Source organism: Diabrotica undecimpunctata, chromosome 7 (assembly GCF_040954645.1).
Source record: "Diabrotica undecimpunctata isolate CICGRU chromosome 7, icDiaUnde3, whole genome shotgun sequence".
Lineage (NCBI taxonomy): Eukaryota > Metazoa > Arthropoda > Insecta > Coleoptera > Chrysomelidae > Diabrotica > Diabrotica undecimpunctata.
The window spans coordinates 45,536,072-45,678,672 of NC_092809.1; the positions used below are offsets into that span (position 1 = coordinate 45,536,072).

General features: G+C 33.2%; 2 protein-coding genes across 2 annotated transcripts; both read left to right on the forward strand.

Moving 5' to 3' along the window:
• The first annotated feature begins 15,925 nt into the window (after window positions 1–15,925).
• LOC140446358 (uncharacterized) lies at window positions 15,926–104,660 on the forward strand. The gene is made up of 16 exons (XM_072538901.1): window positions 15,926–16,063; window positions 26,507–26,759; window positions 35,302–35,474; window positions 40,880–41,042; window positions 49,161–49,480; window positions 54,405–54,597; window positions 56,610–56,852; window positions 60,561–60,732; window positions 81,789–81,825; window positions 84,235–84,487; window positions 84,927–85,099; window positions 90,333–90,495; window positions 95,400–95,719; window positions 97,015–97,207; window positions 99,823–100,065; window positions 103,310–104,660. The coding sequence occupies exons 2-16, from the start codon at window positions 26,519–26,521 to the stop codon at window positions 103,480–103,482; spliced, it is 3,060 nt and encodes a 1,019-aa protein (XP_072395002.1). The 5' UTR covers window positions 15,926–16,063; window positions 26,507–26,518; the 3' UTR covers window positions 103,483–104,660.
• A 5,214-nt stretch (window positions 104,661–109,874) lies between these two features.
• LOC140446359 (zinc finger BED domain-containing protein 5-like) lies at window positions 109,875–110,468 on the forward strand. The gene has a single exon (XM_072538902.1). The coding sequence runs from the start codon at window positions 109,875–109,877 to the stop codon at window positions 110,466–110,468; it is 594 nt and encodes a 197-aa protein (XP_072395003.1).
• The last annotated feature ends 32,133 nt before the right edge of the window (window positions 110,469–142,601 follow it).

A 142,601-nucleotide genomic window follows, 5' to 3' on the forward strand; every position in this document is an offset into this window, starting at 1 on the left:
ACTCTGTTTAATCCATGCGCTACACAAGTAACATGTATTAAATGTGGGAAAAATATTTTTTAATTTTGTCCTGCTTTCACCATATAAGGAGCAGCATCCGATAAAATAAGCAGTAATTTATTAGAAGGAATAGTTGTCGGAAGAAAAAAAGTTGCTAATGTTTCTTGTATAAAACGCGAAATTGTTAAAGCATTTGTTTTCTCAAGTTGCTGGCATGAAATAAGATGAGATTTTGGTAAGGTATCTTCTTTAAGAACACCAATCAATTAATGAGCAATATACTTTCCTGAGGAATCAGTGGTTTCGTCTACAGATATGTAAAAATAATTATCTGCAATTTCTTCCTTAATATTAATTAACACCGACGAGTATAGCCCGTTCACATTATTTCTTCTTAGAGACCGATCACTTGGAACATTAAGTTTGCAATATTTTTTTAGAAACGAACTAAAATTTACATTTGCTAATTTTGAAAGCGGTATGTTTGCAGACACTAATGCGCGACACAAGTCTTCTTGCTCATCTAATTTTTTTGAAGTAGATTGGAAACATTTAGCCATTGAAGTTTGATGTTTTCCTCCTATTTTTCCTTTTTTTGCAATGTGTCAAGCAGTTCTCACATGTTGGTCTATCTGAAATTTCTTCTCACATGCTATCTGTAAATAAAAATAAAAACCTTTATTTTAACCCAACCTTTAAAATATAAAAATATACAAGGTGTTTTTGGTTAATCAAATAACTGGTTAGGAAAAAAAACACTCGCTAAGTGTTTTAAATGCAGTATTAATCCACAAATTAGTTTTTGTTACTAACCATTAGTACATCATATAACTTATTTTAAAATTCAACAAAAGTTTTTTTTTGTTAATTCAATTACAATAAAAATAATTGTGTTTTAGAATAGCTGACTTCATAAAAAAAAGTAAAGGTGAAAAATTTTTCTAAATACACACCATTGTATTGTACCATGGACAATTTTTTCTCACTAAAGGAAGCTATTTTTCATTTAAAAACAACCTAGTACTAAATTTCAAGTAAATACGTTTATTGGTTTTAAAGTTATTGTTGTTATTAACTAAAAGAATTTAATTTTTTTTAATTTTAACACCCTGTATCTCGAAAAGTAAATAAGTTTGACCCCTCATTAACTATATCGTTTTGTTCAATTTTTCGAGAAGTATCTACAGTCAAACGTTGTAAGTGTCATTTGGAAACACCCTGTATGTATGAAAAATTAGATATTTAATAGAAAATATTAGATACTTACAATTTTGCCACAGACTGAACAGTAGATTTTTCCCATATCCATAGACAGCTCTTTATAAGGTTTAATCCAAGTTGAAGCACTGGTTGTTTTAGGCATTATAAAATCACAATCTTTCTTTTTGTTAAGCACAACGAGTGTTTACGCTTTGAATATCAAAACAAAAATGATTTACAAATCTGAGCATCAAATTAGAAATGTTTAGGTACCTAATTCAATAAACTGGGAGATTTTGGAAAATCCCTAAATTAGGAACAAAACTATTAACCGTTTACCTGCTGTTAAGATACAATAAATTGTAGATAGATTTGGTGATTAGATCATAAAATGCAAATGAGCGAACCCTTAGCGATTATCCAATAACTGAATGCCTCAGTGACCGAGACTTTCTAAGAATGTTGAGGGCTACTTAAATTGATCTTCTTTGAAATTGTAAATGTTTTGTACCTGTAAAGATTACGTACTTAGATCATTTCTTGATTAAAATGACTACAAAATTTTATACAAGAATTGAAATAAATTGGTATGTTTAAAAATTTTTAAATACAGTATAAAAATCTGAACTTTTATGCACTTTATGCAAACTTTTATACAAATATGCCAAAATATGAAATATTTGCATAAAATATGCACAATATGCAAAATATGCAATATGCATATTTGCCGAAGTCTACTTATTGCAACTCCCTATTAAAGTTTTATTTAACATTAGAACTACATTACGTATTTCGACGTTAGTTAAATTTTCGATCCAAGACCTCTCCAATTTATTTTCAGTATCATTTGATTTTAAAAGTAATTTATTAATCTTCGTGGTGTTCGTATTTGTAGTTTTATTAAAAATATATTCACTTTGTTTTATACACACATGTTCTTAAATGTATTACAAATATCCGGTGGTAGTATATTAATTAAATTTGTATTGTTCTGAAGCTATTTTCTTGTGGCATTTTAAATTAATTATTATTTAACTGGGAATAAGCCACAATTAAAGGTTAAAATACGTTTATTGACGTTTCAATTTCCACTTCGGAAATCGTTCTCAAAATACAAACATTAGTAAATTAAACAAATTTTGTTTTTGTTACTTAGTGAAAAATTCTTCTATTTATTTAATTTTATCTGACTCATCTATATTGACAATTCAGACATACATTATACATTTTAAAGTAGACGACTTTAAAATGATATTGCCAATATTGTTGAGTTGCGTTCCTGGGACGACTTTACTTATAAGATAGTTCATTCGATTACATGAAATCAACTTTAACTTGAGAATATCCGTCAGAAAAGATCATAACATGTAATTCGTCTTTAAAAAGACAAATACATGCCATGATGACAGTAAAATTCTCCTGTTAGTGATTCCATAGTAAATTATGAGGGAAAAACCAGGAAAAAAACCTCATAATACTATCCCGACATGGTAAGTATTTGATCTTGCATTTATTTTACCTTCAATAAATACCAAATTCCGATTTTATATGTTTGTTATTTAAAAAATATAAATGATGTATTCTCTATATGTTACTGACTTACCAATACTGGTATTTTCTTTTTAATAACTTCCTCTTTCAATATGGGTAACCAGATCCTACTACATTCTGCCGAGGAATTCGCGACACAATTGGTCTCATTTAGCATAATTAGAGCCGCTTCTTTGATAAAACGGATGGTAAAAAGAGAAAAATCAAAGAAGCGGCTCTAATTATGCTAAATGAGACCAATTGTGTCGCGAATTCCTCGGCAGAATGTAGTAGGATCTGGTTACCCATATTGAAAGAGGAAGTTATTAAAAAGAAAATACCAGTATTGGTAAGTCAGTAACATATAGAGAATACATCATTTATATTTTTTAAATAACAAACATATAAAATCGGAATTTGGTATTTATTGAAGGTAAAATAAATGCAAGATCAAATACTTACCATGTCGGGATAGTATTATGAGGTTTTTTTCCTGGTTTTTCCCTCATAATTTACTATGGAATCACTAACAGGAGAATTTTACTGTCATCATGGCATGTATTTGTCTTTTTAAAGACGAATTACATGTTATGATCTTTTCTGACGGATATTCTCAAGTTAAAGTTGATTTCATGTAATCGAATGAACTATCTTATAAGTAAAGTCGTCAGAGGAACGCAACTCAACAATATTGGCAATATCATTTTAAAGTCGTCTACTTTAAAATGTATAATGTATGTCTGAATTGTCAATATAGATGAGTCAGATAAAATTAAATAAATAGAAGAATTTTTCACTAAGTAACAAAAACAAAATTTGTTTAATTTACTAATGTTTGTATTTTGAGAACGATTTCCGAAGTGGAAATTGAAACGTCAATAAACGTATTTTAACCTTTAATTGTGGCTTATTCCCAGTTAAATAATAATTAATTAAATTTGATTCATTTTTATTGAGTTGACAGTTTAGCTTTTTTCATGAGATAATTGTGTCAGTGATAAGCAAATTTAAAACTTGTTTCACAAACAAATTAAAAACAGAAATAAAATTTATATAACCTGTATTTATATTTAAAAATTTGATACTAAATTACAGGTTTTACAGCATAAAAGAAAAATTCTCCGGTTTTTTTGGTTGGCTTGTTTTGCTAGTAATTTCTGGTATAATTTCATTTGTAGAACGGTTGATCGTCCGTAGTTAAATTCAATACTATGCTAGTAAGGCATATTTTCACCCAGGCCAATATATTATAGTTTTGAGTTTCTTGAACCTTTCTTAATCTACAATTAGTATTTCTTGGGTTTAGATACAATAAATTATATTACATGTGGAACTAGATTTTATTTTCCATAGAAATCAACGTTTCGGCAGGAAACCCTTGTCTTTGTCAAGATTCTTAAATGTAAAAGATTAAAAACAAACAGTTTAACAGACGTGTGTTATGAATGCTTCGGTTACGGTAGTCGCTTCTTGATTAGAAAAGGGTATAATTTTAGGCCATTTTAAAAAATAATCCATCGCGACCATTAACTTGTTCCCTCTTTCTGTAATCGCAAGTGGACCAAAAGTATCTACTGCAAGTCATTCAAATGACTTTCCAGAAAAATATTGTGCCATTTTTTCAACGACCTGTTGCTCTAGTGCCTTTTCTACTATAACATAAATCGCATCTCTTACATCAATCTTCTACTACATATATATATATATATATATATATATATATATATATATATATATATATATATATATATAGAGAGAGAGAGAGAGAGAGAGAGAGAGAGAAAGAGAGAGAGAGGGAGAGAAGACCTACTTTGCTGATCTCGAGAAAAGTATTTCTAAGACTGGTTAGGTTAGGTTAGTTAAAGGAGTTAAAGTTTTTTCACTTTAAAATTAAAGCACTTTTCCAAAATTTTCGTTTTTTTTATAGGATTAGTACTTATTGCATCGCCCTATATACAATGACCACATGTATATTAATTTTCATTAATATTTATTCAACACCATCCCAACATTTGTAACAAATTTTATTGTAGGTATTCTAAATTATAATTTCATATATAATTGCAAACTTTGTACTTTTCTGATAAGAATAAAATACAAGTACAATGCCTTGATAAGAATGACTTTTTAACTCCCATAATTAATCAAACATATTTTGTTTATTAAATCTGATTATCTTAAATGATATTAATCAAATTAATACTCCAGGTGTCAAAGAAAATCGTGAATTTTGCTGAAAATGTCCTGTCTATCCAAAGAGAAACCATGTCTTATTCTCATGGACAATCATAAAACACATATGACTTTGGAGACAGTAATGTTAGCACGAAAAATAGCATCAATATTCTGACATTTCCACCATATTGAAGCCACCGTCTACAACCAGCAGACGTTTCCATCTTTGGGCCTTTTAAAACGAGATTTAGTATTTCTATGAACGCATGAATATTGTCTAATTCTGGCAAGACAGTCGCAATATATGAAGTAGCGTCATTTGCTAGTAAGGCCTTTATTCATGCTCTTTCTATGGAAAATACAATAAAAGGATTTGCTAAGACAGATATTCACCCATTTAATAGATGTATTTTCAAATAATGATTTTTTACCATGTTTTGTTACGGATAGACCTAATCCATGCTCAACAACCGTTGAATTTGCTGAAGCACAATCTTTATTGACACTAAATCTAATATGATAATGATCTTGACTTACCTTAAACGTCAACAGATATTTCATCTACTTCAAGCAATGTTCCATCTACTTCAAAATATGTTCCATATGTATCTCCACAACAAATAAGACCGTATCCCAAGGCTGATCTCCAAAAATCAAAGCCAGGAGCTCCCAGAAAAGGTAAAACTACAATTATCACAGACACCTCCGAGTAGGATAGACTTATGGGGGAAAAGAAGTAGCTGCTCGTAAAACACGGAAAATATCAAAAGTCACAAGAAAACGTGTTCAAAAGTATATATCAAGAATTAAGTCCTGATGACTTAAGGTCAAATATATCGTTACTCGACTCAAACTATGACGACCTTCCTCTTAATACTGTAATGGAAATATAGCAAGGGTATAAAGAAGGAAAAATTAAGAGACAATTAGCCTAGTAAAGAGAAATAATTATTTAAGAAATTATTACATATTCCAAATTGATTAAAGAACAAATAAATTCATAGCTAGTAGGTAACATATTTGCGTAAACATTTTACATTAAACAAAGATTGAAAACTCGACCCAGTTTAAATGTATTACACGAGTCTCAAATATCAGGCCACCAAGGTTGTTTAAATCACGTTTCAAAACATAGACCTCCGTGAAATACAATACGGGGATCAGTCAGCAAAAAAAACAATAACGCGACCTTGGTACTACGACTGAAAATTGAGAACACGGACTGATAAAAAAGGCGAACAAGGGGGCCAGCGGCGTTAGTGGGAAGTGGTCACGCCAGACGCTCCACGCCATAGTGTGGAGATCGGACGATACGCAGACAGTGGACGCGTTATTTAACTGGACGGGATAGTGTGACGTATAAGTGTCGGCAACTGGAGATTCGAAGGTTCGCAATGTCAAATCCCTGTAGACTGGAGGCGTATTCCCTAGCTAGAGCCTAGATACGCGAAGGGAACTAAGATCTATATACTAAACCAAGGTATATCTAATAATACAGAATTGTCCGACCTTTAATTCCTTGCTTGTCTCTTCTCGTCTCCCTTCGCGCCTGATCGAACATTTTTGGTCCTAACTGATATTTTGTAGTGTACAGTATAGTAAATACATCGTAAACTCGAAATTTGTTTTTGTTAATCCTAGCCGTTACAGGTCGAGACTAGAAGAGATACACATTTCGCTTATGCAGTGCTCCAGCTTCTAACGTAAGCCCATAGCCTCTCACTCTTTGCAGGACCTGAGACCAAGAAGTCCTTAATTCCCTTCCTTTCCAGAAAGATTTCCCTACCCTCCTGTAAATCCGCGAGGGCGGAACCAGTCAGTCCAGACTAGTGGAACCAGTAAGCCTTGCCCCGCTCGCAGGGATAAGTATCTCCTAAAAATTGTAGAGGCATTGATAAGGACATTGAGACAGACGTCTTCTACAATGGTGACAGCCTTTATCAGAGTGGAGACAATTCATTAGAGGGGTTTAGTCGATTTTTCTACAGCTTCAATCCTAAATTATAACGCTTAACCCCCCAATGTATTAGAATACATTTAATGAAACCAAAGATAAAAATAAAATACCAGAAACAAAATTAGAAATACTTCTTGAAAAAAACGTAGAACAAACGACAAGCGTTAAAGAAGACTTGCATCTTGATGAATTTTATAAGGCAAAAAATAAAAATAAGGAAACAAATAAAAATCAAATTCATAAAAATAAGGAAACAGACAAAATTCGCTAATATAAAAAATGAAGAAGATAATACTTGTAGAGTGTATAATGAAGACTACACTCAAAGTAAGATAGACTGGCTGTAATGTTATATGTGCAAGAGGTGAAGTCACGAATCTTGTGGCCTACAAGGAGATTCCCATTTCTTTTGTAACGATTGTAATTCATGTTTTATATTTTATTTAATGCTTTTAAGTTGTTAATATTGTTTTTTTCATATTTGTTGATAAGCTACATAAATATTACCTTAGTATTTGGGTTAAATAAACTGCTGTCCTTTTCAAAACACTATCTGTCCATTTCAATACACCGAAGTAGTGAAACGGACGAATTGACTAAATAATTTTATGTTCTGTAATTTCAAGATTTTTTAGTTTTAGAAAGTCAATTTTAATTATTAATGATAGGTTAAGAATGTACCTTTTTACTGCCAATTTATGTTTGTATCGACAAAAATCAAAATGAGTTTTAAAGGTAAAGAGTGCAGCTTTTATATGCAATTTTTCCATTTTGGCGAAAATTAAGTAAGATTTTATAAAGCTGTTAAATATATAATACATGAATAATAATAATAGTCTCCCGTTTTATACCGCTGTCGCGGCTTTGGGAGTATAGCAGGGTAGTCTGCTATATCTAGGGCCTACGGTATACAAGGAAGGTAACATGGCCAGTGCTACGCTTCAACCGTCTATTATTACCCCTGGTTTTACCCAAGGTACTCATTTTTATTCAGGCTGAGTCGACCTGGGGCCTATAGACATTTTAAAATGTCTAGATGTTCTTGCCGGCGGTAGGATTCGAACTCCGGATCACCGGCTTGCGAGGCAAGCATCCTACCGCTTGCGCTACGCAGGCCCTAATAAATGAATATAATGAATAAATAAATTCATTATTTCAGAAACAGACTTTTTAACAAATCTTAAAATACGCCAACTTTTTGTTTTGAATGGCCATCAACTGCTATATATGTGTTGGAAATTACGTCATCAGTGTTGGCGTAACAACGAAGATCATGCACCGACGGTATTTTTATAATGAGAAAAGTGCAAGAGAAATCGTTAGAATACAACAAACTGGCATATTTATGTAACGCAGATCTTAAGAAAGCACTTTACCGGGTCAAATTAAAGGACGTTATCTACTTTGTACGCAAGAAAGATACCTCTAGGAATAATCAAAACGATCTAAAATATCTACTAAAACAACACAATAAAAGTAAAAATAGGGGAAGAACTAACCGACCCTATTGAAGCTGGCAATGGGATAAAACAGGGAGATTCCCTGAGTCCTTTATAGTTAAAACATAAAGCGGATAAACATGAGAAGGTCCTGAGAAGAATGAATAAGAATCGAGAAGTACTGACCACCATCAAATCTTGAAAGTTACAGTTATTCGGACATATTATGCGAAATAAATCCAGATATACTTTCCTTCAAGCCATCCTGCAAGGAAAAATATTTGGAAAACGAGGTCCAGGAAGAAGAAGAACATCTTGGTTAAGGAACCTCAGAATCTGGTTTAATACAACATCTGTGCAGCTTTTCCGCGCTGCTGCAGATAAGATAAAGATTGCCATGATGATCGCAAGCATTCGTAACGGATAGGCACATCAAAAAGAAGAAGAATACAATAAGTATACATAATTAAAAATCAAAATAAAACGATATATGAGGCATTTCGTGACATTCTTCAACAATCTGACGGACTATCTGTCGTTGCGCAACACAGTCGCACTCAGGAGTAAGGGCTTTTCCCAATCTATATAAGCTGTCAGTACATCTACTGCTGCTTGTTCTTATTCTGTTTAGCGTTTTCCATGCATTACGGGTCAGTTCAAAGCCTAGCGGTTTATGATCGATACAGGCCATTTGGTGTGCTTCCTGTGGTGAGTCGCTATCCCATTGCCTTCTCCAAGCATTAGTGAAATTGAAATGTTCCTGATGTAAGCAGTTGACTCTTAGCAATGAAGGATATCTGGAGTGCAGTTTGTTTATTTCGATATCAAGCTTATCATGGGTGATTAGAAGTTAATGATTAGCCTCGATTTTTCGGTATTTTCTGAGAAGAGAACGACTTCTTCGCAGTTTCGGGGGTGAAATGTGAATTGGAACCCAATAGTTCGGTGTGGTTCTAATTGTACCTGAGATCATTCGCATTCTTCTTCTCATGGCACCCTCTCCTTTAGAAGGTTGGCGATCCAAATGGCAATTGTAGTTTTGGAAACTGCTGCCGAAAGATCTCTGCGGCTGAGCGGTGAAACCATATCCTCAGGACTTTCAGCCACGAGTTCTGGCGTCTTCCTACTGATCTTTTGCCCTGTACTTTTCCTCCCAGTATAACTTGAAGTAATTCATATCTTTCGCCTCTCAACACATGACCCAAGTATTGCATTTTCCTCTCTTTGATTATTCTTAGTAATTCTTTTTGTTTACACATGCGACGAAGTACCTCAACATTAGTAACTCTTTGTACCCATGGAATTCTTAACATTCGTCTGTATATATACATATCAAAATCATCTATTCTTTTTTCTATTTCAGAGTACATTGTCCAACTTTCACAGCCATACAGTAAGAGAGAAAAAACGTAACATCTGATTATTCGGATTCTAAGCTGTAGACTAAGGTCTGATCTTGTAAAAAATGTTTTCATGCTCATGAATGTTTTCCTTGCTTGTTCGATTCTTGATGGGATTGCTTTTTTTGGATTACACTGACTATTGATAATTGCTCCCAAATATTTTATGGAATCATTCGCATTGTCTGGTTTAATTGGGTGTCAATCTTCGTGTGTTTGCTATTGAGCCATACCGGAGAAGCATATTCAGCCGCCGAGTATACGTCCAAGAGCGAATGATCTGATTACGGAGGTTGAAGATCCCCATGTGGTGCCACACAGCTTTTGGACTATATTATTTCGCGTTTTTAGTTTTGCTGCCGTTCTTTGTAGGTGTTCTTTAAAACCTAATGTTCTGTCCAGAGTCACTTCAAGATATTTTGGTGTTGAGTTATGAGTGAGCAGTATATTTTTTGGGGAGTTTTGGAGAGTTTTTTGTTGTCTTGGGCATTATTTAGATAAAAAAAGTACACTTCGGTTTTCGTTGCATTGGGCCGTAGCCTCCATTTGCGAAAGTATTTTCCCATAACGGCAAGGTCATTCGTTAGTATTGTTTCTGTAATATCCATGTTATTATGTCTTGCTGCAATGGCCCAGTCGTCAGCGTAGCCAAATTTCTGCGAAGTTGTCCCAGGTATGTCTGCGATGTATAAATTTAACTGTAAGGGTGCCAAAACAGATCCTTGTGGTAGTCGATTGCTGAGCTTGATTTGGACACTTTTAAAGTTGTCCATTGTGACTTTAAAAGGTCTGTCGGTGAGCATGCTATCAATGAGTTTAGTTACCTTTTGACACGGGATGGCACGGTGTGCAGATTAGGCCTTATATCCAGACATTATTGTATTCAGCTGATAGATCAATGAGAGGAACAGATGTTTTTTGCTTTCTTTGGAAACCTGCTTGAATATGTGTTGTTAGGGGTAGGATCTGATCTGTACAGCTGCGGTTAGGTCTGAATCCTGCTTGCTTAATAGGTATGAATTTAAATATGTTTTTACAGTTTATAGAGGTGACGTACTCAGCGGTGCAATCGGTCGGTAGTTTTGGGGCTGATCATTTGCCTTTTCTGGTTTTAATATGGCTATAATAGAGGCCTTTATTTAGTAAATGGAAAATTTCTCCTGATTTTGACATATGTGTACAGAAATCAGCCAGCTATTTCCTAGCATATTTGCCACAGTGGAGTAAAAATTCTGGATGAATTTTATCGGTGCCGAGTGCCTTTAAAGGCTTAATTTCTGATATTGTTGAAATAATTTCTTCTGGAATAAAATTGTCAGTATTCAGATGTAGGCGGGCATGCAGACTTTAGTATTTTTAGTTCTTGTTTTACTTTGGTGGTGTGGTCACAATCTGTAGGTGTCTTGAAGTTGCTATAATGTGGGAGGCTACTCTGTTGGGAGCTATTGGGACTTTGTATATACTTTGTCTCTAGTTAGGAGTCTGCTACTACCAAGCTTTCTGAGCAAAGACCATGCTTTTCTGTTTGATGGACCCAAGTCTAATTTTTCCATAGTTTTTATCAATTTTTGTCGTCTGGCTGCATCCAAACTGTGCAGCAGTTCGTTCACAATTTCTTTGTTTTGGCTTTCGTTGTATTCTTGATACAATTTTTTACATTTTTCATCCTATTCTGGGATGATCTCTTTAAGATATCCTCTGGGTATAGTTTTCTTCGCTGTAGAGATAACCGCGCCAACAAATATTATGAAGTTTGCACGTACTGGGGATATCCATCACAGACATTTGTCAAATCTTTCAGTAAAAGTCGCCAAGTCTGCTTTTTGAAAGTTTACCTAGGTCGTGGAAAAGATAATATTATTGGTATTTTGATTCCAACTTCTATAACAACTGGTCTATGTTGTCTATGTGGAAAATCTAGGAGTACTGTACGTGAAGCTGCCAGTGGTTGATTTTTTTCATTTGTGGAAACAAATATGGGTCTGGGTTGTATTCTCGCCTCCAGGCTGCAGATAGAAAAGTTCCACGACCTATAGCGTCAAATACTAAATAAGTTTAGCAGAGCCTCGCAGTTTTGATCACTGTGCCTATACTTTAAGAGTTCATAATGACTATTGAAGTCTACAACATAAACAGAGGGGTGTGGGTGGGCGTGCCACTCCATAAGCTGGATGGTATTCTCTCTTTACCAGGAAAAGAAAAATCACGGGCTTAATACCCCCAAGGATTCTAAACTACAGTCTAAATTTTTCTGACGAGGTGAAGTACCTTGGTATTACCCTTGACAGGAAGTAAACATGGAAGTCACACTTAGATGGTAGAGCTAAAAGAGCATATATTGCCTATGAGCAATGTCGATGAATGGTTGGACGCACATGGGGCCTTACGCCCAGGGTGATCGCCTGGGTCTACACTGCTGTCATTAGGCCAATGCTAACTTACGTAGCTATTTCTTGGGTACCAAAAGTGCTACAGGCAACAGCGGTTAACAAACTAAACCATATTCAGCGGATGGCTTGCATAAATATACCAGGTGCCATGAAAACAACAACAACTGCTGCAATGGAGTTTATCATTGGCATCGCGCCTCTAGATATATATGTCAAAGAGATGGCGCTAGTGACAATGATGCGACTGCGCTTGGCTGGTGCAAACCTTGATGTAGGAATGGGACAATTGAGAACTAGTTTCTGGCGGGAAGAGCTGGATACGCTACCACTGCTACAGGCTGCGACTCAATTGAATCAAAGTTTGTCTTTAACAAACCCTACAAAATCGAAACAAGACAGTATAGGGAGACAAACTGGGCAAATGCTTATTGCATATACACCGATGGCTCCAAAATGAAAGAAGGCTCAGGATGCGAGATATACTCCAGATCATTGAACCTAAGAATAAAGTGAGGTATGGGCAAAAATGCCAGCGTAGTTCAGACAGAACTGACTGGTATCTCCATAGCCGCAAAAGAGATAACCCAAAAAGATATAGCAGGGAAAACTATAATGATCTGCACAGATAGCAGACAAGCGCCACTAACCTTGAATAGACCACGTGTCACATCAGGGTTAGTAATGGAGTGTCACGAGTCACTAACTCAAGCTTCGGATGGTAATACTATCATCCTGAGGTGGGTTAAAGGACACAGTAGGAATAAAGGCAACCGCATTGCTGACCAATTATCTAGGAAGGCGGCAGGACTAAGACTCTTAGGGAATGGAGATCTCTTTGGTTGGCCAACTACAACAATCGTGAAAATTGTCAAATGTCACTCCTATATGCAAACCGTAAAAAGATGGGAAGAACGGCAAGGATGTAAACTTGCCAGGGTAACAGGGTAACACTAAGTAACCTTGAAGAGTCAACATCAAAAAAGTACTTGGGAATGACCAGGAAAAACCTACGTTTGATAGTTAGTTTTTTAACTGGTCATTGTTAACTAAGCAAACACCTCCACATACTGGGGCTAGCAGACACACCTCTATGTAGGAAATGTGAACGAGAATATGAAACTGTAGAGCATGTCCTATGTGAATGCCCGGAGTTATCGTTAATACGAGAGTACGCGTTCGGCGAATCCTGGCCCACACCTACCCATATAAGAGAGATGTCTCCTGGTGACTTGTCCACCTTCCTAGAAATGGCAGGTTGGACAATGAGCTAAGGGTGACAGCTCCTTGGGAGGATACATAATGGGTCAATTGTGGCCAAAGTGCTGTAAAACTTAACTCGCCCTCCCTACTCTACAGATACAGATAAGCTGGATGGTAAGTTGCACCTAATAAATCATAGCCATGAATTATTCCTCTAGCGAGAATTTGTTCTTCGTTTGCGACGACGTCGATATTATTTTCAATGAGTACCTTTTGTACTCATATTTACTTCTACTAATACCTTCTATATTTAAATGGCAGATTTAGATACTTGGTCCGAGTCCTTTTGTGGCTTGGTCCTAAGAAGACCCATTTAAATTGTTGGTTGGAGGCATATCTTATATTCGTGATGTGTTCTTGCAGGAGATCTAGAGATTCTAGAGTGTCTGACTGCCTATTGCGTTAGTTCATTTAGCGTTACCCAGGGTGCACTTGTAGTATTCTACTACGGACGCGAACTAGCTTTACACCACTCTACATAAAAATAGAGAAGAAGCTTAAAACAATTTTGAAAAAAGTAAATTCAGATAATGCAAAGCAAATTGACTTATTTGACAGCAAGGGCAGGTTATTTTGAATGTTAAGTGTTTTAAGGGGAAAAATGACACATTTTTACTTGTTTGACCTTAAAGTTTGTTAGCAGTAAAAGCATGGCTTTAATAATCGTGACACTTTTTATTTAGAAATATAAAACAATATAAACAATAGTGTGATATTTGTTTATTGCACCACCTTGATCCAAATACTTTACTATTTGAAGCAATTTCCAATACTATGCAAAACTTGAAATACTACGCCCTATCACATAACAATAAGAATAAGCTATATTGTTTACTAGAACCAAACTGAACAACATTAAAGTACGTGACAAGTTGACAAAGGCAATGTCGATAGATATGGGTGTGACACAAGGATGCATGCTGTCTCCTTTGTTATATGAGAAGAAGAAAAATAGTTTTTAAGGTTATATTGATTAGGTATATCATTTTATGCAGAGATTTCTTACGTTTCTTATTGGGAATAAACAACAATAATTATTCGTATTTATTTTCAATATTTTTTGTTCAAAATATTAATACAACTATATTGACAAAATATTCAACAGTATATCCAAATTTCTTGCACCTACTCATATACAGTGATGAGTGTCTTACCACCCGGCTTTTTAACGTAAGAGATAGAAAACACAGTTACCTTGTGAAATAAAAAGAGATAAAACTCGTAGAGGTGGGAAATAATCGGTAGAAACCTATAATTTACATTACATTACATTACCACCATCGATAGTCTCAAACCTTTAGACGTTAGTTTCGAGCTAAATCACCTCGGTCATAATTATTATGTGTAACGTCGTTTGTGTGACGTATTTCCATTTTTAATTTGGTATAAAGTAAAAACTGATTGACCACAATAAAGCAAAAATGTGAATAAAATAATTTAATTAATAGTGATTATTTAATCTAAAGTTTTAAATTATTAACCAAGAATAATTTCTACTGTGATTTGAGGAGTTTTATACACTCTTGTCACAGAATAATTGTGAATCCTTCGTCGCTTAGTGGTAAAAATTCGGCACTGCGACACAGACGTCGCAGACAATTAGAGTTCAAAACCCACATTGTGGTTTTCTTTTTTTTTATAATTTGAAATTATGCAGAGATCGTTTTGCTTTGAATTACTAAACATTTATGTCACTCATTACTAGTAATAGAAGTGTTTAAGGTTAAACATAAATATCTTATTGAAAAAACAGTATCATTGTACTTCGAAAATAAAGTAAAAATTCTTCAAAATTAAAAGAACGTTTAAATAATGTTTAAATAAGTAAAAATTCTACAAAAATAAACTGTACAGAGGACAGAGAACTGTAAATCTACCTGTACAGAGGAATTGATATTAACACTGAGATTCACCGGATTATTTTGCATTTACAACTGAAGACTGTAAAACTGGAATTGAATTTGAATTATTTTGTATTTCTATTGTATAACATTGGAATAAGAATAAATTGTAAATAATGAGTTTTTCGAAAACTTGTTACCTAATATGTATCATATTTTCTATTATTTTTTGATTGAGTAAAACAAAAATTTTATCCTTGATGTGAATTGAACCCCAATCTTCTTGTCAATAGACCACGTCTCTTACTATTACACCAATTCTACATACAATAATTGTTTTCTGACAGAATACACTTAGGTACCTTTAGTTTAGTCAAATATTTCAGTTGTGTTATTTTTATTATTAAATAAACTTAAAGATTTTTAATTTAAAATCGCTACGAATTAATGTTTTCTTAATTTATATCTTAATTTAATCAATCATATATTCTAACATCAAAAATTATTAAAATAAAATATTTTCGAGGTCATCCGTATAATTATGACTGAAGTAAAATAGCTTCGTCTAAAAATTAGCTTTATCTCCTACTATCTCACAACTTAATCTGTCTTCTATCCTTTCCGCTATTTTGCCAGGTGGTAAGACACTCATCACTGTATTTTATTAATCAGTACACAAAACACATTCAAATTTTCATTCGTAAGGTTGTTCGTGTACTCACTCAAGGTAATCATCTGTGAATATAATCTAAGGAATATAATCTAACTTTAATTGAGTGATTTTGCAATTTTTTAACTCACTAGATTTGACTGATTTATTATATAATATATATAAAGGATAAAGTGTTGAATTGGTGTTAGATGAAAACAGGTAAGCAGAAGTTTATTTGATTCTCGTTTTAGCAATACGATAAAAACGTATTTAATATATTTAAAATTCACAAGGAAACTAAGTTCCTGTATTTGGCTGTATACCATATATTAAAAAAATTTTTGAATAAAATCATTTATAAAAGGTATATAAAAAAAAAAAAATTTATATACCTTTTACAAAGAATTTTATTAAAAAAATTTTTTTTTTTATATTTAAAATTGTTTGTATTTTTTACTGCTTAGTCTCTTTATAATGTAATTTAATTAAATTAAATTTTTTTTTTAATTTTTAAAGAAGCTGTCGGACATTAAAAAATGCCTTGTTTTTTATCACTGTAATTTTTTAAACCTTGTTTTTTAAAACGGCTTCCAATCTTAAAAATTTCTTTGTATTTTGACCATTATGGTAAGTTCACTTTATTAAAGACAAATTGCAGAAGTGAATCGTGAAATTGTTAAGTCCATTTCAGTGTCTGATAGTTCTAGTGTTAAAACTTTATCGCTTGAATAATTGAAATAATTAATTTATTCACCCCATTTTTCGTCTACAGGCGTCTCTTATGTAATGATACATTTTGTTCCACAATGTAGAACGATTTGACTGTGAGGTTAACCCATTATTACCGGAATGTGTTTTTTGTAGAATTTTGTAGTACTTTTAAATTTTTTGGACTAATTATAGGTAGAAACATGTGAAAAAATAGAACTTTTAAAAAAGCTCTTTTACTGCAAAAAAAAACAGTGTTACATATATATATATATATATATATATATATATATCGCTAGGATCTTATGTAGACCTTAACGAGAGGTTATATGAACTATTAGGTTACACACCAAACAAATACCAATATCATATTTGTTGCACATAGTTCTCCTACTAAAAGAACAACCTTTTCCAGCACAACGTCTCTGCTTCTTGTCGGGAGTGAGAGTTAGGAGAGATGGTTCATATCATCATAGCTAAGTTCATCTGAAGTTATATTCAAAGAAATACTAAACCTCGAAATAAACGGCCTTCCGCCTCCTTTAGGACGATTTTTATACATTTTTAGGTAAACCTGAGCAATAGTTCTGCGAAACTCTAACTCTAACTAACAGATATATTGTGGTGTTTTCTGGACAAAGTCCAGTATGTTATTTACAGTTGCATCTAAGAGCCATGTATATATCCTCCACCAGAAATTCTTAGACCTCGTCTGTTTTTCAATGTGCCTCCAGTAAGTTGTCGTTCCATCGTTTTCGTAGTCTTCCTACTAATCGTTTTTCTATTGGGGAACCGTCTCTTTCTTGCTGTCTTGACCACTCTATTTGTTGTCATTCGGCTTATATGATCGTTCCATTCTACTCTACTATTTCTTACCCAATTCTGGATGTTCTTCACCTTGGATCTACGTCGTATATCTGTACTTCTAGCTCTGTCTCATATTGCCTTACAATCCATTTTTCTAAGTGTTTTTGTCTCTGCTGTTTTTAACATCCTTTTTGTCCTCTCTGTTTCAGGTCTTGTTTCTGCCACGTATGTCATTATTGGTCTGACGAATGTTTTGTGAATTCTGCCTTTCGTTTCTTTTCGATATTTTATTTCTCTATATTGTTTCATTTAGGCAGCCTGCGGCTGTGTTTGCTCTATTCACTTGATCTTCCACTTCAGTTTCGAGCTTTCCGTAGCTAGATAGTGTGGTGTATAGATATTTAAACTCCATCACTTGTTCTGTACTAGCGATCATAAAATCCGGGTCACCTTGAAAATTTCAAGTTTATTGAATATTTTTGCATCTGGTGCAGTAATAACCTTTTTTTAGGCTAATGTATTTTTTATTTGTCATCAATGTTTGTTTTGAAAGAAAAAAAACGGTTTTTTTATTGTTTTTATTGAAAAAGCAGAAAACACACCAAATTGTTGATAAAACAAACATACGAAAAAAAAAATGAAAAATACAGAACGTGGTAAAACAGTGGAATTTCAATGACTAATATCGTGTACTGCCTCCCCTTGCCCTAATAACCTCTTGCAGACGACGTGGCATACTCTCAATTTTTCTCCGGATTACATGTTGTGGTATGTTATTCCACTCTCTCACTAACAGATCCTTAAGCTCCTGTGCGTTGTTAATAGGTGGTGTATGGGTTTGAATACGTTTTTTCAAATCGCCCCAGAGATGTTCGATGGGATTCAAATCCGGAGACCTAGCTGGCCAGGGTAACCTCGTAATTCCAACCTCCTCTAAGTATTGCATACCGATCCTGGCAACGTGCGGTCGCGCGTTATCCTGCATAAAAACAGCGTCTTCTCCAAGCCCTGCGATGGTGGACATAACATGCTCTTCCAGAATCTCCGTAATGTACCTTCGTGCAGTTAAGGACGCATTTTTGATGAAGGGTAATTCTGTGCGGAAGTCGGAAGATACAACTCCCCAAGCCATGACCGAGCCTCCACCAAATGGCATTCTTGGAGCAATGCAAGCTTGTGAAAATCGTTCACCGGTTCTCCTCCAAACTCTTACACGTCCATCGGATCCAGTTAGGCAGAAACGGGATTCATCTGAGAATAACACTTTGCTCCAATCATTAATTCCCCAATGCGCGTATTGTAGAGCAAAAGCTAGTCGTGCAATTCGATGCGCCCGGCGAAGTGGCGGTCCTGTAACCATTTCCCGAGAAGATAGTCCAGAAGAACGAAGTCGTCTCCTGACTGTTGCAACGTTAACATTGCAATTTCGTACTTCCTGTAGACGATTTCGATGCATAACGGCAGTTGAGGTCCGGTTTCGTAAAGCCTGAAACATAAGGAAACGGTCATCTCGTGCCGTGGTCGTTCTTCTTCGTCCAGATCCAGGTCGTCTGGTTAGCAAACCCGTCTTCTGAAAGCGTTGAAGCACTCGTTGAACGGTAGAAAGGCTTACGCCAACAGTTCTTGCGACTTGCCGTTGAGTATGACCATCTTCCATAAGCGCAACAATGCGTGCCGTTTCAACAACAGTCAAAGGCATTTTTGGCAAAAAATAAACAATAATAAACACTGATAATGGCACTAATACACACTAATGGTGGCAATAATAAACGTTTGTTTGTTGCGTTTGAACAGAAAGTCGAAGCACAAATGAGACATTTAAAACAAGCGGCAGTTACAGGTACCGTTCATTTTGGGAAGTGTATAGCTTTCCGCGAAATCGGCATTATTGGAATTCTTTGTTACAAAGGAAACCACTAAGGCGACAACAATGCTCAAAAACATGCATTAGTTTGTATTTGTGTTATTATTATTTACGATAAAGCTCGTCAAAAATGAAATAACGGTGATTTTCAAGGTGGCCCGAATTTTATGATCGCGAGTGTATTATCTGACCTTCCAGGTCCAGTTTACATCTTAGTAAATTTGCTGTTGTAACCATTAATTTTGTCTTTTTTGGGGAAATTAACATGTTGAATTCTTTTCTAAATTGGCGCAGCATACGCTGTAAATCAACTTCACTTTAAGAGAGTAGTATTGCGTCGTGTGCATTAATCTAGGACGAGTAATTTGGATGAATCTTTTTTGTATATATATACTGTATATGATATGATATATTGTAGATATATCTTCAACATTCAAAGTAGGCTAAACACCATGGCTAGTGGATCCAACTATAATCACATTATTGTCTATCCACTTTACAAAATTGATTTCATGTGTTCTATCAAAAGCTAATATGTTTGAGTCCCAATAATATTTTTTTTAAATTCTTTCTTGATTTTAATGGATAGTTGTGTGGTAGTCAGTCTTCCCTAAATGTACCAGTAGCCCCGTAATGATTTAGTCGCAAAACTTAAACAATGTGATACTAGTAAATAAATTATATAAATAGAATTTTTAAGGCAGACCAGGATTTGGTATTTTTTCGAGCATTATAATACTTTTTTTTCACCAAACAACCCTTTGTATTCAGAAACAGTATATCAAGTCTTTCCCTGGTAAATTTTGACATTATCCTCTGCACGTATTTATCCACCAGGTATTAAAGCCAAATCTAATCGGTCTTTCTATCGCACATTACATAGCTAACAAGAATATTTTTCATATCTCCACGTGAATCTTAATAGTGTCTTTTTAAAAAAGTTTAACACCGTAACCGCTGACAAGCAAAATCAATATGAAATATTTAATTTCACAGTACCTCCAGTATCCTCGTCTGCATAATCTTCGTCTGTCAAAACATGACTTGGTTGTGACTTGGAACTGGTGGTTCTATAAATATTTCCTCTGCGTAATCAATGCATGCCATTTTTAAATCTTCGTAAAGGGTCCAATTTCTCCTAAAATTTAAACAAAAACTCGTTAATAAAAAACTATAACTTTCTTTTACATATCTGTTTTAACCATACACTGGTATGAAAAAAATTATCTCTGACTATAATCTATTTAATGAATAAGTTATTAAAAGACAAAGTACCTAACTCAGATAAAAGTAATGTTGTATACAAACTTAGTTGTTTAGGCTGTGAAGATTCTGATATAGATCACACCAAAAAAGTTAAGTTTCCTTAAAAAAGGTGTAGGTTCCACCTACCAAAAAGTTTCCAGCCGTTTGACTCTTCACAAGACTGACATTAGGTTACACCCTGAAAGATGTTCCTTAGCCACACATGCTAAAGGCGCGTTTTCACGGGTCGATTCAGGTTGAACGATTTGGACCGTTCGAGCATAATTCGATCTGTGTGGAAAGCAAAAAGGTTTACACGACAGGCGATGAATGTTAAATTAATTGTGGTACAAAATGGTGTTACGTGAAATGATTAATGAAGGTGTGCAATTAATTTGTTGTGCAATTTGGGAAGAAATCGCTAAATCAAACAAAAAGAAAAAAAACGAACGTGGTGGACCCGACCGTGGATTGTGAGACGAAATACACATGGTGCATCACAAATCCTGCTCCAAGAAATGGTTGTGGAAGATCCAGAGGCTTATAGAAATCATTTAAGAATGGATAATGCTTATTTTAGAGAACTTTTAGAAAAAACTGCTGAGACAAGTCAAAAAACTATACAAATATGCGTGAAGCATTACCAGCAGGGCTGAAATTGCAAATAGTTCTTCGATTTCTAGCCACTGGAGACAGCTGTATATAAATGATTTATTAAAGACTAGTACAACAAAATGAATCTTTTTAAAAATAAAAAGCCAAATTAGAACCGGTACATATAAGTCATCAGGTCCAGAGCCACTCTTTAGTGATTTCAATACTTTGCTCAATTCACGATTGTATGTTGTTCTAATATAATTTATTTTATTTTTCAAGTCATTTCCAGACATATTGAGTTTATTTATATGTTGTAGAATTGCTTGCAATGCCTCTCGCCTCGCTTGTTGATTGCGATAAAACTCGTTTTGTGAATTCCATAATACATTATAGTTTAGATAAGCATCCAAAAATCTTGCCATGTCTGCATCTGATCATTTTTCAGTCATTTTTTCCGAAAATTACAGCTTTTCGTACTAAAAACAACAACTTTATACACGCTAGAAGTACTCTACTCGGCTTTCAGTACGTTGTGTTTTCTACTACGTAGACAGTCTTTCTACTTCAGTCGAATCGACTCACTCCGCCGAACGGCCAAGTCGATTTAAGGTTTACATATTTTCAAGAAAAAGAAACCATTAATAAAAAGACAGATACCAACAATTTAAGCACCTTATACTCATTATTGTTAACTTTAGATAACCACAAACCTACCAATAAAGGCCATTCATCGTCAACAATATAAGTTTTATTATACATATATGAGATATATAATATCTCTTCTACTTCAAAATAAGTCTTGTTGCCTCTTATTTTTTAGAAAATTTAGCCTCTATTAGGTATACTATTACCTTTACATTGTTATAGTTTAAGATCTAACGTTCTGTCGTTTTAAGTAGGTAGTAATTAATTCACAACCAATTCTTTTGTTTCTGATAAGAATATTTATAACCTAAATTTTGTATTATGACTACATTATGTTCTGTAATTGTTTTGTAACATAATTTTTTTTAAATGTTTTTGTATATGTGTTTCTAAGTATTTTTAAATATGTGTTTTATAAAAGAACGTTTTAAAACAAAATTTTTTGGATAGTTTTTGCCATCATTTGTAGGAACTTCTTCTTCTTTCAGTGCCTATTCGTTCCGAATATTGGCAATCATTCTGGCTATAATTATTTTATTGACTGATGCTTTAAATAGATTCGTTGTTGTTGTGGAGAACCATTTCCTCAGGTTCTTCAACCATGATATTCTCCTTCTCCCAATTCCTCGCTTTCCGAATACTTTACCCTGTAGGATTACCTTCAGTAATCTGTATTTAGTGCTGTTTCTCATTATATGTCCGAGATATTTCAACTTTCTCCTTTTAATGGTATACATCACCTCTCTTTCTTTGCCCACTCTTCGTAATACGGTCTCGTTGGTTATCTTGTCTGTCCATGATATCCTTAGAATTCGCCTGTATAGCCACATCTCGAAGGCTTCAAGTTTTTTCTCCATTGCTTCAGTTAGTGTCCAGGATTCAACTCCGTAATACAATATTAAGAAGATATAACATCGTAGGAGCCTTACTTTTATCTCCAGATTAAGATTGTGGCTTTTAAAGAGTTTGGCCATGTTATTGAATGCACTCCTAGCCTTCTCTATTCTACATTTTATTTCCTGTGAGTGATCCCATTGTTCATTTACTGTTGTTCCAAGATAGTTATACTGTTTTAGTCGGTCCACTGGTGTATTATTGATAAGTAGTTGAGCGTCTCTAACTTTATTTTTACTGATGATCATAAATTTAGTTTTTGTTATATTTACTTGAAGTCCAAATCTTTCACTTACTTCATTTACTTTGTTTATCTGTTGCTGTAAACTGTTCAAACTGTCAAAGCAAACTGGCAAAAATAACGGTGTCGTCTGCATAACGGATGTTGTTTAGGCGTTCTCCATTTAGAAGTATTCCATGTTCGCATTTTTCCAAGGCTTCACTAAATATTTCCTCTGAATATAGATTAAATAATATAGGTGAAAGTATACAACCTTGTCTAACGCCTCGTAGAATCTGGATCATTTCCGTTGGTTCACCTCCAAAATTCGTTCTTATTGTGGCTGATTGGTTCCAGTATAAATTTTGTATTATACGCCGATCTTTATCATCCATTTGGGCTTTTGTTAGAATATCCATCATTTTTTGGTGTTGAACTGTATCAAATGCTTTTTGGTAGTCCACAAAGCAGGTGTAAATATCGCAAGTCATATCTCTGCATCTTTGAAATAATACTTGTAGACTAAACAGTGCATCTCTTGTACCTACGCCCTTCATGAATCCAAACTGTGTGTCTTGTATTCTCTCTTCGCATAGCTTGTATATTCTACGATGTATAATTTTAAGAAAAAGTTTAAATGTATGGCTCATTAGACTTATTAGCCTATATTCTCCGCACTTTTTTGCTCCCTGTTTCTTTGGTAAGGTAATAAATTCTGAAAGTAGCCAATCTTTTGGGATATTGCCTGTGTCATAGATATTATTGAAGATTTTACATAGTACTCTTAAAGATTCATCATCAAGAAGTTTAAGAAATTCAGATTGTACTCCGTCTGGTCCTGGAGCTCTACCTTCTTTTAGTGATATTATGGCTGCTCTTATTTCTGCCACTAGTATAGGTGGTCCTGTTCCGTAGGTTATGGGCTATATTGGGGGCTGGTTCTCTCTCTCATCAAAAAATAAATTTCTTATGTAATTTTTCCAGGTATCATTGATTCTCTCTTTGTCCACGATTATCTCTCCATTGTCATTAACAAGTTTACTTATTCTTCTGTTTTTTACATTTACCTGTAATTTCTCTTACCTTCTTATGCACGTTGAAGTCGTCGTATTTACTTTGGAGAATTTCGATTTCTTGGCATTTTTTCTCCAGTTCTTTCTGTTTGGCTTCTCTGATCTTTCTCTGTATCTCTCGCTGTAATGTTTTATACATGGAGTTATCGTTCTTGTTTTTCCTTCTTTCTTCCATTAATTGCAGAATCTCTGTCGTCATCCATGTCTTATTCTTACCTTCTTTGTTTTTCATAAAATTGTCTTTAATGTCGTCTATTGTTTTCTTAAGGGATTCTATCTTATCTTCTGTGCTTTCCGTTGTATTATCGATTTCTTTAAATTTTCTATTTAATGTTTTGCTGACTATTTCTTTTACTTTGCTACATTTCAGTTTTCTCATGTCATGTTTTTTTACAGTTTTTCCGCGTATTTTCTTTAACTTAGTTCTATACACGCCCACTAAAGGATTGTGGTCAGATTGAATATCAGCGCCTGGGTAGGTTTTAATACTGTTGAAACTATTTCGATATCTTTTGTTAACAAGCATATAGTCTATTTGATTTCTAATAATAACGTCTTCTCCGTTGTCTCTAGGTGATTTTCACGTATACAGGCGTCTAGGCGGTAGTTTGTAAAATGTGTTTAGCACGATTAAGTCATGCTCAGCTGCAAAGATACTCATTGTTTCTCCGCGTCGATTTCTCTCTCCTAATCCATGTGGACCAATATGTTGCCCTTCTTTTCCGTTACCTATTTTTGCATTGAAATCTCCCATGATTATAAGGAGTTCGTGTCTCGGTATATCTCTTATAAGGTTGCTTATTTGTTTGTAGAATTCTGATATTTCTTCATCACTATGATCTGCTGTGGGTGCATAGACTTGTATGATGTTTGTGTTCACCGGTGACGTATTTATTTGTAACAGGAGGATTCTATCGTTCACTGGTACGAAGTTGTTGACTTGTTTGGCTATACTTTTATGCGTGATAATTCCAACCCCATTCTCATATTTACCATTTTCTGATCCTGAATAGTATACTCTGTAGTCTTCTATATCACAATAACTAGAGTCAGGCCACCTCATTTCACTTATGCCCATTATTTCTATTTTCATGCGTTCCATTTATTTAATTGCGCATTGGATTTTTCCTGATTGAGCCATCGTCCTAACGTTCCAAGTGGATATCCTCTTCAGACAATTCGTGTGGACTTTTCTTAAAGGTGTTTTATTGGGTATTTCACAGGGATTTTGCATATTAACGACCTGAGAGGCCCTGTGGTCATGGGAATGACCTCTCTTGCCGGATCTTGGTCTCCGATGTCCATGATCAGTATGCGACTTTTTATTGAGTTGTACAGCCATTATAATTGTACTAGAGATATCCATAGGGATCTTTAATATAGTGGTTTCTCGTTGCCTTCTATATTCTTATGCCGTTGACCAAACCATTGATTCTTCCGCCTTTGGGGCCGGTTTCTCAGCCCCAGGACAAAAGAGTGCCCTACCACCTACCAACTCGTCCGCCCGGAGCCGTTGGTCGGTAAGTGGGGGACTGCTTATACCGGCAATCACTCGGTCCCTATCTGCGTTAGCCATCAAAATTGATGTTGCCCGTCCTCTACCGCGTGGAGGTGCAGATTCGGATTTTTCCTTCATCGAGATTAAGACCTTTCGGCATTTCCTAATCTCTCCAGAGCTTTAGAGGGCTTGTAGGAACTAATTAATGAAAAAATCAAAAAATTTAGTATAAAAATAATTTACTCACAAATTATAGTGGCATCACACAAAACACGTTGACTTCCGTCAAATAACTAAACATGATTATGGACGGTGCGCTTGTTGGTTGGTTCTCTCAGTAGTATCGTGAAGTCACTTAAACATTGTCAAAGTTTTTATTTCTCTAAGTTTAGCATATTTCATAAAGTGGGAGGCATAGGTGAAGTGCAGTAACACCCGCCCTTCACCTATGCCTTCAGGTAGTTTATTGGATCTTATCGAATGTTTTATTTTGCTATCAACAGTAGTTTCTTGACCCAGCTATTTTAATGCTTTTGTAGAAGCCTTTTTGAATTTTACGCACATCACCATTGTAGCGAATCTGAACCACAATATGGATTTAAATAATCAGTGTCTTACGAACTTCAAATACATTCTTTTTGTTCACTTTATTATTATTTTTGTTGACCTCACCACAATGTACTCTAGGTCGTTGTACTTGTACCTTCTTTATGTCTCCATGAGTTACCCGCCAGATAATTACGCATCCTATGGGTATTTTGATTACATAAAATTGGTTGAGATGACCCAGCTGAAAGTCCAGGTGCAGATTTCTTTGTCAAATACGTTTAAAATGAGTAGAAAAAACGTAAAATGTTATAAGATAAAATACCTGCTGCGTCAATAATAATGGAAATTAATTGGAAATAAAAAACAGGCCCAATCAGGCCAAACAGGCAAAATCAGCCCTTTAAATACCTATTGCGCCTCCTTGTGGAGGTGCAATAGATCTTTATGGAGGCTAGAAACATCATCAGCACAGCCAACCTAAATTTAAAAGTTGTACATTGTGATAATCGAAATAGCCAGACAATCTTTCATGTACTTAATTGCTCATTATCAAAATTTTTAGGTCACAGTCAACATGTCAATCATTACAACCAGCTCCTTAATCAATTTTCTTGTAATAATAGCATCGATAATATTTACTGCTATTATATACATAAAATATAAATATACATATTGGAAAAGAAAAGGTGTAGTACAACTAAAACCCACATTTCCTTATGGAAACCATGGAAGTACTCTTCCACAAGGAATTGCATTAGGTAGGATAGTACAGAAGTTCTACGATGAGTTTAACAGACAAGGACTGAAGTTGGGAGGTATGTAGATATAAACTAAACGAAATAAATTACTGAATTATTTTTAAAATGTTTTTATTTAATATAAAACTATAATAGAACACATTGATTTGTATTAATCAGTAAGGGTATGTTCTTGCGTTTAATTTGTTATTCTTAATATTGTAATAATCTAAAAGGGATAGAGTTTCACCTTGTCGAAAACTTTTTTGATATCGATATACATTCTACTCTACTGATTTCTTAGTAATTTGCTTTATGACGAATGTTGCATATCTAGGTGCACGATATTACAGTATGAAAACGGTATTGTCCATATGATACGCTTATCTTCTGATTAATTATCTGGTCCGCTGGTAATAAAGTTACCAGTATTTAATGTCAAAGCAGTCTTCTTAGATGAAAAATCCTTTAACACAAAATTCAGTATATTCTTGATATGTAATAAAGATTGTAAAATTCAGTTGAAGCAGTTGTTTATGGACGGATATTTACACTTTCAAAGCAATAAAGAACCTTAAGCTTTATTCATATTATTTTTTGTGTATATTATTTAAATTGGATATTGGAGTAGCACACTTCAATATAAAAATACTGTCTGATTTGTGAATATTTTAAGGTGACAATCTAAGAGCACTTACATACATTTTATTAGGTATCAAGTATTCATCTTGAGATTTAGCAACATCTTAAAAATTTTAAAAATCGTAAGATATAAGACAATCGTGAGATCGTCAGATTTGTCTTTAATTCGTGAGATTTTACGATAAATCGTGAAAAGTGACATTGGCATCACTCAAAAGTCAGTTGGAAGTATTAGTGACAGCTACTAAGCGGGGTGAGGGCGTATGTGCAGTTTTCTGCAATTGGCGACCACTTATAAGAGAGTGATCTACGATCGTAAACCGCGTAACTAACAAAAGGTTAAAACAACAATCTATCATCATAAAAATACAAGGATAATACGATGAATGTGGTAATGTTGGAAACCTTTCTACAACAGAACATCCTAACGTCAGCTTACCATTTTCTTCTAGTACAAGAAAAATTCAAATTGAAAATTAAAATTGAGCTGTCCGAGAAATTTGTTTTTACAATTAATAATCAAAATAATATTTTAGTATTCTTTATTTTTAACAGTATCACTTCAGATATATTGTATATATATATATATATATATATATATATATATATATATATATATATATATATATATATGTTGGTATATTTTTCAAACTTCTTCCTATGCCCTGCTCGATTATCGTGCGATAGCTGTTAAATGGGCTATACTAATTTTGTTGACGGCAGCTCAAAAAAATGATGCAGAGGATCTGCTAAATCATTCTCTTAGGTTTTTAAGCTATGACGTTCGTCTTCGACCTAGTCCCATTCTTCCTTCTCCATCTCAATTCTTCTTCTTCCTCTTCTTCTACTTCTGGGAGATCTTTCGCTCTGTTTAATTCTGAATTAACCTAAATTAACCTGGTTAATTTCCTGCTAGTTAGATTGCCAACTATCCCTCCATCTTTAAGGTAGTCTTCCGGGAGGTCTTGAACCGGCGGGTTGTTTTCTAAGGCAATTTTTGAGAGTCTATTCTCATCCTTGTATTAATTAATTAAGTATATTATATCTCTCTGGGTGATACATAACATGGCCAAGATATTGCATTTTACGATTTTTATATATTCTGACCACTTCCGTAACTTTTTCTAGTCAACTGCAAAACAGCCTCGTTACGAACTCTATCTACTTAACTTACTCACAGAATTCTCCTATATACCCAGATTTCAAAGGCTTTAACTTTTCTTAGAAGTGTATCCGATAAAGTCCAACCTTTTATACCATATAAAAGAAAAGTGAACACATAACATCGTACCATTCCAATTTTTAGTCTTAAAGTAATATTGTTTCCACATACGATTTTCTTTATCTTAAAAAATTTAACTCTGACTTTTTCTATACGTATTTTAATTCTTTTGCTCATGTACCAGTTTTCAATTAGATTACAACCAAGATCTCTTTCTTGTCGTTTCCCCAGTACTGAGGATCGTAATTTCTTCCAATATTCCTAACAATTTTTCTCCATTGGTCTCTATCTTCAGCTGCTCTGAGAGGTAGGGATGGGAAAGACCTACCGGTTTTAACCGAAATACGGTTTTTTACATCGCAATAACCGGTTTTATCGGTTGTTTTTTTTTTGTCCCGGTTATAGCAGGTTTTTTATTTTTAAAGTAAAAACCGGTTATTAGGTTTTTACCGTGATTAGGATTAGGTTAGGTATTATTTTGGATACCAATCATAATTATTATTCACAAGTAATTATTCCATAAAAACCATAATTCAAATTTTATTTTATTTTATAAATACAGAAACAAACTGAAAGTGCAAACTCACATCAGCCAGAAACAATTAAGTTTTGTTATAATATTTCGTTGAAAGGGTATTTGTAGTCGTCATATTTACATAAGAAGCGATCTGGTACATCATCATGAATTGCATTATTCAATTTATTTTTAAGTAAAATATTTATGTTGATATTATTTTTTTTAAATCCCATTTGAAAGAGTCTGAGAAATTTTTTATAAGTTGAAATGGTTGGGGTGGGGAATTTTTTGGGTTTGGGAGGAGAGAAAAATTGGTGGGTATTTTAGAAGATATTTTTAAATGGTAAATTAAATTTGCATCATTAATTAAATACAATAATTGCATATTATATTCTACTCTCATAATATATTCAATGGCAATAGAACCTGAATTATTTTAGCGCTCTCTGTTGAGCAGTAGTATAATAATTTTGGTTTACTGTTCTCTACATCCGACTACTGAAATTTTATCGCCTTTCGATGAGGCCAGAAAGGGAATCTCGGGTTCCCAGTACATTACTGCTAGCCATGTTATCCCCCTTGTGTCTATTATCGAAAGATCTTTAAAAAACCTCAAGCCAAACCTTAGTACAGCTCAAAAGTTATACCAAAAGCTTATAACTAGCCTTTAAGAGAGGGACACTAAGCTTTTACGAAACCCCCTGCTTTGCCATGCTACAATCACGGACCCGAGGTTCAAAAAACTATATCTGAATCTGTCTATGGCGGAGACAGTCACATCCAATTTAGGCTCGTAAGTTAGGAGGTATCTTACCGAAATAGAAAAACTTTCTCCTTCCTACCCCTTCCAGAATGAAGAAGCTAAAGTGAGTTTAAAATCAAACCTTCTTTGGTCTTCACACGATCTGGAGTTGGTGAACAGTGGTTCCAGTTCTGATTGACTCTATAGCTGCAGCAGCCTTTGCTGCCGAGATTAAGTGATCCGTTTTCATTTTAGGAGTAGAACAGAACCTGTATGCCAGGCTTGGCTTTTATAGCTAAAAAATACATGTCGTTGGTTGGAAGTTCGGTGGCATCAGAGAGACTGGTGCTATCATTGAATGATATTGTGTCAGACCACCGCTTAACCGACCAACATATATATGAACAAGTTTTTCTTAATAGGCTTCATGAAAAATACTGGCCAACATAATGCTAAATCCATTTCATATAATATAACCTATTTGTAACCTTCTAACCTATACTTTTTTACTTCATATATTACGTCATTCTACTTATATTATACTTTTATTGTATATTATTGTAATATGTATATATTAATCTTACGCCATATTATATTTAATAATAATCAATAAATATATAATAATAATAAAATAATAAATAAATATAATAATTAATAGAATAAAATGGTTTTATTAAAAATTGTGTTTTATGTATATTTATATTGATGTTCTTTCGATAGTACTAATTTTGATTATATTGATATCGAGTCCAATGTAGTATCGCAAACTAAACTGCATTGTAAGTGTAACTTTGTAACCTATTTTATTAAAAAAAACCGAAAACCGGTTTTTGGAAAAACCGGTTTTTTTGGCCGGTTATAACCGCCAGGTTAAATTGTAAGCAAAAAAAACCGGTATAACCGAAACCGGTGTTTTGTCAAAATCCGCCATCCCTACTGAGAGGTTCGCAGAATGAGTTCAGTTGAATTCCTAATTTGTTCAGACCATCTAGTTGGTGATCCCCCTCTTGATCTTCTCCCCGGAACGTTTCCAGAAATAATTAATGTCTCCAAACTATCGTCACCTGTGTGAACCACGTGACAGAAAAATTGCAGAATACGTTGCAGACATATTGTGGACAGCCTTTTTCTAGTCTCGAATTAATTTAGAGTTAAAACGTCTGCCCTATGAGCTGTCCAAGGTATGAGCAGCATTCTTCTCTAGCACCACATCTCAAAAGCTTTAATTTTTTGGCGCTCGCGTCTGCGAAGAGTCCAAGTCTCTGCCCCGTATAGAAATATTGAGAATACAAGGACATTCACCAGTCTCATCTAGATATTTTAAGAGATAGATCTGTCTTTCCAAACTTTAGTTAAGCGACTCATCACATTTTTGCCATACCAATACGTCTCCGAACTTCTGCTTCACAGCTACCATCGTTATTAATACTAGACCTAAGATGGACAAAACTGTCCATTATCTGGTATTCCTGTAATATGCTTTATTAGATAAAAATGGAGTTGGGTTAGTCTGGCTCTCAGGTACAGATATGTTAGTCAGTTTAATAGTATGGAATCAGTCGATCACTATTATTTTTGTCTTAGCTTTATTGATTTTCAGACCAACTTTATTGCTTTCATACTCGCTCAGTTGCTGCTATAAGTGTAGTGTCATCAGCAAATCTTAAATTGGAGATTTTCCTATCAGCCATTGTTACTCCACCTTCCCATACATCTAAAGCCATCCTCATGACATGTTCACCATAAATGTTAAATAAGTCAGGTGACAACACGCATCCTTGTATAACACTTCTCGCGGTCTTGAATTGGTTTGGGAACTTCAGATCTAGTCGTAATGTTGCTATATTGGACTGGTACAGATTTTTAATAAGTGTCATCAGGTGCATTATTGTGCCTTTTTCTATTAAAATAGACTACAGATTTATCCAGCTTACACAATCAAATGCCTTTTGGTAGTCAACGAAGCATATAATCATAGTTACTTCTACATACATAGGAAATTCTCTAGACTGTTTAATTAGTTGTGTTAGGTTCAGGATTTGTTTCCGTGTACCTTTACCCTTTACAAATTTTGTTTCTTCCTGAGGTATTTGGTAATTTAGATAGATTTTTTAATCTGTTTTTGATGACATGAAACAAGTTTTACTAGCATGTGTTATTAGTGACATGCGGTAGTTTTCACATCTGGTAGTAATTCCTTTTTTGTGTAGAGGAATATAAATTGAGGTACACCAATCAGATCTCCACTTTCCTGATTCCAAACAGCGAAACAAATAGAATGGATGATATGTAATCCTTTGTTACCTAGTAATTGTACTATTTCACTTGGTATTGAATTAGGGATGGCGGTTTTTGACAAAACACCGGTTTTCGGTTATACCGGTTTTTTTTGCTTACGGTTTAACCTGGCGGTTATAACCGGCCAAAAAAACCGGTTTTTCCAAAAACCGGTTTTCGGTTTTTTTAATCCAATAGTTACAAAGTTACATTTACAATGCACTTTAGTTTGCGATACTTCATTCGACTCGATATCAATATGATCAAAATTAGAACTATCGAAAGAACATCAATATTAATATAAATAAAACACAATTTTTAATAAAACCATTTTATTCTATTAATTATTATATTTATTTATTATTTTATTATTAATTATGATTATGATTATTATGATTATTATTAAATATAATATAGCGTAAGATTAATATATACAATAAAAGAATATGAAGTAATATTTTAAGTAAAAAAGTATAGGTTAGAAGATTACAAATAGGTTATATTATATGAAATGGATTTAGCATTATGTTGGCCAGTATTTTTTATGAAGCCTGTTAAGAAAAACTCGTTCATACAATATGTTGGTCGGTTAAGCGGCTTCTCTCATCTGACACAATATCATTCAATGATGAGACAAGTCTCTCTGATGCCACCGAACTTCCGACCAACGACATGTATTTTTTTAGCTATAAAAGCCAAGCCTGGCATACAGGTTCTGTTCTGATCCTAGAATGAAAACGGATCACTTGGCAGCAAAGGTCGCTGCAGATATAGAGTCAGTTCATTTGAAAAAGAACTTTGAATCTGTGTGTCCTGAGAACTTGAACTGAAACCACTGTTCACCAAACTCCAGATCGTGTGAAGACCAAAGAGGGTTTGATTTTAAACTCACTTTGGCTTCTTCATTCTGGAAGGAGCAGGAAGGAGAAAGTTTTCCGATTTCGGTAAGTTACGTCCTAACTTCCGAGCCTAAATTGGATCTGACTGTCTCCGCTATATATGGATTCAGATATAGTTTTTTGAACCTCGGGTCCGTGATTGTAGCATTGCAAAGCAGGGGATTTCGTAAAAGCCTATTGCCCCTCTCTTGAAGGCTAGTTATAAGCTTTTGGCATAACTTTTGAGCTGTACCAAGGTTTGGCTTGAGATTTCTTAAAAATCTTTCGATAATAGACACAAGGGGGATAACAAGGCAAGCAGTAATGTACTGGGAACCCGAGATCTCCTTTGTGGCCTCATCGAAAGGCGATAAAATGCTTACAATTTCAGTGATTAGTTTTATATCTGAATCAGAAATCATCCTTGGTGCTTTTTTAATTGAGGGATCTGCCAATATTGCAGCTATATATGGGGACATTAGTGTAAATCTTTTAAGCATATGGTAGACAGAATTCCATCTGGTTGTACTCAGATGCAGAGAGCAGTAAACCAAAATTATTATACTACTGCTCAACAGAGAGCGCTAAAATAATTCAGGTTCTATTGTCAATGAATATAATGAGAGTAGAATATAATATGCAATTATTGTATTCAATTAATGATGCAAATTTAATTTACCATTTAAAAATATAATCCTCTAAAATACCCACCAATTTTCCTCTCCTCCCAAACCCAAAAAATTCCCCACCCCAACCATTTCAACTTATAAAAAATTTCTCAGACTCTTTCAAATGGGATTCAAAAAAAATAATATCAACATAAATATTTTACTTAAAAATAAATTGAATAATGCAATTTATCTTTTATTTTTACTACCATCAAAAAAAATTATCATGTATTACTTTTAACATGTTTGTATATTTGTATAATAGGTACATTGTAACTCATTTAATACTTCCTGTATGGGTGTATCGTTTTGAAAATGTAGGGAAATCCTTGGAGATTCGTATTCGTAATCGGTAATTCGATATTTATAGTCAGAACATTATTTTTGGTAATCAGAAACAACCATTCACCCACTTTCAATGTCAAGAGTCAAGTGTGAAAAATAGATGATGTAAAAGATCACTTCTTATGTAAATATTATGATTACAAATACCTTTTCAACGAAATATTATAATAAAACTTAATTGTTTCTGGCTGATGAGAGTTTGCACTTTCAGTTTGCTTCTGTATTTATAAAATAAAATAAAATTTGAATTATGGTTTTGTTTGGAATAATTACTTGAAAATAATAATTATGATTGGGATCCAAAAAAATACCTAACCTAATCATAATCACCGTAAAAACCTAATAACCGGTTTTTACTTTAAAAATAAAAAACCGGTTATAACCGGGACACAAAAACAACCGATAAAACCGGTTATTGCGAAGTAAAAAAACCGGTTTTCGGTTAAAACCGGTAGGTTTTTCCCATCCCTATATTGAATCAATGCCTGAAGATTTGTTTCTCTTTAGCGATTTAGTTGCATCTTTTCTGCTGGTACCTCGTTATTTTTAAATATCTCGCCACAGTAGTTTCGCCATGTTTCCAATATTTCGTCAGTATCAGTCGTTAGATTACCTTCCTTATTTATTACAGACCTCGTTTGAAATTTAAATGCTCTGGTAAGGATTTTGATCTTCAGAAATAAATCCCTTGGTTCATTTCGACAGCCATATTCCTCTATCTCTCTGCATATTTAAGAGATATAATCAGCTTTCTCTTTGTAGCACTGTTTTCTGATTTCTTTCGACAACGCTTTGTATTCATCGTTTGTTCCGTATCTAGTTTAATGTTCTTTTCTGCGTTGAATAACAGTACACGTATTATTGGATATCCACGGCTTACGACTCATGGAAACCGCTGCCTCACAGTCTTTTGCAGCCTTGATTACCTTATCTTTGAGATAGATCCTAGTCCTCTCATAGTCACTATCTACTTGGTCTAGAGAAAGAGCTTCTTCTAGGTTTTGTTGGAAGTCATTGATTTTTGATGAATTTAGAGACATGACTTTTCTTAGGGGTCTTCTTTTGGGGACTTCAAAACGGAGTCGAACGTTCAATACCAGAAGTTGATGATCGCTTCCACAGTCTGTGCCAGGATATGTTTTACAGTTAGTGCAAGTTTCAGAAGGTCAACTTTACTGACAATTATGACCTTTGTCTTTGTAGGGTTTATCCGACACCCTGTTAGGGTAAAAGGAAGGGGAGAAAGAAGTCTTTGTAGGGTTGTTATTTTTTAATTTGCATTAGATTCAACACTTTTCAAACCATTAAATAAAATATTGATTTTTTTAGGTATATATATGGGTTTAAGTCCTCAGTTGGTAGTGGTAGATCCAGAATATGCTAAGGATATTTTGACAACAGATTTTCAATACTTTACAGACAGAGAAATATATATTAATAAAAATAATCCTATAACGGTTAACATACTTTCACAAGAAGGTACAGAATGGAAAGAAACAAGGGTAAGCAAAATATTTGTACTTGTACTTTATTTAAGTGAATATTTTTTTAAATTTTTAAAATTTTTTTTAATATATTATAATAATTTTTTAATATTTTTTTTATTTAAAATAGTAATTTATAAAGTACTAAAGAAGGACAAAATAATAAGTTAATCTTTTTAAGTGACTTTATTTCAAGTAAACTACAATTTCGATTCTAGTAGATCATTTGACCAGTGTCTTTTTAATAAAAGAATTTAATTCCGACGTTAATTTTAAGTAGTTATATTACATGCAGGTATGAAAAAAAAAACAAAGGTGATAACATTTATAAATTACTGCAAAATTAAGGTATTTTTGTTTTTTATCTAAACTGCATAAAAAACCTGTAACTGAAAACGGACAGCTAATATAGCTATAGAAGCAGAAAAATGGAAGAAGTATTTTGAAGAAATATATTAAGTAACGTCTTCTTCTTCTTCTTCGCGCTACTAGGATTACTCCTGTTTGTCTGCCTCTTATTCTGTTTCAGTCGTTGTTGACTGTACATTATCTTTCCACCTTTTTGGCGGCCTTCCAACGGGTCTTCTGCTATACGGCTTGTTGTTTTTATAGATGTTCGCTAATCTATCTGGTCTCATTTGGTTTACATGTTCGTTGCAGTTTTTTTTCTTGTTTTTATCCACCTGTTAATATGTTGAATTTTGCATTGTTCGCGTATACTTCTGTTTGTCTGTCTCTTAATGATATGCCCGCTATTGATCTTAATACTTTTATTTCGATATTGTTGATTTGTTGTTTCGTCTTTCTTGTATCGGTCCTTCTCTCCTCTGCATATGTTAGGATTGGTCTTACTGTTGTCATGTACACTTTCATTTTGCTTTCCGTGGTCAGATGTTTATTTCTCCATATGGTTTCTTGGAGGCAACCACTTACTCTTGTCGCTTTTGATGCTTGCCTTGTGGTCTCTGTTCTTATATCCCTGTCACTAGTGATCTCTACTCCTAGGTAATTGAATTTCATTATTTGTTCTACAATTTTGCCGTCTATTTCTAGTTTGCATCTACGCGGCTCTTTACTGATCACTATACATTTAGTTTTTTCTACTAATATTCTCATATTAAGTTTGCTTGCTGTGATATTGAAGGTGTGAAGCTGCCTTTGTAGGTTATCTTCGTTATCAGCAATTAGTACGGCATCATCGGCATAGCATAATATCGGGATTTTATGCGCTCCCATGTGGTATCCGTGTCGTTTTCTTACTTCGTGAATTATTTGATTCATCACCATATTAAATAACAATGGGCTGAGCGAGTCTCCTTGGCCGATTCCTTCTCCGAATTAAGTAACTTATAGAGATGAAAAAAGAGAAACAATATCGAACGCAAAACAAGATGAAGAAGAATTGACCTATACAATAGTGAAAGAGAAAATATGTAAACTTAACAACGAGAAAACAGTGGAAGAAGACAGAATATGTACAGAACTTATAAAATACGGTGAAGAGCCACTATATAAAAAGATTTCTAAACTAATACAAAATATATGGAGTAAAGAAATAATGCGCGAAGAATGAAATAAGGAAATTATAGTGACAATCCCAAAACAAGGAGACCATAGAATATGTAAAAACTACCGAGCAAGTAATTTACTGAATGTAACCTATATAAAGTAATGATTACTAGTATAATTAGAGATAGACTAACAATATATACAGACAAACCATAGGAGATTACCAGTACGGTTTTAAAAAATGAAGATCCGCAATAGACGCTATACATACGGTAAAACAAGTGATATACACATGACTAAACAGAAGAAACATGATACAAGACTTACAAGAGAGTAATAATATACCAAATAAAATTATAATTATCATAAAAATGACAATTTGAGATTCCCAAATAACAATAGACCCAATTGAGGAGAAAGAATAGAAATAATAAAAATAAAAAAAATGGAGTAAGACAAGGAAATGCCCTCTCAACGGTACTATTTATTCCATCACGAGACAAGATAAAAAAAACTGTCAAGCGCAGAAACTATAAACAAGAATGCAGTACAAATAATAGGATATGCGGACGATATAACCATAGTAGCAACATATAAAAAGGTATTAAAGAAAACCTTCCAAAAAATAGAAAACGAAGTCAAACTAAGAGGACTGAAAATAAATGAAAATAAAAAAATACATGAACGTAAGTAAGAAAAAGAAGACACAAATGACAGTACTTACAATAGATGCACACAACAGAAGATTTAAAAGTGTAGATATAAAAAGACGAATTCAAGATGAAAATATAGCGTTCTGTAGAAATAAAAAAATGTTTAGAGATAAGAAGATAACACGAAACACAAAAATGAAAATCTATAAAACTACCATAAGACCAATAGTATAATAATATGCTAAAGACACATCTTCATTAACAGCACGAGAAGAAAAACAATTAAAAGTTTTTGAGAGAAAGAATATGAAAAAAATACTGGGGCCAAAGAGGGAAAACGAAGAAAGTGCCAGACAATGATGCAAGATTGGATGGGTCAAGAAAACATAGTTAAAGTAATAAAAGCACAAAAATTAGATGGTATGGACAAAAAGGAGAAATAAAAAGAGCAATCCTTTGAGTTATAACGAGGTGGATACCACCAGGTAAAAGAACCAGAGGCAGAACTAAACTGAGATAGAGACAACAAGTGGAAGAACACTTAAATAGGATGGAAATTAGAAATATAGAAAAGACAATTAAAGAGAGGGAAAATGGAGAAAAGTAGTGGAAACAGACAACAAGAACAGTGTTGAGAATTTGAAACTCGACATTTCGGCACTCATTTTGGAGCCATTATCAAGAGAGACATGGTTCCGTTCGAGTTCGGGGTCTCAATCTACCTACTCCTCAGTGTCGAGGGACGACAGGTCTTCAGGTTTCGTAGTACTTTCTCTAGAGAGAGTCCCCGCTTTAGGCTCCTGCCTCTTCGGGGAAGGGGTTTTTGTTTGTTTTTTGGGGTTTAACCTGTGTAGCTGATTTTATACTTTTAGTATGCGCGGGAACGGTATGCGCGAAAACGGTCTGAGTGGGATGGGTTGGGAGGGGGGTCGCTGAAGCAGCGGTCGCCATGTTGCCGGCAGTCGTTTAGCGTTCCCGTGCGTGATTAAGCTATTATCGAGGACCATCTTCTAATCTCAGTACTCTTCCAACTTTAGGCTACTGATTTTTTAACCCGTCCAAACGACCGAACTTCTTATAAAATACGGATGAGATTCCTTTAGTCGTCTCAAGATCTTGGGCAACACAGTGGGCTAGAGAGACGTTATGCGGAACACTAAAAAGATCCTGCTGAACTTCTGTGGTTACGCTGAATCTAGCACTCTTTTTCTCTGCATAATTTGACATAAATTCATTAAAACTTGGTCGCCGATCATCATTGATCTTATGTTGAAGGGTTCGGGCTTCTTTTGTTTTATTTGAGCCAGCATAAAGTGCAAGACGGTTTATGTAAACTACTTTTGGTTTACCTTTCGGCAACTTCTTAATTTGGTATATTACGTCATTTATTTTATTTTTAATTTCATACGGACCCTCCCATTGTATTTGAAGTTTGAGAGACAAGGCAAGACGACGTTGTGGATTATAACGCCAAACAAGATCACCTACTTTATAGCTTTCATTCTAGCATCGAAAATCATATTGATCGTTCATTCTGTCACTGGCTAACTGGATGTGTTGTCGGGCAAGTTCATGAATGTTGTTCATTCTTAACTTCAGGCGGTCGACATAATCTTCGCTAGCGACATGTTCTTCGGAGGGTCTGTAGCCAAACTGTAGGTCGCAGGGCAATCGAACTTCACGACCTCTGTAGTTTCATTCACGGCCGAGCGGTAGGCCATTGGGAATAAATGAATGTGCTGGTGCGTATGTGCTTAAAAAAGAGAACCAAAACAATAGTAATCAGCAATCAATCAGTCAGATGTAAAATAGAAATCGACATTATTATTGAAAGAGTAATAAAAACAAAATACTTTTAAACTAAACTGTCCAGCTTTGGAGACCTGGAGAGAGAATTGAGAGATCAAGTTGCAAAAACAAATAGACTGGCAGTATGCCTTAATAACACGACATGGCGAAACAGACCCATTAACACTGAGATAAAGTCAAGAATTTATAAATGTAAGATCAAAAAGGACGTATACATCAGCAAAAAATCCTATACGGCCACAATACAAAGACTGGAAAAGGAGGATATAAGAGTACTAAGTAGAATTACAGAAAATACACCGAGAGATCAAGAAAGAGATCGAAAGTCATTAAAACAAAATATAGCGTACAGTGTATAAACGATTGGACGCTAAACAGAAAATAGAATGGAATGACCACATAAACGAAATGGGGGGAAGACCGTCTAGTCAAAATAGCCAAAGATACATTACCAATCGGTAGAACAAGTATCGGACGACCATTTGAAAGATGGAGTGATAAAATTGTTTACGAAGAAGAAAAATTAGAAGCCAAATTAAGTGCACTGTGTCTACAGATAAGTATTTTCTTGAATTACTCTATAAAAAAAGATCAAGTGCTAGGCCATAGTTTAATTAAAAAGATCCGTTACTAACATTTACCAATATCTTTATTTTAGTTTGACTATCCATTCTTCAGAAAAGAAAGGATAGAAACGCAATTACAGCTGACTCAAACCATGCTAATAAAAATTATTACAATAGTGATAAATTATTTAAAAGATACAAAATTGTACTATTCTATTTCATGTAATAAATTTTAAATTATTCTACTTGTAATTTCACCCATAACCTGCGTGGTTATTGTGGTATAAATAAAACAAAACTTTTAAATAAAATAAAGTATGAAATAAGTATAAAATTTATAAGTCGGTCAGATAGCCAAGCGGGCTGGGCGGCCGGTTCTCATTCTCTTCACTACGAGTGGTTCAGTGGTTCGATCCCCAGCTCGGTGTACAGAAAATAAAAAGGCTAACGCAGTAGTTTAAAATTCTAAATGAATCTGCGGCTTAGACTAGAATATGCTGGTGTCTGATCGGCCTATGGTGGAGCAGTACGGCAAGAGATAAGGGCTTGCGGCTCAGAGATACTCCTCCATAGATCCCTACCGGAAGGGCGAGGCGCCTAAATACCGGTGTGTATATATATATATATATATATATATATATATATATATATATATATGTATATATATATATATATATATGTATATATATATATATATATATATATATATATATAATTTATAAGCTTATTCCTACTAATTATGCAACACCAGTATCTTATATTCGGTTAATAGTTATCTGCTTAACCTACTAACTAGAAAAACCAGGTTTTTCTGTACGGGCGATAAATTATTACAGTTCTAAAACTCTAAAAGCTGGCCTTGACTCATAAAATGTATTATTTTTAGGCCAAATTTTCGAACATCTTTACATCAGCAAAAATGAAATATTTCTTTGAAACTCTTAAAAAATCCAGTGAAGAACTACGGAAAAACATAAAGCCATTTGTTGATAATGGTAAAGATATGGATATATTTGAAATGCTAGCATGTTACGCCACGGATATTATAGGTAAATAGTAATAATTTTTTAACATTATTATTGATTTTATTACAATTAACGCTCTTGCTCTCTTTAAATCAATGAGAGATATCACCACTTAAACTTTTCAAATATTTGATAATCCGCGCAAGCAAAAGGAAAGTGTAAAAGTGTAAAAAAAAGTTTGTTAATTGCAATCAATGTGCATGAGGAGTGCTTGTTGACTTGACGATGTCAAGCTTTTTGTAGATATATTTATTTATATATTTATAAATATAAAGAAAAAAAAAGAAAAGAAATTTAATCTTTGCAGATAAGTTAAATAGTAAACTCTTAAATATTGGGGAAATCTGCAAGAAAGACTCTAATGAGTATCAATTGTTTCGCCGAACGTTTTCGCCAAAGAGAAGTAATTTGGCTTCTTCAGGGCTGAAAGAGAATAAATTATAATTAGCTACCATATATTATCTATTAAAACATTATTGATGTTACGGGAATTGTAGAGTTAGAATATTAAAAAACTTTGCTAGTAACATAGTGGTGTTTTTTGTTACTATGTGTTTTTTTTAAGGTTTGAAATGTATGGTAGCTTTGAACTTAACACGCAAAAGTATACCCAAGGTTAATCGAAAAACCCAATGTAACTACATTTAAAAGGAGATAATTCTTTGAATTGTCGGCAATAACTAAATTTTTGATTTTTAGAAAGTTTAAAAGTGAGGTTCTGCTTTAGCCTGAACGCAAGCGTTGACAAATTCAGTAGTTCTTATGAATCTTTATGTCGTTAAGGTTCATTGGTAAAAAACGAATGAAATTAAATCCCAGTATAGGGAAATATTATTTTGATTTTCTTTATTTAATTATATTCTATTGTTCATGCATTATTATATCTTATTGAGATGTATCTAAGAAAAGCAAGGGAAAGTTATCTTTTTTAGTTAATGAAAATTAATTATAAAGGTAGGTTAGTTGTTAATGGATATATCAGTCAAGTTAGTTATCTGTGATGTTGTATTGTTCTTGGTATCTGATTTAAGTAAGAAGTGGTATATATCGCTTAGATTCTTAATGTCACTTTTAACATTAATAGAGAAATCGTTAAGGAAAATATAAGACATTTCGATGAACTCTCTTTTAGATTTATTGTTCTCACGGTGGAGAATTGTAGTGTTCGTATATTCCATGAGATGACCAGTGGAATGGACATGTTTGGCTAATGCACAACGGTCAGGGTGAAGTCGAGAATCACTTTTGTGTAGTGTAATACGTGATTTCAATAATTGAGATGTTTGACCGATGTAGGAATTGTTGCAAGAGAGACATGGAATGTTGTAGACAATGTTACTAAGCCTATCTATGGGAGTCTTATCTTTTATCTTAGACTAAAGATTATTAATTGTTAGGGCTGATCTACAAGCCACATTAAGTTTAATGTTGTTATTATTATTACCAAAGCCATTTTCAACACTTTTCAGAATCCTTGTTAACCCCGGAGTGATATCTCTGAAATATGGTAATGAAAATATATGGTATATATATGGTATATATATATATATATATATATATATATATATATATATATATATATATATATATATATATATATATTTTAGTAGATTTTCTTATGGTAGGTTAATAAAAAAGATTGTCGTGATATTAAGACATTGTTATTTACTTTTTTCTACGTTTCGGCAGAAAATCCATGCCTTTTTCAAAAAATAATATTAACTAAATAACATTTTATCAAAGACATTATAAGGTTTAAAGGACAAACTTTTGACTTACGAAGCATATAAAAGTTCATTGCTAACAAGTATACATTAAACGTCACAATTAAAATAATAATAGAAGCATAGGACAGACTCACTAAGTCACTAAATGTAAAAGGCATTTTAAATTTTAATATGTTGTTTATTGATGTTGGTTTATTATTTAAACAATCAGTTATATATTAACATCATAGGCTTTCTGAGATTATCTTTTTGTGTGTTTTTAAATTGAATTAAAATATATCTTGTTTAAATTTTTGACATATTTTTTATCATTTATTGCATTATTATTCTTTTTGATTTGTATAGACTCTAGGAGCTCCATCTTTTTTCTACTATGTTCACTTTTATTATCTTGTTTTTGTCTTTTCATTTTATTTTTTTTTTGAAATTTATGTTTCTTTTCGTTTTCATGTTTTGTGAGGGCGGTTGAGTTTTTTTGTCATTTTTGTGAAAAGGTATTCTTGAGTTAAGTAGCTGACTGGTTTGTCCAATATATACTCCATCATAATTCGAGCAGGGAATTTCATACACAACATGCAATATTTTTAATAAAGGGTTTTTTTTAGTCTTATAAAATTATTTTTCAAAAAATTTTGCCCTTTATGAGCAACGGTAATTTTATGTTTAGACAGAAGATTTGCAAGTTGTTCTGATAAACCTTTTATATATGGGAGACACATATATTTTTCTTTACCGTGTTGGTTTTGTTGCTATTATGGTTATTGTAAAGGTGGTGTGGGTATGAATTAAGTATTATTGTTATTTTTGCTTTTTTAATGGCCTGAGATCTATTGATGGGATCGGATTATCTGATAGCTCTATCGGCGAGTCTGATAACTACAGATTTCTTTTGAGACAAGGAATGATGAGAGTTGAAATTTAGATATTTCGACGATCAGGATTTTTAGTGTACCATGAAGTAGTTATAGTACTGTTTTCTATATGTAAAGTCGGGTAGTAGTCAGGCATTTGAGTGCAGCACCAGAGGATAAAATGGATATTTTACTAAATAAGTTTAATAGCCTTCACCAAAAACTAAATTTCACATTAGAAGTTGAAAAAAATTGTCAAATTAATTTTCTGGACCTTGTCATACAATCCGCTATTAAAGGAACACGGTAATGGATAGCCCAAAACATATTTATTCTTGGATACTTTAATGTACTCATAATTAAAGTAATTCCTACAAAATTTAAAATCTCAGAAGCAGTTGTGTTTAGTACTTTTCCACGAACTTGGTGAAAATTAATATTAGTTTGTGTAGTAACTCAAAAAAATCATTGTTATAATAATGGTCAAAGTATTTTAATGGTAATCGCTCAAACTCACTGCTTAAATCTGATAAGTTAGTTTCAAATTCTGGAACTTTAGTTTTCAGTTTAAATTTTTTGTCCCATTTAAAATTAATTTTTTTTAAATTGTGTTTTTTAGGAGCTTTTGCGCTATTATTTTTTTGGACAGCATTAACAGTTCCATTATCTGCTGGTTTTTCACCCTCCGTATCCACTTCATCTGTGCGTGTGCACTTTGAATTACATCTCGAGGTTAATGTTTGTCATAAATACTTTCTGTCGGGCCGATCTCCTTTTCATCCACATTTGATTTGGATTTTCTTAAATTTTCACTCATTCTCCTGTTGAAAATTTTAAGTTGTCTTTTCATTGTCTCTAGCATCACTGTCTGATTCAAGATCACTTAAATCAAACAAATCAGATGTGTAATTTTCGTCTGCTATAGAGTCATAAAATTCATCTATGTCACTTTCATCAAGCAGAGCTAAAAGTTCTTCTTGGGTTAAAGGTTTTTTTCAGTCTGTAAAAAAAATAACGCGTTTTTAGATGCTGATTAATATTTACTACTAACTACGAACTAGTGTACACATAAAATGTAATTGTTTGAGTTGGAACCTTAAAATATCTCCATTGAGTAAGAACCATTTAAGCAAAAATCAAATGAATAACGTCATCACAGTTGCAGTTATCCAAAATAAAAATAGATCTGTCTCGACGTTTTTTGCTAAAATGGTACTTAATTGAGATATTTTAAGGTTTCGAACCCAAATAATCACCCTGTATGTAGCCATAATAATCAATAGTACAACTAGGGCTGAGAGCTAGTGTACACACATGTAGCCATAATAATTAATAGTAGAATGAGTGTTGGGTACTCGATTACACAAATGTGTACAAATTTCTTTATGTCTCCAAATTTCTGATACTGCAAATTTTGTAGACATTTGGGAACTTCGACAATACGGAGTTATACTAATAGAAGACCAAATACTATTTACAGCTTAAAATGATTTTATGATAATAGTACTTACCACGGTTATTTAAGTCACGGTATGGAACCATTTTTTTATGATTCTCTATGATGTTACTACTGCTGCAATCTATGAGTGATTTACCGAACTTCACTATAAAACGGTCCAGGGGAGTGTCCTGTAGATACATTACCAAATACAGGTTTTTTTTTATTATTCCCACGATATAAATCTAACTGAATTAGTACACGCATGTATACGAAAGGATTCAAAAGGATATATATATATATATATATATATATATATATATATATATATATATATATATATATATACATATACATTTACATATATTAGGTATGGGTGGAGGTTGGCGTGGAGGTTGGCGTGGAGGTTAGCATGAGGATTAGCGTAAGGATTGGTGTGGGCGTTGGCACAAAAATTTCTGACAGTAGGATTTTGATTGTCGGGTGTAGCGGACGATATTTCCTTTACGAGAGGTCTCCAGGTCGAGGGTAACGGTATGCCGCCATCTCCTTTAAAAGACAATTTGACCTTTTTTCAATTTCTATGGCTTCTCGGATATTTCTGGGTAATAGAAGCGGGTAGGGGCCATAGTTCTGGAGTTTTCAAAATTAATTTTGTGACCTATATGAAGATGGTGTTGACCTAGAGCTGAAATTAAATCGAAATTGCAAAAAGAAATAAAATCTTCATAAATCCTATTTTGGATTCTACGATTTGTTTGCCCTATATAAGATCGAAGGCAATCTGCGCAAGTAATTTCATAAAGTCCATGCACAAGTCTGCACAAGTAATTTCATAAAGTCCGTGTTTTCTATTTGGAATGTTGTCTTTGATTGATCGGACAAGGGATGCAAGTTTTTGTTAGGGGGTAAATATTATCTGTCTTTCCCTTGATTTAAGAATTTTGTCGATTTTTTCAGTGACACCTTTGATGTAAGGAAAAAAGCTTTCGTATGATAAGGCTCTGAGTTTTGGGGTTGAGATTAAGTTGTAGATTGATGTCTGTGGATTCTCCTATTGATGTGATTTACGCGGTAACCGTTTTGGATGAGGACTTGTTTTAAACTAGAGAGCTCAGCAGGTCTACTTGCATCATTGTAAAGGCGTATTGATCTGGAGACAAGGGTATTAATGACTGAATTAATTTGTATGAAAAATTAATGTGTGATGAAATAATTAGTGATGAAAACCTTGGGATTGGTTTTCTTTAGGATAACGTCGAGAAACGGTAGGGATAAATCAGTTTTCACCTCCATCGTGAACTGGATGCTAGGATGTATACCATTCAGATGAGTTTGAAAAGACACCAAAGAATTCCTGCTACTAGGCCAAATGACGAATGTATCGGCAACATATCGTAGCCAACATGTGGGTTTAAACATTATTGTGGATAGTGCTCGGATCTCGAAGTATTCCATAAAGATATTGGCAATTACTGTTGATAGTAAGGAGCCAATTGAGGCTCCATTTATTTGTCTGTAGAATTGATTTTGAAAGATGAAATAAGTGTTGGACGTACAATATTTAATGAGAGATAATTGGTCTTGCTATATACTGTATTTCTTTTTCAGACTGGTTAGAGTTTCGTCTATAGGAATGTTTGGAAAAAGTGAAACGGTATCGAAACTCATTAGACTGAGATAAGGTATTCAACATAGATTCAACATAGAGCGCTCGGAAAAAATTACATATCTCTGGTTTTACTGCACTAAATTTGCAATTTCTTTTTTGAAACTGGGGTATAAGGTTAAAATAATAACATTGAACGTATTTTAATTGAAGAATTAGATCGTATTTTCATTGTCATTAGGTTTTCTGATGAAGTCAAATCTCTAGTAATGAGTTTGACGTTTTAATTATTTATTTAAAAATATTCCCATTAAAAAATTGATGAATCCCTAGATGACAGTCTTTGTAATACCTCATACTACACATTTCAACTGTTAAACTTGTCTATATATTGGTGTCGAAAAAAGGTTTATTACCGTTATTTATACGATTATAAGATTTTCTCTACCTTTAACCGTTGCCTATATTGTTTGTGTAAAAGAAAAGTCGCTATGAAGGGCACCTTAGCGTGAAGTATGTGCTCCTGTTCAATCGTTTTTGTATAGTTACCCAATAGTGTTTTTAATGGGAAGGTTAGGAAATTGAGTGAATGAACGAACGGTTAGAAAATTGTCATGAATTTAAACAAAGTGTGGGAGTTAAACCTTCATAAAAAAATAGGGAAATAATAGGCACTAATATTAAGAAAAAATCAAACATACTGCTGGATAAAAACGACAAAATAATTATAGACGTCAGCGAAAGGCTTAAAGATGGCAGAAATATATTCAAGAGCTATTTAAAGACGAACAGACTGAGATAGTACTAGAGCTGGAAAAGTTCGACAACGGCCCAGACATAAGAGAAGATGAGGTATTAGAGGCGATAAAGCGAACAAAGAACAACAAGGCAACAGGTCCTGACGAAATACCTGTAGACATAATACGGTTAATAGAAGAACAGCAAATTGGAATATTTGTCGATTTATTCAATACAATATACAGTACAGGAATCATTCCCAGAGATTGGTTGGTCTCAACATTCATAACACTACCTAAAAAACCAAATGCAAACCAATGCCAAGACCACCGGATAATAAGCTTAATGAGTCATACGCTCAAAATATTTTTAAAAATTATACACCGGAGAATACACAACAAACTTGAGCAGGACATAAGTGACACACAATATGGATTTAGAAATGCACTGGGAACGAGGGAAGCATTGTTCGCTGTGAATGTACTTGTGCAAAGGTGCATGGATGTTAATCAGTCAGTATATATGTCTTTCTTGGATTACAACAAAGCCTTCGATAAGGTCAGACATAACCGTCTTATCGAATTACTTGAAAAGAAAAACTTAGATATGAGAGACATCAGGATCATTAGCGCTATCTATTATAATCAGATCGCTATGGTAAAAGAGAACGACGTCTTTTCAAATGAAATGCAGATTGAGAGGGGCGTCAGTCAGGGCTGTGTCCTGTCTCCTACTTTAATTTGTATTCAGAGGAAATAATCCAGGAAGCACTAGAAGAACTAACTATGAGAGTAAAAGTAAATGGTCGACCAATCAATAATATACGGTTTGCCGACGACACTATTTTATTAGCGAAATGTCCTGAGGATTTACAACAAATGGTTGACAGAATGGTAGAAGTCAGTGAAGAAAACGGACTCTCCCTAAACACAAAAAAAGACACAATTTATGGTAATTAAAAAAACCGAACAGCGCCAAGAAAACATAACAATACATGGAGAAAAAATTAAAAAAGTTGAAAAATATAAATATCTGGGTACAATATTTAACGAAAATAATGAGTGCACAGAAGAGATTAAGGCAAGAATAGGACAGGTAAGAAATTCTTTCAACAAACTGAAAAAGGTACGCTGCAGCAGGGACATTTCAATTTCTTTAAAGATAAGACTTCTGAGATGCTACGTGTTCACTGTATTATTTTATGGGTTAAAGGCTTGGACTTTAAAGAAAGATGTTTCGACAGATTGGAAGCCTTCGAGTTATGGGCCTACAGAAGGATATTAAAAATAAGTTGGGTGGATAGAGTCACGAATGTCGAGGTGTTGAGAAGAATGGAAAAAGATAACTTATTCTGGGCGTTATAACTTATTGCAATTAATAATGCAAGGAAGAATACAGTGTAGAAAGAGTCGCGGAAGAAGACGCATCTTCTGGTTAAATAATTTGAGAGCTTGGTTTAACTGCACTTCTGCTGACATCTTTAGAGCAGCGGCGTCAAAAGTGCGAATTGCCATAATGGTTACCAACCTTCTTAGAGGAAATGGCACGTGAAGAAGAAGGAGTTAATTGTTTTTCCGTATTCAACCAATTGTCTAACTAAATAGGTCTTGAACCTAAGGCCACAAAAAAAAGATTTTTCCTTAGGGGCTACTTTCTTATACCCTCTTATACAGTATTCTGTGATAGTTTATTTTAACAAGTCCTCATTGCTTTAATTTCTTAACAAACAGTATGCACTGTATAAAATTTAACCGTTATTGACACATTCTAACTTTTTAGGAGACGTTATCTACGGTATTGAAGCTGGTAGTTTTAAGCCAGAAGGTGCAATTTTCCGAAAAATGGGCACTGAGTTATTTGAAAAATTTACGTTTTGGGATGAAGTTAAATCGTTTCTTACAATCTGCTATCCAAACATAGCAAAAATATTAAATATAAGTGCATTTCAAAAACACATTGGAGATTTCTTCATTAAATTTTTTAAGGATGTCATCGAGTACAGAGAAGCAAACAATATCAAGAGGGCTGATTTTTTGGACCTGTTAATAGAAATGAAAAAAAAAGGAGTAAAGCTGACCGACGAAGAGATGGGTGCTCAGGTAGGTTAGGTTCTTTTTAGTATAGAACAGAAAATAATAGTTTGTATATTAATTCTAACTATAGAATTATGCTGAGATCTTTTGTGTCTAGCTTTATTTTCTGTAGTTCATATAACAAATTTTCATGCTGGACTCTATCAAAAGCCTTGTGGTAGTCGATGAAAGAAAGATATACTTTTTTCTAGAGATCTAGGCATTTTTGAATGAGTTTTTGAATGTGACTCATTAAACGAATGACACTAAATTCGTCGGATTTGCATAAACTGGATTTCTTTGGTATAACTGTGAATTTTAAGTTAAGCCATTTCCTTGGTATTACGCCACTTTTACATATGTGTTAGTAGTTTTATGTTGTTATCATCTATTAGTTTTGCTACATCTCTTTCTTTTTCATGTGGTCTACAAGCTTTCTATTTATTTGAACATTATATCGCATATGTGACCCCTACGTCTAGGATTGGAAGTCTTCCCATTTCCCATGTCGACGTCTGTTGCAATTCTGGTCTGTCCTCTGCAGAGGATTTTTTGATAAATTCTTCTTATACTTGAATTTGTTTGTTTCTTTTTATAATTATTCTGCCTCTATTGTTAGCTAGAGTGGGTATATTATGTTCCTTGTTATTATTGGAGGTTTCTTTTATTTTTTTTTGTTGACTTTGAATGTATTTTGTTTGTTGTGTAGGTTACCTAGGTAGGTTTTTGCACTATGGATACTTGATGTAAATATATAATTAATCTAGGTAAAATAAATTTAATTCCTTAAAATCTTTTGATTACTGCCTTAAGGTGATTTCCCTGTATGGACTTGCCTGGGAGGTAGTTTAAACTAGATATTCTAGGTGTTTAAACTACATATTCTTCTTTTTGGCAAAATTTTACCACACAATAACCTCTGTCATTACGTGTGCCTAATCCGTATCCTCCATTAAAGTCGCCTAGTAAAATATTCATTTGGTATTTCTTGAGGCTTTTTGTGGTGTCCTCCTCGTTATTCATCCATAAAATTCTTCAATCTTATTATCTTCTTTGTTTACTGTGGTTGCATGTACTATTAGATTGAGTACAGTGTTTTTACATTTAAGTTGTAGTAGCGCTATCCTTTCGGAGTAAGAGGTAAAGTTTTCTAGAGATTTATTGTTTTTTTATGATAAATGCGACGCCTATATTGTTGAGGACAGTTGTTGTTGTCTCCTCCAGAGAAGTAGATAACATGGTCATCAATTTCTAGTTTACCTGTACCATAATATTGCAATATTTTAATAGTATTCCCACTTATTTCTTGAATTACATTATGGACCTCTCTGCTCTCAGTTGGCTTCGAATATTCCATTTTCCAATTGAAGGACCACGGGAAAGAACGATCAGACTCACATTTTGTTTATTTTGTACAAATCGAATTTTAAAGTTTCAAGTCGTTTATTTTGGTTCAGAAAAATTAAATACAAAATGTTTAGTTATCAGTTTATTACTATATGACTTTTTAATACAAAAAAAAATAAAAAATAGTTTGCTAACTATATATGTACTTGAAATCTTCAAATTTTTAATTAAGGAACTGGACTCTGATCTATTTTGCGCGTTAAATGTCGATTGGTGGATCGTCGGCAAATTCCACATCACTACCTTCATTCGTACCGGCATCGGAAACTACTCCTTGGTAAAATGAATGCGCTTCCGAGTTTGTCAGGAATTGGGTTAAGTGCAATAAATCGTGCAATTTAGCAGTCTTAATAGGCAGAGGTTCATTATATAGCTTCTTTAGTGGAACAGGTTTCAATTTCTCTTACGTGCCTGATGTTTTGAGGGAACTAACACGGCTGTAAGATATAGGCCAAAATAGTGGTCTTTGTGTAACACAAACCGTGGGTGGTTTTTTTCTATTTTTAAAATCCTGATAGGCCTAGTCACCGTAGGACATTTTGGCACATAAAGATGGGTCAAATACTCTGCCCATGTCTAAAAGTTAACTTCATCTGCACAGTTTATTACCTTGAATGGTGATGGTTTAATGCGACTATTCTTTAATACATCTCTCCAGTCGTCCGGTATTTCCGTATACGATTTGGAATTCACCAAACTTTGTTTGGTGAATTCCAATTTGAGATTTGTCCGCCGCACGAATCACAAAAAATTATCAGATGGCGTATGTTTGAGTTCAAAATATGCAAAATAAAATGTTCCAACATCGAACAAACATCATCGGCACCCTTTCGGGCAACACTTTCGTCGTACGTATAAAACACTGAAGTTGCATCTGACAGTACATGAATAATAAATGATATGAAGTTGAGTTGTCGGCGATAGTAAACATCAGATGTTGATATGTTGGGAGGGGGGAGGTTTTTTTGGTAATCCATCGTTATGGCTTCCATTGTTTCGTATTTTTGTGATTTTTTTTTATATATTTTTTTCATGGTGTAAAACTTTTCTCTTGTTAGCTTTGAAAGTGTCACAAGAGCTACATGTATCTTTACGTGGGTAGCCGAATGATATGTTGAAATCACCCACAAATATCTCACGAAATGTGTTGTAGCCTATTTTATTATTATTGTGTGATTCATTAAACATTCGATGAAGTTTGGCTGTATTAAGTTCTGCAGGTAAATATATTTTACTAGTATCATGCAAAGAATAATAAGATTTCCTACCTTTCAGGGACTGTATAAAGCTCATTACCATTGTTCTTGTTTCATCGGTCAACTTATTATGTCTGTTTTTATGACCGCATCGTCCATCTTCTTTAGCATCGCCAAATTCAAGTAAATTTTTCTTTATGGTTTGAACACGGCGATTAGTGATGCCGTGTAAAGATAAAAACGCTTTATAGCAAACAACAGTATCTTGTAACGAGCCACGCACATTTACCCGAACTCTATAGCTATAGGAAGATTGATTAAAATTTGCTTCAACTTCAGGGTTTTGGCTTCACCGTCTACCCACAGGTATAACCGTGACAAGACCTGTTAAATATTTGTTTTGAACATTGTAGTCCCCTAACTCATTAAAATGAGAAATTAATCGTTGTCTTTCATTCAAAGGGATGACTTGAAAACAGTTGTAACGAATACACTTACAGTCTTCCCCGACCTCGTCAGTGGTGACACGTAATTTTTTCATTACATCACTCATTTTGCCGGTTTTTCTTCGCTTTTTGACATCTCCTGGCTGATTATTTTCATTAGATATATCACTATCACTAAGACCACTTGACATTATGAATTTTCGCAAAAACAAACTATTAAAAATTAAAAAACAGCAGCAGCTCTCTTAGCGATAACAGAATAAAACTGACGCTAAGATGCAAACGACAATCTACGTTTACGTACAAGGTCGTCGGAATCTAATCGTTATTAGCCGTCAGCGCGAGGAACCTGATCGTTCTTTTCCGTTGGCTTATATCTTTCCCCTTTAATATCTTCTGTACGGTGATCGTTATTGTTCAAATGAAACCATGCTTGGGTTATTTCCAAGATAAGCTAAAATATGGCGCCAATATCTAAATTCCGACCAAAAATGGAGTCTGATCGTTCTTTCCCGTGGCCCTTCAATTTTTATCGATGTTTTCATTAGAGCAAGTTTGAATATTCTTTGCACTACTGCTTAATTTAAGAAGCGCATGTACTCAGCGCCACTGTTGGTTTTACTTGCCATGGTTAATGATTTTCTTAAGATATGCATAAATCAGTAGTTTCTTTCTGCTTTCTGCATCCTGATGCCATTGACCTTATTGATTTTTCTTCCTTTAGAGTTTATTTCTCCACTCAAGTGCAACAAAGTGTCCCTACTTCAGACCACTCTTCAACCTTCTCAAGAAAGCTGTTGATAGATTTAAAGGGGACCATTTATACTGACGGTTATTCGATAATTTCATAATATCTGGCTCCCCTTACTAAGTTTAGTCTGCAGACTAATGCAGTTATTATTTATTCCATTCTCTACTCTATTTATTTCTCTATTAATTTTTTCGTGAACTTCGTTTGACCACCACCTCTCTTTATTCTGGAACTTATTTCTTTACGTGTTCCTAAGTATTTCGATAGCAATAACATTTTAAGAGGAACAACGACATTTTTGTCTCTAAAAATGAAAATGACACGCCACCGTGATTCGGAAGGTTCGTAAAACCGACGGTCCCCCTGGACTTGTGTGCATCGACACAGCTACCTAAAGCAGGGTTAAAAATACAATTGGCTTTGAAACAATCTGATCGGATCTCCCTCAAAAATAACAGTCAATATTATTATAATACCCCGATAGTATCGACTAAGTCGTTATTCATTTGACATAAATAATATGAAGCACTTATATAAAGACTTTATTCCTCGTATACCTTAATAAACAGAGACCCACAGTAAGCATATTTATGAGATACACATTGTCAATTATAACGACAAACACTGTGAAACAGATCAAAGAGCTAATTCAATAGCAGTGCTTATCTGGGACCTATATAGTTACCATTGTACCATATTAAGATATTGTTATAATGTGACCACCAGAGATTTTTTGAGACGAAGAGTTATAATTCTGCAGATACTTGTTTAAACTTCGAAGTTATGTCATGAACAAACAATGTACCTTGTTGGTAAAACCCCGGTATTATAACAAGTATTATAAAAATAATGGAGGTGCACTAGAAGAAAAGCTAGTTGACAAACGACTACCGAAAAAACCATTAAAGAGATGGAAAGATAGCTGACAGTCTGCCTCTCAAGAAATTCTTTAGCAGTGGAATTAATAGATCGTCAGAGATACAACAAGTACAAGCAGACGAAAATGTGCTTTTTTTAACATTTTAAGATGGCTAGTATTTTTTTGGCAGTGCATAGGAACAGACTGTTGGTAATATCATTCCTTTTTTACCGCGTTGTTTAATTAGATCCTAGATCTTAGAGTATTACTAATTTTATTATCGAAAATTTAGGCATTCCTATTCTTCGGAGCTGGATTTGAAACATCATCGACGACTACAACTTTAACATTTTTGGAGCTTGCTCTACACCAAGATATTCAAGACAAAGTGAGAGAAGAAATTCATGCTGCCTTAAAAAGGCACAATGGTCAAGTATCTTACGAAATGTTAAAAGAAGTGCCTCTTTTGGACAAAGCTTTTAACGGTAAAGTACTATTTAATTATCATACCTTACAATCTTTAGTTTAGGCTCAAGTTTGGACGCAGCTTGACAAGGTAGCTTGGAAAACATACAAATAAATAACTAATACGTAAGCAAATATTTGTAAAATGATTCACTTCTTGTATATTAAAATATCTCAAAGATTTTTTAATATAAAGTAATTTTAGCAGCTTAGTATTTCATTAACTTTTAACGGTAAAGTATTAATTTATTATCATACCTTATAATATTTAATTTGGTTCCAAGTTTTGACGCAAATTAACAAATGACTTATGGGCCTGGAAAAAAAGCAAAAAAATATCATGTTATATTAAACCGGCCAGGCAAGCGACAGTTGTTTTGAGTACTGGGTATGGATCTTGAACAAAAACCTATATATTTCGCCCAGTTAATTTTTTGGACTTAGTTAATTATTAAGATATTAAGGCCAAAAAACAGTAAATTTTTACTTTTTTATCCATCGGCAAAAAGTGAAGAATTTGAAATAAATTTAAGATTAATAAACTTAGAACCCATATAAAAACCTTCGAAATGGCGTTATTCTAATGTTTTTATCCTTATTTGTTGAGCTGTTTGTGCTTAGAAAGTTGCAAAATAAGTACGAAATTTCGGTTCTTATAAATCTTTATAGATTTTTTAACAATAAACTTACAATCGTCATATTACACGAAATGTTGAGTCTTATAGTGATTAAAATGTAACCAAAATTTCAGAGCGGTCAATCAAATTTTTTAAAAGTTATTTTATTCGTTTTTCCAAAAATATTTTTTTTAATAAAAAATAAATTTTTTAACAACAGTATAAACAGATACAAAATGGTGAGGTTATAGTAATTCCAGGTATAGTCTATATGAAAAAAGAAGGATTATTCTATCAACAATATTAAAAAAATAAAGAAAAAGTGTTGTTCCATTCTTCTTGTCAATCTTTCAATTAACCTTTATTTTTATGTAAAACGCTTACTTTAAGCGTAAATTAAGCAGATATTAAAATGTATCTACGAATACATAACATCCTGTAAATTTAAATTATAAGTAGTTTTAGGTATTCAAATCAAACATTGTAAATATGTCAAAAATTGAATGTGTATACCAACATATTACTTCCTGTAAATTTATATTATAAATAGGCTTAGGTAATAAAATCAAAAATTGTAATTACCACAAATAGTCTGGCTAATTGGCTATGCCAAAGCCATTATACAATAAAAAAAAGCGTAAATTGTAAATAAATAACTAAAATAGCCGAAAAAAAACCAATTTTAGCGTTTTTAGATACCATTTTAATAGGTTGGACATCAGGTGTAAAAGAACAAAAAATACAAGATTGAAGATTAGGTTAAATCATTTTTTCTTCTTCAGGTTCCTTCTCCTATCGGAGGTTGCAAATCAACATCCAACATATTTCCAACATCCATCAATATATTTTAATTTTATTGGCCGCGCTTCTGAATAATTCTAATGAGCTGCAACCGAACCACTCTCTCAAATTTCTTAGCCAGGATATTTTACGTCGTCCTGGGTTTCTCCTCTCTTGTATCTTCCCTTGCATAATTAACCTAAGTAATACGTACTTCTCGCCCCTCATTTTATGACGCAGATATTGAATCTTTCTAATTTACACAGTTTTTATGATTTCACATTCTTTCTTCATTCTTTGTAACACCTCTATATTAGTTACTTTTTCAGTCCGCGATATTCTGTGATTCTCCTGTAGCACCATATCTCAGAGGAGTTTAATTTTTTTATTTCAGACTGTTTTATTGTCCACGCTTCCATGCCGTATAGTAAAGTAAGGTTAAGTGATTTAAAAATGCTCAATTTCATTTTGATTTCATATTACAAAAGTCAGTTTAAAATATACATAAACAAATTGACATACTTGCAACTACACTTGTAGTACTGACTCTGATTAAGATGAATAGAGTCTTTTTTATTTTATTAAATTTTTTTTATATCAAGTATTTTAAATGCTAATATATGGAACATTTTTAGAAACCGTAAGGAAATATCCAACTGCAACTGCACTAACCAGGAGGTGTGTCAAAGACTACAAATTTAGAAACAGCGACATTATGATCGAAAAGGGTACTCCAGTTATTCTTCCTGTCATGGGATATCAAACAAATCCAGATTATTACCCTGATCCTCAAAAATGGGATATAAACAGATTCCAAGATAAAAATGAAAAACATATAGGGTATTATCCTTTTGGAGATGGACCACGCAACTGTATAGGTAAAATTTGTATTAATTAATTTTTTCTAAACAAGTTTTTATTATTATAAATAAAAACATGGTGGTCAGAATGCCTGTTCACTATTATGTTTAATATGCATACTAGAAAAAAAATTACTTAATAGGAAATCGACATAAACGTCAAATATGATTATCATTATCAATCAGCCCTGATTTTTCCAATATTAAAGATAAGATTCCTCTAGATATTTTCATCTTATTCTTCTTCAAAGAAATTCTTTTATTCACCTTTATTATTTTAACATGTTCCGCCAATTTCCATTTTTGCCTTGTAATAATTTCGATTTTGCTCAACACAACATTAATATCTCCAGTTTTCGTTGTATAGTATGTTATAGTCGAATAAAGAAGCACAACGGAGAGTATACATACCGCAAACTTTTAAAGTAGTTGTTAAAGCTACTTTTTAGAAGATATATCTTACCCATGACTGGATCTGCAAAATCATTCTTTTTTCACTTCTGTACAAGCTGTACTCAAGAAACCTCTACATATTTTGTAAAAATCATATTTCAATTCATCATTAATATTTTGCGTGACTCTAATTCCTAGATCTTCTTCTTAAGGTGCCCTCTCCATTACTGAAAGTTGGCTATAACTACAGCAACTTGCTCTCTATCTTGAGCTGTTCTTAGTATCGAATGTTTGTCCATGCCTGTCCAGTCTCTTAAATTTTTCAGTCAGGAGCATTTTCTTCTTCCTGGACCTCTTCTTTCTACCATGTTCTCTTTCACTATCAGTCGTAGGAAGTTGTATTTTTCCTCTCTGTAAATATGTTCTAGATAACTCGTTTTCCTGGTTTTTACAATATTTAGGAGTTCTCTCCCAGTCCCCATTCTTCTGAGCACCTAGTTGTTGGTCACGTGCCCTGTCCAAGAGATTCCTAGATACATGTTGTAGATACAAGTCCTAGATACAAATTTTGTAATATTTTGAGGATCAATTGTTCCAACATTAGTTTGTCTCGCATATTGTGAGTCCATCTAAGTAAGCAATAGATGTTTATAGTTTGTGATCATTTCGATATGCAAATTTGTTATAACTATTTTATTGCTTTGGAAAAATTTATTTAATTCCACAAATTTTAGTAAAATCCATTCCAAAAAGCAATAAAAAGTTACCATTTAAATTCATTCATTACTTTTTGTTTTATTTTACTTGCGTAGCGTTAAGATGTTTATCGCCCGAGAAAGGTTCGTTTTTATTTCAACGTTTGTCTATGTTACACAAGATACTCACGATAATGTCTTAAATAAGATGATCATACCATCAACTGAAATTATCGTATATTTTACGATCATGGTTAGTTACGGACAAAGTTCAATCATATGTTGCGGACAATGTTAAAATTATCGTATAAAACGATAATTATCGTACACTTGGCAAAGCAGGTATGTTGAAACCATTTACTAACCATTCAAAACGTTGGGCGGAAATATGTAACCGTTGAACGACCCATCAGTAACGGTTAATGCCAACGGGTAACAATATAACTACCTCCGAAAGTTAGGAGCCAATGTAGAACAATAAAACTTTCTTTGGGAGCTAATTGTTAGGCTCCGCACTCTGCAAGATGAGACTATTAAAAGTACCTAATGAATTTCAACATCGGTCCACTTAGCCGAATTTATATTCCATTTGGGCAAGAAATATATTGGGCAAGGCTGACCTGAGACATTCTTAATGGTAAGAGAGTGATGGTCGCTACCATGAGTATACTCGAGAACAGTCCAAGAGAGACGTGGAGCTACCTGGATCACAGAAGCTTAAATTTATCACGGAGGATTCTCCAGTGCAGATATTAAATCTTGTAATTGACCCATCGTTTAGGAAATTTAATTAAAGATCTTGCATTACCTTTTCTGGAAGTTTTCCTTTGTGATCAGTACGGAAGGTAAATATATAAAAATTCGTTACTACTAACAGGAAAAACATTTGCAGCCAAAAATTTTTTGACAAGTGTCATAACTCCACCTGAAGATATAAGTTTTTGTAAGGTTGAAATTCGATGGAAAAATCCATCTATATTCCATTGCAGTCGTTAAGTGAATGATGTTATATACGAAAAATATAAATTTACTTGCTAACCTGAAATGACTGGCACTCGGAGTCAGAGATGTCCTTATATGATGATTTTTCTATATGACTTGTTTCTGGAGACGTAAGAATATCATTAATACTACGTTTCGGCTGAATATCGATATTAATTACTTTGCAGCTTTCCATGGTGTTAACTTCTACCTGACCATTAGCAATATTAGGATTGCTCAGATTATTTACTAATTTTTCTTGGACGGAAATTTGTTCGTTTGATGGATGTTGCTGCAGGTTGAAGCATGATGTCAAGGAAGGAAGGAGTAGTAGGTTGACTGTTATTAGAATCAACTAAATTTGTTGTTGATTCCAGTTCATCGGGACAGTTGGTTGCGATATGTCCAGACTTTTTGCAGTTATAACAGGCCATAGTTTCTTGAGATAAGAATATTCGATATGTCGCATTATCGAAGTCTAAGGTGAATGAGTCGGGTAAGGAGATATTATGGGGACTGATATATATTTGTTTTCTGAAACTCAAAATATGATTAAATTCGGGAAGAGAAAAACTGATAGTAAGGTGACAGGAAAAACCATATTCAGTCCAATACTTTGTAGATAATCAATTAACAGACTGTATGGTATTGTTGGACATACGTTTGAAAAAACAATACGTTCCGCTGGTGAAATTAGTCTTCTAGCTTGTACAATATTGTTCTGGATTTCTATTTGTCCATGGTTTTGCATGAATTCGTTCAGGATTGGTTTGTTTTTTTGCATAGTACATGCAAATCCGATTATTGGATAGTCGGTAGAAAAATATAAAATTTTTAGATGAATTAGGTTACCCAAAGGAATTAAGTAAGCGCTAAAGACAATTGCTTGATGTTTTGAGGGAAATTGTGTAAAAGCTGCAAATGAATAGGTTTTATTTGTCTGTAACTGCGATACCTGTGGTGTGTTAGAGACACTCTGAGTATTAGGTTCCATTTTTTATTTTAACACGGGACAGGTGTTTAAAAATAATACGGACCTGACTAGTAATCAAACAGGTAATAAAATTGGAATAATGTTTCTTGAGTCGTATCTTATTGATACTTGTTAAATTGCAAATCAACCAAAGACTGGTTGATCACGTTATATTAATAAAAACTAATATGATGTGTTCACTTACTGGTGTTTCATGTAATTGTCACTTAACTATTTATAAATAAACTGATATAATTACTACATAAAATTTGCAAATTTGTTGAGACCAAAATAAACATGCCTTTCGGTGGCTCATTCAGGGCCGAACTTATTACGTATTTTTATAAAATTAAAATTGTATTTCAACCTACCCATATTCAATTCCACCAATTTAATATTTAAATAAGACAATTCAGCATAGCAACAAAATAAAGTCATAAAAACACAACCTAAAAAGTCAATGTTAACAATCACAGCCACCTAAAGTAACTTCAGGTGGCTGTGCAACAATATAAACTTTCATGGTACAGTAAATTCTTTATTTGTTTCATAGACAACAGCGCCCCTATGTGCTACTTACACGCGCAGAAACAAATAATGTGACCAGTTTTTCCTATCTTTTATCCACTCTCTCAATATAATTAGTTTTTTATATGTAGGTTTTATGTTTCGTTTTCATTTTAGGATCAAGGTTTGGAATTATGCAATCAAGATTGGGATTAGTATCTATATTACGTGACTACAAAGTAACGGTTAGTCCCAATGCGAAATTACCGATCAAATTCCACGAACAGAGCCCCATTCCAAGACCAAAAGAGCGAATTTTGTTAAGATTAGAAAGCATTAAAAACCAATAGCAATTTTTAGAAAAATATAGCTTATTTAATAAAGTTGATGATTTCTTTTTATATTATTATATTTTTTTTATTTTCCTTTCAAGTTTTAATCTACATATATATATATATATATATATATATATATATATATATATATATATATATATATATATATATATATATATATATATATATACCTCTATTAGACATCACAAAAAATATGGGACTATTTAAGTAACATTATGTAACAACAGTTAATCGACTAAAGCTAAATAATCCTGTGAAACAGAAACACTGTATAATAGATGAAACCTTTAAAATATTGAGAATAGATGAAATCTTGGTGAAAGGGATGTACATAATCAAAGTAAAAAAGCTAGTCCAAGAAACATCAACCAAGAAATAAATCGAAAATGCAAGGCTGATAAACAATATTACTATCACAATATATGTAAAGAAATTGAGAGCCACGATCAAAACAATTAGTTAAGAGATGTATTTAAAAAATATATACCACACAACAAGAGACTTTAAAGACAGAACTTGGAGCGTTGATGGCCATACAGCCATACAGGAACTCTAAGAACCAACCGAGATCGAAAAAATATAGCAGAGGCATGGAGATTATATTGCCAGGATCTATATGAAGATGATAAATGACACAACCTTGTTTACTTAATCCCCGAAGAAATAGAAAAAGAACCTAATATACTGGAAAATAAAATATGACGAGCGAATATGGAGAAAAAAATATCTGTTAACTTAAGTTTAACCAAGCATTAGGTAGAGATATAGTAACATCAAAAATGCTCCAAGATACAAAAGAAACCAGAATAGAATTAACTCATATTAGCAATAATATATAAAAAAAGGCAGCTTTCATGAATGTGGCAACTATACAACCATCTCTATAGATTTACTAGGTAGAGGTATTCCAGAACATTTTCTGAACATAAGACAAATAATAGAAAAATCTAGAAAATTTAATATCCCACTATTCATTTGTTTATTTGTTTGATAGATTATGGCAAAGCGTTTAACAGGGTCAGTTATTTTCACAATACTTACTTTTAATTATGACTGAACTGTACAAACACACCACTGAAACAGTCAAAGAAGTGGACACACTCTCAAACGAATTACATCAAGAACAAGGTGTCAGATAAGGATGTATTATGACTCCACAATTATTTAATATATCTTCTTTGTATGTCGTGCTTATTTTCATGCGTTGGCTTTTATCGTATTAACCAGCTGTAGAAATGTTTCTCGGTCGGTAGCTAGATGAAACAACTCCTCAACCGTTCGATCTGTCATTTGTCTAATGTTACGCAGCCAGGATAGTTGCTTTCTTCCGACCCAGCGTTTTCCTTCGATTTTGTCCTGAATGATCAACCGAAGTAAGCGATACTTAGGTCCTCTCATTATTCGATGGCTTAAAGCACACACATTGTATGTCCGTGAATGAGTAAATCGGTTTTGAATGTTTAAGCTCTTGTAGCACTGTGTTACATTCAACATTAAACTTTGTACAATTTGTTTATGATACGTCATTAAATGGACATTGAGTTGGATAATAAAAATAAATACCTTACCACACAAAAAAATTAAAGAAGAGTACTTAAAAAAAAAGCATGGACATACAATAGTTGGCAATAAAAGTATGGACATACAATAAATGTACATCATGATTTTGATTTAAGAATTGGACGTTTTAGATAAATAAAAATAAAGAATGAAAAAGGCAGTCAAGATTTGATTTCACGTACAAAGCGTCTATGTATCTGTTTATACGTATTTCGCCTTAATAAGGCTCATCAGAACAGTTATTCATAGGCGTTCTCGACGTGAAAAATAAATCTTTCCTGTATGTAAGAAGCAACACTAAAATGGCTTCGAAACGGACGCAATAGCGACATCTAATAATATATATTTAAATGGGAATAAGCCACAATTAAAGGTTAAAATACGTTTATTGACGTTTCAATTTCCACTTCGGAAATCGTTCTCAAAATACTTCTTTCTTCTTTCAGTGCCTATTCGTTCCGAATATTGTCTCTCAAAATACAAACATTAGTAAATTAAACAAATTTTGTTAATTTACTAATGTTTGTATTTTGAGAACGATTTCCGAAGTGGAAATTGAAACGTCTATAAACGTATTTTAACCTTTAATTGTAGCTTATTCCCATTTAAATATAAATTAATTTAAAATGCCACAAGAAAATAGCTTCAGAACAATATCTAATAATAAATACGAAAAATAAAAAAATGGTAGAATATAAATGTATTTATTTATGTTAACACAATAAAGAACGTCAACAGTCTATTTCACTTTCAGAATCACTTTTCATTGGAACTCTGTCTTGCAAATTGACTTTGCTCGGTAGGGAATCTATCGCGCCTTTGTAGTCTTTGGGTATAACTCCAACATTGCACAAGTATAATAGATCTTTTTTTGACGATGGATATTGGCAGTTGCTTGGAGTATTTTTTTTTTAAAGACTTCTTCCTAGGTAGGTGATTTTCTTGTACTCCTGCGTGTGGCTGACACATCCAAATGATAGAAATCTTTATCATACAAGTTATATTAATACTGTATGGTGAAAGGCTTACTTTTTTCAAAACGAAGCCACTTAAGTTTAAGCCACTTAACAGTTTCATTATTCACATTTAATTTTGTGTTCATAATCATGAGAGTGATCAGAGCTTGAAAGTCAAACATGTCCTTGTAGCCTAGAACGTTTGTTTTATATAGCCCTGGTTTGATTCTCGCCATTTCGATAAGGAGGGCCCATTCTCGTGTAGAATAAACTGATTTGTGTTTTCTAGCCCTCTCGATAGTGACATGAATTGAATCTGCTTCTAAATATGAGTGGCCACTATCCATGAATTTTAAATCAATCGTATCTAGCAGTTGTATTGTATTTACCGCCTATAATATGGTTGCTGCCATATTTTTGTTGCGATTCTAGCCGCCGCAAGTATCGGAAAATGTGCTTACGTGTTTGACAGTACGAGGAAGTTTTGAAATGTACTTCAACAAACAGGATGCAATTTCAGACAATTCTGTTCGTCTATTTGTTTTGTCCGAAATGTTTCAATGTCCGTCGCTAGTGCAATAATCAAATATTGTAAAGTTGTAGACAGAAAGTTTGCGTTTGTAGTAGATTTCAGCATCACCAGCCTAGGGCACAGATAAAACTGCCTGCAAGTCAAATGAAATAGATCGAAATGTTACACCTTTGTCATCTATTGACCGTTTTTTATCTTCAGCCTATCTTAAGAGAATCAGTTTCTTTTTATCAGCTTGATGGTCACTTTCTAAGGCGAACTTCTCTGAAGCATTTTTATAACTATTGCAGGGAGAACACTGATCGTTTTTTGGTTTATAAAAACTCAATGGAGGTTCGTAGCTATTGAAAAGAGATATGTATACATTAATAGTACAGTTGGGTATTTTATTCTCCTGGCAAAAATTTTCATAGAGTCTGTACAAAATGAAGACATTTAAATCGCACGATAAGTGGATTTGCTTGATATGCACTTCGCTTGTGCCGCTGTATAGTAATCAAACTCCGTGCGAAAACAAAACTGACTTTATTTTGAATTACACAATACATATAATATGAATGCTAAAGTATTATGTCCGCTCGCGCTTAATGCTTTATCACCGAGCTCGTCTCGTATTTGAGTGCTGTCTGTCGTCTTTGGGGTGCCTTAAGGGACTCGTCTTATCTTCACATATGGCCTAATATATCTTCCTACGCTACTATGTTGCCGGGTTGTAAAAATGTATAAAATAAACTTGAATTGGATAGAGGCGTGAACATGGCCCCCGCCTTGGCAAACACTGCCAACAAAATCGTCTGCTAATGCTAAATGTTCAAATGTTTAAACTACACTTAGTCCGAAACGGGTAGCGGACACACCTTGGAAAAGGAACGAGTTATGATACCATTGTCTGTCTTTATCCTAAAAACTTTGGCTGCACCATCACTGCCGCGTAAAAGTTCTATCACGCGACCTAACTTCCACCTTAATGGGGGTAAATTGTCCTCTTTTATGAGCACTAACGTGTTTTCCGCAACTTCACCGTTAGTAGTAGTCCATTTCGTGCGTTTTTGTAGTTCGGAGATGTATTCTTTGTTCCATCGTTCCCATATATGCTGAGAAAGCTGCTGAATATGCTGTAATTTTGAGAGCCGATTAACTGGAACATGACGCAAATCTGGATCTGGATTGGTAATAAGTGGTCTTCCGATGAGAAAATGTGCAGGGGTTAATAGGGAGAGATCATTTGGATCACAGGATAAAGGATGAATCGGTCGGGAATTTATTATAGCTTCAATCTGCACAAGCAACGAATAAAATTCCTCGAACGTTAAGTGTGCGTTTCCTAAGACCCTATGCAAATGATGCTTAACTGTTCTTACTCCGCTTTCCCACAGTCCGCCAAAATGTGGAGAATAGGGAGGTATGAAGGACCACGAAATATTATTCTTTAGCAAGGATTCTCTTATCGCGGGAGTGCGCTGCTCCAAAAATTTTCTTAACGATTTTAACTCCGAACTAGCTGCTATAAAATTGGTTCCATTGTCGGAAACCATCTTTTGAGGCTTGCCTCTTCGCGCAATAAATCTTTTAAAGGCCAACAGAAATGATTCCTTAGACAGTTCTGTAACTAATTCTAAATGTATGGCCTTCGTACAAAAACAAATAAAAAGACACATGTAACTCTTTATTAGTTTACAACCTCGACCCTTTCTATCGCGAATTAAGAAAAGGCCCGCATAATCTACACCGGTTATAATAAACGGTGGGCCACCAGACGCTGGGCAGGTAAGTCACCCATTATTGACTGAGTGGATTTAGATTTTAATCTAAAACATTTTACACATTTGTGTACGGTACGTCGCGCTAAATTTCTTCCTGATAACGGCCAGAAAGTTTCTCTTATAGTTGCAAGTAAAAACTGAGGACCAGCATGCATAAGATCCTTGTGAAAATGATTAAACATTAACGATGTAACTATATGATCTGCCGCTAAAATGATGGGATGTTTTTTGTCATACGTAAACTCGGAATGCTTTAAACGCCCGTCTACTCTCATGATGCCCTGACCATCAAGAAATGGAGATAAATCATTTTGTAAGGTTGGTCCGGCCATTTGAATACTATTTAATGAAATGCCGTTTGTAGTTGGCGCACTACAATCGAACACAACGCGCAAATGTGTCGTCAAAGAATTTTCTTTTAATACTGGATGATGTGGCATAAAATGAAATGTAGTATTTACCCTAAAGTCTGTTGCCGCTTCCGTAATTCTGCATAAACCTTTCATATGTCCTAACTCTTTATATTCCTGGATGAATTCGCTATAAAGAGTTTTAAGATTGGCATCTTTATTCAACTTACGCTCGAGATTTAAAAATTTATTTTTTGCTTGACGAAATGAATCGCCGAGTGAACTTATCGATTCTTTGAATGGCAATGATACTATGAATTTGCCTGTCGCGTCGCGTTTCACCGTATCTTCGAAGTGTTTTTCGCATGCAATTTCTTCGCCCGAGAGTGCAGGTTTTCCATTGAAAACCTCTTCAAGTTCCCAGAACTTACTTAGCTGTTCTGTAACTTCGATTGTGTTTGTGAAATTACACTTAGTTATTCGCTTTTCTGATGCTTTGTTTTGGCTGATATACGACCCTGCTATGATCCAGTAAAACATTGTTTCTTGCATGAATGGTTTATTTTTACCTAAACTAATTCTGTTTGTGCCCAGTATTTGCCAAAATAGATCACTTCCTATCAACAATTCGACCTTTTGTGGTTTATGAAAATGATTATCCGCTAATTTTAAATGTTTAGGTATGTGCAAATCGCTAATGTTTAATTCAGATGCCGGCACGCACCCCGTAATTTCTGGTATTACGAAACAATTTAAAGTTTTATGAAAAGTTATATCGCTACGCGACTGTATATTTATTTCGCATTTGAATCGAACGGGAGATGCAGTATTATTTATGCCCATGACTGATATGTTCGCGCTTGTCGTTTTTAATCTAAGTTTATCGCATAAATTTTCGGTTATGAATGAGCTTTGTGAACCGCAATCTAACAAAGCTCGCACTATGTATGCCTTACCTTGGCCGTCAAAAATATTAACTAATACTGTGGACAGTATAGTTTGATCTGCAGCGCTAACTGCCGAAACTGACAAATTGGTAGTGTTTAAACTACCTTGTATATTATCTGCAGAACGTATGGTGTTTTAACGCACATTTCTTGCATTTTGATTGTCTACACCACTTATAGAAATGTCCAGGTTTAAGACAATTCGTGCAAAGATTGACCTGTCTTGTTGTGTTCCCTTTTGCAAATAGGGCAACACTGTGTATTATCCGATTTATTTAAAGTTCCCTGTGATGAATATAGACCGCAAATGTTATGTGAATATTTCGTATTCCGTGAATATGCGCCCGCCTGAGAAATATTCCGTGTATTTTGTTTTTCAGCTTGATTTACCTCAAGTGATTCTAAGAGGTCCGCCCTTGATTTTAAAAACGTTTTAAAATCATCAAAACTAGGAATTTCATTATGTGTTTTGCTTTTCTCCCATGCGCGTAAAGTCGATGTATCGAACTTACAAGAAATAATATGAATAAGGAGTATGTCCCACGAATCAGTAGGTAGCCCTAGCTGCTTTAACGTGTATAAATGCTTCGAAAAAATGTCAACTAATTGCCGCAATCTATTAGATGACTCTTTATGTATTGGCTCTATATTAAATAAGGCATTAACATGATTGGAAATTAATAATCTCTCTTTATCGTACCTTTCCCTAATTAATTTCCATGCAACTGCATAGTTTTCGGCGGTAAACTCTAATGTTCGTATGACCTGCGCCGCACCGCCCTGTAATGAACTTCGTAAATAATGAAAACGCCTTATATTGTCTAAGTACTCATTTCTGTTAACTAAAGATTCAAAAAGATCTGCAAAATCTAACCAATTATTATAATTACCATCAAATTTTGGTAACTCGATAGGTTTAAGCTCAATACAATGCCCTGTATATGAATTCTTAGAGCGCTCACTTGCTTTATCGCTTTCTATACAAGCTACTTGTTGATTATCGCGAATGATTTTTCGCGCTACCGCTAATTGTGAATAATATTTGTTATAGAATTCTTCGCGCTCCGTATATTCATCCTCTAATAATTCAAATTGAACCGTATTTTCTATTTGCCCCTGAACCTCATCGAATTCGCCCTGTAAATGTTCTATATTATTTACCATTTCAATAGCCTGTAATACTTCTAAATCTGAAATCGTTTCTCCCTTAGTTATTTTATCATTTAACGCTAATATAAATTTCGAAAATATTGTGAGTTTGCATTTAAAACCACCCCTTTTTCGCTTTAAATTCTCCATAATTTTATAATGAATTATACAGTAAACAGAAACAGATTATAAATCGCTTAATATTCGACCCTAACGTTCTCAGAATTATCACATGTGCAGAATAAAGGTACAAAGACTGATAAATAAAAGGAAATGTGAAATGGATATGCTCACCAAAATATTTGTGTTTATTCTAACAGCTCTAGCCTCCTGGCGCCAAGGATCTTGGCCTCAACTCGTATAATAGGTCTTCACAGATTTTAAACCCACAGTTGTCCAATTATGTAACTGTCTTAAGAATAACGTTCGACAGTCTATAACGCGCTCGGGCCACTATGAATGCACTATTTCGCCCGCTAATTTGATGACACAAATATGAGTTCGGAATTCGGTGAATTTACACTGTTTCAACACAAAAATTTGATGATTTGACTCGAATGGACCATGGATTTGCTTGATATGCACTTCGCTTGTGCCGCTGGTTAGTAATCAAACTCCGTGCGAAAACAAAACTGACTTTATTTTGAATTACACAATACATATAATATGAATGCTAAAGTATTATGTCCGCTCGCGCTTAATGCTGTATCACCGAGCTCATCTCGTATTTGAGTGCTGTCTGTCGTCTTTGGGGTGCCTTAAGGGACTCGTCTTATCTTCACATATGGCCTAATATATCTTCCTACGCTACTATGTTGCCGGGTTGTAAAAATGTATAAAATAGACTTGAATTGGATAGAGGCGTGAACAATAAGTAAAGCTTCTTTCAGTCTTTTCTACAATAGTGACTTTCCATTCGAGGAAAGAAATCGATGTGTTCCTTAGCTTTAGCAATTATATTTGCATCTGTAGTATTAGGAGCCTTACGGCCTTTTCTTTTATCTGTACCTACATACGCTCCTAAATCGCCACGTCCAGCCTGTGCCAGATCTATAACTTGAAAACTTATGCTCAGAGAAGTCTTACAGAAAAACTTAAGACATTCTCTTTGATTTTCGTTATTTGTAATAATACTTTGAATACTTTTTACGTCCTGCAGAGTTTTCTTAACGTGGACGTGCTCGTAAGATTAAATTCTTTATTACCACTGCACAAATGAATGATTTTTGTCTACATGGATCTTTCAGCTGCCAATTATCTTTGAATATCTTGTCTCTTTGCATTTGACATATTTTTGGAGGCATTTAAACGGCATTTTAACTTTTTTTTCCGGCACTATTTTTCCAGAGCGATTTACATACGTCTTATCTGATACACGTTTTTCCTTTCTCACATTTCAGGTCCAAGTGGAGAGGTCTGTAATCCTCTTTCGTTTTCTTGTTAAACCTGGCTTAATTTCTTCAGTTGGAGAATATTGAAGATCGGTAGATGAGCTGGATGGAATTGTATCATTATTCGAGTCTGTAGTCAAAACACAAATGAAAAGCCTTCGCAATGGTGATCGCCAACGTCGGATAATTCTGATATGGCACGCGAAGAAGAAGTCAAAACACTTCCACATTTTTCATCAAGTGCCACTGTATTGTTAGACAGGTTTGGATTAAAATTCTCTTGAACAACTTCTAGACTATAACTTATCACTAATTCAAGGGAGTAATGTGTAGTGTCTGTGTTGAGTAAATGTCTTGTTAATTTAGTAAAGTGGACTTCACTGTCTTTACAAAGAGATGCTAATTGTATCCGAACGTCTGCGGTCCCTCCTTCATATTTATTTATGTTGACTTATTATGTTTAAGTCCGTTTCATGTCTGAAAAAGTTGGCAAAAAATGGGAAATTTCTTTATTAATAATTTCATGAAAAAAAATTTTTTTTCATTAAAGGATATGCATCACATAGAAATTATTAATCAATAATCTTATAAAATATATATAGGGAAAATCAAAATTATTAATTAATACTTAAGAGGAAAGTGATCTTAAATTTAGATTTGCAAGAAAATGTAATTTTAAAATGTTTGTAGGTATTAAAAAATAAAAGTTTAGATTCATGGCCTTCTAATATTTAAATAATACATTTAAAGTAAAAAGTAAATAAAAAAATACTTCGACTTCAACAGCGGGATACTTTTAAATTCTGCATAAGTCAGTTCTGATTTCTCTCCTGCCCACCGGTAAGGAGGGTCGCGCATTTCCCTATCCGCTGTCACCTCGGGGGAACAATTAAGGGTCTAATCACCTTCTGTTATCTCCGGATGCTTCGAATATCGCAGTCGAGAGCTCCTCTACCCAAGTCCATTTACTGGGTATGGACTTGTAAATATTTATCTTCTGATGGCTTGTCTTGAAAAAGACAAGATATTTCTTACATGACAAAAATATAGGTCGAAATAAAACATCAGATTGTAGTTGAATAATATCTCAGCCACATAGTATAATTGGAACAGCAGGAAGCAAAGCCCCGAGAACACTGAGCTCTCGGAGAGCCCGTGAGGGACCGATCTGGCTGACCTGAAAATCGCCAAAATTTATATGCGCTGTTCGAGCGATAAATAGGGATTTCCAGGTCAAGAGCAAATGGGAAAATTCTAGGAGGGGCGATGCGCATCGAAATGCGCACTAGTCCACAGACTATGGCATTTGGTAGTCACCGTCACCTAGTGACGCGCTCGCTAAGGGTTAAGGGCTCCCCCGAGGATATATATATATATATATATATATATATATATATATATATATATATATATATATATATATATATATAACTTGACCTATAATATCTACTAGAACCAGACTGCCAACAATAATTGGGCGATTAGTTGACAAAGGCAATATCAATAAGCAGAGGAGTAAGACAAGGGAGCATGATGTTATGGAGGGTACTAAAATATGCCTTATTGGGTTTAACCAAAAATTGTTTTTTTTTAATACTTCTTTTAAAATTTTATAATAACAACTATATTGACAAAATATTCAGCAGTATATACAAATTCCTTTCGCCTATTTACATACTTTACCAATTATTACGCAAGACACGTTCAAATTTTTGTTCTTGCGGGTATTCAAGGTAAGCATGAATTAATTTAATCTGATGTGGTTTAGAAATTGTGTATCTTACTACGTTTACAGATTTATTATGTAAAGTATAAAGTGTCGAATTTGTGTTAGATGAAAACAGGTAAAAACGGCTTTAATCTATATAAAATGTTTCGTATTTTTTACTACTTAGTCCCTTTATAATGTAATGAATAATTTCTGTAAGAGATAATTTTTTTTATTTTTAGAGGAGCTGTGAGGCATTAATAAATCTTTTGCTTTTTATCACTGTAATTTTTTAAAACTGCTTCCATTTTTGAAAACATCCAAATCATCAAATAAAATAGTTGCAATTTGACCATTATGCTTAATTGACTTTATTATATTACATTATATTAGGGCATTGTTAAAAATCAAACTGTTATAAAAAGGAAGTAAATCGTAGCATTTTTAAATCTAGGTCAGTAAAAGAGCTGCAGAACATAATATAAAAATAAAAGTTCCAGCTAAATGCCGGTTGATGAAAACACTAATGTAATGCGCATCAACTGAAAATGACCTTTGACAGCACTTCTGTTCTGTAGTTTAGACAGTTGATATATTTTAATTTGGTTTACTTTTTACACCTAATTTTATATTTATTTTACAGTTGGCTTTGTTATTAAAGTTATGCCACATGTTCCAATTGTAGCTACAGAATCTATTTATATATTTCAATTACGTCAAGTCAAGTCAGGTCAAGTTCAAATACATGAAATCTGTCATGTACCATGAATGGTACAAATCTAAATCTAGTAAAAAATGAAGTAACTTGGGGTGATATTAGACTGGGGGCTTACTTGGATTCGGCACGTAGAACAAATAACCAGAGAGCGTAGACTATTTTTTTAAACGTGATAGTGATGATAACAGTAATTTAGCAGACAAATTTAACGACCATTTTGTTGAAATGGCTCCAAAGTTACTTGCCGCTTTGGATCCTACTAAAATAGGTGGGTTTACATCAGCATCAAAAAACCGTAATAGTTGTTCTATGTTTTTATATCCAACTAACCCACAGAAAATAACTAGTATAGTCGAAAGTTTTAAATCCAAACACAGTTGTGGTTTTGATCAGATTTCCCCTAAGTTATTAAAACAATGCATTCATGCTCTCGCAGATCCACTGACGGATATTTGTAATGCCTCTTTTCGACAAGGAATATTTCCTAGTATGTTTAAACTATCTATTGTAATCCCTTTATTCAAAAGTGGTGATAAAGATGACCTTAACAACTATCGTCCCATAAGTCTCTTATCTGTATTTTCAAAGATAATTGAAACTCTGGTTTATACTAGAATGAACGCATTCCTAAAAAAGCATAGTGTCTTGCATAATTTTCAACATGGTTTTATATCTTCTAAGTCTACAACTACAGCTCTTGCAAATTTCGTCAGCTTAGTGTTTAATGCTTTGGACAGACGAGAGAAGGCATGTGGTTTATTTTTCAGGCTTTTGACACTTTGGATCATAATTTGTCGCTAATAAAACTTGACGGTATTGGTATTCGTAGTGTAGCTCTAAAATGGTTTACTTCCTACCTAGAGAATAGAAGACAAAAAGTAAAGATAACATCTAATGAACTTGTAAACGAATCAAATACATTGGATATCCATTATGGTATCCCTCAGGGTAGTGTATTGGGTCCTCTACTAATCTGATTCACTGACTGGGGTTAACATCATCAGTTATGCGGATGATACTAACATTCTAGTCACAGGAACGTCTGATCAAAATTTGCAAAATAAAACCACAGAGATACTATCCACCATCAACAGTAATTTCTTATCCAACAAATTAGTTTTGAATAAAGAGAAATCAAAGTATATGATTTTCACGTCAAATAATTTATTAAACCATCAAGCCACTATAGAAACAGCAATAGATAAAACAGACTGCACGAAGTTGCTGGGGGTACTTCTAGACAGTAATTGTAAATGGTCAAACCACATTTCTAATTTGAAATCCAGATTAAGTAGCGCATGTTATGCATTGAGAATTCTTTCACGTCTCTTTCATACATCAGTATTAAAAACAGTATAATTTACCCATTTTTACTCAATAGCCAAATATGGCATTGAAGTCTGGGGTTGTACCTCTGAATTAGAGCAGATATTCGTACTTCAGAAAAGAGCTATTAGGATAATGTATAAAATGAAATTTAGAGATTCTTGTAGAGACATCTTTAGACAAAACAATATTCTTACAATTCCTGGTCTGTATATATTTTCGTGTATAATGTATTTACATGGCAAAATTTATGAATTTAATAAATTTCAATTTAACCATGTTTATTCAACAAGATTCAAAGACAATCACTTTATGTGGAAACAACATCGTTCTATTTTGTTGGAAAGTAGCACACATTATGCAGCCATAAGTTTCTTTAACAAATTACCAATAGATATACGAATGAATTTACATCAGCCAAACTTTCGGAGGTATGTACATCAATATATTTGTGAGCTAGAGCCATATTCTAAAAATAACTTTTAAGTATGTTTTATCGTGTTTATTAATTTATATATACTTTTAAGATGTATTTCTGTAACTTTGACTTGTCTCATACATGTACTTTGTATAATGTCGCATGTGATCAATAAATTTGACCAGCATTGTTATGAATAAGCAAGCTTTTCAAATGCACCTGAAGATGCTCTGAGAGCGAAAGTGAGAGTGTCCCCTAATGCAGAACACTTTAATAGTATTTAATTACTATTTAAATGGGAATAAGCCACAATTAAAGGTTAAAATACGTTTATTGACGTTTCAATTTCCACTTCGGAAATCGTTCTCAAAATACAAACATTAGTAAATTGAACAAATTTTGTTTTTTGTTACTTAATGAAAAATTCTTCTAATAATTTAATTTTATCTGACTCATCTATATTGACAAATTCAGACATACCTTATACATTTTAAAGTAGACGACTTTAAAATGATATTGCCAATATTGTTGAGTTGCGTTCCTGGGACGACTTTACTTATAAGACAGTTCATTCGATTACATGAAATCAACTTTAACTTGAGAATATCCGTCAGAAAAGATCATAACATGTAATTCGTCTTTAAAAAGACAAATACATGCCATGATGACAGTAAAAATTCTCCTGTTAGTGATTCCATAGTAAATTATGAGGGAAAACCCAGGAAAAACCTCATACTACTATTCCGACATGGTGAGTATTTGACCGTGCATTTAGTTTACCTTCAATAAACACCAAATTCCGATTTTATATGTTTGTTATTTAAAAAACATAAATGATGTATTCTCTATATGTTACTGACTTACCAATACTGGTATTTTCCTTTTAATAACTTCCTCTTTCAATATGGGTAACCAGATCCTACTACATTCTGCCGAGGAATTCGCGACACAATTGGTCTCATTTAGCATAATTAGAACCGCTTCTTTGATTTTTCTCTTTTTACCATCCGTTTCCATTTCCAAAAACTGAAAATACAGCAATTAAAAAAAATGGTAAATGTTTCTATGCTAATTTTTAATCAAGATATAGAACTTTTAATAACGCGCACTGGGGAGCACGGTCAGCTCGCAGCGAATAAAAACCAACACATACGTAAAGTCTATGTAGATTCGGATATGCATATTACTTTATCATTATAAATTTAAAAAGTTATAGCAGTTTATAGTTAAATTTTTGATAAAAGGTGGTAAATTAATTTGTTTATAAGAGTTTTAAACAAAATTGAGCAATAAAGGTTGGCAATTTAGTTTATGGAAGTTATAGAACCATTTGAAACGAACATTTTAAGCTTTGGTAAATTCGCTGGAAGATGGCCGTTTGGCATCACAGCGACATATTAAAAGTTCCATATCTTGGACAAAAATTAATATACAATATATATATATATATATATATATATATATATATATATATATATATATATATATATATATATATATATATATATATATATATATATATATATATATATATATATATATATTGGTCTAGTTTGGAAAAAATACATGTAAATACTTTTTTCTTTTTGGGTGTGGTACTCAATAAAAAATAGAGCTATGCTAAGGCGTACTATTTATTCTGAATCCAAGCTTTCGGTGGTTTTTTGCCACCTTTATCAAGGTCTACAAAGAAAATTACTATGTTGTAACAATTTGAATGGTGCAAAAAAACTATAAAAAACTATAAAAAACTTACCCGAATGTAAGATTCGTGGCATTAACAACAACGTTAAATAACATGATAATACTGAAATTGCAACTAAACTTAAAAATGTTACTGTTAAAAAGACACTTTAAAAATTAATAAATACGTTAAAAGTTAAAAACAAAATGAAGGACGACATGTTAAAAAAGTCGTCGTTGCAAGCTTGATGTCAGTCACATTTCACGAGCAGAAAGAGAAAGTGGGTGGACAATTATTGTTTAAATAGTTTAAAGAAAATACAAAAAACAACTTTGAAACTAACGTCTCACAAAATACTGTTTAAGAATTTTGAATACTACCAACTGTATTACCAACTTGAAATTAAGCGTTGTTAACGTTGTTGTTTATGCCACGAATCTTACATTCGGGTAAGTTTTTTATAGTTTTTTATAGCTTTTTTTTGCACCATTCAAATTGTTACAACATAGTAATTTTCTTTGTAGACCTTGATAAAGGTGGCAAAAAACCACCGAAAGCTTGGATTCAGAATAAATAGTACGCCTTAGCATAGCTCTATTTTTATTGACTACCACACCCAAAAAGAAAAAAGTATTTACATATATTTTTTCCAAACTAGTCAAATATATATATATATATATATATATATATATATATATATATATATATATATATATATATATATATATATATATATATAAATATATATATATATATATATAAATATATATATATATATATATATATATATATATATATATATAAATATATATATATATATATATATATATATATAAATATATATATATATATATATATATATATATATTCAGGTATTCTACACTAGTACTGCCTTCCCTCGCTCAACCGTTTCCATCTCTCTCTGTTGTCCCATTCATCATCGTTTAGGCCTTTCTTACTCATGGCGCCATCTACTTCGTTCCTCCAGGATTTTCGGGGTCGTCCTCTTTTCCTCCTTCCTATGGGGCACCATTCGGTTATTCTCTTTATCCATCTGCTGTAGCTTGTTCTTCTTACATATCCATAACACTTTAGTCTTTTTTGTGCTATATATGTGAGTATGTCTGTTTCTATTGATGTTCTTTGCATTACTTCTCCTATCCATTTTTGATACTTTGCAGCATCTTCGCAGGCATTTTATCTCTGTTGCTACTATCTTACTGCTGTTTTTCTTGTTTATGATCTAATTTTCAGCCTCATATGTCATAATACTTCGCACTAATGTTTTATAAATCTGTGTTTTTGTCATCATATTTAGGTGTCTATCCCACCATACTGAGTTAAGTTGTCAGACTGCTGTTCTTGTTTGTCCTAATTTTTGTGTAATGTCTTCCTCTGTTGTTGCCTTTTCCGTGATTATTAACCCCAAGTATTTAAATTTATCCTTTCCATTGATTGTTACGTTGTCATCAATCTGTAGATCTTCTATGTCTTCTTCACTTGTAGATAGGTACTCTGTTTTCGCGAGGTTAATATCTAGGCCAGCCTTGATATATTTTTCTTGTAGTTTCTTCATCATGTAGCTGGGGTCGTCTTGGTCTTGTGCAATCACTACTTGATCGTCTGCAAAGCTTAACGTATATAGGTATTCATTCAGTGCCGGTACTCCCATGCCTTCGCATTTTCTTGTCCATGTAGTCAACGCTTTCTCTAAGTATATTTTGAATAGGGTTGGAAATGTGGAACAACCCTGCAGAGCCCTTTTGTTGTGGTGAAGTCTCCTATGATTCTCGTTCCCATTTTAATGGACACTTCATTTTCTTTATACAGAGCTTTTGTAGATTCCATGAGTTCCGTCTGTATTTCTAATTTTTACATTGGCTCCCATAGTTCTGACCTTGGTACAGAGTCATACGCCTTTCTCAGGTCCACAATTGCCAAATGTGTATATCTATTTTTTGCTTTTTTCTTTTCCACTAGTTTTTCCAGTGTGTATATGTGGTCTATGCATGATCTTCCTGCCGTGAAGCCTTCCTGATCCTCCTCGATGTTGCCTTTTATCGCTTGCTCTATCTTTTCTTGCAGTATCTTCACATATAATCTTCCTATTGATGATATTACGCTTATTCCTCTGTAGTTTTCGCATCGTTTTCTATCTCCTTTCTTAAATATGGATGTCATATATGCCTCCGTCCTTTCTTTTGGGAGCTGTTCTCCATTTATGGCTTTCTGAAATATCCATTGTATCATCCAATGTAATTTTTTTGATCCGTATTTTATAAGCTTAGGCGAGATGCCTCCAGGTCAGGCCTGTGTTTTCTTATTTTTAATTCCTTTTTTGGTCGTTCTCATTTCCCTATCTGTTATTTCTATTTCTTGTTGTGGGGATCTGCTTCGTCTTCGCCTGTTTTCATTTCCAATGAATTGTGGTATTTGTTCTGTTAATAGTTCCTTGTAGTAGTCCTTCCATTATTTGTTCTGTATATTTCCCAATTTAATTTTTTCTTTTGGGTTTTGTTTCAATCCTCTCAGTACTTTCCATGACTCCGCAGTTCTTGTACCTCCTATGTATGTTTTAATATTCAAGCAGGTTATTTCCCATTCTTCATTCTTTTGTTGTATTATTTGTTTTTTCACTTCTCTATCTTTTTTCTATATTCTTTATAAACTTCATCGTTGTTTGTAGTCAGCCATTTTCTGTATAGTTGCTTTTTTTGTTCAATTATTCTTTTTGTTGGTTCATTTATTTCATAATAGTGTTCTTTATTTGTTACATGTTCTTTTTCTCCAAGGGCTTCGAATGCTGCCTGTTTTATACTCGCCTTTATATGCTCGTATGTTGCCGTATCTAAATTCTATTAATTTTTAGTCTTGACGTTGTTGGTATAGTTCTCTTATTGATTGTCCTTGAAGTGGTTCTATATTGTATTGTTTTTCTCTTATAGTGTTCAACGGTTCTTCTGTAGAAGGGCTCTTGTTATGTTTCCAATTAATGCTCATTTTTCCTGTCAGTAGTTTATAGTCTGTTCCATATCCTGCTCTTTTTCTGATTCGTACATCTTTGATCTTTATTGTGGTATCTTGTTTGATTATTATGTAGTCTATTATCGGCTTCAGCTTTCGTGTTTCTTGCGTCCATGTAAATTTATAAATATTTTTATGTCTGAAGAATCTGTTGGTGATTTTTAGGTTGTTCTTTTTCTTCAGGTGCCATCTTCGCTACGGAGGTTGGCAACCATCATAACTATTTTAATTTTTGAGGCAGTGCCTCTAAATAGTTGTTTTGAGCTGCATCCAAACCATTCTCTCAGGTTTTTAAGCCACGAAATTCGTCTTCTTTCGGTGCTTTTTCTACGATCTATCTTTCCTTGTATTATGAGTCGCAGGATGCCATACTTCTCGCCCGCATCACATGTCCATACTATAGGTTTCTTTCTTTAATTGTAAGTTCAACTTCCTTCTCTTTACCTATTCTTCTTAGTATTTCTTATTCGTAACTCTATCTACCCAGGAAACCCTCATAATTCTTCTATAGGTTCACATTTCAAAGGCGTTAAGTCGTCTCAGGTTGTTTAGCTCGCATAATTTAATCAGACGTTCTTGGTTATCGTTTTGTTCATCGTTTCCAAATCTCCCACTACTTTATCGTTTTCTTTCCTTCCGGTTCTGCCGTTAAGGGCTCCTGTTATAATTATCTCCACGTTCTTAATTAGCTTTATTTGATGTTAGAGTTGTTTCGTGAAATGTTCTTTTTCTACTCTCGGGGAATCGTCTGTTGGTGCATATACTCCGAGTATCACTGTCTCTTTACCGTATATGTCTATATGTATTTTAATTATTCTCTCGTTAATTGGTTTCCATGTTCTAAAAGTGTTCTTCCACTTATTTTTGATTAGTATTCCCACTCCTGCCTTTGCTCTACATTCTTTATTAACTCCAGCAGTGGATATGGTCTTCTATTGTTTCCGTTCCATTTCCTTTCTTTTTGGTTTCTGTTGTTACTAGTATGTCGATGTTGCTTTCTATAAACTCCTTGCTTTGTTCCATCCTTGTATATTCCATGTTACACATGGAAGGCCCCCCGTAGCCGATGGAGCTCCCTCCACCTGTGGATTTCCATCCGGGGATGTGTTTCTTCCGTATTTGGCTTTGTCATCTTGAGATTTTCGTTCTTCTTACCCTTATGTTTTTCTGTGTGTTAGGTTGCTAATTTCTAACGCCACAACCCCCGTTTGGAGGACCTTTTCTTCAGCCGCCCATTCTGGATCAGACGTTCTTGGTTCTTCCGCCCTCTTGACCATTGTGAGAGCAATTTCCAGCAATCCTCTGCTCTCGAGTCCGTTGGCCGGTTAATAATATACAAACTTTTACCAAATCTTAAACTATTCCTTTTCATTTTGAGTGAAACTTGCATTAGCCAGATTTTCAAAGTTTGTAGCATTTTGTTTAAATCTCTTGCAAACAAAATAATTCGCAACTTTTTTAAAGTAAAATTTTTAATGCTTATTAGGTATAACTTTTATATTAATGAAATTAAGTAATTTAGTGCAAAGTTTAAAATAAGAAGGTTTTGAAAGTTATTCGCACGTACGAAAACTGAGTTATACTTGGAAAAGCCTCATCGAATGCCATTTTGCAATTGTTTTTAACAAAATTTGTTACTCTGGTTCTATCAATCGGATCAAAGTTTACTAAACTCCATTTTGTTCATTTTGTCAAAAGAAACAGCTTTGATTTTGGGTAAAATTCAATATCTTTAACAGTTTAGGAGATATAATCGTTTAAACAATTTAATTGTTAATAACAAATTATCTGACGGGTTTTCAGCCTGGTACCCTCATAAAATTGACTATACGAACCAAAAGACATAAAAAAACATCAAGGTAACGAGCAACATAAAAGTGCATACTCAACCTCCTCTGGCTCCTATACTAAGACGACAGACAGTTTGAAGAAAAAGACTGCTAGTTAATTATCTAGTATCTACTACCAATATTTATTTTTATTGATATTGTTGCTCTGTAACTTTGTTAGATTTTGTTTGGACGGTGATAAATTTTAGAAATCACATTAACGTTATCCAGAAATTTATTTAGGTTCATATATTAATATTGATAACAATTTAACATTTTTATCTTGTCCAAAACAATAATTCTTTCAAGATAATAGTATTACAATATTAGCCTGACAGTGAAATACATTAGGAGTTCAACAAAAATTTATTTGATAATTTTTATTTTAATTTATTTCAATGCACCAAATATTTGTTCAAGAATAAGGGGTAAGTAGGATTGTTTTTTATTTATTAGGACTTATTTTTGTACAGTATAATTAAATGCAGCCAATCTTATTTCCTGGTCGTTCTTCATGTTATGTTTTTCATTCCCTTGTGATTTCGTTTTTTATTCACAGATCATGTTTTCCTATGATATCTCTCTGTTCGCTTTCATCAATTTTCGCATTAAAATTTCCCGTTACAATATTGAGCTCGTATTTCTTTGTAGATGCTATCCTTCTAAATCATTACAAAAATTTTTAAAATCTTTGTTGTCCTAGTCTTGTGTGGGTACACGCACCTGTAATACATTCACATTTATTGTTATTTGCAATTCATTATTATCCTAGAATTCCTCTACATACTAATTCTTAATTTTATCCTTTTTTGCCACTTTATTCACTCATCTAAACATTCTTATTTCTACTAGATGCATTCGCTGTTTCTCTTTTTTTATAACTGCCCCACTCCAATTCTACTGCGTACATCTCCATCTATTGCCCCCTACCTTGTAATACGGATTCTAGGTACTTAAAGCTATTACTTTTTACAATCATTTCACTATTAAAAAATTAATTAAAATCCTTTGTAAAAGGTATATATTACATATATACCTTTTACAAAGGATTTTAATTAATTTTTTAATATATGGTATACAGCCAAATACAGGAACGTAGATTCCTTGTGGATTTCACTATTAGTCCTGTCATCAGAGATCTGACCCCTAAAAATGATACGAACCAGCTGAATTTAGCTGAGAATGTCAACTTTCATCATCATAAGAGGCTCGACAATCCGTTGTGGATCTTGGCCTGCTCACAAAAAAGTCTCCACTCCTGTCAATTCCTGGCAACTTCTCTCCATCTTCTGACCTTGGAATCTGTAGGTCTTCTTCCACATCATCAATCCATCTCCTTCGTGCTCGTTCTCTACTTCTTGTGCCCTCTGATTTTGAAAATTTTAATCTCTTCGTGTATTCGTGATCTAACATCCTAGCAATGTGTCCAGCCCATCTTAGTCTCTGCAGTTTAACGTATTTCACAATATCTGGATCGGTGTATACCGGATATAGTTTAAAGTTGTATCTTCGACGCCATAGCCCATTTTCATTTATGGTCCCAAAAATCTTTCTAAGAATTTTTCTCTCAAAAATACCAAGAAGTCTTTTATCACTTTAAGAGAAAGTCCACGTTTCAGCCCCATATATCAAAACCGGTCTTTTGCTATGCGTCTTTTTATTTTGTCGCTTGTCATGTTTATTGCGTTTACTAGCGATCCAAGATATGGAAATTCTTTGACTTACTCGAAGGTATGGTTAAGTTAATTCTTTGTTGGATATTTTGGGGGTTTTTAGAAGCCAACATTTGGTTTTTTCCTCGTTTACCATAATTCCTAATTCACTTGCCGCTTCCGCAAGCCTTGTAAAACACTGCACAATGACTCTCATACTTCTGCCCACTATAACTGTATCGTAAGCGAATACGAGAATTTGCGTGGATCTATTAAAAATAGTTCCATTCATTCTAATATTGAATTGTCTGATTGCCTTTTCCAAGGTAATATTAAAGAGGAGACACGCTAGCGCGTCTCCCTGTCTTAGACCATTATTAATGTCAAAAAACGTAGAATTTTCTCCTTCAATTCTAACGTATGAGCTTACGTTTTGCATTGTTAATTAAGTCAACTTAACTAACTTAGATAGGATCCCAAAGTCTATCATTGCATTATATAATGCAGTTTTTTTCATACTGTCATAAGCTGCTTTGAAGTCGACAAAGAGATGGTGTGTATCTATGTTCAATTCAAGTGACTTTTCTAGAATCTGCCTATGTGCTTGAATTTGATGTGTAGTTGACTTTCCAGCAGTAAATCCACATTGATAGTGACCAACAATATCCTTTGTAAAATGTTTAAGTCGTTCAAACAATACATTGCCGAAGATTTTATACGCAGATGCTAACAGAGTAATGCGTCTATAGTTCTTACACTCCAGTTGATCACCCTTTTTATGCAACGGACATATTATTCCCTTTAGCCTCTCTTCTGGTACCAATTTATTCTGCCGTATAATTACTATTAGTTTATGGATTGCTGCAGAAAGATAATCACCACTTTTTTTATACATTTCCAAACAGATTTCATCGATTCCTGAGGCTTTATTTTCTTTGAGTTTTAGGATGGCATTGGATACTACTTCTCTTGTTGGGTCTTCCCTGTGTAATTGACATTGTAGATTTTTACTTTACAAACTTTTAATCGTAGTTTAAATTCTCAATGGTTATTATTTAAGAATTTGTCGTATTTCCTCGTTTCATTTTTATCGAATAAACTTTGTACCTCGTTGAAAGTGTTCTGTTCATATCCCCTCTTCTTACGTCGATGGATACGTTTTTCCTCTCTTCTAAGATGTCTATACTCTTTTTTTTCCGTGTACAACCTGCGTCCATGGTTTTTTTATATGCTGCGTTCTTTTTATTTGTGGCCATTGCGCACTCATGATCAAACCAATGATTTTTTGTCTGACTTGGTTTTTCCCAATATTTCAATCGGTTTCTGTAACACAATATCTCGTATATTTGCCCATAGTTGGTTAATATCTGCTTCTTCTTCTAAATTTTTTGTTCTTATTTGGTCTTCTATTTGCTGTCTGTATACATTTGCAATGTCTGGATCTTTTAGTTTATTAATGTCGATTTTTCTCTCTTTTTCCCGATTTCCTTTTTTAAATTGGATATTCTTTTTTTAAATCGTGCTTTAACTAAATAGTGATCACAATCTATGGTTGTTCCTCTAAAAGACCTAACACCTAATAAGTTAGAGCAGTGTTTTGCATCGATGATTATATGATCTATTTGGTTAATCGTTTCATTATCAGAAGATTTCCAAGTTTCCTTATGTATATCTGTTATCATTAGAGTCTACGTGTAGGCTCTCTTTTCCGATGACGGGCGAAAATATATTCTCTCTTCCGACTTTGGCATTAAAGTCTCCTGCTATTATTTTGATATAAGTTTTTGGGCACTCATCGTCTACTCTTGGTCTAGTGCCTCAAAGAATATGTCTTTTTCATCATCCTCTTTTTCTTCCGTTGGATCATGGATGCTAATAATATCGAACTTCCCTTCAATTTTTATTCCCTTCTTCTACGATTAATAGCTTTGAAATCAATTACAGTATGTTTGACCATACTGCTTACCATAAAGCCGGTACCAAATTTGTGTCGGGTAGGATGTCCACTGTAGTAAATATTGCAGTTATTTTTTACCAGGATGCCTGAGATGAGCTAGTCCATCTCATTTCCTGTAAAGCAATTATACCTTCTTTGGCTTTGTTCATTTCTCGTATGAGCAGAGCCGTGGCTCCAGGATGATAAAAGCTTCTTACGTTCCACGTGCTCATGTTTAAATCATTAACCTTATTTAGTTTGCGAATTCGTCGTAGGTTAGACAGTCCGGTTTCTTTCTTTGTAGCTCTCATACAAAAAGTTTTTTACAGGGTTGGGTAGTTAACCCAAAGCCAAAACTCCTTTTCGGAGGGCCATTTTACCTACTCTCGTCAGCTCCTGACCCAATTTTTCACCCAGGTTGGATACCGGATCTCCAGTGGGGTTGCTTGGTTTACAGGGGACACCAGCGAGAAGATAAGAGTCGGGGGTCGAGTACCTCTTTATCCCCCGAATGTATACTTTGGACCCCAAAAATTAATTAATTATTTTTAGGTCACAGTCAACATGTCAATCCCCTCAAATAGCTTCTTAATCAACTTTCTTGTAATAATAGCAACGATACTATTTAGTGCTATTATTTACATAAAATATAAATATGCATATTGGAAAAGAAAAGGTATAGTGCAACTTAAACCAACATTTCCTTATGGAAACCATGGAAGTGCGCTGCCTAGAGGAATCGCTTTAGGTGGGGTAGTAAAGAGGTTCTACGATGAGTTCAAAAGACAAGGACTAAAAGTAGGAGGTATGTAGATCTGAATTTAAATCTAGATCTAGAATTACTACTATTATTTTTAATTTTTTTTATTTTTGTTTAAAACTTAAAAAAAAAGGTGTTCACGCATGGTGGAGTGGAAGAATTAATTTGCTTTGCAAGTTCCTTGAGGGAGTAGTAGAGAAGTAGTATGACCTAAGAGAGACACTAATGGAAAAATATAATTAGGAAAGGCGACCTAGCATAAAGCAAAATTTAAAGAGAATACGATGAAGTAGTAATGTTGGAGACCTTTATAGAAGGAGTGTCCAAGAATTTTTTTAAATGTTTGCTGTTATTAAAAATATTTTAGACTATTCCTGCTTTCTGTAATTAATAAACTTTTTATATTTTTTATTTCTAAGTGTATCTATTGAATTTAAATTTAGTATATTTTTCAAATTTTTTAGTTAAATTTCAATTGTTTTAGGTGTATATATGGGTCTAAGTCCGCAGTTAGTAGTGGTAGATCCAGAATATGCTAAGGATATTTTGACAAAAGATTTTCAATGTTTTACAGACAGAGGAATATATATCAATAAAAATAATGCTGTAAGTGTAAATATATTGACACAAGAAGGTGCAGAATGGAGAGAGTCAAGAGTAAGCACGAATATTTTCTTATTTAAAATATAATTTATGAACTTCTAAAAGGGCTACACAAAATATTAGTAAATTTTCTGATTGTCTATTTAAGTGACTTGATTTCGTCTACAACAGTACTACTACTGATGAGTACCTACTACAGATTCTAAATATTTTGACTAATAGGCGAGGAAACGAAGCCCATAAATTTTCTCCGTATAATGTATCGCAGTGAAATTTTCGCATTCGATTCGGTAAAATGTACAGAAAGTTTGTGAACAAAATTTGTGGTGGTCAAATGTAAAATTCCATTTTGTGCATAAAAAAATGCATTTCCGAAGTGCATAGAAAATAAAACATTAACAATTAAGAAAATATCAACAAAAATGGGTTTAATTTTGTTAGTCGGTAGTTATTGAGGTCGCTAAATACGAATATGATAAGAACGATGATCTCAAAGCTACCTGGTGCCCAAGATGGACTTCGTCTCCTGGAATATATTAATTTCATTCTAAATTTGTGGACAGTCATAAGTCGTGGGTTTTGAAGATCGCTGAATACAAATATGATAACGATGATTGTTCCAGAACTACCTGATGCCCAGGTTGGACCTTGTCTCCTGAAGTTTTATGTTATTTTCATTTCAAATCAGCCAAAAGTCACTACTCAGGGATTTTCGAGGTCGATGAACACAAATATTATGACATCCATGATCCTTGAGCTACCTAGAGCCCAGTGTGGACCTCGTGTCCTATAGATTTATGTTATTTTATTTCGAAATTAGTCAAAAGTGGGGGGGTTTTTCAATTATTAAACCTAAATATTAGGACGGAGATGATTTCCAAGATATCTAATGTCCAGTGTGGACCTCTCTTGTTAATTTGTTATGTAAAATTAAAACAATCGCAGTCGATGAAGTCTCTGCAATATTTAAATATTTTATGACTTACTACAAATCCATATCTCTATGCCGTAGGTTTAAACGGGTTTTATAGGTCGAATCAACAAACCAGTTAATCTTTCAGTTTAGTCATTTTGCACTTTCATTTTTCACTTCAGTTTTTTATCCTTTTTACTTTTTACAACAAAACCTTAAGACAATGAAATATAAACATATGTACCGTAGGTCATAGGTAATGATGTAGTCGAAGGGAGCTGGGTAAAAACTTAATCAAATATATTAGGCTCAGCAAAGGAAGTTCTTGGTACAAGAAAGATACATAAAAATAAATCTCAAACTCTCTTTAGTTCGACACAGAAATACAGGGAAAATGTAAAGAAAAGAAAAAGTTTATCTGAAGTGCATGCTTAGTTGTAAATACTACCATCCTTAGAGAGATATTGTTGGTCCGGATCATCAGAGGATGCCCGCAAGTGGAAGTATGGTCCCTACTGGTCTAGACTCTGGTGATGGACAAACTTCTTCTTCTTCTTTAGCATTAAGTAATCCAACTTTACACATAGGCCTTCCCCAAATCAATCCAGTGTCTTCTATTTTGCGCCACTTGCTTCCAGTTGTGTCCTCCGATCTTCTTAATATCATCAGCCCATCTCATTTGTGGTCTTCCTCTGCTTCTCTTTCCTAACCATGGCCTCCATTGTTGTATTTCGTGGTTCCATCTCTTATCCTTCAGTCGGTCATTGTGTCCTGCGAAGCTCCATTTTAATTTGGCAGCATGTTCTTTTACGTCTTTTACTTTGGTTTTGCTTCTAATCCATTTGTTTGTTTTTTTGTCTATAAGTCTCACCCCGAGCGTTGATCTTTCCATTGCTCTTTGTGCTTTTACTATTTTATCGATATTGGACTTGTTGAGTGTCCACGTCTGTGAACCATACCTGAGTATAGGGAGTATACACTGATCGTAAATTCTGGTTTTCAAATACTGTTCTATTTTAGTGCTTTTGAAGATCCAACTCAGTTTTCCAAATCCTGCCCACGCTAACCTTATTCTTCTGGTAATTTCGGCAGTTTGATTTTCTTTGTTAATTTTCATTATCTGTCCCAGGTAGATGTATTCGCTTACTGTTTCTAAATTTATGTTGTTTAATGTTATTTCTGGAATGTTCGATGTATTTGTCATTATTTTTGTTTTTTCCAAGTTCATCTTAAGACCTACTTTTTCCGAAGCTTGAAATAGTTGCGTCATTATAGTTTGTAGTTCTTCGAAACTTGTAGCGAATATTACAATGTCATCAGCGTATCTTAATTGACTCAGTTTTCTTCCATTAACATTTACTTCCTTATCTGCCCAGTTAATGTCTTTGAACACGTCTTCAAGTCCAAGTGTGAATAGCTTTGGTGAGATAACATCTCTCTGGCGAACTCCTCTGTTGATTGGTATAGCTTAATTGGTATAGGACGGACTAATAGGGACTTTTATAGATAAATAGTCATAAAACAATTTTATATATGCATATGATTTGGTGGATCTATTATCATTATATGGAGCTGAGACTTGGACATTAAAAAATGCAAATTAAAAAGAATAGAGGCTTTCAAACTCTGGTTATACCGCAGAGTATTAAAAATATCATGGACTGATAGAATTACAAATAAAGAAGTACTGGAGAGGGTTGGTAAAGAAACAGAATTAATTACCACTATACAAACCAAAAAACTGGAATACCTAGGCCAGGTGATGAGGAGACCAAAATATGAAATTTTGAGACTCATCATACAGGGAAAGATTCAAGGAAGAAGATCAAAAATAAAAAAAGCCATTATGATTGCCAACCTCCGTAGGGAGACGGCACTCTCAGAAAAAGATATGATTTGGTAATCATTTCGCAAGCAAAGTACAATACAGTCAGGGATCGTATAAAGAGGGCAATAGAACTAATAAGATAATGGACAGAGGGGCCAAATATAAATCCGCATAAAACCAATATGTCGCATTAACACACAGATAGTGATTAAAGAGATAGGTTTATTTAATCTTTCTTCTTTTTTTTCGCTTGCCATATCAGAATTATCCGACGTTGGCGATCACCATTGCGAAGGCTTCTCGATCTTCTGCAATATGGAATAATTGTCCTGCATTTGTTATCTGTGTCCATTCACGAATGTTTTTTAACCAAGAAACTTGTTTTCTTCCTATACCTCTACGGCCCTCTATTTTACCTTTAAGGATCAGTTGTAATATTTTATATCGACTTCCCCTTACTATATGTCCCAGATAAGACATTTTTCGATGATTAACGGCCTTTAGCAGTTCTCTATCTTTGTTGACGCTCCTTAGTACTTCTTCATTACTTTTACTTGCTGTCCAAGGTATCTTCAGCATTCGTCTATGAACCCACATTTCCAATGCTTCAATTTTGTTCATGATCGATACTTTTAGCGTCCACACTTCTGCAGTATACAAAAGTACGGACCAAACATAACAATTAACCATTCTTTGTCTTAGTCATTTAATCTTTTGATATAAGAAATTCAGTTAAAGGAAAAAGTAGAGTATTTCAGAGTTATCTTATACTTGAAATTCACCTGTAACCGGCAAAGGGAAAAAATAACAAACAGCGCAGGGATTAAGAACGGACTTGGTACACTGTTTATACAACTAAACCCTCAATTACCTAATATATAGAAAATAAAAATATCGCGACTGAAAGGCAATCTACATTTATTTTAAATAAAAGTCATAAGATCAATAATGATATAAGTGACAGAAACAAAACCTGACAACTTGATACAGAGAGGACAAAAAGGTTGTTAGAAATAGCAAAGATGGAAACACTTAGAAAAATTGATGGTAAAACACTATGGGACATAGGTCTAAGTACAGATGTACGACGTAGATACAAGGTGGAGAACATCAAGAACTGGGTAAAAAACAAAAGAGTAGAACGAAACGGTCATCTAAGCCAAATAACAATAAATAGAGTAGTAAAGACAGCAAGAGACGGTGCTCCAATAGAAAGACGATTGGTAGGAAGACCACGAAAACGATCGAACAAGAACTTACTAGAGGTACATTTAAAGACAGAGTTATATCTACATAAAAATAAGAAGAAAAAGAAGACCAACAGAAGAGTTTAAGTCATTATTAACCACTTAAGAATTGGTGCCTGACAATACAACTCACACAAATACTAAACACAACACACACTTTTTTAACTAAAAAAAGATCCACTGTCAACATATATATCCACTTCTTTATTCTACGGAAGGTAAAATACATCATGCTTGACTGTCCATTGTTCAGGGGAAAAAGAACACAAGCAATCACAGCTCACGTGAAAACCACGCGGAAGGAAAATAGTTCAATAGTGATAGATTATGTCTTCTTTTTTTCTTTCTCCTCGTTGTTGTAGGACATAGTTCTGTTTTTTATATTATGTTAATATTTTGTATTGTGTTTATGTGTTATTGCCCATTTCGATATTCTTCCTGGCTCCATTCTGTCGATATGATCTCTTCATTTGCGGCGTCGTGCTCGTGTTCATCTCACCTCATCCTGGACTCCAATTTCTCTTAATGTATCGTTACTCCTTAATGTATATCTGAGAAAAATTCTTCTTATCTTAATTAACACTTTCATTTTCATTTTTGCAATTCTCATAAAATTATACTATTCTATTTTATGTATATACTCGTCTATTTGTTATCCCACAAACCTGTGTGGTATAAATTATATGTGTAAATGAAACAAAACTTTTAAACTATTTGTAAATTTAGTCCTACTAATTATGCAACCATAGTACGCCATATTTGATTACTAAAGTTCATTCGTTTACCAAATTCCCATCAGTAAACATGAGCACGTGTTGATATTCGCCGTCTCATTCGTCAAGAGGCTATTAAATATAATTTATTACCTTAAGCGAGACAGATTCTCATGTTACAGATCCCGACTTGCCAGCATTTTAAATTCAAATTGTATCGTGTTGATTTTTAAGTTAATATATTGTGCTATATTTATGTTATAGTTATTGTTAAGTTATTTATGGGTCGTGTTATTTTTTAGAGTTTAGTTTAATTGTGATATAATGATTAAATTTCAAGAAATTCTTACACTAATAGTTTCAAAAGTAAATATTTTTAAAAATCATATGATACATAGGTTGTACATCAGTACGACCCTGTTTGGCTTACACGTGGTTCTATTGACTATTGCGAATTTGTAAAATGAATAGGGTTTAGCCATCTGATCAACTTTCTGACTAGAAAACCTGGTTTTTGTGCACATGCGATTAAGTTCTAAGGCGCTGGAAATCCTGAGCCTTGACTCATAAAATGTTTTACTTTTAGGCCAAATTCACGAGCATTTTTACATCAGCAAAAATGAAATATTTCTTTGAAACTCTAAGAAAATCCAGTGAAGAATTGAGGACAAGCTTAAAACAATTTGTTGACAATGATAAAGATATGGATATATTTGAAATGATAGCGTGTTACACCACGGATATTATAGGTAATTAGTAATATTTTTTTAATATGAGTATTAATTTCATTATCCAGTTAACTTTAAGATGTTGAGCTTCGTCTAGAACTGCAATTAGGTTATAGAAAATATTTTCTTATAATTGAAATTCCTATTATGGCAAAATCTATGACTATAAATTAAATATAAATAAGTATCTTACAATGAAGCAAATATTTGAAAATAAATTATAATTTATATTTTTCAGATTTTTTACCGATATTGCATTTTTTAATATCTGATAGCACAGTAGACTCATTCTATCCTTCGTCTACTTCATTCCAAGATTTAACTTCACTACTTTTTTTTTCATGGGCAATTTACAGTTTTTGTTATTCATTTTGGTTTATAATCCTATTGAGTCTTCTAACATCTTCCTTAGGTTTTCCAAACGGCTGCTTTTCTATAGTTTTGTCTCTTACTGCCACTATGTTCAAAAAGTGCTATAACTGTCAGTTGTTGTTTTAAAATGGTCTTGTTAAAAAGCACCTTCGGAGATGACAACCCTTAAATGGCACATTCAATAGATTAGTGGAAGAGTTTTCATATAATCCCCATCGTTTCCAGGTGTATACTTACTATTAAACCAATATCCAGGAAAAAACATTCTAATATCGCATGAATTTTTTATGTTAAAAAAGACCTTTTTATCGTTGTTATCGTACCAGAGTAGGCTGGAAATCTAAATGAACTTCTTATTTTCATTAATATTAGTTCAATACTTTAAAACTATTTCTGAAATGATACAAATCCAAATATTTACTAAAATTACACAATTACCCGAGGAATCATGAAAAAAATCAAAGGAAGATCCAGAAAAACTATTTTTGTATAGGCTGTAAAGACTGGTCGTCTTAACAATCGTCGTCCAAAATGTTGCAGATCAACGAAATAAAAATTCATTACCTAATTTTTGTCAAGGTTTAAACGAAATTCTCATTATTTCCATGAAAAAATCCACATTTCTGATTAAACTAAGAGAACCCCTGAGATCGACAATACAATTCATCAGACCAACAAATATTGCTCTTAGTATGCAATACATTAATAAATAAAATAATGTTAGATATCTTCTAGCAAATTATTTGCCACTTCAGAGCCGCTGAGACAAAATTTAATATATATTCTCGTTCCTAAACGATGGAAACCTAAGTTGCTGAAGTCACGATGGCAACAGTCATTTTTCAAGCTAAATCCAATGCATTTTTAACAACTTCCATACTCAAGTTTTCCAAAAGTTGTAACGATTTCATTTTGCCTACCATAGGGTAAGATTATGGGGGTAGAAAATTGGGGACAGAAACTATGGGGGCGAAGATAGGGCAAGCAAAATAATCGTTACGTATGCGAACGGCACTCAAGGGGTTGCTGGAGAGCTGGGGTCGTGGATAAGTTGAAATAAATGGGTCAGATTGGGGTATCTACACAATGAATGAAATAAAGGGGTTACTTACATAAATCTCCTGGACAAAATGAAACAAGATATGGCAGACAAGGTTACCTCTAGCTATTTTAATTTGGACGCCGCTTCGAAGAAAACTTCCTGCTGGAAAAAGAAAGAAAATTTCTTCTTCCCTAAAATCAAAAATACATACAAGGGTTAGGAGATTTTCTAAAATAAAATAAACAAAGGATCAGAGAAACAAATCAAACGTTTATTTTTGTCTCATACAAACAGTTCAAAAAAATATACTATATAAATAGTTGCCAAATACAGAATAAAAAAACTTACATGTGTCCGTTTACAAACTCCGTTTACAAAGGGGTTGGAGATACTACAAAAACTTACAAATGTTACCGCACAGAGATTAACCTTTTTTTAAAACAAAAAAAAAACAAATTAATATCGAAACAAATAAAGCTAGCTGTCATATGTTAACATTAAATTTAAAAAAAAACAATTAAAATGACAGCTAAGTTAAACCATAAAATTTAAAATTTATTAAATATTACAATTCCTTTAAATTTTCATGAAAGCAATTATTAATAATTATAAAAAAAAGTCTGTCTTAACTTTAAAATTTAAAATGTTAATTGTTACCTTAATTTCACTTGTTTTACTTAACTTCAAAGAAAAAACTTGCTACTATCTCTGGGATTGGAGCTGCAAAGGACAAAACTCTCAACTTGGACAAAAGGAAACCATTTCCATACGCAGGGACGATTGAAACAGGAACTTGGTGGAGGAATCAAGCTAACGATGGGGACATCCTATATACTCATTTTACAAAATTTCTTCAGTGCCGGTGCACAAATCTTATGGTGATTACTCTGTTTTAAACTGCCATTATGCAAAGAGTATTATCACTTTAACCGGTCTTAAGACATAACACAAAGAAATTGAATCGACTCGCGATTCCTAATTACCCAAACATCTTTTTGCTCTGACATCTCTTGCTTGACTCCTTTGCGTTAGATTTTACAAATTCAACCAAAATAAATTTTCCTTTACGTCTCACAGCTAGTTTTTGCCTACAAACTTAAAACAAACATAATACCCTCGACAATCGTTCGTCGACAACCTTGAAATATCCCAGTTTTACTACGTCTTAGAAAAAACGTAGCAATTGACTTGCAGGGACTCGAATGTAAACAAATCGTTGTTCAGCGACAAAAAAATTTGAAATATTATAGTTAGAAATAACACGTACGAAATGGGGAATTTTGAATGTAAATAAAAAAAAAACACTTGAAAGATGGATACGAAACTTATATTATATTATCGATCATTTTTACATTGCCTTTTAAAAGACAAACGCAGATTTCCTGGTAATTTTTAATGCGTACTAACGAGATAAACGAACAGGGACGTATTATAAAATTTAAAACGCTAAAAAATAACAATCTAACCTTCCAAATTTTATAAGAACCAAAAAGTTACTCTTTGTGCAAAATTCTAGACAATTGTATTAAACCATCGACCATTACAATTGATATATATGTATATATATATATATATATATATATATATATATATATATATATATATATATATATATATATATTTATATATATATATATATATTACACAATATATATATATATATATTTATATATATATATATATATATATATATATATATATATATATATATATACTTATATATATATATATATATATATATATATATATATATATATATATATTGTTAGGGTAAAGAAAATTTAATTTTAAAATACAATATCTAAATTAATGAACTTACCCATAACTTTGTTTATCTCCGAACTTACTTAATAGATTTACAAAAAAAAACAAGATTATATCATATAATTATCAGTATAAATAACAATAGATCATATGATCCTAATGTTCTCTCCGATCCTATAAATTTGTAAAAAAAAAACTGTCTCTATTCAACTCTATATCCAAAAACAAAATTTCGCTCCGAATCTCTGGGCCTATCTTTTGTTTTCAATAAAACAAACTAAACTTTATGTTAATTCTCCTTATGCTGTTTCTCCACACCTTCTGATTTCCTTTACTCTCGTACCAAAACATATGCGGCCTCTCCTCAAATAATTCTTATATTAAAAAAAAGTCTTACAAATTTTGGATTTGAAGATTTCCTCTTACACTGTCACGGCTTTCTGCTGCGACAAACAACTTCACAAACTTTCTTTCACGATTCATCACTTTATCTCGCAACGTCCACACCTTTCTTTCTTATCACAGGAAACAACCTTTTCTCTTGCAGTTCTATCTTAGACCCCTCGTTTTTCCTTCCGCCCAAAAAAAACCAAACTAACTTCCCTTTCCTCTTATTTCTCCAATCCCTCTCTCGAACTAATCAAATCACTCAAAACAAAAATATCTTAAAAATCTACTTTCTTTCTCTCGTCAAACTTTCCTTGACTCACCAGACTGTCTTTTATTAGAATCCACTATCAAATTGCTTTGTTAACAAAACCCTAACGACCGTTCATTGTTTTTTGAACTGAATAGATAGCTTTCATTTTTAGACAATTTACATTACCTGGAAAAAATGAAGTTTTATATTATACAAATCCTTACTTTCTAAATCTAAGTTAAATAACGAAATATACAAATAGTTCATGGTAACCGAATATTAGGGAAACAAACCACCTTTCATTGTCCCGTTAGTTTACAAAAGTTCTTACACACTTTTAAACTTTTCATTGTTTGATGACGCACTTTACCTAAATTAATTACATATTCTTAATCTAAAGAAACAGATGCCTGCATATTCCAATTTCTTTAAAATTTGAGATTCCCAATAATTCTACTATTCTACTATTAAAAATTGACATCTTATGATAGTATAGTAAGACGCAGAAAATAAACTGCGCCTGTTCTACTAACAACTTGTTGGAATACCACAATGGCGACTGCATTGAATACTTACATCATACCGTAATTCATTAAATTGCCGGTACGCACTTCTGTGCTGTAAATCAATTGGTTTATTATGATTAAAAAAAGTTTGTATTTTTTGCCAAACTATATTTAATTTATTCATTCCAAAATAAGGGCGACAACTATTATTAATATTTAAAACAAGAATTATTAATATCTAACATCTCTACATGTTTCTGTTCGCTGCATAAATAAATTCAAAAATTAAATTGCAAGTAAATATACGCTCACAAGAACTGAATAATAAGTAGATTTAAGTCACTTTATTGTTTGACATATTATGATTTTGCATCATTTTGTGCGATTGCCAGTTATCTGCGCATGCGTTGCAACTACAAGACAATCTATTATTGGAAGAATAAATAATGGAATTAAAAATTAAGATTTAATAAGAAAACATTTGGGGTTATACACTACTCGGTGATCTTTTATTTTAAAAAGTCCTGATAACTTTAAATTCATAACGAACGGTATACACTGTACAAAATTTAGCGACTATTAACAAACCTTAATTCTTTAGGAGATGTTATCTACGGTATTGAAGCTGGCAGCTTTAAGCCAGAAGGTGCTGTTATCCGAAAATTGGGCAATGAGCTTTTTGGCAAATTTACATTGCTGGATCAAGTTAAATTGTTTCTTACGATCTGCTATCCAAACATAGCAAAAATATTTAATATAAGTCCAATTCAAGAACACATTGGAAATTTCTTCATTAAATTTTTTAAGGACGCTATAGAGTACAGGGAAGCAAACAATATCAAAAGGGCTGATTTTCTGGAACTCTTAATAGAAATGAAAAAGGCTGGAGTAAATCTGACCGATGAAGAGATGGGTTCTCAGGTATGTTTGATTTTTTTATAGTATAGAATAGAAAGTGGTAGTTTGTGTACCTATAATTAAAACTAAAGAATTTGAAATAAAAAATGCTTAGCGCTGTGGTTGTCGCAGTTAAAAATTATTGGACAAATAAATGCCAGAAACCAAAGTTCAACAATTAATACAAAAGATTTGCCGCCACAAAAGTAGGCAAGAAACGTTTTGTTTTTACAAAATCAATGTTTATTATCATCATCATTACCCTAGATCTTAAGATCTCTATTTATAGATATATACTTCCCTTTCCAATTGCCCAACTAATTTGATGTATTCCACTTTTACGCACACACACACACATACACACACACACACACACACACACACACACACACACACACAAACACACACACACACACACACATACACACATACACACATACACACACACACACATACACACACACACACACACACACACACACACACACACACACACACACACACACACACACACACACACACACACACACACACACACTCCAGCAGAATAATAGATTGATGTTACTGCGAACTTATTTCCCATTTTTAAGTCATTGCTCCAAATGAAGATTATAGACTTGGCAATAGAAAATATTTTGTTGCAAATGCATAAATCCACAGTTCCACAGAAACATGAAAACTGCAAGAAATTGGCCATTTACCTTACTACTATGTTTGTCATCACATTTCTTTGTGAAACTTTGTTTTCAAAAATAAATTTTTTAAAGAAAAAATATTGACCAAGATTGACAGATGCTCACCTTAAGGACACTATCTGCATTAACTGCTTCCAGCGTGAACCCAACTTTAAAAAACTAGCTTAAGGACACAAGTGTAATTTTTCACATTAATTTAAAAAATGTACACTTGTTGACTGTATTTCATACTGTGTTTTAAGTGAAAATTTAAATAAGCTAGCAAACCATACGAGTTCTTTTGGCAGAACTTCGTGATACGCCTCTGTCCAGTGAATCAAATTTAACGAATAAATTTGATTCACTTTATGGAAACGTGATATCGCCAATTTTTTTTCCTGGGCCTCCCCAAATCTATTTTAAAATATGTCTGGACCCCACCCAAAATTAGTTGCCGACCCCTGGCATCTGGACTCCTGGATCTGCAACAAGCACAAGAAGAAAAAGCTGAAAGTGCTTTTTTTTAACACTTTTGATGCTTTGTCGGCAGGGTATAGGAACAAAGTGTAGGTTACTTCACTTTTTTATTTTATTTTTTTTTAACTAGATCCTGCAGTATTACTAATTTTATTAACGAAAATTTAGGCATTCCTGTTCTTCGCAGCTGGATTTGAAACATCATCGATGTCTTCGTCTTTAACACTTTTTGAGCTTGCACTACACCAAGATATTCAGGATAAAGTTAGAGAAGAAATTTATACTGCTTTAAAAAGAAACAATGGTGAAATATCTTATGAAATGTTAAAAGAAATGACTCTTTTGGATAAGGCTTTTAACGGTAAAGTACGACTTATTTATCATACCTTACAATATTTAGTTTGTGCTCAAGTTCGGCTGCAGCTTAACAACGTAACTTAGCGTGTTTTTTGTAAAACATTCTCCTCTTGCTTGCTGTCTTCGGTGGCTGCGATCCTTGCAAAATTGATAGGTTTGTGTAAAAATTTTCCACCAGAGAGTTTGTGATTATTATTAGCTCTGTAGACGAATATTATTTTTGTTTTTCTGTTGGTATGCCATCGGTTCCTGGGTTTTTATTTTTCAGCTAGTTGAGAACCTTCTGTACTTCTGCTCGTAAAATAATTGCTCTTGTGTTCTGAGTCTGATGCTTTTTTTAAAGAGTCTTTGTTAAATTCTGAGCAGTATTTTTTTAGATTTAGATAGTATTAGATTCCCTAACGTTGGTAATCACATTGGCGAAAGATTGGCTTTCTTTCAATTTATCTGCGATTTTTGACTTTCCTGAATTTTATTGTAAGCTGAAGGATTTTATATCAACCTCTTATACTAACATACCCTTCTTCTTCTTCATGTGCCATCTCCTCTAAAAAGGTTGGCAACCAGCATGGCACTTCGCATTTTCGATACCGCTGCTCTAAAGAGGTCAGCAAAAGTGCAGTTAAACGAAGCTCTTAAATTGTTTAACCAGGAGATGCGTCTTCTTCCGCGACTCCTTCTACCCTATATTCTTCCTTGTCTTATTATTTGCAGCAAGTTATAACGCTCGCCCATCACTCGAAGGTTTCTAATCTGTCCGAAGCATATTTCTTTAATGTCCAAGCCTCCAACCCATAAAATAATACGGAGAAGACGTAGCATCTCAGAAGTTTATCTTTAAAGAAATTAAAATGTCCTTGCTGCTGAGTACTTTTTCCAGTTTGTTGAAAAAATTTCTTACCTGTCCTATTCTTGCCTTATCTCTTATGTTTACTCATTATTTTAGGTAATTATTGTACCCAGATATTTATATTTTTCAACTTTTTTAACTTGTTCTCCGTGTATAGTTATGTTTTCTTGGCGCTGTTGTGCTTTTGTAATTACCATAAATTGTGTCTTTTTTGTGTTTAGAGACAGTCCATTTTCTTCACTGACTTCTACCACTCTGTCAACCATTTGTTGTAAATCCTCAAGATATTCCGCTAGTAAAATAGTATCAGTAATAGTAAATTAGTAAAAATCAACCGTATATTATTGATTGGTCGGCCATTTACTTTTATTCCCATAGTTAGTTGTTTCTAGTGCCTCCTGGATTATTTCCTCGGAATACAAATTGAACAAAGTAGGAGACAGGACACAGCCCTGCCTGACGCTCATCTTAATCTGTATTTCATTTGAAAAGACGTTGTTCTCTTTTACCACAGCGATCTGATTATAATAGATAGCGGTAATGATGTCTCTCATATCTAAGTTTTTTTTTCAAGTAATTCGATAAGACGGTTATGTCTGACCTTATCGAAGGCTTTGTTGTAATCCAAGAAACACATATATACTGCCTGATTAACATCCATGCACCCTTGCACAAATACATTCACAGCGAACATGGCTTCTCTCGTTCCCAGTGCATTTCTAAATCCAAATTGTGTGTCACTTATGTCCCACTCAAGTTTGTTGTGTATTCTCCTGTGTATAATTTTTAAAAATATTTTGAGCGTATAACTCATTAAACTTATTATCCGGTGGTCTTGGCATTCTTTTGCATTTGGTTTTTTTGGTAATGTTATGAATATCATCAGCCAATCTCTGGCAATGATTCCTGTACTGTATATTGTATTGAATAAGTCGAAAAATATTCCAATTTGCTGTTCTTCTATTAACCGTATTATGTCTACAGGTATTTCGTCAGGACCTGTTGCCTTGTTATTCTTTGTTCGCTTTATCGCCTCTAATACCTCATCTTCTGTTATGTCTGGGCCGTTGTCGAACTTTTCCTGCTCTAATACTATCTCAGTCCGTTCGTCTTTGAATAGCTCTTGAATATATTCCTGCTATCTTTTAAGCCTTTCACCGACGTCTATAATTATTTTAGCGTTTTTATCCAGCAGTTTGTTTGATTTTTTGTTAACATTAGTGCCTGTTATTTCCCTAATTTTTTTATGAAGGTTTAAGTTATCATGTTTCTCTACCAACTGTTCAATCTTTTCGCATCTGTCACTATACCATCTTTCCTTAACATACCCTAGGTATGATATATTTTTACATTAACATTTTTAAATAATTCACGAGCACTACGTTATTAATCCTCATAGCTGTCTAGGATATTTGAAACATTCTTAAATGAAACCAAATCGCAAATACTTTGACTATTGATAGAATCAGCTTTAGAATCCAGGTTTGAGCTCCATATAGCAATATAGGTCAAATATAACTTTTGATCATCATTTATCGTAATTTTATGTTTAAGCTATCATTACAGAAGAATTATTTTACTCTTGGGATTACTTTATATTGGTCTACTTCTCCTGTGATGTAAAATATTCAACTTACCTTATTTGACTAAGCTGAGTCTCAACTAACGACTTCTCTTGTAGTACTGACTCTTACGGCCAATAGTGTCTTTACCAATTACATTTTTTTTTAATTTGTGTATTTTAAATTGTATTGTAAATAACATTTTAGAAACTGTAAGAAAATATCCACCCCTAAGTGCACTAAACAGGACATGTGTCAAAGACTACAAATTTAAGAACAGCGACATTGTGATCGAAAAGGGCACTCCGGTTATACTTCCTGTTATAGGATATCAAGCAGATGAAGATTTTTATTCCGATCCTCTGAAATGGGATATAAACAGATTCGAAGATAAAAATGAAAAACATGTAGGGTATTATCCCTTTGGAGATGGACCACGCAACTGTATAGGTAAAATTTTTATTATTTATTTTTTTCGAAACAAGTTCTCATTACTATAAATAAAAAATATGGCGGTCATATTGCCTGTTCACTATATGCTATATGCATATCTCTTCAATATGCACATTAGAAATTAATTTACTCTAAATGAAAGTAGCGTAGGAGAATATCATTGCCTACATTTTTTCTTAATAAATTTTCATAATGGAACATATAATTGAATTATATATCAATGCTATACTAATTTTCTCCATATAATGTCTTCCCCTTTGCATCCTCAGGTATTAGTTAACAGGGACTGCAGGTACACTATAATCGGTTCACCATTTGTCGATGGCTCATTACAAGTTTAACCCTAATTAGAGAACTGAAATACAGAGAGGATAGGTAATACGATATAATATTAAAAACCAACCTGAAACTGACGGTTTAGGATGTTTTCGACTAACCCACCTTGTATCTGAAGGAATACAATACCTTATAATTCTATTACGAGGGTATTTTGAATGGTTACAGATGACCGACCAGTGTGGTAGAGTATATGATTGAAACATTTATTTGAACTCAATAAATATATTTTTTAAATTGTACTTATGTAAATTGTATTATTTAATAAAACTTATTTATTTTATTCAAAAATAAAAAGTTTCTTGCCATTTGTAAATGATACATTAATTTGATTAAGGGGAAAGGCGCCAAATGTCGCCTGGCAAAATTTCCAATGTGTTTTAAATGTATCCATTATTTTCAAATCCGGAGAAAACTAATAAATATTTTTGAAAAATTTAAACGCAGAATGAAAGATTACATTATTACTGAGGGCAGAAAGTCCCTGAAAACTTCTACAATGTTTATTTTAATATGTTTTGTAACAGGGGTGAAAATAAAAGAGAAAATATAGTATAATTTTTAATTGAAAAAAATTGCATGCAAAAGAAACTTTTTATTTATTCTAATAAATATTTCATTCTGCCTTTAAATTTTTCAAAAATGCTTTTTAGTTTTCTCAGGATTTGAAAAAAAAATGGATACATTTAAAACACATTGAACATTTTGACAGGCGACATTTTGCGCCTTTCCCCTTTAATACCTTACGATAACAACTACTATTGCTTACCTTATATAATTACGATTAGAAAACTATTCAAATTCAAAATAAATAGGATCAACTTCGGAATTCGAGTCGTCTTGAGGGTTAATAATTAGCGGTTGTGTCTCTACGGTCGCATCAATTATGTTATTAAGATCCCACATTTTTTGTTATTCTTCTATTACATGTCTTACTGCATCTTTCCAGTTTTGTTCTGTAATATGTTGTAAAGACTCGTATAACAATTCACGTACAGCTTGTATTTTATATGATGTATTTTTTCTAGCCACATAACTTTTTATTTGTGCCCAAATGAGTTAAATTGGATTTATTTCGCAGTGATAGCGTGGAAGTCTAAGGACTGTGATGTTTCGCCTTTCCGCCATTTTGTCAACTACGTATTTCTTGAACTTAGATTTGTGTTGCCGGGCAATTTTTAAAAGTTCTGCTTTTACCATTTCATCTTCGAAAGGCAGATACTTATTCAGCAGCCAGTCAAGAATACCCTGTTTCTTCCACGCAGTCGTTGGAAGTCTTTCTACTAGTCGTGAATAATAAGGTGTATTATCTAATACTATAATTGAATTTGGTGGTATGTGTTCAATCATCTGCTCAAAATAATCTTCGAAAACATCAGCTGTCATCTCCTTGTGATAGTCTTTTGTGCTTTTGGACTAAAATTCCAACAAACCATGCTTAACAAATCCTTTTTTACTGCCAATGTAAGAAATTAATAATCTACTGCCTTTACCAGAAGGTGGGGAGATACCAGTAGACCAACCTTCCTTAAAGGCTTGCCTGGAACTTAATATTTTTTTATCTGACCAAATTTTTTTTAGAGTATGACCTGAGTTTACCCACGTTTCATCCTGGTAGAAGATGGGCCTCCCTTCAGCCCGGAATTTTCGTATGGATCTTAGATAATTTCTTCTCCAACATATTATCTCCTCCCGGTGAATCAAAAGGGATTTTCGGTCTGATTTCTCCCACCGGAAATTTAATTCTTTTAAAACTTGCCACAGTTTAGTTCGTCCGATATGAGGCAAATCCGGGTCGTCTCTAACTTCTTGTAAAATTTTGTTTAGGTGTGGTATTTCTTTTTTGAAAAAAAATTTATGAATTTTCCTTCGAATACAATTTTTGACAAATTCATCAATTTCAATAGGCATTTTCCCTCTCTTTAAGTATTCGTTTGTGTTTGGGTTAGCTATACCGTGTTTTTTCTTTCTGATAGGAACTTATATATAGTTGACTCCCCTACGCCAGTCATGTTGGCACAACTTTCGACTATGTTACAAACAGTGTTTGTGGGATTCTGAGAAACAAGAGCATCGTGAACATTCAGGACAATAGTCTTCTCTCTTGGTGAATAGACAGACTTACTGACTGTACGCAACAGTACCGGTGTAAAACTTGATGATGTTGATGATGAAGCCATCACAAACAATCCGACAAAACGAGCACGAGCGAAAGGTACGTATGTTCGTAGGTATATGGAATAAAAAATCACTCACGCACTTCATATAATTTGCAAAAGAAATATTCGAGACGCTCATTACTGCCGTAGACGCGGAAACACCGACGAGCCGTAAATTACATGCGATCAAAAACGTACTAAACAAAAAAATTGTTTTCGTTTGTAATAACTTCACCCTTTCAAGTTAAGTTAAGCACGTGGCCAAAGCCGGCATCTTTATACCTATTATATTATTAAAAATCTGGGGAATTCCATCCTAATTATCTTGCAACGAATAGTACCTTCGGAGATATGAATTCCAGGTTTTCTAGTAAAGTGATTAAACGTGAAGATTAGTATTGAAATATCCAAAGAGATGAGGTATTCTTATTTACAAAATTGTTATTGGTTAAATTCTTATTTGTATTAATATAATATAATAACCAACATTAGCCGTGAAAGTTTTAATTGTTTTTTTGCTAAATATATTAGTATTAAAATATTATTAATATTATATATAACAGTATTAAAACATTATATTATTATTTAATGAATAAACACCTCAGGAACGCCTATGATTTACGACCGTTTTATGAGTTTGAGGCACATTTCGTGCTCTCAACAATTTGTGAACGGAGAATAGGTGGCTTAAAACCGTCATGTAGTTTATTTTTCTATTTATGTTTTATGTTTTGTTTTGCTTTTAGGATCAAGATTCGGCATTATGCAAGTAAGATTGGGATTAATATCTGTGTTACGTGACTACAAAATAACGGTTAGTCCCAATACTAAATTACCGCTCAAATTTCATGAACAAACCTTTGTTTCCAGCACCATAGACCGCATTTTGTTAAGATTAGAGAGCGTTAAACAAGATTAGATTTTCTAAGAACATTTTTTAATAAAGCTGTTAGTATGTTTTTATAATTAAATACTTTTTAAGTTTTAGTTTATTAGATATATTAAACTACGTTGTATACACGATTTTATAGAACCCCTAGAAAGTTATTTACGTATAGACAACACAGTCTCTATGTGAACATGCTGCATACAATTTTGGAACGAAACGAGCAGTAGGAAAGCTCATTATATAAGGCTTTATAGACTTTCAGAAGGCTTTTGACCCGGTGAATAAAATGAAATTGGACAAATAGATAAATTCTACCAGTCTACAATTTCCAAAATAAGATTCTCAATTTAATAAAAAGTAGTTATAACTGACATCCATATAAGGGTGATTCTCTCATTTAATTGAGCTTGCAGTAGGTGTTCACCATTATGTCATACCTTGAACTAATTTCTTCATTATTATATTAGATGCGCTAATGGGAAACATTTCATATACATAGAAGGAACCTGGATAAGTACTCGTAATTGTTCATTGAAAGTTGCAAGTAAAATTGTGAAATGATAAACAAATAAAAACACAAAGGCTGCTAAAGTTTTTTAACGAAAAATTATAACACGGCTTCTCAATTGTTGCTCACATTACTGTGCTTATTATAAGCATCACTTTCCACAAAGAAAAGTAGAGAGAGTAAAAAGAAGAGAGAGTATAGGCACTCGTAGAAACACCTGCTCAACAGAGGCACCTTTCGTTCTCCTCCTGTTGTTTATCCCCCTTCTTGGTTATTATACCACAGAGAAAAACATAATTCAACAGTACAAAATAACTTTATTTATTTACTTATGTAAGCGCAAACGACAAAAAGGCTCTTAATTCCTTAAAAGCAACCTTAGTCCTGTGACAGGTATCCTTGATATTAAACCACTTTACTTAAATCTCTGTCGAAATGTCGACTGACTTGTTCTGCTAGATTTGACAGAACTAAATTTTGGTTTGTTATAGATAATCATTTGTGCGTGACTCTAACTTAAATAACATAGACTATACATTCTGATTATCAATATTATAAAACAATTTAAACTGTAATAATTACTCTTCGTAGGTCTTCTGAAACTATAAACCACAAATTGTATTGTATCTTGTAACTTTTGACATGTTTGTTCATAAACAGTTACTGATTAGTTTTAACAATAAAGATACATTATATTTCATTGTTTTTCTCATATCTTAAATATTCTATGGAATAAATGTATTTTATTAGCATCCACATGAGTTATTCAGCCAATAGCATTGACATGAATATAACAATTGGTTGCCTAAATTCAGTTAGAAGAAAGCAAGTATTCCAACTCATATTATTAAGGCGGACTCAATCGAGCTTTTGTTACTTTCGTTCAAAATGCCACATCAGTTTTTGACCACAGAATATGCAGACATAATATTTGTTTATGGATTCTGTAATGGGAATGGTAGGGCTGCTAGTAGAGAATATCGCAGGAGATTTCCTAATCGTTGAACTCCCAGTCATCCAACATTTCGGTCAGTTTTTAATTATTTGCGAGAAAATGGCACTTTTCCTAGTGGAACAACAGAGCGACATGTAGATGAAGCAGGAAGATGACATTATGGACGCCGTTACTATGAACCCTACAATAAGCACTAGACAAGTAAGTCGAGAACTCAATGTTACTCAATCAAAAGTAAGTAGAGTCTTACAAAAAAATAATCTATACCCATATCACATTCGAATGGTTCAGCGACTACATGCTGGAGATGAGATCGATAGGTTGGAATTTTGTAGATGGATTAACAATAATCGACCAACGCTATACAGGACACTATTTACAGATTAAGCCCAATTTACCAGAGACGGGATAAATAATTCACGAAATTCACATGTGTGGGCAGAAAAAAATCCCCATGCTATTCGAGAACGTCGTTCTCAGTTAAGGTTTTCGGTTAACGTGTGGATTGGTGTCATAAATAACCAATTAGTAGGTCCTCACTTTTTTGACGGTCCTTTAACAGGGCAGGTCTATTTGAACTTTCTACAAAATATTTTGCCGAATTTGCTTGCCAACGCGAACGTTGCTATCCGAGGGATGTATTTTCAGCATGATGGGGCACCCCCACACTTTTTACTGGCAGAGAGACAACATCTCAATAATGTTTATGGCAACAGGTGGATAGGACGTACAGGTCCTATTTCGTGGCCTTCAAGATCCCCTGATTTCAATCCCGTTGATTACCATATTTGGGGACGATTGAAGCAACTAGTTTACGCAGTGAATATTAATAACCGACAACAATTAATTGATAGAATTATACATTGTTCTAATACTATTAGAATATGCTAATATGCTGGTATCTGATCGGCCTATGGTGGAGCAGTACGGCAAGAGATAAGGGCTTGCGGCTAGGTGATACTCCTCCATAGATCCCTACCGGAAGGGCGTGGAACGCCTAAATACCGGGTATATATATATCTAATACTATTAGAAACGATCCCCAGAGTATCCGTAATTCAATACGTCAATAATAATTCGGCAACAAAAATGTGTACAGGCTGCAGGGTTCCATTTCGAAAATCTATTTTGAATTATTTTTATTTTGTTACCATTATTGTATCTTTTCCAGTTCTAATTTATGGGTTTATCATAACTATGTACATATTTCTAGTTTTTTTTTTTAATTGTTCTTCGTTATTGTTAGTAGTTACTGTTTTTTGTTGTGCAGTGACTCAGTTTATGATTTCAATTAAAATGTTTGAAATTTATAACATTTGTTTAAATTAATTACCTTATAATTTGATACTTCATTATGGTTGTTCTATTTTTGGTAAGATTTGATCGTTCACTAAAAATTTAATAAAAGTGCGACAACATTGTTGCATATGTCGTTTTCATTGGCTATTTATGTAGTTTAAAAATCACTTATTGCATTTTAAAAAATATATATACAGGGTGTAATATTTAATACGAATCCCTAAATTAATTTTTCCAAAGCCAGTCCTGGAATTTTTTAGTTTAGCTAATACCAGTCGAATGCTTGATAGTAGTGTACTGTATCATGCAAAAATTTAAAAAATCAAATGAGCCGTATAAACACTACAGTATAATGAAATAAATGGTCAATTACACAAATCACCCTGTTAATTAATAAAAAAGAGGAGTTGACATTTTTTAGTGGCCACATGATATGCTCCCTGAGGGACTCTACATATGGTAGAAGTATGTAAAGTTCCTCATGACTCACCCTGTATAGACATCTTTAAGGAATATGACCGTTTAATTTAATAGAAAAAAATGTGCACTCGTAAGTGAATGGGATATTTTCGGTCAATTTGGAGATAAAAAAGACAAGAGTTGTGCTACTTTATCTATTTAATGAAGACGTTTCGCCCAATGTTCATTGGGCATCATCAGAAGGCGAAACGTCTTCAATAAATAGATAAAGTAGCACAACTCTTGTCTTTTTTATCTCCAAATTGACCGAAAATATCCCATTCACTTACGAGTGCACATTTTTTTCTATATATATATATATATATATATATATATATATATATATATATATATATATATATATATATATAAATCTTTTTTGTAGATAGAGCGCCACACACATGTTGTAGGATCTCAAACGAGAACCTTTAGGCCAAGTGGCGATTAGCGAATTTTTCTTCTTCAGCTCATTTATAGTGCACTGGACACAATTTCTGCATTACAATTTTTATGTTCTTTATGTTTGGTCATCCAAATGACCGGCTCATTTGTCGTTAAAAATCAAGACACTGTAACATAACGTCATTTGTCCACTTCATTTCAATTAAAAAAACACACACACAAATAAAACTTCTGTACGCTCCTGAGGTATTTAAAAATTAGACGATTAGTCGCTGTAACTGCCAATTATTTATAAATTTCATTTGAGCGCCTATGCAAGTATAGACAAGTATGTACTTCGCAAGTGTACAAACAATCGTGATACCTTTGACTCAAGTCATTTTTACTCATGATACTAGAACTAACAAGATAAGTCAACGCGCATGTTCTGGAATCTTTCTCGCACACCTGTGACGTAAGCCCGAGACAACTTTAATGATGCCAAGTTAAATGCTCTATCTGTTGCTATCCTGTGTGCTTCAAAACGTAGTGAATGAGATTTTTATTTATTCATTGATGTAGTAAAAACTTTGTATATTATATTGTTATATAAATTTTGTGGTGAAAACATTCAGTTTACTGTGTTATATCACCTAATTTATTTATCGTACGCAACTTCCTCCCGACTCCCTGTAACTACTTTATAAAGAAGACTAATTATTTGGTTGCCATAATGTATTATGCAGTGGTGGGTTGTTTAAAGAATTATAATAAAACTATGCAAACAAATGCGTAAAGTATGGGTCTTGAAGTATTTTCAGCGAGACAAATTTAACGTAGAAACCGCGAGAATATGATCAAAACATTTTACAGAAGCTGACTATTGTTTAAAAGAAAAACTATTGAGATTGCCTGACAAACAGTGGAATATTACTACTAATAGTATAATCAATTATGAAATTGTCACTGAAGAGATCTTTTCCTCGCTAAACCTTCCTAGTGGTGATACAGAAATTAACCCTGGAGATTTAATAGACAGTCATCAAGATTTTATTAATTCAAATATAAAAGACCTGGAACGAGATGGATTGGAAAATTTAGCCGGTTTTATTGCATTTAAGTTACAAAAAAAAAAAGAAATACTTGGATATATTCCGGACGCTAACGATAAATCGTTTTCTTGGGTAAACCACGTTTCTGAGGGTGGTTTACTCAAACCAACACTGAAATTTGTAACTAAATGTAGTGAACTGGAACATCTTTTTCGTAGTTATAATGGCAACACATTAAAAATAACTAAAAATTATTTAAAAACCCTAATAGAAGCTGCCAAATTTATGTAAATGTTAGCGAAGGTGTAAAATTACTTTTTTTTATACGTAAAATGTATTTTAAAATACTAATTCTAAATAAAAATATTAAAGATAATTACAATATTCGCAAGATAAAAATCACGAAGATTGTAAAATAAATGTCTAAATGATATTCATAAAATCTGAAGTATGACCTGGTTTTCCTTATGTTTCAAATTCTTTACATTTTACCGGCCTTTTATATTTAATTTATGTTTTGCAGCAATATCTATTTTGTTTGTAATACACACAATCAAATCGAAGATTCATATATTTCTTTAATTAATTTTACAAATTACTTATTAATTTTCAAACTACGTTTTCACAGAAAGTTTTCACACATTAACAGTTTAAGTTTCGAAGTTGTTCATTACAGTAATGAAACAATGTTGCCATATAATGCTTCGTAAAAATAAGATACACACAAGTTCCCTGGCTTTGTTTCGCTATTACGTCATGCGCAAAGCCGATTAAAATTAGAATGGCAAGTGAGCATATCTTCTTTGTTATAGGTTATAGCAGTGGTTCCCAACTGGTGGTCCGCGGACCCCTGGGGGTCCGCGAGGTATGGCTGAGGGGTCCGCAAGATATAAAAATAAATATATGAAGAGCCAGGGAGAAAAACGATATAATTCCATTTTGCAAATTTTTTTAGGAAAGCGAAAACAAAGTTTTTCTCTCTAAATCTTTAAAATTAATAACATATATCGCGCAAACTTAAAGTTATATCAAATTTTAGATTGTTAACTATAATTTTGTTTATATACCTAAAAAAAATATTTTCGTGTAAGACAGATTCGGTCTCCCCTCTTCACCACCACTGGCACTGGAACTAGATACTACCATCAGCAATAATTCTATGCAAGAGAATGTTGGGTGATGCGGCTGTTAAGATAATAAGTAGTGTTTCGCTCTCTAACAACACTGTCCAAAGACGAATTTCAGATATGGCCAATAACATTGAAGATACATTGCTGGTCAGACTTAACATGATCGACATGTTTGCTCTTCAATTGGACGAAAGCACCGACATATCAAAAAAAGCAATAATGTTGTGTTTTGTTCGATTTTTGTGGGAGGACCAGATATTGGAATATTTTCTTTTTTCATGCGAACACACAACAGCAGCAGATATTTTTACTGCATTGAATAAGTTTTTCAATAAACATGACGTCACATGGACAAAATGTGTGGGCTTGTCTACGGATGGAGCAAAATCAATGGCTGGCCACAAAGCGGGACTTTAAGCTCGTGTCAAAGCAGTAGCTCCTGAGGTGAAATAGACACACTGTTGTATTCATCGTGAAGCCTTGGTAGCCAAAACATTGCCTGAACCTTTGCAGAAGATACCTAACGAAATAGTTCAAATCGTTAATTACATTAAAACTCGACCTCTGCAATCCAGATTATTTTCTTTGTTGTGCAAAGAGATTGGCAGTGAGCATGAACACCTTCTTATACGGAAGTAATGTGGCTCCCTCGAGGGAGGATATTAACAAGATTTTTTGAACTTAGAGATCAAGTTCGTGTTTTTCTTCTTGACACCAAGTACGCAGATGTTCTCACTGACTTTTCTTGGCTTTGCTCAACTGCTTACTTAGTGTTCACTTGGAATGTATTAAACCTAGGTTTACAAGGGAAAAATGTAGACATATTCAAAGTTGAAGATAAGATCCGTGCTATGGTAAAAAAGTGCCAGCTGTGGGCGGCAAGGATTGAAAACAAGTCGTTCACTAACTGTCCTAATTTGAAACAGTTCTTGGAGGCTGCAGAGCAGAGTTTACCTGACCCAATAAAGATCAACGCAGCCGAGCACCTACGTAGCCTAGCCACGACTTTTAGGATATACTTCCCTGAGCCTGACCCTGACGATGGTTGGATTCGAAATTTCGTCAGCTATCAAGCAATTGAACAAATCCAAGGCCTCACAGATGAAGAACAAGATAAACTTGTGGATTTGTCGAGTTGTGGTACGATCAAGAACATTTTTAATGGCGACAAAAAGCAGACTTCTGGGCAACAGCACGCAAGGATTACAAAGAACTTGAAGACAAGGCTATGAAAAGAATTCTTCCGTTTGCAATAACCTATCGGTGTGAGCAAGCATTTTCTTCCATGTGCTTCATGAAAAACAAATTTAGGAATCGGCTTGACATGCGGTCGGAATTCAGAGTGAAAGTTTCAAGTTTGGAACCTAGCATTACAGAAATAATGGATTCTAAGGTTAAATTCAACGTGTCTCATTAATTGAGAAGTGAAAATTAAAACTAATAATGTACTTGTATAAGTACTCTGTAGTTTTACAAATAAATCCTAAATAGCATTAGTTTGGTTTATGTTTTCACATATTTTGGCTCTTTTCAGATAACTTTAGGTTTTTTTAGGTCTTTAGGAAATAGTGGGGGTCCTTGTCATTATAATACCTTGATGAAGGGGTCCTTGGAGAAATTTAGTTGGGAACCCCTGGGTTATAGTATTATGATTTTTAATGACAACAGATAGAAAACCAAGAATGACAAATAATTGTACGAGCAACCCACTCACACGACATGGCAAGTATACGTAAAGGACGATTATTCGCCAAGTACACAAGCAATTATAATTATAACTATATTAGCTATATATAAAAGTATTATACAAATAAAATATTTAAAAATATTTAATTTAATATAAAAAATTAAAATATAAAACTTTTTTATATGTATTTAACAAAAAAATTGAGATTATCACATAATTTTAATAAAATAAAGGAGAAGGTACAAATATGGGCCAAGCTTGTAATATGAGCTATAGCAATATTTTTGATACAACTATCGCCATCTATTAAGTAACGCGATATTTTTATGAATGTTAGTATATAAAACTTACCACTAATAACAGATTCCTTCTTCTGACAAGCATAATCTTATATAGAATGAGTTAGTGTTAATTGACATTAAAAGTGAGTTTTAACTATCAAAATTAAGAAAAAGATTTGTATTTTTATATTTTTTTATAAATATTTTGGAACTTTTAAAAATATTTATAAGGTTCTAATTACAATATGGGCTAGTCTTATGTCAGTTATGAGCATGTATCAGTGATGCCACTGCTACCGGGAATAATTTAGCTACTTTAATTGCAACAGTGGCGGATCAAGAAATTTTTGTCAGGGGGGGGGTCATGGGTCTTGAGAGTGATTTTGATACAGGATTTAGATTTTTGCACATTTCAGTGGCTGATCCCCAGAAATTTTTTGTCGGGTGGGTGGGTCATGGGTCTTGAGGGTGATTTTAATGTAGGATTTAGATTTTTGCACCTTTAAGATTGATATGATTTGTGCCTTATGTAAGGGAACCTTTCTCAATAATTATTTTAAGCGATATATTAAATGAATGAGAAATTATTAAAACCCAAATACCCTACGGGTGCAAAGAAGGATACAACATTAAGGGCTCTTAAACTTAAACCAGAAAAAAAAATTTAATCCCACATACTCTATGACAGTCAAATCAAGTGTACAAAACTATTAAACCATAGGAAAGTTATTAAAATATAAATACTGAAAAATTAAGGACTGTCAATTTAAACTAGGTATTTTAAAGACAATTAATTTAAACCCACCTATCCTATGGCTACAAAATCAAGAACAAACCAAGGATAAATAAGTATAAACCCATGTTAACTAATTTAAATGCAATAACTCAATGTAAGTAATGAATGTATTAAACATTCCCAATAAACTCTATCTTAACGTTGGATATCCGATATCAATTTGTAAAAACATTCATTTATTCCTTATTGCTATACGGAGTTGAAATATGGACTCTCGGAATTACAAGTATGAGGCGTATAGAAGCCTTTGAAATGTGTGTTTTTCGAAGGATGCTGAAGATTTCGTGGACAGAGCACGTGGCCAACAACGAGGTGCTGAGAGTAATGAAGAGAACTCCTAAATATTGTAAACAACAGAAAAACGAGTGATCTAGTACATATTTACAGAGGAGAAAAATATAACTTTCTACGACTCATAATGGAAGGAAAAGTAAAAGAAAAAAGAGGTCCAGAAAGAAGAAAATGCTCCTGGTCGAAGAATGTAAGAGACTGGACATGCATGGACACACATTCGATACTAAGAACAGCTTAAGATTAGAGAGCAATTTGCTGTAGTTAAAGCCACCCTTCCGTAATGAAGAAGGAACCTTAAGAAGAAGTGTAAACAGCATTTTATTTAAATTAATTTATTTAACAAAAAACATAATTATAATTTAAGAATAGTTATTTCCATAATTAGGCATACTAGGCTACAAGTAAGTGAAATATTTTTTTACTCGGTATTGAAATTTTTCTCACGAATTGTCAGTAACAGCCGGTAACGAGTGGTAAATAAAAGTTCAGTGATTAAAAATACTGTAAAAATAAGATAAGTAAATATTATATAATTTTATAAAATGTATTCTTTTCGCCTATCTGATTTATCAAATCGCTCTTTGATTACATCAACATCTAGAGAAATTTCAAGTTGCACATTGATGAGTGCTAAACCAGTTAACCTTTCCTCCGAAGTTCTATTTCTAATCCAAGTCTTAACACGCTTAAGCGTAGAACGCTCTGCTGTTGCTGCACTGACTGGCAGTGTAATTAATATTTGCAGAAATATTCTGATATTTGGATACATGTGAATATCGCAGTTTTCTAATACTTCTAAAATACAATCAGGCAGTTTTCCATTATTTCGCACGACTCTTTTCCACTTTTGATCAACTTTTGTGTTATCAGTTTTAGGTAAAACAACTTGAAGATTGAATAGATTCATAACTTTCGGTGAAAGTCGTTCTTCTAAATCAGTTAAGATATTGTCTAAAATGGGTAAATAAATAGCAATAGTTAGCAGATTGGTTTTGACGACAGGTTTGACGAGAAACTATACGAAGCATCTTCAATTCAATATCTAGTTGTTCAGCTATTTTGTTTACTTCATAGTAAAGTTTGCTAAAAACAGATTCAGCATTTGATCTTTTATTTTGAAGAATCATTTAGTGTCCTCTATGGCCTCAGTAGCCTACTTCAAATCTAATTTTGATGACTGAAGAAGACGACTAAGTGATACAGTTGTACCTAAAACATCACTAAGACAAACTACTAAAATGAGAAATTCTGGGCTCCTAATAGTTTCCATTATTGAAAATGCATCAGCTGACATTTTACTGTCCTTCCACATAGAAATTGTTTCAAGAGCGTTGTACATTTTGATGATTGATTCGCCCTGGAACTGAAGATGACCTTCATGTCTTTCAACCCAACGAGTTTCACAAATACCTTGGACAGCAGCCTCCAGTTCCTTTATTTGTATTCACTAACTTATCAGACAGCTAATGCAACAACAATATTCACTTTGATATTTATTATAGATAAATTATAAAATGTAGCACACAGTCTTAACAATTTTAATACATATTCAAATTACAAACAACCAATTCGTAGACAAAACTAAAGATAAGAAATACCTAATACAAAATAAAAATGTGCTGATTTCGTGCGAAAAGTCATGTCATGTATATTGAATGAGCAATAATGTGTGGGCGGAAATTCTATCTCATCGATAATCGAACGATTCTCTGGCACTCAAATGACGAATTGACAAAATTTGAAAATCGTGTAACTCTGAATTCGTGGATGTCTTCTACACTTACCCGTAGAATAAATGAGTTTGAATCATCTCAACTCTTGACTTCCTGCTTATAAGGTTGATGGGTTTTAAATTATTTTTTTAGGATTATTTGGTTTATATTTAATTTTGTTTTGGGGGTGGTCATGACCCCCCCTTGGATCCGCCACTGAATTGCAAGCAAAAGATCAACCATATTTTAAAATATAGGATTACTAATTCAAGATGTTCAACCAGGACCTTCTACTGAAATGCAAAGAAAATTTCTGACGCCTTATGACATTTTGTCAATCCCGATTTATAAAAAAAAACCACTAACAAAGGAAGAAAAGCATTGGAAGCAGCTGTAATTACCTCATCTCCTTACAAAGACAAATTATCAAAATTTATCAAAAGCATTTGTTACATACCTGTATCAACGAATGTCACGGGAAAATCCTTAGTTCTCTGGTCTTACCCTGGGAAACAATAAAAAAGCTAGCAAATTCTAGCGGTCAGATAATCTTAGGATTTCCTGATGATAGATACATTACAAAGCATGTTATTAGAATATATCCTAAATCCTCCTCAGGATCGAAAGACAAGAAAGCATGGACCCATGATTAGAATTGATTTATTAAATGTAAAAAGTATAAGGCTTCTTAAAGAAAAATATCGTCTGTCCCACCTGTTTTACCTTCCTTTTTTTTTGGAGTGCTTAAACAAATTTTTCGCTTGTTTTTTTATTGACTATGGCTGTTAGTGTCTCCGTTATCTCACCTAGTTTTATGTTAAATTCTTCATTTTTCGTGAATTATCCTTTTACTATTTTCATCTCGGATTCATCTAATCTACACTAAACAGCAAAAATAGTAGCCACCCTATAAATTTCCGCAAATAAAACTTCATTGGAAGTTTTGTGCATTGTTTGATATTGCGTTTCAATTTAAATCTTTATTACGATCATGTAGGCTTGTTTTTGAAAGTTGTGACGTTAATGTTGTTATTTTCTGTAGTCACTGTTTATCTTTTAAGTTAAAAACATTTAATTAAACAGTAATTTAGATTTTCAACTATGGATTTCGACTAAGTGAATAATTAAGATGGTGTTATCCACAGTAGATGTTGCTCGAATTATTGCATTGGCACAAGATGGAAAAAGTCAAGTTAATGTATCCAAAATTTTGAGTATTCCGAGAACTACAGTACGTAGAGCTTTCCATTGCTTTATAGAGACTGGTACATACTCAAGTCGACCTGGTTCAGGTTGCAGAAGAGTTACCTCGCAAAGAGATGATCGTTTTATTGTGATGAAACTTTTAAGAAATCATTCATTTTTGCTCAACAACATCAACACTAAGATATACAGAATTTGAGCCAAATTATCTTTACTGAAAAAACGCGGTTCTGTTTAAAGTCTGGCGATGGTGGAGAGAGGATTTGGAGGCGGAGGAATGAAAGATATACCCAAGCTTGTATGTCCCAGTAAAGAAAGTTTGACAGTGGTGGTGTCATGGTTTGGACTGGAATCTTATTTAAACCTTGAACTCATCTTATTTTCAGCAGTGGTCCCCTGAATGTCCATCGGCATATAGAGGATGTTTTGGCAGAAGCATTGATCCTAGCAGTTACCATTTTGATCCTGATCTAAATATCGTCAAACATCTTTGGGATAAACTACATCGTAGGGTTAGAAGGCAACCAGGCCAGCCTCAAAGTCTTGCAGAACTTTAAAATATGCTTCGTGAAAATATGAACGTATTCTTCAAGTTTTTATTCAAAATTTTACGACAATAAAACAACTGTTTTATTTAAAAACAATTTAAAAATTCATTAAAGCAAGTTCTCCAACATAAAGTATGGATGCTTCCTTAGAAAAAGTTTTTAGCCAAAACAAAAAAAATCTTCTGATCTTGTGAGAGAAAAAGAATAAAATGCTGGTGGACATGTTGGGTTTCTAGAATAAACACAAAACTTTTTTTGAAAAATAGGTTATTAGGTCAAAGTAAACCTTTTAAAATTTTTGATACTTAACATCTGTTTTGAACTTTTTGGGATTTTTGTATTAAGGTATGCAGCTACTTTTGGAAAGGATGTGAGAACAGTAGATGTTCCTAACCTAAATTCATGCTTTATTAAATCATCAATAAATTCGTGAACAATCGCAGTCCTCCTTGCTGTAACTAAAAAAATCCTTTTCTTCCTTTCATCTCCCTTGTAAGATGCTGCAGAAAGAGATTTTTTTGTAGTAAACAGGCCACTATTTATTATAGTCTTGGATCAGTGTATTCTCTTCATCCATTTCGTTTACGGAATTTATGTTTTTTTTGTGTTTGATCTGACAATCAACCAAACATAATCTTTTACTAGAAAAAGTCGGCCATTTTTATTAAGTTTTGTCATCACCATAGCAAAATCTCTGTCACATGGCATGTAGGAACATCTCCTTATGGAGGCATACTGGTTCACACTTTAAAATCGTCCGAGGTCTGTAAGGCCTAAGCACATTCTAAGAACTGTATGGTTCTTATTCTGACCACCACATCCGTCAGAAATAATATGGAAATATTTAATGTTTGGTGGAATTTCTCTGTTTATAAAATCCTTAATTAAGGAGCAAACCCCATTTAATCATTTTTCCCATAGAGCCCATACTTTCATGATATAAATAAAACATGGTTTTTCAGTTTTTAGGTCGTCGAGTTAAATAATTGGCCTGAGAGTTCAAGCCACAATTTCAAGCGATTCAAGACCATAATGCAGAAGTAAAATCCGATATAAAGAGCATTTCAGAGATATAAAAAAATTACTGCTCAGAATTATTCAAAGATACTTAAAAAATGCGTCAGTCAACATGCAATCAGAAAGGCAGAACCAATAATTTTACAAGCAGAAGTAAAGAAGACTTTCAACCAACTAAAAAACAAAAAATCAACAAAGGCGATGATCCTGATGAGTGGTGCGAATCAACCCTTATCCCAATCCATAAAAAAGGATCGTTAAAATTCTTCTCATTCTTCTTTTTATGTAAACATGACTCTGTCTGTTTTGCAATAGTTGTCGTTCCATCGTTTTCGTGATCTTCCTTCTGATCGTCTTCCCATTGGGGAACCGTCTCTTGCCGTCTTTACTACTCCATTTGTTGTCATTATTTGGCTTATATAATCGTTCCATTCTACTCTTCTATTTCTTATCCAGTTCTTGACGTTGGATCTACGTCGTATATCTGCACTTCTAGCTCTGTCCCATAGTGTCTTGACATCAATTTTTTTAAGTGTTTTCATCTTTGTTGTTTCTAACATCATTTTTGTCTTTTCTGTGTAAGGTCGTGTTTCTGCCACATATGTCATTATTGGTGTGGTGACTGTTTTGTAAATTCTGTCTTTCATTTCTTTCCCGATATTATTATTTCTCCATACTCTTTCATTCAGCAGCCTTCAGCTCTGGTTGCTCTATTCACTTGATCTTTCACTTCAGTTTCGAGCTTTCCATAGCTAGATAATGTGATTCTTAGATATTTAAACTCTATCACTTTTTCTATTATCTGAAGTTCCAGCTCCAATTAACATCTTAGTAAATTTGCTGGTGTTACAAAAAATTAGAGGCATTTGAACTGTGGATGTATAGCAGAATCCTGAGAATATCATGGACCGAGAGAGTCACAAATTTCGAGGTCTTGAGAAGAATGAATAAAGAAAAGGAAGTCATATTTACGATCAAAAAACGAAAACTGCAATACTTGGGACATATTACAAGAGGCGAAAGATATGAACTGCTTCGAATAATTATGCAAGGGAAAATAGCAGGAAAAAGGTCCATAGGAAGAAGACGAAACTCCTTGCTAAAGAATCTACGGGAATGGTATAGCTGTAGCAACAACGAATTGTTTCGGTCAGCAGTTTCGAAAATACGTATAGCCCTGATGATCGCCAACCTTCGGAACGAAGATGGCACTTGAAGAAGAAGATAGTTTTTGAGGAGGCTTTTGATTTGGGATCAAAACAAAATTAGACAAACTTTAGCACTTTTGATTTTTCAAATCAAAAATTGAGCTTGCAGAAGGCGTTCACCATGATTGCATGCTTTCAACTACCTTGTTCATGATTATATTAGATGTACTAACGAGAACCATGTTATATGGAAGAAAGCTGGTTATTTGATCATAAATGTGACAATGAGATAAGAACGATTTCGTTGAAAATTAAACATTTCGCAAGTGAATTTGTGAAATGATACACAAATAAAAAAACAGAAGCCTTTTAACAAAAGATAAGAACAGGGCCTCTCAATTGTCTTGCACATTACTGCGGTCATTAAAATCACCATTTTTCACAAAAGAGAATCAGCATACGCATTCGTAGAAAGACCTGCTCACACCAGAACAGAGGCACATTTGTTCCCCTCCTGTCATACATAGCCCTTCTTAGTTAACACATCGCAGACAAAAACGTAACTCATCAGTATAAATACCTTTACTGAGAAAACAAATCATGTAAGCGAAAATTACAGACAGGCTCTAAGATGCCTAGTAATCTTAGTCCTATGGCAGGTATCCTTGATATTAACCCAGTTTACTTAAGTATATATTTAATTGTCGTTTGACTTATTTCAATTCGTCATATTGTTAAGGGGCCATGTTTCAGTTGAAAGGCCTTTTAAGCACCAAAGTCTATTAAGCACCAGAAAATCGATCATCAATAACAGTTGTCACCCTGTGGCTTTTATATTTTGCTCGCTATATATGCCAGAACTGAATGATTTTGATTTATAATAGATAATCAGTTGTGCGTATCTTCAACCTAAAGAACGCAAATTATACACTAATTACTCTTTCTCAATTTTCTGAAACTATAAATTAAAAATTTTATTGTATATTGTAACTTTTGTTATGTTTCTTCATAAACAGTTAGTACTGATTAGTTTTAACAATAAATATAAATTATATTTGATTGTTTTTAGTTTTCCTTGTATAATTAATGGCATAAATATATTTTATTAGCTGATTCAGCCAATAGTATTGACTTGAGTAAGTATAATTGGTTGCCTAAATTCAGTTAAAAGAGTGCGAGTATTCCTGCTCACATTATTAAACTCATCAATTTCTGGTTTTCTTTGTTTTATAATCAATTAGAATTATAACTATATAATTTTCTTATTATATAAATGAGAATATTAACCTTTTTTTATATTTATTGAACAAAAAAAAATAAAATGTTCATATAATTTTACTAAAATAGGATGAGTGCATAATTGCCGCACGCTAGTAATGGTCGCCTCAAGCCAACTAACGTTATTCAATTCACTTCTTAAGTCTTACATTTTTATCGCACATTTATATGTTACCCTGTTACTTGTCATACGTCAAACTTTAGCACGCGAAAATTAATTTGTTTTAATACATACTTATAACGTACACTTTAATAAAAAAAAATAAATGGTGCAAAGTTAGACCCTATGGATTAAAGTTACCCCGAATGACTGTATATGAGACAAGTTGTTTAGTCTTATATAAATAGACGAAATATATTGGATATTATAAGAAGAGTTTACTTTGTCTATCTATTGTACTTTAATTTCTAAGCAAAAAAAGTTAATATATTATAAAATTGGTATTATGGTTGGTGTTTTAACCAGGATGAGTAATTCAAATTTACCGCGCTGTAATGCTTGTTTGTAATTGGTCCAACCGCAGCCAAGTTAGTTTACGTTGGCCTGTTATGTTATGGATCATTTACTAGATATGGTGATCCCAGAATTGTCCTTCTATGTTCCATTTGTAAAAAAGTATGTAGATGACTTAATCATTGCTATTCCTAGTAATGGTTCCACAGAAATTTTACAGGTGTTGAACAGTTATGACCCTATACTACAGTTGACAATCGAACATGAGGATGATCTATGCTGTCCCCTTTCTTGATACCCGGTTCATCAGAACCCATAACAACTCCCTGATAATCGACTGACATAGAAAACCTCATAGTTCTGGACGTTTTCTTAACTATTGGTCATATCATCGTTATTCAATAAAAATGAATTTGCTGAAACAAATGAAAGCTAGAATTACATCTATCAGTGATCCTTCTTTCCATCAAAAGAACCTGAGAATCCTTTATAACCTTTTTATTGACAATTCGTACCCAAAACACCTAGTCACCAAGATATTATTCAGTTTGACACCTAACATAGTACGCCAAAATGATGAGTTGCAAATTACTGTCACAAGCGAAGGAGAGCTGCCGCCCTTTTCTAAAAGCAGATCGCTCATCAAACTCCAAAGCAAGAAAAAATAAAAAGTCGACTATTTACACGAGCACACCAGTGAAAGATCAGTTGGAAGCTGAAAAAGAGGCTAAAGATTTGAAGGAAAGACGTGCGCAAGAAAGAGCTGAAATGCGAGAAAAGAATAGAGTGAAGAAATCTCTTTCCTATGAACCAAAAAGGAGTAGGAAAGAATCTTCCTCTTCCAATTCTTCTACAGAAGTAATACTTGAATCAGAGGATGAAGGCTGGATGGAAGATGATGGTCAGGACAACGATATTTTTATGGACAAACAAATGGAGAAAAATGATTTCGTACTTGTAAAATTTATGGGTAAAAAATCGGTAACACACTATGTTGGCCAAATCGTAGATATTCGAGATGTGGAGGTACAAATTAATTTTTTAAGGAAAAAAGTGAATAATTTCGTATTTCCCGAAGTTGAAGATGTCTCAGTTGTCGACAAGAACGATATTGTTGGAATTTTGGAGCACCCAGTAGACACTGGCACGAAAAGGCAAGGAAGATTATTTTCATTTAATATTAATTTCAGTTCTTATAATGTATCGTAGTTTCTTTTTGTTAACATAAAGTTTTCAGTATTCCTGTATATGTTTTACTATGCGTCCACTATAACCCCATACTCTGTCCACTTTAACCCCACCGGGTTCATTGTGGACAAATTATTGATTCCGATTTGAATCAAAATATTTATTCTATTAAGAAAGATACAAATAAAATATTCACATCGAAAGTTGAGTTGATGTTTACAGTAAATATGTGAGGTAAGTTCAGCAATAAGAATCTTATACATATTTTTTAATTTGCTAATAAGTAAAAATGGTCCACAGTAACCCCCTTCTCCCCTACTTATTTATATGATTACGTTACAGCTTACGAGTAACTATAATTACAACTCGAACAAATGGACTATTATGATTTACTAACGAACTAATAGTATGCTAAACTAAATTACCTGTGCCTGTGTGTTTACTATATTTATAACAATATCGGTTATTAGGCCAGCGATGATGTTTTTGTAAAAATGCGTTTTTACAGTTAGATTTGTAGCAAAAGTATTATGAAACAAGACACATGTGTTATTCAATACCTCTATTCTAGTTTCTATTTGTCCTAATAAAAATGGGTAAATAATTTACGTAGCGAATAATACGTATTCTTTTTGGATTTTTTATGAATTAAATAATTATATCAATATCTCACCACATTGCCAAGGAATATGACTACCACGACTAATCCAATGTCCAGAAAACTTGTATTTAAGTATGTTCTAGCTGCCTTCTCTCTAGAATATGGTGGTGTGCCATCTTGCATAAACCACATATTTGGGGTTTTCAGCATTTTACAATAGAGAAAAAGTAATACAACGCCATTATAGAAACTTAAGAAGCGATAGAAAAGGGAAATTGTAAATATGATGACGGTAAACGTCTGAATACGGACACAGCACCTTAAGAAGAAGATGAAGAATCTTTTCTCCGATAAGACATTTACCACCCATAACAGAGCATTTTGTAATGTTACATTATCATTTTTGAGTTGTTTTAATAAAAATAAACTATGAATTATGCTTATCTACAGGTATTCAGTGCTTTACCGCACAAATATCAAACTAAGAATTATTATGCAGCTGACTTATAAAATGCGATTATCTCGAAAACAGTTGAATTTTCAGGTTACTGACAAGTATACCTTTTCTTTGTAAAAATAATGTATCTTTATACACACATGTAGCATATGTGGCGCCCTCTATAATTTATCCTACTCAAAAGCATATAACTGTACATTTTTGTCTAAAACAACTGTCTAAACTTTACAAACGTAAAAGTTATAGCGAAAAATAAAATTTTAAATTTGCACTTTAACACCCTGTATCTTTCTTAATATCAACATTTTATTAAAGCAAGTTGGCTTAAATCGTAATATTTTAAAGTGCAGAATCTATGGTTTCTGTGTGTACAATTACTTAAGGACCACCCTGTATATATTTGCCCTTTTTGTATTTTTTTATACCTATAACAAATACTATGAAATTTGTTCCAGTATTATTGTTATTTTGCTTTCCTAACTATTACAATATAAAATCGTGGAGAGGAAAATTATTTGATAACTGTCCTATTTAAGAATTAACTTTTTTACGGGACAGAATGAATAGCGTATATTTTCTTAAATTTTCATCAAATTATTTATAATACTAAAAGTTTTATATGGAGAAATTGGAATAATTTCGAATGCAAGAGAAATTTGCCACAGTTCAGTTGTTTCAATGTGAGAGTACAATACGAGTACGTAAACTGATTCCTGTATTTATGTTACATAAATTTAATAATTATAGTTACAATTACAATTGCTAATGAGGCGTTTAAATAAAAGTTTAGATAAACGTAATGATTTAAATATATAGGTTTACTTATAGTTTCAGAGATTTTTAATTATTCAAATTCACACTTAAGGAATATATTTTTTAGAATTATTATATAGTTAGAGTTTTAATAAGTCAGACAGGCAAACATAAATGAGTTCAATTTAAACTTAGTTTATAATATCATTCGTGATCAAACTGAATAGGATATATCCCAAGGAATCTCCTTGTCTTATGTATAATTTATAAGCGATTGTTTTGTTCTTTCTTCTTCTTAAAGTGCCAATCCGTTCCGGATGTTGGCGATCATCACGGCTATCTTTACTTTGTTTATTGCAGCGCGGAACAGTTCAGTGGTAGTCGTGTTATACCACTTTCGTAAATTTTGAAGCCAGGAAATGCGTCTTCTTCCCGGTCCACTCTTACCATTTACCTTCCCTTGGAGAATCAGCTGGAGAAGGCCGTAACGTTCTTGATTTCTCATTACATGTCCTAGATATTCCAACTTTTTAGTTTTGACGGTCATGAGAATTTCACATTCTTTCCCCATTCTACGCAGGACCTCCACATTAGTAACTCTTGTCAACCCCTTTCGAAAGCTTCTGTGAATATGTAGCAGTTCAATAGACGGCATTTTGTTTTTAATGATATGTCTCGACTGTTGAAAATGGTTCTCATTCTAACGAATGCTGCTTTTGCTTTTATTATTCGCTGTTTAATTTCTGTTGAGTGGTCCCATTGGCTATTTAAATTGGTGCCTAGATATGTATATTGCTCGACTCTTTCGATATTCTGTTGGTTGATTGTAAGTTGAGCGTTTAGTATTGGTTTTTTACTAATTGTCATAAATTTGGTTTTCTTTATGTTAAGAGCTAGTCCGTATCTGTTGCTGACTTCTCTTATGCGATTTGTTGATATTTGTAAGTCATTCAGATTATCGGCAAAAACTATAGTGCCATCTGCATATCTAATGTTATTCAACCATTCACCGTTTATTAGTATTCCTTTCGCACAACCGTCTAAAGCTTCCTTAAATACCCATTCAGAATAAATATTTAACAACAATGGAGACAAAATACAGCCCTGTCTTATTCCATGTTCTATTGCAATTTTATCAGTTAACTGGTCTTCTATTTTGATTTTGGTCGTTTGATTGTAGTAAATGTTTCTGATAATTCTAAGATCTTTGTTGTCAATTCCAATTTCTTACATTAGAGTCATTAATTTGTCATGTTTTACTCTGTCAAATGCCTTCTGGTAATCTATAAAGCATACGTATATGTCACAATGCACATCCTTGCATCTCTGAAATAGCACCTGTACAGCAAAAAGGGCCTCCCGTGTTGCCAGAGCATCACGAAATCCGAATTGTGTTCTTGTTAGTTGTTCCTCACATTTTGTATATATTCTTTTGTTAATGACCTTTAGAAATGTTTTAAGTAAATCGCTCATAAGGCTTATAATTCTATAGTCTTTGCACTTTCTCGCATTGGGTTTTTTTGGAAGATTTATAAAAGTTGACACTAACCATTTTTGGGGAATTATGCCTGTATCATATATATTGTTAAATATATTTGTCAACCATTTTATGCCATCATAGTCCATAAGTTTTAAGAATTCTGAGTGAAAATTATCAGGGCCTACTGCTTTACCATCTTTGGTGCTTTTGATGGCATATTTTACTTCTTCGACTGTAAATGGTGGTCCAGATTCGCAATTGGTGTTTGTTGTAATACCAGTGTTACTTCGTATATCTTCAAAAGTTTTTTCCACGTATTTAATCCAAATATCCCTTTTATGCTCTATTTCCAGTACTATGTTTCCCTGATTATCTGTCAGGAATCCAGTGTTCTTGTGTTTATATAAACCTGCCGCTTCTTTAATCTTTTTATGGAGGTTAAATGAATCATGTTTTTGTTGTAATGACTCTATCTCTGTACACTTCGAGCTAAACCAATTTTCTTTTGCTATTTTAATAGCCCTTTTTATTTCGTTATTTATGTTGTTGTAGTAGTTCTTATTATCTTTAGCGTTTCTTCTGTCTTCCATGATACATAGAATCTCCTCCGTCATCCATTTATTTTTATTTGTTCTTTCAGGTTTTAAATATTTCTCTGTTATCTCTTGACTTACTTCGTGCAAATTTTCTAGTTGTACATCTGTGTTATCTGTTTCTGTACGAGCCCATGGTTTTCCTGTACGAGCCAACGTTTTTTTTTAGGCGTTTTTGTACCTTTTCCTTTACTGTTTTATTTTTCAGTTGGTTAATATCGTACTTCATAATTTTTGGTCTTTGAACTTTTTTTAAACCAAGTTTTATTTTGGCGATAAGTGGATTGTGGTCCGAATTTATGTCGGATCCCGGGTACGCTTTAACAGATGTTATAGTGTTTCTAAATCGTTTGTTAATAAGAATATAGTTTATTTGATTTCGCACTGTGTGATCTGGAGTATCCTGGGGAGATTTCCACGTATATAGTCGTCTTGGAGGAAGATTATAAAAGGTGTTTGTCACTACGAGCTGTTCTTCAGTTGCAAATTCGATCAAGCGGTCTCCGAGTTCATTACGTTCCCCTAGACCAAAGGATCCCACTAAATTTCCACTTTGTCCTTTGCCAACTTTGGCATTAAAGTCTCTCATTATTAATATTATTTCGTTTTTCCGAATCCTTTTGACAATATTAGTAAGGTCATTGTTAAATTCTTCTATGATTTCTTGGTGATGAATGATGAAAGAGCATCCTTTCTGATACAGGTATAAAGTGACTGACACAATTGGCGATTTTATTATTCATAATTAGGCCCACTCCATTTATATGTTCGTTTTGTTCTTTAGCTTCGCAATTAATTTGCGATCCTTTTATATGTTTTAAGTAACCTTTTCAGCGACCTGATGATAAACAGTAAAGTTTATTGTTTAAAACTGTTGGTCTAAAGTTTGATAAATTTATTGTTAGTCCAGCATTTATTTCGCTAACATGGTTAAAATGGACTCATATGTGCAACCTATCAGTAAAGTGCTAACCTCGTTGTAGACCCCCTCCTTATTTATCCGGGCTTGAAACCGGCAACAGTTTTGTCAAGCTACTCGATTCACCCAACAAAATTTCTGCGGGGTTTTCTCTGTCATCTGTGCAGGGGAGCGAAGTAATCACAAAATGGAGCGGTTGGGGGTTTAAGGAAGGCCTCAAATTTAACGTCAACGCTACAGATCTCCACAGCGATCGGCAGACGTTACGAAAAGACTTCTCAACAAACAGTAAACTGAGACAGTACATGTAACAGACAACCGCCACTAGTAATGAAATATTATTAATCAATCGATCCGAGCTGCTGAAGCTCAATTACAAACCACAACATATCTGCTAAGATGCTAATGACTATTATGATGACGATATGAAAACAAAACTAAGAAGAAATGCTAAATGCAGTAGAGCATAGACTTTAAATACCGAATTGCGGGAACATTGTAAGCGCAACATATGAAAAATAAAGGCGAATATAAGAACTAGAAATAATAGTGTGAAAAAGTTCCAAACACATTTTTAAATATATTTAAAACGTGTTTACACAAACACACACACGCACATATATATAAATATGTATATATATATATATATATATATATATATATATATATATATATATACATATATATAAATATGTATATATATATATATATATATATATATATATATATATATATATTAAGGAACACTCGAAGTGTTCAGTCAACCAACGAGAAAAGACAGTGGCCTTGAGGTCAACATATGACAGAACAGAAAGGCGTACTTAAATAGTCTACGTTGTCTACGTCTTACCTTCTAGTCTTATTTCACCGACAGCAACTGAGAAGCTTAAGAGTGGTAACTTCATTATATATATTTTTTTGTAATATCACAAGAATTCAATTTTAATCAATTTAATAATATTACCTAAAGTTAAAATTAAATTTAACTAATAATATACTGTTGGAAGTGCATCTGATGATCTTTTTAGTTCTCTATAAATTAATGTTTTTTCCTTAAGTTTTTTACATATTTTTTATATACATGTACAATTACCACATGTCTTTTGCTGTGATAAGTTTGAATTAATTTGTAAACTGTATTCAGTTCCAATTAATTGTTTATACAACATAATCTTGTAATGTCCATTGTCGTAAGCTTTTTTACACATTTAATATCTTTTACTGCTACATATCTTTTTAAGGTAACACACTTATAATAACTTTTCCATGGATGTTTGGTTCTTTATATTGTTCGTTTTAGATGAACTGATGATGCTTCCTGATTAGGAAGCGAAACGTCTTCAATAAATAGATGAAGTAGCCACCTGCTTTGTCATTTATAGATATATATATATATATATATATATATATATATATATATATATATATATATATATATATATATATATATATATATATATATATATAATTTTCTAAGGCCGCCGTCTCTCGTCCCCATTTGCCCTGCTCTTTTGTCCTAGGTTGTTGCCTCTTCTAGGTTCCTTGCTGTCATTGCTCTTTACGTATCTGAAGATACGTAAATGCCAATTTATTCTCGCTCTGAATTTATCTTTACTATTCCCTTTCTTTTTAAATATTATTCACAAATAATTAAAGGTTTTTACACATTTGATTTTACAACTTTAATACATCTAAATCGGGTGTTTCGGCATTTTCTCGTCCATTTCTATAGGGTTTATAAAATCTAGATAAATATTACATAGGATGCGTAATAAACTACATTCTTGTCCCAAACCATTAGTTGTATTAGGCGGAAAGGTTATTTCTGTTCATATTTCAATTATTGCAGTATTTTTGAGTAGCCCTAATAATAACTCGATTTGCTATCAAATTCGTTAGTTTCTTCTACAACTATTGACACGCTATCATATATGTTCTTTTCAAGTATTTTTTTTTATATGTTAAGTAACCAGAAACATTTTCCCCAGTGACTTATATAATTTTTAACAATTACTATGCATTCTTTAACTGTAACTTTAACACTTACATTCTTCACTTTAACCGAATATTAGTACCACTTTCATTGATAAGAACTTATTGGGACTCTTTTAGAATAGACATATTATTCAAAGTCAATTTTTTTGCTTTTTATGTTACTTTTCTCACAAGTGAAAATAAATTACTGCAAAAGATAAAGAGTTAAATTAAGCTAAGCACTAAAATATAAATTCACTCAAATTAACACAATTCTTTTAATTTGAGTACGTCTGAGACCAAAATGAATCGGAAGCGTTTTGATACGTCCCCAGTTAACCAAAATAGGAACGTTTTATATGTAAACAATGTCAGAACAAAAAAATGTTTCAACAAACTAATAAACTCATTAATTCAGTTCATGAGATAATTACTAATTAATTAATTAGTCAACAACGTTAACCTTGCCAACGAAATCCTTTTGAAGACAATAGAATCATTACTTGACGTCTTTGTTTAATAACTATATGTAAGTTTCTTTATCTAATTGGGATATGTTCTTGCTTTGTTGTTTTTTGTTTAGATTAATTGTCTTTTGTATATATCTTAAAATAATTTTAAATCGTTATGTGTGATAGAGTCGAATAGGGATATTAAATATATTTTAAGATGTCATGGAGCTTTTTAGACTGATGTTCCTGCATGTGTCAATATTTTGCATATGTTGTGTTTACATTATTCCGGCACTTCGGTATTTAACGATGTGTTTATCGGACACACGGTAACAATATTACTGGTAAACTTTTGGTTTAGACACGTACGAAACCAATGTCGCCTTTTTTTTGAAACCAAATGTAGAAGACAATTGTTCCTTCTTCTTACATTGTTAAAATTCAGGGGGAATAAATGTTTTATTTTTTCTAACTGTGCCAACAATTTTTAAACCATTAGGTAGCATATTATAGGCCATATCTAAGTCTGTAAAATAGTTATCAAATGTTACGTTCCTGTTGGTTCGGGAATAAGGTTTGCTTAGTGATTCTACCACTTTAAGTCCCAAACTAGTAGTTACTTTACCGAGATATGGAATCGCATTTAGAGGATAAAATATTTTTGAGTCAAATGTCCACCATATTTTCATTCCATACTTGTCGGGTTTTAAGGGAATATATTGTTTAAACAGACATCTTCCACGATAAGGAATAAACTGCTTGTCGATTGTTATATTGGGTCCTGTCAAATATTGCTTTTTCAAATTTCCTAGTATTTGATCCCATATACTCCGTATAGCAGCCAGTTTATCTTCTTTACGTCTCTCGGATCATGTCGTTTTGTCGTCGAAACGAACAAAACACAAAAGCGCTTTCAACCTATTTGTACCCATACTGGCTCAAAAAATCTGTGGTCCATAAACTGAATTTCACAAAGTTTTATAACTTGCATAATTTGATTTTAGATTTACGGCGGTGAACAGGAGAGATAATTCAAAACATATATGCCACCATGCAGATAAAGCTGGACGAAAGCATAAAAACTAATTCCATAAGATTACAACGGTGAGTAAGACAAGGAGACACCGTTTCTCTCAAACTATTTATCCTTGCTCTAGAAGACATTTTTAAGAAACTAGAATGGAACAACAAGAGTATCAACGTCGGCGGATCATACTTAAACCACTTGAGATTCGCAGATGACATAGTTTTAATAACCGATAATATCCAAGAGAGGACCGGGAAGAAGACGCATTTCCTGGCTTCAAAATTTACGAAAGTGGTATAACACGACTACCACTGAACTGTTCCGCGCTGCAATAAATAAAGTAAAGATAGCCGTGATGATCGCCAACATCCGGAATGGATAGGCACTTTAAGAAGAAGATAATATCCAAAAATACTGAGCCGAGACCAGACAAATATAACAATACAAAATCATACCATAGAAAATGTTGAACGTTATGTATATCTAGGTCATGTCATCAAACTAGGAAAACCAAATCAAGATGCTGAAATTAAAAGAAGAACACAACTGACATGGGGCGCTTTCTACAAACTAGCATATATCTTGAAAAATACCTCCATTCCTGTTAACTTAAAGAAAAAGGTGTATAGCACATGCATACCACCAGTTTGGTATACATTTCAGAGCTTGTTTGGTAACCAATCCGACGGACACACACTGTCCAGTTATGTTAGTACAATAATTTTATTTTTTTATATTTAGTATTGATAAGTTCAAAGTATTGAATTGTCTCCAATAAGTTTACTTTAAAGTAGACAAAGTCCTAATTTTTGAGGTAATAATATACTTTTGTTTTTATATCGTACAAAAGCTCATTTAATTTTTTCTTTTTTGTATATTCCATCTTCTACTTCTACCAGTGGCGCACCCAGAAAGTTTAACGCCCAAAACCCCCCCTCCTAGGGTCCTATTCCGACACTGTTACTCACACATTTTAAGGACTCAAAACGGAGGTAAAATAATTTCGGTGACCAACCAAACCCCTACCCCCGGCCTCCCCGGTGGCAAATTCTAGGTGCGCTACTGACTTCTACTACTATTTCCAATTTTAAACATTTTTCTGGCAGAAATCATTGAATAAAAATACTATATTAATAGTTACAAAAAATAAATACAACAACAAAGAAAAACACTTAATGTCTTCTATCAGACATGAGAAATATGGAAATACGTGCTTGGCGGAGGAAGGCGATGGATAGGGACGACTGGAGAAAAATTCTTGGGGAGGCTAGGACCCACACAGGGTTGTAAAGCCAAAATGATGATGATGATGTCTTCTATCAGTTACTACAAAACTTACAATTGTTAATGGGCGACAATTTTTAACGAAAAAAATTAGAAATGAAAAATAGCTTTTTAACTGAAACTATGCATAGGGGTTAATCTAAAAAAACAAAATAAATATGATTAGGTATTTGCCAATTGTCAAAAATAGTGCTAACTGTCATATGTCAATACTAAATCTTAAAACTGAGAACAATTAATATGACAGTTAAGCCCTAGGCCACACCCTAAGATCTACAATTTTAACTATTACAATTTCTTAAATTGTTATGAAAGCAATTATTATTAGAAAATGTTTATTTTTCCTTTAAAATTCAAACAAAAAAGTTACCTGGATTTCACCAAAAATTTCTGGGGTTAGGAACTGGACTCTCTGCCACACGAATAAATTCATCTCCAAACTGCTAAAAATATTCTGAAACGGCGTCTTAGGACAAACAAATTGAGGCTGAAGTTGGCACTGGACGCAAACTTTGGGAACTCATCTCCTTAAAAACTCAACAATGGAACATGTGGGTATCTTTCAAATTTGTTGAAAAAATCACTTTTCCTGACCAATTTGCCGTTTCACTCAAACTAAACACGCAGCCATCTGTTCTTAGTTACCAATCTTTCAAACCTTATTAACTGCACATAAAACTTTACACTGCTGCACATTTTCCCATGAAAAAAGGTGAAAAACGAAAATCCAATATGAATTTGAAACTAAATTCGGACTACAACGAAACCAACTGCTCTTGATAGCGGCTTTACGGAGAGTGCTGTAATTATCTTCAAAATTCATTCGCCCAACTTGGTATAAACAAAACATATAAACGGTAGTATTTATTTAACGCGCCATATAAGGAGGCTTAACGATCAAAAAATACCGTGGAAATATGCATCTGTGATATATAAACAAACTTTAAAAATGTGTTTATTATCAACTCGTCGACGCAAAAAGGATTGAAAGAATATTTCGGTGTTTTAATTTGTACGATAGGAAACAGAAATACATGGAAAATATTCTTCGGTGTTTTAACATGTATCGGGTGATTTCAATATATACCAAAGATTTCAATATATACCAAAGATTTTTAGAAGGCACAGATTAAAGCGGAATTTTTGAATTTGGTTTCGAAAATTAGTCTACGATTTTATTATCAGATGTCGCTACATTGCGTCTATACGAAGCCATGTTAGAGTTGCTTCCTAAGACAGAAAAGATTTATTTCACGTTCAGAGCGTTTGCGAAAGCCGTTCTGATGAGGCCTATTGGGCCGAAATACGTATAAGCGGATGCGCAAACGCCCTGTACGTGAAATCAAATCTTAACTGTCTTTTATTTTTTATTTCGATATACTCTGTACGGGTACTAGAAACCAATTCGCTAAGAATTTTGCTTAGTTGAGGAGATATGTTGTGGAATGCAATTTTTAGATTTCCCATGTCTCTCTTAACATCTTTACCAACGTCTGTTTTGCAATTTTTAGAAGGCACAGATTAAAGCGGAATTTTTGAATTTGGTTTCGAAAATTAGTCTATGATTTTATTATCAGATGTCGCTACATTGCGTCTATACGAAGCCATGTTAGAGTTGCTTCCTAAGACAGAAAAGATTTATTTCACGTTCAGAGCGTTTTTTGAAAGCCGTTCTGATGAGGCTTATTGGGCCGAAATACGTATAAGCGGATGCGCAAACGCCCTGTACGTGAAATCAAATCTTAACTGTCTTTTCCTTTTTATATACCAAAGAATTTAAAAATGCTACAAAGCTGGACCTTGGAGTTCCCAAATGCTACAGGTCAACAATACACAAAATCATGCTTTGGTAGAAAAGAATGGGCAAACTACTATAGCTTATAATTTGTACATTTAATATTGTTAACAAATAAATAAAGATTACGTTTCGTTGGTATGGTGCATTAATTGTCTCGTGAAATAGTCTTGTCGAATATCATTCGAGAAAAAATTATTTACCGGCAAAATTGTCATCTGATTTTATTCAAGTTTGTTGCCTTTTGGCAATTTTCGCTTATGAAATTTTGACAAAATGACTCGACTGACGTCTCGTGATTTAACTGTCAAAACTTAATTCGCGAAAATTGCCAGGCAACAAACTTTCATACTGGTCGAAAATATTGCCGGTAAAATTTTCTCTCATGATATTATATACGATAAGTTGTACAATATTTAAAGTGCGTTGTTTCAAGGAATATGTCTAACACGTGTAGAGTTGCCTAGATCACTTATATTGCAAACAGCTTGTGTTTGTAATTATCCTTATTTTTAATTATAATATTACAAACACACACATAATTACGATACTTATAGATGACAAACTAAAGAAACCTTTTTCGGTAAATTATATATTATTTTCTTCCACTTCACACTTTTATTAAAGTGTAAGCTTTAACTAAACAACCCGTTGCTCCTAGTGGGGCATTGCAATTTTTATTTGGCCGGCAGATTTATGGGCTATATTATCAAATTCTTCTTTGTGTTGCACTACTCGAAAAACCGACAAATAATATATTATATCCCTCACGGATCTGGACCTGCAATCAACAATGAATTGTTCTGAATTGTCGACAACGTGAATTACCTATAGTTTAATTCTTAATGGTTAACAGCACAATATCCCAATTTTATATTTAAAAATGGAATTAAAAGCTGTCAAATAAACAAGCACTGAGTAACCTTGTTATAGTCCTGAACCTATCTAAGAAACCTTATGAATTATTGGCGCCCATATTAAATTAAAAAAATCTACCTTATCTAGTAACTAATACTACATTTTATTGTAAAAGAGAAAGAGATAGACTGCCTTTGTTCTCTAAAAAAAAATAAACTGATTATCTATAAGGACACAAAGAGGACTGGTCGAAAAAATGAATTTACAGTGCCTAACTAACAGAGATGAAAAACATTGAGAATTAGAAGAAAAAGAAGCTATCTTATGCGTAACTTTTACACATCGTCGCATTGAATCCATCAACCTCGAAAGTAATATTATCTTCGAACACTTTAGTTCAGGTTGTTGGATAACAAATAAATGATTTAGCCCGGTTTTTACGACTAATCAGTTCATTTAAAGTTAATTTGTCGGTTGACTGATGGGTCTCAATATACATAACGAGAATGGTTTCCTGATATAAAAATGAAATTTGAGTTTTTAGTATAAAATAGGTAACCGATATTTAGCGTTAAAGATATTGTTCTAAAGTAATTTGGGTTAAACCACAAGTATTAATCTTTTATCATAGTTAGTGTTTTAAAAAACTGAAAAACAAATGCTGTTGTTGTTTATAATATTTACTTAGAGTTAAATTTGAAATTAAAACTTAATACTTCTGAAATATGGTTCTTCTCACAATTTTTTTTTTAAGAATGCGTTCTAAAACTTGTACTAAATAGCGACAAAAAAAAAGAAAATCAGCATATTACACTATCCAAATATAGTATTTTTTATATAAAAACGCGGGCACGTCATTCAAGATTTACGACGTCAGAACCCCACAGCGTTGCCAAAACATCAGAATAGTTAGTAAGTAAGGAATTTTTAAAATGTCAACTATTTGTCAAACTATTATATAACAGTAAATACACTTAGTTTTAAGACTACTGCAACACACTAAAATACATAAGAAAATATTTTAATATTATTTCTTGTTCAAAATAATCTGTCTTATATGAAAGCTTATCTACAGACTATTTAGTTGTTTTGGCATAGCAAAATCACAATACGCAACAATAATTAATTTTTAAAGCTATTAATCTAAATTTAATATGTATTAATAAATACAATTTATTAATATATAATATATTATGATCAAATTGGGTAAGAAATCAAAACATAAACAAAATTCTTACTCTAAAAAAGCGGCAACACTTTAAACAATTTTGCCACACGCTGAACTGTTAAAAAATTTGAAGTATTCCAGTATCAGTTGCGTACAATTGTCTAATATTTTTAATTAAAATTAGTATTTTGTGGAATATTAGACTTAAAGGGTTATTTCGTAAAATTTATATTATTAATAATAACAAATTTTTTTTTGTTATTTAATCAATATAATTCTAAAATTCCCAATATAATCATTATTGCATTTTTCTGATTATTATACCATGTTGACGCCTATGAAAGATCGAGCAGTTCCTTATGGGTTTCGTATTATTAGCTGTGTTAGGAAAATTTGAATTCTAAGGTTGACGTTTTGGAAATTTTAAATATAAGTTACGCCACTTTATATAAATTGTGACGTGCACGCATTTTTCTATGAAAAATACTATATTATATCAATATATTCGGAAAGACTAGATTTTATCTACAGATATTTAATAAGCTGGCATCTTAAATATGTCAATCTTTAGCCAATCGACTCGTGCAGATATTCGTATTAGAAGCTGACGTCCCGTGAGCAACCGATATCTTTATGCTTCTTAGCTGCCAAATATCGAAAGTCACACAGGTCAGTATTATTATAAATGATCATTATAAGAATAATGAATTTCATAACGAATTTCAAATTGGAGCGCGCTGGAAAAATTTGCAATATCTCGTTTTTTCTGTCATGCAGAACAGACACTTTTTTTAAACTGGAGTAGCTCGAGAAAAAAATCAAAACTGGTCTACTTTCACCTCCCGAAAAAGTCGGTAAATAATTTTATTGAATTTTAGTATTTTTTCGTAGAAAATCTTAAAATTTTAATTATTAATGTATATTATTTATATAAACATATAAGTTATAAATTAAAACTCCATCCAACGGATTTCATCCATTTTCTTCGAGGCCGTCCTCTTTTTCTTTTTGTGCCAGCTTCAGTATTTATTAATGCATTGGGGACTCTTCCTTCCTGCATTCTAGCTAGATGTCCGAGCCATTTGAGTCTTTGAATTTTCTCAATGTTTGAAATATTTTGCTCTCCATGTACTTCCATTATTTCATTAATAATTTGTTCTTCTTCTCCATATATGCATATCTTTTATACCTACATATATTCTTCTGAGTATATTTTGCTTCCATCTATCTAGCTTCAGTTCTTTGGTTTTGCTTAAGATCCAGGTCTCGCTAGCATAAAGCACCGGTAGTCGGATAACCGTTGTATATATTCTTTTTTTTTTTTCTCCTCTAGGTATTTTCTTTAATCTCAGCATCTTATGTAGAGTTCCAGTACTTTAACTACCTTTAGCTATTCATTTTTCAACTTCTTTAATCTCTTCATTTCTATTTGTTAACGTCACTCCCAAATAATCGAACTGTCCAACTATCTCAAAATTATATTTCTTGCCTGGGACAGATACTTTCCAAAAATGTCCTAAATGTTCATTATTTCCTCTTATCTCCATATACTTTGTTTTCTCTTCATTTACTTCAAGCCCTGGCTGTTCTCTCGATTCTTTTAAAAATATCTCTTAATTCTGTTGCTCTTCATGTTATTAGGGCAAGGTCGTCCGCGCATGCTACGCATTGATAGTATGGTCACCTTATCGCAGGCCTCTAGTGATATTAAAGTTATCAGAGACAGGACTTTCTATCATAACTTTACTTTTGGTTTCATTCAGAAGGGATTTAGTTAGTCGTATTATTTTATCCGAAAAGTTAAAATATTTTAATGCGTCGATCAATTTATGTCTGTTTATTGTGTCATATGCTTGTCGAAAATCAATAAACGATAGTTTTAGTAACAGATTGAAGTCATATGAACTAGCCAAGATCTGTTTAATCGTAAAAATTTAGTCCATTACTGATCTATTTGCCTTCAAACCAGCTTGATATTTATCCAGGTTTTCTCCAATGTCGACATTTATCGTATATTATTTCTGATCGATATAGCTTGAACTTTCTACGTTGTTCTGGAGTTATTTTCTTGTGGCATCTTAAAGCAATTACTATTTTAATAGGAATAAGTCACAATGAAAGTTTAAAATAAGTTTATTCACGTTTCTATAATAGTAGTTACTTTATACGTTCTGTCTTTTAATGCTATACCCCCATAGTTTTTGGACAGTGGACAGAAAGAGTAACAAATCAAGATGTTCTGCTGAAGATGGGGAAGGAATGCGAAGTCATAAAAACCATACAAACGAAAAAACTGGAATATCTGGGCCACATAATGAGAGGAGAAAAGTACTCTCTGCTTAGACTCATAATCCAAGGAAAAATCTCGAGAAAGAGAAATGTGGGACGTAGGAGGATTTCTTGGTTGCGAAATTTAAGGGAGTGGTATGGGTGCAGTTCAATACAGTTGTTCAGAGCTGCAGCCAACAAAGTTAAGATTGCTGTGATGGTAGCCAACCTCCGATAGGAGACGGTACTGCAAGAAGAAGAACTTTGATTTTTGCTGTTTTTCCCCAGTACAACCTGGGTATAATGTTAATGTCGCGACTGTCGATGTTTTTGCTTCTTAGGATTTCATACAGCTTTTGGTGTCTGACTATATCGAAGGCCTTCTCAAAATCTATGAAACCTACGTAGAGGTCTTGGTTTACATCCAAACATCTTTGCATTAACACACTCAGACCTAACAAAGCTTCCCGTGTTCCCAGTCCACCTCTGAATCCAAACTGTGTGGCGCTTATGTTCTCTTCTAATTTATTAAATATTCTTTTGTGAATTATTTTTAAAAATACTTTTAGTGTGTGGCTCATCAATTCTCTAGTTCTGTGGACTGAACACTCTCTGGCGTTATTCGTCTTCGGGATTGTAACAAAAGTAGAGGAGAGACATTTCTTTGGTATGATGCCTGTTCTATAAATTGTGTTAAAGAGGTTCACCATTATTTCAAGTGCGTCGTCGTCTATTAGTTTCAACAATTCTACAGGAATTTCATCAGGTCATACAGTTTTACCCCCTTTTGTGTTCCTTATAGGATATTCTACCTCGCTTTTTAAGATTTCAGGCCCTGTTGTGCCGTCTGTAGGTTCTGCCACTGCTATTTCTGGTGTTTCGTCTGCAAAACGTTCTTCAATGTATTCTGTCCATCTTGCCAGTTTTTCATTTAAATCTGTAATTATTTTACCTTTTTTGTCCTTTACTATGGATGCTTGTTTCACTTTTTTACCTGTTAGTAGTACGATAAGACATGTACGATACAAGAAGACATGTACGATATTATTTCTCATCCCAGTCACCAATAATCCACTTCTCGACCACACGCCAAGAATGAGGCTTCAATTTAGCAAATTTTTCTTTGTCTATCAAGTTTGGAATTTCCTCCCGGTCAAGGTTTGTTCAATTAACAATAATACTAGCCTCAACATACCTGCTTATTATATAATTGATATAAAGTTCTAGGTAAAAAACAACAGAGAGTAAATAATATTCTAAAATTTACCAATGACTTCTCGATCATTATCTATATGCATTTTATAGTTTTGAGAAAGAAAATTATAAACCTATACCGAAACGTTAGACTATTTCATTAGGCTAAACTTTTTGAGCAGTCCAAGTCTAAAATCACACAACCTTACTCAAAACAAATTATCCAGTAAAACTCCGAATAACAACAAATTCCGAACTAATTGATAAAACTTTTATAAAGAACTTAAATATATACATCACATTTGTTACTATCTATATTTTTTAATGTTTTTTAATCATTCTTGACATAAGAACTCAATAAGAGTAAAGACCTCGCTATATAAATCTATCAAAGGTGGCATTAGGTTATGTTGCAATAATACCAATACTTGCCTCAGTTACGGGAATTTTTTTAAATGGCCTTCACGATAACGTAGTCAAACTAGGACTGCACATAAACAACTGCACAAAAATGCAAATGGTCGGTCATTTTAAATATTTGTCGCATTGTTCGAAAATTTGTTTTTACAGATTAGGTTAGGTTAAAGCCGATTTCCTTTATTATTTGTACGAAGAAAAAGATGAACTAATGACTGTTTGTAGCTAATAGTTTTGAAGTCTTTAGTAATCAAGGGAGCGATACTACAATGAATATTTATAATAAAAGATTTACTTTAAAAATATAAAGAGTGACTTTATCTTTTCCCAAAAGGAAAATGTTACAAAAACTACACAGAAGATTACACAGAATTTAAAATTATTAGTTCTTGGCATGCAGTTTATTTCCCGATAGCTTAATTGTCCTAATTTCAACGATGTAGAATGACGTGACAATGTTTTTATATTGTATTTTTTTTTATTGCTTGATGCCAAGTGTCTTATCCCATTTTTTGTAGCCATCATCATCATCATTAGTTCTACAACCCATAGTGGGTCTTTAATTCCTTCCTATTCTTATGCTTTGTTTTCCAATTTCGTACTCTTAACACTCTTCTTAACAAGTCTTTGTCCTGGTCCTTAAATAGGACTCTGGGCATGCCTCTCCTTCTCATTATATCCGTTCTTTGGTTATAAATGTGTTTCGGCGGCTCCATCCCGTTCATTCTCCCTGTGGCCTAGCCACTGCAGCCTGTTTATTTTGATTGACATAGTAATATCAGGTTCACTATAAAGCAATAAAGCTCAAAATTATAGTGATTGCGTCATAACCGTTTTCTTGTATAACTTAAACTACATCTGTTTGAGGATTTTATATTTAAAACAGCCTAAACTTTCTTCATTGCTTTGTAACTATGCTTGTTGTTAAAAGTTTCTTTAATACAAAATATGCTCTATTGTAAGATATATTCGTCTGTTAATTTCTGCACATACATTATTATTCTTGTTGATTGGTGAACCTACAGAACTCTCTTACGCCCTCAATCGTTAGATCTTCGGGTTTTCCTACTTGCATACCATTTGTCACTTTGATATACTTCGTTTTACTAGTTATAACATGTAGCTTATTTTTTTATTGCTGCTTTTAATGTTGTTGACGGTTTCATTTCAACATTTCTTCTATCTATGATGTAGATGTATTCGGCGTACACGTGTATCTATACACTCCTATACATAATTAAAATTATGTATAGGAGTGATTAATCTATAAATAATTAAAATTAGACATCGCAATATTTACCAACCCACGAAAAACATGAATATAGAGTATTATAGAGTATTAAAATTAAATTAGAAAAGTCTTAAAATTAAACAAAACATAAGCAAAGAGGAACTAAAGCCTATAAGAACTTTAAAAAATGACCACTCCATAACTAACCTATCAGCAGAAAAGGTAAATGCAACTATGATAAAGGATAAAATTCGATATAAAAACAAAATTAAACATCTAATAACAAACGGACCTTGTACAAAATTAACAAAGGATCCAACGAAGCCTTTGGAAAATAGAATATATAGAACTTTATTCAAGTTTAACACAAAACAAAAAAACAAATTATCAAAGAAGATTACTTGCACCTCCTTACAGTTAGACAGCTCATTTTTATGGAGTACCGAATAAACATTCATTCGTAAAAACGAATATACCACTCATTCCTATTTGTAGTACTATGAAATATCCTTGTAGTGAACTGTCAAAATTTTATTAAATATTATTTAACCATTTGCAAATAAAAATGAAACATTAATAAAAAATAAACATTTTTTAAATAAATTATCGATTATTGAATTTAGTTCAAATAATATTTTAGTAAGTTTTGATATAAATAGATTATTTACAAATGTGCCATTAGATAAGACTTAAACATGATACTATAACTAACAAGATAAGTCAACGCGCATGTTCTTGCATCTTTCTCGCACTCCTGTGACGTAAGCCCGAGACAACTTTAATGATGCCAAGTTAAATGCTCTATCTGTTGCTATCCTGTGTGCTTCAAAACTTAGTGAATAATATTTTAATTTATTCATTGATGTAGTTAAGACTTTATATATTATATTGTTATATAAATTTTATGGTGAAAACATTTAGTTTACTGTGTTAATATCACCTAATTTATTTATCGTCCGCAACTTCCTCCCGACTACCTGTAGCTACTTTATAAAGAAGACTAATTACTTGGTTGCCATAATGTATAGTGCAGTGGTGGGTTGTTTAAACAATTATAATAAAAAAAGTAAAACTTTTTCGAAGTGTCGTTTTTTGTGTTTCCTAGAGACATTCAAATGCGTAAAGTATGGGTCTTCAAGTGTTTTCAGCGAGACAAATTTAATGTAGGAACCGCGAGAATATGATCAAAACATTTTACAGAAGCTAACTATTGTTTAAAAGAAAAACTATTGAGATTGTCTGACAAACAATCGAATATTACTACTAATAGTATAATTACTTATGAAATTGTCACTGAAGGGATCTTTTCCCCGCTAAACCTTCCTAGTGGTGATACAGGAATTAACCCTGAAGATTTAATTGACAGTCATCAAGATTTTATTAATTCGAATATAAAAGACCTGGAATGGGATGGATTGGAAAATTTAGCCGGTTTCATTGGATTTAAGTTACAAAAAAAAAAAAGATACACGGATATATATTTTATTCCGGACGCTAACGATAAATCGTTTACTTGGGTAAACCACGTTTCTCAGGGTGGTTTACTCAAACCAACACTGGAATGTGTAACTAAATGTAGTGAACTGGAACATACTTTTCATAGTTATAATGGCGACACATTAAAAATAACAAAAAAATATTTAAAAAACTTAATAGAAGCTGCAAAATATGTAAATGTTAGTGAAGATGTAAAATTACTTTTTTTTAGATGTAAAATGTATTTTAAAATATGCATTCTAAATAAAAATATTAAAGATAGTTACAATATCCGCAAAAGAAAAATCACAAAGATTGCAAAATAAATGTCTAAATGATATTCATAAAGTCTCAAGTATGACCCGCTTTTCCTTTATGGTTCAAATTCTTTTACCGGCCTTTTATATTTAATTTATGTTTTGTGGCAATATTTATTTTGTTTGTAATACACACAATTAAATCGTAGATTCATATATTTCTTTAATTAATTTTACAAATTACTTCTTAATTTTCAAACCACGGTTTCACAGAAAGTAACTAGTTATGACTTCTTAGTGCAAGATATGGCATCGAGGTATACTTACCGTTAACAGTTTAAGTTTCGAAGTTGTTCACTACAGTAATGGAACAACGTTGCCGTATGATGCATCGTTAAAATAAGATACACACAAGTCCCCTGGCTTTGTCTCGCTATGACGTCATGCGCAAAGTCGATTAAAATTAGAACGGCAAGTGAGCATATCTTGTTTGTTATAGTATCAAGTATCATGAAACCTAAATATATCAGCCATAATGGAATTATTGACATATTCTATAAACAAAATTTTGGTCTAGCAATGGGCTCTAGTTTATTTCCATTATTAGCCGATATATTTATGAAAGATTTTGAAACAAATATTATTTCTAAATAAAATTTAAAGCCCACAGTATGGTGGAGATATATAGATGTGGTATTCTCAATATGGCCGCATGAATGAGAGTTGCTGGACATATTCCTGAATGATATAAACGATAAAGAAGATATAATAACATTTACCATGGAAAAGGAATATAATATAACACACTACCTTTCCTGAATGTTTTAATCTCCAAGAACGATACTGGATATGAGACTCAGGTGTATAGAAAACCAACACACACCATCAGATATCTAAATTACAAATCCAATCAAATCAATATTCTAAACGGAATCATTAAATTGTTTTGAATTGGAATAAGTGAACATCAATCTTATATTAAAAATAGAGAATTTGATAGATCTCAAATATGTAAAGACGCATGGGATAATGAACATAGGATTCAATGGAACGATTCAAGTATCGTCCTGAAGAAATAGAACTTAAAAAAATCAAAGAAGCGGCTCTAATTATGCTAAATGAGACCAATTGTGTCGCAAATTCCTCGGCAGAATACAGTAGGATCTGGTTACTCATATTAAAAGAGGAAGTTAATAGAAAGAAAATACCACTATTAGTAAGTCAGTAACATAATCGTTTATATTTTTTAAATAATATACATATAAGATCAGAGTTTGGTGTTTATTGAGAGTAAACTAAATGTAAGATCAAATAATTACCATGTTGGAATAGTATTATAAGGTTTTTTTCCTCAAGATTTACTATGGAATCACTAACAGGAGAATTTTACTGTCATCATGGCGCGTGGTTGTCTTTTTAAAGATGAATCACGTGCTATGATTTTTTCTGACGACTATTCTCAACTTAAAGTTGATTCCATGTCATCGAATGAACTATCTTACAAATAAAGTCGTCCCGGGAACGATTGGAACTCAGTAATATTGGCAATATCATG

Coding starts and splice junctions, on each gene's coding strand:
- LOC140446358 (XM_072538901.1), top strand. CDS start 26,519: ATGTCAATCATTACAACCAGCTCCTTAATCAATTTTCTTGTAATAATA. Junction 60,733..81,788: donor GAAAGCATTAAAAACCAATA/GCAATTTTTAGA, acceptor TGCGTTTACTAG/CGATCCAAGATATGGAAATT. Junction 85,100..90,332: donor CAGAATGGAGAGAGTCAAGA/GTAAGCACGAAT, acceptor TTTTACTTTTAG/GCCAAATTCACGAGCATTTT.
- LOC140446359 (XM_072538902.1), top strand. CDS start 109,875: ATGTGGCTCCCTCGAGGGAGGATATTAACAAGATTTTTTGAACTTAGA.